Here is a 123,314-nt window from a genome sequence, read left to right as displayed (position 1 = left end):
CCTGTCATGAATGTAACCAAAAGTGTAAAACATGACGTTAAAATCCTAATAAACAAAACAAACAAACTCAGATCCTACATCAAGTTAATGAAAATGGGTCCGAGATGACCAACTACATTACTTTGTTTGTATTTGTATTAGTTTCTCTTCTTTTGCTTGTTAAACTACTGGAGACCAAAAATTTCCCTCGGGATAAATAAAGTATCTATCTACAGTATGTGTCCAAATGTATACGGACACCTGACCACCTGATATAGACATCACATTCCAAAACTAAAGGCACTTTTAAGGTTGGCACTCATCCTCCCAATCAGATCTGCTTCCATTAGGTTAGGTTTTTGATGTGTGTATGGGTGGCGCTCATTCAATCAAAACAACATTTGTAAACTCAATTACAATCAACATTCCAGTTCATCCCAAAAGGGTTTGTTAAGGTGGAGGTCAGGGTTCCATGCAGGCCACTGCAGTTCCTGCGATTCATATGGCTTTGTGCATAGAAACAGGACAGAACCTTCCCCAAACTGTTGGCACATTATGTACTTCATATGAGCTATTTATACAGTGGTACCTTATCGACGTCCCCTCTCTATCAACTCGAAATCTTTGAAACTCGATGCCCTTCGTTGAGAAATTTGCACCCGTAAACTCAACGTGAATTACTGAGCTTGGCTAAGGAACACCGTATTCCAAGATCAAGCATCTCCATGATTAAGAAGCGTAAGAAAACAATAAAAAAGTAAAGCTAAAGTGCAGCTTTTATTGTATTTCAGTGTTTTTATATTATATTTGTGTTATTTTCAGTATATAAGTGTGAAAAACAACTCCATTATTTTACATTAGTCTAAAATACTGTATATGCAGTCCCACGGGACCACAGAACACATTAACAGGTTTCATTATACATCCTTATAGAAAAGAAATACCTTAAAAAATCAACACCAGTTCCAGGACCAACTGACATAGAGTCTCAAGGTACCGCTGTATTCTGTTCTCAGAAGTGGTGGCCTAGGGTGAAAGCTCACTGTGCCAGTGTGCACCAATTTCATGCTTTATATATACGTATATGCTGGATCACGCGGATTCTGATTGGTGAGTAGCTGTCAGGAATGACGCCACCTCACACCCCAAAGTGGGCGGTGCTGAAGCTATTTAAGGGCTTATGGAGCGATGACTGTGAGGTAAGTCATTGATAATGTCACACCAAGTTTCCAGCATCAAGAGTCATTTCTGGGCTCACTTGAGGCTGGACGACTTAATGTTTGGTAAATGAAATTACGTCTAAAGCTGGTGGGGTTCAGCAGGAAGAAGCTGGAGTGGTTGTCTCTTTTAACAATGCTAACTGCTAGCATGCATGGAGATTTGGAGCTGGTGCTGCTGCTTGAAGTTGGACGTTCTTTGCTCAGGTGAGCCCTGCCTCGAGAATCTAATAATAAAGTGGTGCCTTGTAACTCGACGTCCCCTAAACTCAAAACCATTAATACTGGACGCCATTAATTGAGAAATGTTTACCCTTAAACTTGACGTTTCTCCTAAACTCGACGTGTGTGTGACTGCCACTTTGTTCAGCGCTCGGCTTGAGCGGTGCAGTAAAACATCAAAGTGCGAATATGAGACGAATCTGCATTTGTGTGGAATAACCATCAGATCCAGTCTGAAAGCTCCACATGTATCTGTGTTTACTTTTAAACTCGTGTTACAGCTCGGGGTTTTGAGAAATTGTAAGAATCAGCTTTTCCGAGAGTCTAAAACACTTATTATGGCTTAATGTATTAAAAAAACAACACAGGAGAACTAAACTTCTCTTAATTATTGCTGCTCATAACTTATAATAAATGAAATTCTTCACTCGTTGTTTTAGTAAATAAGTCACGCTAAGATTTGGGCACCAGCACACTCCATAGGAAATAACGGCACAACAGCGCACAATAAAGAAGTAAAGCTACATTTTTAAATTGTATTTCCAGTGTATTAGTGTCAAAAACATTATTTTACATGCAGTTAAATACATGCAGTTAAGGGGACCATGGACGCATTAACAGGTTTCCCAAACATCCTTATGGGAAAAAATACCTTGAAACTCAACGTCTTTTAAACTCAACGCCACTCCCAGAACCAACTGACGTCTAGTTTCAGAGTACCGCTGTATAGTATTTAGTTTAGCACTGAATCCTGTGTTATAATGCAACACTGGTGGAATAGCACTCAGGCTAAAGGTGTGAGAGTTCATAAAAAAAAGCACAGCCAGAGTTTTGACTCCTAACAGATCACATTAGGTCATGATTAGGTGAATTAGAATATCGTGCCGCTCCAGGATTGAACGCTGAGACTTCGACAGTTTGGGGACCTTGCGTGTCTGATACGAATTCAGATGAAACCCGGACACGAGTTTTAACCTTTAAATGTATTTTAACGAGTAGCTCCGTTTGCCATCTGCGATTGATATCAACCTTCCCCCAGGACAACATCTCAATGTCTAGACATAACGTGTCAATGAAGTATAATTTATTCATAGACAGACATTTGTGCGATATTCTTCAGGGCAAGTGAGAAAATGAGAGTGAATAAGAAAGTGTAAAACAATGTATATCACCCTTTTTTATTTTATTGAACCCCTCAAAAAACAAACAAAAACACCCACAAAGGACACCAAGCCATGAGTCTCCACATCTCTCTTTTTGTACTCACTCACACGCACACACTCACACATAGACAATAAAGGGGGGCGTAGTGGTGAAGTTGGTAAGAAACTGAAAAATACAGCAAATACCTCCCTGGTAAGACGGACATGTAAACGCATACATACTACCGCACTAAAATTCATTAAAGTGTGTTAGCGTGGACTACAATTCCGTCGGAATCTGTTTCGGGCTGCGACTTTTCATCATCAAACGTATCGTTTTAACGTACGTTTTATTCTCATGATTATTTTCAACTCCTATTCCGAGGGGGCGAAGGATTGGGGGGAGGGGGCTGTAGTCCAAAAGGGTCGACGCATGTCCCTCTTTTTAAAACTACCCAAAAAGAACCGAAGCAGCTACTCATTCAGGACGTCTGGCAGAACAGAAATGGTTTGAGTTTGTATGGTCCCGGAATGAGCAGTTTTTATTGTGGTGTTGTTGCTGTTGTTCTTTCGGCTGGATGCTTTTCAATCCAGTTCGATAGGGCTGCTGTCCTCCTGAGCTTCCTCCCCCTCTTCCTCCTCACCCGATCCCATCAGACTGTTCAGTAGGTTCCCTGTGAAGTCAGAGGAAATTCGAATTAATTAATATTTCCTAATAAAATGACCATCTGATGCATGAATGAATCATTCAGTTGAATCAATTCTTATTTTTCTTTCTCCCAATTCAGTGTAGTCAGTTTGTCTTTCGCTGCTGGGGGATCCCTGATTGCAGTCGAGGTGGGTATATTGCTGCTCACGCTTCCTCTGACCCATACGCAGCCCTTAGTGAAACCCTTTCTCACCCATGCACTCTGCCCAGGCGCCACTATCCACCAATCAGGGTCCGTACACAGCGTTTGAAGACCCCGCCCACATAGTCCGGTCATTCCGCCCTAGCAGAAACGTGTCAATTATGGCTGCTAGTATCCCCCAAGGTCGGCACACAGAAGGGGGCGCATGTCCAAAAAGAAAACCCCCTGATCTAATTTACAGGCTTGCAGTGTGTCTAGGGGAATTTCACTAGAAGGCCTATATCACAATCCACCTTCCATACATCCCGTAGTTCCTTCACACCATTTGTGCACAGGGGCACAGCCCAGTCAGTCACAGTCCTGATCTTACCTAACAGACCTCCGTATGATGACGACTGTTTGGGTGGCACGCCGAAGAACAGTTGTCCTATTCTGTCCAGGTACTGATGTAGCGCAGTCACATGGGGGACGGAAACAAAACAATGTTCAGAAAAACGTCTCAGCATTTAATTTAACATTTATGTGCCTTAATAAATAATGTTGGTGTTATTATTATTGGATGTAGTCTTATGAGACCTGCCGCCCACCACGCCATTAGCAACATTTAGAGTCTGGCATCATACAACAGCCTCAAAAGTGGTGTCAACAAGCCGCATCTTTACAGTGAACGCTTTTCAAATGCTTATCATCTACATTTTACATTTACGGCATTTAGGAGACGCTCTTATCTAGAGCAATATACAGAACTGCTTCCACAGTAAACGTTTCTCTACTCTAGTTTAAGTAAACAACGGTCCAAGGATACAAATCTGATGAAACTCTGTTAGAACAAAGTGTTTTTTAATGTAAGTTCTTAGCTTAAGTGCTTAGTAAAGAGGTGATGAAGGTTTTTAATCGTCTTTTGAAGACAGTGAGAGACTCAGATGTTCGGACAGACGGGAAGTTCGTTCCACCACCTGGGTGCAAGCACAGAAGAGAGCCTTGATGCTCGTCTTTCCCCGAGTTTTGGGTGAAGAAACAAGGTGAGCGCTTACCATTTGATTGAGAAAGCACTTCCCACTTCACTTACATCCCAACCGTTGATTTTACAACTGATTTCCTGGCTGCGTCCCAAACCGATCACGTGTTGTATATTATGTAACTATACCATTCACCATGCCCTCCCTCAGGAGCAGCCTGGCTGGTCGATAGCACAGCTGAGATTCAAACCCGAGAGCCTGAGATCCCAGCACGAGTCCACTACGACCGCGAATCTTAAAACACTGCTATAATAAAAACCCAGAGTGAGTGAGTGAAGCTTTACCTCGTTATACATGGGGTCCCTCTTAAGCGATGGCTGATACTGTTCACATAACACTGTAAAGACCGTCAGCTTCCCACTGCGGGCACAGAACACACAGCAAACCCGAAATATCAGTCATTGCTCCGCCTGCAAAAATGCACTCAATACGTAAACACACACATCAAACATTGTCAGCACACTACAGCACAAGAAAGTCTGTTACACTAGCAATCCTAGGGCAATTCAGTTTCAATCGATTAGTCAAAATGTCGATGCCTGAAGCAGCTAAAAACTTGACTCGGGTAACTGAGTTTGGAAAACTCCCAACCAATTCTGTGGACTCAGAGAGGTGTGTGTCAAAACACACTGTTAAGGTGTGTTTATTAAGGTAGCTGTGCTGTGTGTTGTAGCTTAGATTTATTTTATTATTTAATTTATGAGTCTAATTTAATGACCGCTGTGAAATGTGACACTTTTCTTTAAAAATCTGTAAAATCTGTGATTTGTGAAAAATAAGGTCCGTGAAATGAAGCACATTTTCCTGTGAATTTAGTAGGGCCCTAACCATGAGAAATTAGAAGGCCATCTTGACATCTGTCTATATATTTTTGACCCAGCAGATTTTCAGAAACCCTAAACAAGAGAGTTGCAGAAATCATTACAATCCAAACACTGCTATGACATGAACAAGAATGTGTTTTGCAATCACGTTATGAGACAGAGAAGGTCAGACAGTCGTACCCATCCACTGCTAAGAGCAGGAACCAGAGGAAGTTGAGGAGCGGCTGGACAAACGGAGGACCTTTCTCTATGGACGGGTGCTTCTGTGTGTACGTGGTGAACACCACTGATGCACTCGTTTTGTTCTTTAAACAAAGGAACCTGCAGACAGACACATCAGAGAAAGTTATGCTTCTCGGGGGTGTCCGCATACTTTTGGCCAGACAGTGTGGTTTAAACCTCGGTTCTAATCCACACACACGGCCTATATAAAGAGAAAAGCACTCACTGTAAAACTGCCTGAGCCACAAACAGATCGACTTCACTGCGGAAGCCCCGAGTCTCCGAGTACTCCACCAGCATCTGAGCGCAGCCTTCGCCGTCCGCCGAGTGCAGGAAGTGGTAACGCGACTCGCTGTAGTTCTGTTCTGAATACAGTCAAGAAAATGTCTGTTTATAGAAAGGTGACCCAAAACACGCGCTCTTCACAACATGATCAGGAAATCATCCGAAAAAACTCAAACGTGCAGAATGACAAAATGAACCTACTTCCTTCATTTCTCATTAGCATGGAGCGCAGTTATACTTGGGTAGCGTCGCAGCCTAATACACTAGTCCATCACCACAGAGACCCGACTTTAAGTCTTAGTGGGAGTGTGTCTGACACGAGGGAAAATTGAGTTACGAATCGAATCCCTGCTGCTGCAGCAACGACTTCTAGGGTCTGTCTGAAAACCTAGTGATCTCTCTACTCAGACATAATTTACGTCATACTACACTCCCGAGAAGAGGGCGTGTCTAAATTCTTAGATTCCTTGAAATGTTTCTACTGAGGCGCTTTAATCCTGAGTGATAATCTGACTGAATAACGACGGAGCGTCCGACACTTCCTCAGCACTGAAGGCAATCCCAGCATTCAGTGAGGCACGACTTTACTCACAGAAAATGACCAACATGACAGACGAATGCCAAGTGGAGCAACCAATGGAGTTCTTTTTTTCAAATGTAAATAAATTCTCATTGATGTTTAATTTGTATAAAGGTGCACGAGGGTCGTTTATTTGTAAATTCAGGCTCGTCAGGGACAGTTCAACCGTTTTCGGTACATGAAGGGAGACGTTAGCTGGCCTGGCATGCTAGTGCATTGTGTCGCCTCAGCCCATCGGTTTGAATGGCCTGAGGCTAACTGTGTTAGCTTAGTAAGCTAAACTAGGGTGACGGAATCGCCATAATCTCTGTCAAAGTAGTGTGTCTAAATAATCTACCTTATGAGTTCGATGTCTTATAAGGATCCTGTCTACTGAGGCAGCTGATCAGGTAGGCAGGAAGCAGCAAGGCAGCTCACCAGTTTTTCAGACAGAACCTCACTCTCTGGACAAGGTCTTGACACAAGTGGTGGAGGAATACGGAGAGAGAAGCGTGTTCCACCATACACAGAGGCTTTTTGCAGCATGAGTGCACAGGGGAACTTTTCTGGAGTGTGTCGGTGAGAATTTGTGCCCATTCAGTCAAAAGCACATTCACAAGGTCTGCGCCACACCATTTTTTTTAATCTTGCTTTGTGCACGGTGGAACAATCATGCTGGAGTGGATGAGGGCTTTGCCCAAACTATTAGCAGCATATTATTTGTTTTGTAGAGCTGATTTTATGCACTTTTCAGCAACGAGTGTCCACATACTTTTGGCTATATAAATGATGTGCACAACAACTGAATGTCCATGTCCAATAACTGGAATCACGATGAGACGACATGATTTCAAAAATACCTTTCCACAACGTTACAGCCAAAAGCTGGTGCAGTTTAGGGTGTCCCAGCTTCCCTGAGCCCCCCGTGGACCACTTGAGCGCTCTGGAGACGAAAGCCACCCTCTCGGGCGAGTTCGGGTCCATCAGACTGAACAGCTTCACCAGATGCTCTAGAGAAAACGAGCACACACACACATCATTACAACACATACAGCCTTTAATTCATCCACTTTTATTACACGGTGATTTACACACACAGATGTTCCACACATCCAGGTCTGAGCAAACTGAGGAAAACAAAGTACCTGGTGCTAATGGCTTTAGCATTGCTTTAATTTTGTGACTTCACTGGCATGTTTGGAACAGTGACACGTTAGGACCAGCCTCTTAATCTGTATGTTTTGAGGTGAATTGTCCTACAGTGCGGCCCTGTACACAGAATGGCTCGATGCACTGGGTGTGACTTCTTGACCTCATCACCAGGATTAAACAATCTGCTGTTTGATCTATAGTAGACCTTTTGTTAGGCTGTACCAGGAACAGAGCGAGATATGACGTGTGGCGACTATGGGCTGCGTCCCAAATTAGATTCCTACTGATGTAGCTTGAGGGTTTAATTTCAGTCGGCTGAATCGGGTGACTTGACCTGTTAGATCAGAAAGTACTTGGGCTGCATAATACTGGAAAAAAATTACATTGCGATATCTATTTTTCTGCCATATATATTGCGATATTTTAAAAAATCCTGGGATTTCACCAGCAGTCACTGATCCAACATGTCATGGTATTAAATGTTGATCAAGAATGATTGGATGTTCCTCTATGCATGCAGAAACTGCATGTCACAGCGCTCTGGTGGCGCAGTGGTGAAATACTCGAACTCATTGGTTCAAATCTTAGCTGTCACATGACAGGATGGGCGCCTTCACGGACAACGATTGGCTTGTTCAAAGAGGAGGGTGCCAGAGGGGATTCCTCATAACTGAACCGACCTCTGCTGGCTGATTGATGCCGCTTGCACAGGGGCAGGGAATAAGCTGATCCACATATGAACTCGCCAGAAAAGATGCAGTCGCATGTGTCTGAGAGGGAGTTCAACATCAGTAGAGAGGAAGTGTAATGCAAGCGGATAATTGGATACGACTAGTTTGGGTTAGATAATCTGCCTCTGCTAGATATATCATAGAAAATGAGAACCATTGCAAAATCTGTAAACATTCAGATCACGATGATCATTTCTCACCACTGCTCACTGAGACCGGTCACTCACCTAGAACGTCCTCTTCTACAGAGGCTTTGGACTTCTCCAGCACTTCTAGGACCAGCATGGACAGATCGGCTGCGCTGTTTTGCTGTTGGCGACACAAACGTACGTGGGTCAGAGATGTTTGTCCAAACCTGATTTGACATGCATGCTGTTCACATTAGTATTTTAAGATGCTTTGTATCTGAGACAAATCAGAACAGGTTGATTTTCACGTGAGTGTGTATCAGCACTTTGCTTGAAACTCACTCACTTAAAAACCTTTCTGATTTTTGATTAATTTTTAATTCAGATTTCAGAACAAGGGCTGGGAAGAGTCAAAACCTCAGCAGTACCGCCAACCTGACCAGGTTGTGTTTGGTTGTGTTAAAAAATCTGAAGGTCAGATGAAGTTTCTCCTCTGTGAAATCCCATCTGAGGACTCTCACATTGCACCACTGGCTGTGTGAAATCTGCAGCCAAAAGAGGACGGTGCGAGCTGCAGAGAATTGTAATACGCAACAGGGAATTGGAAATAACTAAACAATATGGCCAAAAGTATTTGGACACCTGACTGTGAGCTTGTTTGATATCCCATTTAAAGAACAAACGATATAAATGTAGTGACCCCTATGTGATCTTTTCTGCAGGAACAGCAACCACTCCTCTGAGAAGATTTCTCATAAGACTTTGAAGTATGTCTGTGGGAATTTGTGCCTATTCAGTCAAAAGAGAATTTGTATGGCTGGGCACTGATGTTGCTTAGGAAAGCCTTGATGTTCCAGCTCATTTCAAAGCTGTTTATTGGGTCTGAGATCAGGGCCCTGTGCAGGCCACTGGAATTTCTTTAAATCGAGCTTTTCTTCGTGTCTTTATCAAACTTGCTTTGTGCAGTCATGCTGGAACAGGAAAGCGCCTTCCCTAAACTGTTGCCACATATATAAGTTGGATGCATATCATTTTCTTTCTATAACTGATTTACTATACCTGTTAGCAATTGTTGTGGCTGAAACACATGAATTCAGTAATTAGAATGGGTGTCCCAATAGCGGGGTGTCCATATATTGCAGACTGGGAAGACAAAGGTGGGGTGAAAAAAGCCAAACAAACAAAAAAGAAAAGAAAAGAAACAGACTTCACTGTTCTGATACAATAAATAAAATGTCAAAAATAAAGCGTACATGTCATCCTTCTACCTAAAAGACTTTCTGACAAAATGACCCTTATAAGAAGAGAGGAAAATAAATGGACACAAGCCCCCTGATGTTGCATTATTGTCAAAGGTGGAAAATCAGGCTGCACTTGCCACAAACTGGAAACTTAACAAGATTTCTATACTGAATCTGAAAGTGGCCCGGAACAGAAGTTAAAAAGAGCAGATTTTGGCTGGCAGTGTGAAGGGGAATTCTGATGGGAATGAGAATAAGAGCTTTATAGAAGTTGGCTTTCAGACTGGACGTATTACATATTACAAAGTTCCTACAGGATTTACCAATAAAAACATGAATAAAAGAAGAATGTGTGATTATAGAAATGTTATACCTGGTTATAACTAAAGAAAAGCAAAGCTCCGTTGTACATCAGCTCCCTCGCTTCTGCATGCTTGGACTGCGACATGTACCTGTAAAGCACACAGAACGCGTCTCATCATTCTCTCTAGCTGAGAAAATAATTATTAAACAAACGTATCATTGTAAGAAAGATGCCAGTACATTTCTGAAAGAACCTGATGGGAAAAAAAACTATTCAGACTGACATGATTTAAATCATATATTAGCATTTTTCTAGGACAGGTTGCTTTTTTGCTATACCTGTATCACTCATTTGACCATTGGTTGCTAAGTAACAAGCTTCAGCAACCATCAACTGAAAAAGTAAACAATGAATGGATTGGACGATTTAACCTGGTTTGACTTTTAGCGTGTAGTTCAGAGGTTAAGTAACTAGTTTGTATGATTTGTGTAAATCCTATTTATTCAAATTATCCTCCAGGCCACCCAAGGAGGACGGGGGTCCCTGCTGAGTCTGGTTCCTCTCAAGGTTTCTTCCTGTATTTTTAAGGGAGTTTTTCCTTGCCACTGTCGCCCTCGGCTTGCTCAATAGGGGTTTTTGGTCTGTTGGTCCTGGATTCTAAAAAGTTGCTTTAAGACAACGTCCATTGTAAAAAGCGCTATACAAATAACTTTGACTTGACTTGATTTCAGAGGTTAAGGTACAGGACGGTAAATGAAAGGTTGCTGATTCGAGCCCCACATCACCCTGGTTGCCACTGTTGGACCGTTGAGCCAGGCTCTGAACCCTCACTTGCTTATACTGTGTATGTTGCTTTGGATAAATGCATCCACATAATGCCATACATGTAAGTATAAAGCAGTGATGTTTGTTTGATAGCAAGACTTGTCCTACAACTACAGCCGTCACTCTTTTTTTTTAATGCATTTCTCCCCATTTTCCTCCCGATTTAGCGCACTAAATCTGTCTTCCGCTGCTACCCGATACCCGATTGCATCAGAGGAGAGCAAGTCACTGTACACGCCTCTTCCAACACGTGTACAGCCCTCCTATTCTCGCCCATGCATTTTGCACAGGTGTCTCTTCCGCCACTCAGGGTCCTTACACAGCGTATGAAGACCCACCCACCCACACATAGTCCGGTCCCCACCCTGCAGATACGGTGACCAATTGGTATCTGCTGCAGGCACTGCCAATTATGCCCGCCAGATGGCGCCCAGCCGACTGGTGGCAACACCGAGTTTCGAACAGAGGAGTTCAGAAACTCGTTGTTGGTGTGCAAGCCTAATATACCACTGGGTCACCTGGGCGCCAGCCGTCACTCTTTTAACGGCACAAGAAGTCACTTTAGAATCCAGTGCCATTTGTTTTTATTGAATTTACTGTTGTGTAGCAAACAAATCACTTGTAGTGGAACTACACTAACTGTGGAAGAGAGAATATCAATAACGTTATAACCAACGTTGTGTTGTTTTGTTTGCTTTAGTTTTTACTATGCAAAGCTATAATAAAAGTAACATGAAATGTCTTATAGAACTGCAACAGAATTACAGCCGATGTTGCTTACAATATCTCGAGTAACAGTGTTCCATACAGTGGGTCAGACTGTGAACACTGGCTTTTATTCTTACTCTAACTAGTCGAAACTGACCAAACTGTTTGTATGATTTGCTGATAAACCAAATTTACAATTATTTTGATTGCAACTGGTTATACAGCAGCTCAGACTTTCCTCTGATGTTTGAGATTATTTTGGTACTGTGGTGTGTTGTATAAAAGTGTACGGAACACTGTTGGATGCGTCAGTGCTCTTTAAACACACATGTAAATAATCGTACGTTATTCGTAATTTTGAATTATGTAATGTGTGAGCTTTTAAAGGTTTTTTTTTTACATAGTGAGTGGGTTTTATTTCAGCAAAACGTATTAAAACGAGTCAGTAGAGACATCCAGACTGAACTTATCGGTCTGAGGTGAGCTAGCAATTAGCTAACACGGCTAGCATGTTCGGCTAACACCTGGAATAATTTGAATGCTCATATTAGTTAAAAGTATTATATACAATATATTTATAACAGACAGTGCTTTATAAATAATAACATTTGAAAGTAAACGACTGACAACTTGTTTAATCATATTAATTATGACAGAGCTGCGTATTTCATTTATCAGCAAGGAGTGACCGATAAGCAGCGTCCTAGTAAAGTTGAGGGACATAAAAACGAGCCAATCACAGAGCCAGAATAATCTACGAGGCGGGGCCACACAAGCAACGCAACCAATCAAAACCGAGAAAAAGGACGCCGCTCCGTTGACAAGGAGAGAAAGATCTCGAATGGCAGGCCACACGCCAGTTAAGCGTTTAAACCCGTTTCAAACAAACGTTACCTAAAAAACAAGGTGCGATACATCTGATGGGCCTCATAGTAATCTCCTCTCTCCACGCTGGCGCGCAGTTTGCCCTCTACCCGCTGAACTCCACCACGGTTCCTCTTCAGAGCCTCCTGCTCCGACATCATTGTTCCCTTCGCGCTGACAGCCACGCTCGCTGGATTGTCCTTTTCGAGGTTCCATAGCAGTCGCGTCCCAATCGACTCCTCGCTCACTATGCTAGTACACTACGTAGTGTATAAAATAGTAGCCTATACGCCCTCTGTAGCGCCCTAGGTATTAGAGGTGGAGCCATTTAAGATGCAGCCTGGCTATGAAGTCAAAATAAAACCCGCTTGTCACTAGATGATTGGAACTCATATTTTACAAAGATTTTAAATATAATTTACAAAAAAATGTACAAAAACTTCGGCTGGTTGAAAATATAAATACATTAACTTTAAGTACTTTAAGTGTTAAAGGTTCTATAATGTCATTTAATTTTGTATCATGGCCACTTTCTGATTAGGATTAATTAAGGCTGGTGACTTTTCAGTGTCCATATAAATAAGGCTAGTTTGACCAGACGTATCAGAAATTAATTAAAGGCAGTATTAGGTTTTACCACGCCTTGGTCCCTGGTAGGGTTGCCAACCGTCCCGTAAAATACGGAATCGTTCCTTATTTGGAAACTAAACATGGTGTTCCGTATTGAACTGATACGGGGCGTGCTTATTTTTATTAATGTGAGAGAAATGCTGCAGATTAAACTGAGACAGGGCGATGTGTATGAAACAAGGAAACTGCTGCTACCGTGGGTTATTATTTTAGGTAGTTTTCACTTTTAGTCTTAGTAACCCTGCATGTGCGCAGGCTTATCAGCATAACACCCTGTTCAATACTGTTTGAGTAGCGCAGTGGGCAGAGCACATCGCGCATATTTCTCCACCCTAGGTCCGAATCCGGCTTAGGGCGAAACTAAAGTAACACAAGCAGGGCCGGCGGTATGGGGGCGCTGGGGTGGGCATTGCTCCCCCCAGATTTTCTCACTGCCCCCCTAAGCAACGCAGTCCAGAACCGGGGCTCTACTGAAAAAAAATGTTACATGATGTTCTTTATGCATGTTGTTTTGCCTAAAATATGGTTCTGATTTATTACTATAAAGAATGAAAATAATAAATGTTAAACAGCCTAAATAAAACATTTTGATAATGTTCATATGACTGTGTAAGACCCGTTATATTTTTTATAGGTGCAACCCTAACCGCCTACCCCCCGCTCAGGTAAACACCCGTCATCCCACCTGCCACCCTATGCCTTCCACCAACCCGCCAGCCCAGGGTGTTCCTTATTTCTAGTTCTGAAAGTTGGCAACCCTAGTCCCTGGTTAAAATGCTAACCAAAACAAGGTACAATACGAATAAATCACTTAAAAATGGAAACAACCACTAAATGTTAGATTGTAGATTAAAAACTTACTGTACCACAGGGTATCTATCAATAAAAAATGGCAATTAGAAACTTCTGAAACATGGGTGACAAGCACTGTTGCCTCACAACAAGGTCCAAGGTCCGGTGGTGGATCCCTAGGTGGAGTGGTCCGGGTCCTTTCTGTGTGGAGTTTGCATGTTCTCCCCATGTCTGGGTGGGTTTCCTCCTGGCGGTCCGGTTTCCTCCCACAGTCCAAAAACATGCAAGTGAGGTGAATTGAAGATACAAAATGGTCCATGACTGTGTTTGATATTAAACTTGTGAACTGATGAATTTTGTGTAACGAGTAACTACCGTTTCTGTGATCAATGTAACCAAAGTGTGTAAAACATAAATAAATAACGTTAAAATCCTAATAAATAAATAAATAACGTGGGTGACACTTTCCACACCTTAATGCTCAAATGAAGACAAACTAGCCCTGTTTATGGGCATAAAGAAGTCGCCAGCTGAATTCGTGCTGAGACTGAGAGAATCCATCGCTGGCTGGTGTAAAGAGGCGTCTATGTAACGATTCACCACAATACAGTTAATAACCGATTCAAAAATTCCACGATTCAAATCGATTTGACATGTCAAATAAATCGATATTCACTTTAAACAGCAGAGGGCGCTGGCGCTATACATCTCGCCTGGCTGATGTCACTGGCGCTATACGCCTGGTTTTCAGCCAAATTGGGCTTAATTCAAAATTGTTTTGCATAGTTTGTACCTACCTCAGAAATAAAAGGACATTCATTATTTAGATGATTAAAAAGATAATCACAAATAAAATATTTTATTGTCTTTTTAAAAGAGAAATAATAAAAGGAAACTTTGTCATAATTTGTCTTCAATTTCAGTTTAAAAAAAATCGGGGGAAAATCGTATCGTGAACCCAGTATCGTGAATCGCATCGCATCGTGGGTAGAGTATCGTTACATCCCTAGACTCTACTGGTTACCTCTTCGACAAGCAACCAGCAGAGGTCATGCGAATTTAACATGGTGTCTGCTCCACATTTCCACTTGTTAAAACGAATTAGTGATCATGTGTGTAACAAATTAATGACTTTAATTAATCATAATAATAGCAAAAATTTTTATTTAAAGTAAATAGTTCGAGCTTTATTTGTCATAAAACAATAAATGGACAGTTTCCCTTCATACAAACTAAAGGCTAAGATACATTAGACAGTTTAATTAAGTTCCTTAAACATACAGTATATCTGAGACCAGTGGTTAAAGTCAAAAGCTTCATAATAGGTTTACATACTTTAATAGGTTTGTGTTTTGTAGCAGCCAGTCAAACTGTCAGAAAGTCCAGACAGAGTCATGTTAGAAACACTGGCAACAACGTGGAAGCACAATTTAGCCACTCAGTTACACTGGAGGAACCAGAGGAAACCATCAGAGACAGAAGGAGAAACCAAACTTCTCACAGATGGTAACCAGAAGTGGGAATAGAACCCAGAATGCTGTGTAGGATTGATCAGATGGGCCGCTTCCAGCCAGAAACCTTGACAGTAATGATAACAGTAAGAAAGCTAAAAAAAAAATGTCGACCTTTTTAAATGTTGAGAGAAATTTAATTAAATGTTGTTTTAATTAATCCCCCAACTGGAGCTTATTAAGACTAATTAAGAAATGACATTTAATGTCTAAATTTTAGTTTATACTGTCTACTCAACACTTGTTGTCACAGTTGTCTGAAACTGTCACTACAGCACTGATGGAAATTTCAGAGGTGATCTGAGTTTGTTGTGTAAAGCCATAATGTCTAAATGTGATTAAAACAGAACTGGGTGCCAGTGCTGACACCACTATGGGTAGCGCTACAATAATTAACTTTTACCTTTTTACTCTCTTTGTGCTAGCAAAATCATTAATAAGAACACAGTACCTCGATTTAACGAACTAAAAGTGGGGAGCACTGGTCCGTAAAATGTGATTGTCCGAAACAGTAAGGTTTTTTTTCCAGGGGGTGCAAAATATATAAAAACACAGCACTAGGATCCACAAAAGTGCAAAACATACAGACATTACATGCACATAAACAGTAAAATGAACAAAAATGTATATGTCATGTAAAACCTGTAAATAAATATTAAAATTGATGTACTGTACTACTGGGGAGAAATTTCATTTACCTTTTGTGGTGGAGGAGATGTTTTTTTTTTTGCCTATGAGTATCTATTATTCTGAGTCTGAAGCCCTGCTGGTGCATAACTCGGCAAAAATTAAGCAAAAAACAGAAAAGGGCGAGAACAAAGCGAGCCTCCCGACAACACAAAGCCAATCATTCACGTAAACAGAGAGACATGCGCCAGCTAGTGGACTGAACTACTGGCCTTGGTACACTTCTCGCTGGAATTTTAAACAATCTGACACTTGGTTTTCCAGATTTTGTCCATTAAATCCGAAATCCGTTAAATAGAGGTCAATTAAATAAAGGTTCCACTGTGACACTACGGAGCAGCAAACGGAGACACACCACGCCTGTACTTGTCCATTTACTTTGGCTTTTTGCAGCACCAGAGGCATCTGTTAAAAGCATCCCGTTTGAAGACGTAGAGGAGAACAACAATCAAAAATATCAAAATGGGCAGCACCAACAGGAAGAAGATCAGCAGACCGTCCCTCAGTGAGTAATCTGGATGGAGAAGCATGGTGTTAATGTATTACTCATATATTTTATTTACAGCCTGCGTATTACTGTACTTCTATGGAAACTAAGAGAACCACCAATGGTGCCAGGAGGATTTTTAATACTATGAGATTGGGATGCAGACTGTTCATGTCTAACACCACCATGTTTACTTTACATTTACATTTTCAGCATGTAGCAGCTGCTCTTATAAAGAGCGACTAACAGAAGAGCTTCTACAGTCAACATTTTATCACTCTAAGTTAAATAAACAGTCCAATGATACAAATCTGCTGAAAACCTGTTACAACAAAGTTTTATTTATTTATTTTTTTAACAAGATGCTATAGAAGGTTAGTAGGTGCATGTTATTGCTCAGTCTAAGTGCTTAGTAAAGAAGTCATGAAGGTTTTTAATCGTCTTTTGAAGACTCGAATGCTCGGACAGACAGGAGAAGTTTGTTCCACCACTTGGATGCTGGTACAGAGAGGATCCTTGATGCTGATGCTCGTCTTCCTTGAGTTCTGGGTGGAGAATCAAGACGAGCAAGACTAGTAGCTCAGAGGTTGTGTGGTACAGAACGGGGTTTTATGAGTTCTCTAAGGTAGCTTGGGGCTGGTCCATTTTTTTTATTGTTTTAAACTGAATGCGGGCAGCTACAGGAAGCCAGTGAAGAGAACGCAGGAGTGGGGTGATGTGGCAGTGTTTGCAATCCATGTTGGCAATGCTGCTTGCTATATGCTGGTAGTAGCCTATCTTTATCCTGTCTTTCTCCCAATGATGATGCTTTCTTTGAGACTTTAAAACAATGTGGCTTGAGGAGGATCTAACTACCCCCTTTACTAATTACCCCTGTACACTTGTATGTTGTGGACTGGCTTTATCGGAGCACAGAAGAAAGAAAGTGAATGAGATTTACTGTTAATTACTGTTGATTACTGTTGAAAACTGTCATTAATGGTCTAAAGGGAAGGGTGGACTCATGCTAATAAAATTATTAGCATTAGCATGGGCAGTTGTAGCTTAGCAGTTATGGTACTGGACTAGTAATTAAAAAGTTGGTTCAAGCCCCACCACTGCCAGGTTGTCACTGTTTGGTCCTTGTTTGTATTGTACACTTCCATCCACATGACATGATGACGAAACCCGTTAATGCAACCAGTGATGCCATATGGCTTTAATTTATCGTACGAGTCCATAAGCCTCGGTTGAAGTACTGGTGCACCGGTGGAGCACGTTCTTCTAAATAAACAGTTTATTGCAAAGTCGTTTTAGCGTCCTTATACTAATAACAAACTGGTGCTAATGTTGCAGGAGATTGGGGATTTCTTTATTTGTGAAACCGATATAAAAGTATAACAAATCATGAACATCCCTCATTTTAACACAATGAGGTTGCTATGGCCATAAAATTTCAACTTTAATCTCGTAATCATTTCGACCTTAATCTCGAAATCGAAACTTAAAAAAATATTTGTCTTTAAAGTGGCCGTAATACACCGTCGTACAAATTAGTTCTGTTTATCTGAGGTCCTTAAATTTATTTATTTATTAGGATTTTATCGTCATGTTTTACACACTTTGGTTACATTCATCAAACCCAGAACCTTCCTGCTGGCAACAGTGCTACCCACTGAGCCACCGTGCCGCCTTGAGGGTCTAAAACATAACCTACAATAATGCAATGAAAAGGTTTCAAAGTTCGACTGATCCGTACCTATTTCAGCAGGTCCGCTGTCCACGCTGCCTCCTCTACCTCTTGTAGTGCAGTTTGGAGGAGCCCAGCCATTGTTGCAGTGGCAGTGACTTTTATCATTACACACCTGCAGCGTAACACACACACACATTTTACACACTCATACATTCATCATCCACTAACTGATTCATCCTCATGTCCAAAACTCACTACACACCAATGTTTTGTACCATTCATCATTTTTAGAACAAACCACGGCCAAAACAGCCACAGCTTAAATGAGCCAAAACCAACTCAAACAAGACCAAATCCCTGGCAGCAGCCAAAAACAAGGAAAGAAACACAAGCCCCAAAAATCCTACCTAAACCAGCTAACAGACTGAAGTAGGTCTGGAACTTTCTAAATTTTATATTAACGTTTCCATATATTTACACCGATCAGCCATAACATTAAAACCACCTCCTTGTTTCTACACTCACTGTCCATTTTATCAGCTCCACTTACCATATAGAAGCACTTTGTAGTTCTACAATTACTGACTGTAGTCCATCTATTTCTCTACATACTTTATTAACCTGCTTTCACCCTGTTCTTCAATGGTCAGGACCCCCACAGAGCAGGTATTATTTAGGTGGTGGATGATTCTCAGCACTGCAGTGACACTGTCATGGTGGTGGTGTGTTAGTGTGTGTTGTGCTGGTATGAGTGGATCAGACACAGCAGCGCTCCTGGAGTTTTTAAATACCGTGTCCACTTACTGTCCACTTTATTAGACACTCCTACCTACCTAGTTGGTCCACCTTGTGGATGTAAAGTCAGAGACTATCGCTCATCTATTGCTGCTGTTTGAGTTGGTCATCTTCTAGACCTTCATCATTTAATGTTATGGCTGATCGGTGTATACATGAGCTTGTTTTACTCATCTTATTCAAGGATTCAGGCTAATTTTGAGTTGATTTTTGGAAGTATTTATTTATTTACTGCTTTTTTAGGCTGGTTTTAGCCTTTTTAATATGCTTATGGGTATAGCCGTTTTCGGTATAGCTTTGTAGACAGGTTTTAGACTGATTATGGCAAGTTATAGCATTGTTACTGATGTGGTTGTAGGCTGGTCATTGGTGTGGTTAAAGACTAGTTTTGGTATGGCACTAGGCTGCTTTTTGGAATAGTTTGGAATCAAAATTACCCCGAACATTACACCAATGACCAGTCCATAAAGAACCATAAAGAAAAAACAGCCCCTAACCACACCAAGAACTATGTCAAACACACCGTGACCAGGCTGGATGATACCCACCCCTTTACCATTGCAGTCCACCACAGCATTACACTTCTGATCCTTAACGAATTCGGACACATTCGTACACTGAAAGTTCATACAGACCTGAGGATAACAGAACAACATGTAAATCAGAGCTCCACATTAATGATGGCAGTTAAAGGCTGACTCTCCACAAAGATCAACAACCTACAGACATTTACAGAATAACAAATCTGTTTGTTAAGGATGGGCAGATCTGTTACATACAGTATTATAAGCAGCTGGAACATGGGTGACACTGTTCACAGTCAAGTGAGCTTTACTGTACTATGAACCTAGAGCTGGCCATGCAAGAAAGAACCTCCTGCTCCAAAATACGCACCTTATGGAGAATAAAAAATGGAGCAGGAGCGTTTTGCATGTTTTTGCTGTGAACACATGGCAAAATAAAGCTTGCTTTACTGTGGACAGTGTCACAAGCGTTTCAGTAACTTCTGTTTTATAACAGAACTTTGGGGAAGGGGGGGGGTATGTATTACCTCTGTAAATCCAATTTCAGCATACAGTTTTGATTTTTTTGACCTTGGCAGGAGATTGCTATTTCATGTACTTCGGAATAGGTGCAGTTAAACTAGCTATTTGTAGTGTATATGGGCACAGAGAAGTCAATCAGACATAGTTAATCATAATCAGTAATGATGAAGTTGGAGGCAAGGCCACAAAGATACATAACATTAAAGATACACACTCATGTTCAGGTGTCTTCAAAATTTTGAACTACACTGTAGAAAATGCCCACTCACTTTGCCATCAGCACAGACGGTGCCCGTCTTGACATAGGCTGGGTCGAGAATATCTGATCCCTGGTTGAAGTCAGCATTTATGCATGTGATTCCTCCATCAATCGGCTCAAGGCTGACGGCGGCACCGGCCGGAGGTTTGTTGGGGTTAACGTTTGTGCACTGCACCTTCCCACACATTGCATTACTGCGAAAAAAGGAGGTAAGGAGGTAAGGACTCTGGTAGAAGATTACACTACAGATGAGGCATCCTTAGTTTTGTAAAAGTACAAATACTCACCAGCAGGTGGGTAGTTGGATAAAGTCAAATGTGTCTGTAAGCAATTTTTGCAGAGGTTTAGAAACAAAGCAGTACTTACGCCAGAGAACATGGAGTGTAGGCGGACTCGGTGTCGGTGTAGCCACAGTTTCCAAACTTGGTGCCTTGTGTGTTCACATAACTGAAGCATTTATCGTCGCCTTTTGTTGCATCTTTAATATCAAAGAACACGTCAATAAATGCTTTATTTAAGTATTTAAATATAGTTTTAACTAGAAAGTGCATTTAAAAAAAAGTAATCAAACAACATTTTATTTAATTTTTTTAACTGACACAATGCTATTGTGTTTCAGGTGGTTGATGGGTTATTGCCAAATGATTGCTCACATGCTAGGCTTGGGGTTGCTAGGCTGTTCCTTTGGCTGCTATGGTTTTGTCCATCAATTAATGTGTTCTAGGTGGTATTTCAGCTGGTCACTAATGTGTTGATATGTAATTGCTATGACATTTCAGGTGGTTGCTAGGATGTTCTTACTATGGTATCTCCTTAAGTATTTGCTTAGTATCTGTGCTTGCTGCTAGTGTTTTGCTGTTTGTTGTTGTCTTTCTAGTAGGGGGAAGGTTGTTTCTGAATGGTTCGTTGAGTGCTTCAGGTGGCTCCCTGGACTTTCTTTAAGTTTGTTATAAAATATTTAGGTGGTTATTAGGATGTAGCTAGTGTACTTGTACAGGGTTGGACAATGAAACTGAAACACCTGGTTTTAGACCACAATAATTTATTAGTATGGTGTAGGGCCTCCTTTTGCGGCCAATACAGCGTCAATTCGTCTTGGAAATGACATATACAAGTCCTGCACAGTGGTCAGAGGGATTTTAAGCCATTCTTCTTGCAGGATAGTGGCCAGGTCACTACGTGATGCTGGTGGAGGAAAACGTTTCCTGACTCGCTTCTCCAAAACACCCCAAAGTGGCTCAATAATATTTAGATCTGGTGACTGTGCAGGCCATGGGAGATGTTCAACTTCACTTTCATGTTCATCAAACCAATCTTTCACCAGTCTTGCTGTGTGTATTGGTGCATTGTCATCCTGATACACGGCACCGCCTTCAGGATACAATGTTTGAACCATTGGATGCACATGGTCCTCCAGAATGGTTCGGTAGTCCTTGGCAGTGACGCGCCCATCTAGCACAAGTATTGGGCCAAGGGAATGCCATGATATGGCAGCCCAAACCATCACTGATCCACCCTCATGCTTCACTCTGGGCATGCAACAGTCTGGGTGGTACGCTTCTTTGGGGCTTCTCCACACCGTAACTCTCCCGGATGTGGGGAAAACAGTAAAGGTGGACTCATCAGAGAACAATACATGTTTCACATTGTCCACAGCCCAAGATTTGCGCTCCTTGCACCATTGAAACCGACGTTTGGCATTGGCACGAGTGACCAAAGGTTTGACTATAGCAGCCCGGCCGTGTATATTGACCCTGTGGAGCTCCCGACGGACAGTTCTGGTGGAAACAGGAGAGTTGAGGTGCACATTTAATTCTGCCGTGATTTGGGCAGCCGTGGTTTTATGTTTTTTGGATACAATCCGGGTTAGTACCCGAACATCCCTTTCAGACAGCTTCCTCTTGCGTCCACAGTTAATCCTGTTGGATGTGGTTTGTCCTTCTTGGTGGTATGCTGACATTACCCTGGATACCGTGGCTCTTGATACATCACAAAGACTTGCTGTCTTGGTCACAGATGCGCCAGCAAGACGTGCACCAACAATTTGTCCTCTTTTGAACTCTGGTATGTCACCCATAATGTTGTGTGCATTGCAATATTTTACCCTGCTAATTGAACCTTCACACTCTGCTCTTACTGGTGCAATGTGCAATTAATGAAGATTGGCCACCAGACTGGTCCAATTTAGCCATGAAACCTCCCACACTAAAATGACAGGTGTTTCAGTTTTATTGTCCAACCCCTGTACTTTGTGAACTTTGTAAGTCATAAGGATTCATTTGATACACACGTGACACTTAAAAAACAGAAGTTGAAGGAAAGCACCTTGGCCGAAGAGCTGCTTGCACTGGTAATCGAGTGTCTGGCACCGACCCTCGTGACAATACGCAGTGCCATTCTGACAGGTAACGCCTTCCATAATGTAATAATCTAAAGGACAGAAAGCTGATGTGCCGTTGCAGAACTCCGGCAGGTCGCATTCGTTGACAATTTCTCTGCAAGGGGTTCCAGACACCAAAATCTGGACAAGATACAAAAGAACTTTATGAGCAAATAAAGAAGAACATTCAACAACACGTCAAGTGTACACGTTAAAAATTCTCATGATATCCATCCACCTTCACCATTCCTCAAAGAACTGGGAGTGTTGGAATGTGTTGATAAAGGTTTCTGTTTTTTTGTCCTCACCTGACAGTCTTTGCAGCAGTATCCAATAGCACATGCTGAACCCTTCGTGAGTTTGCACGTTGCTGCATCACAACATTTATTGGTGCAGTTCTGAAACATACAGAGACAAAGTCAGAAACGCTTCATGAACTTCATTGACTCGTTTGCTTTTATCTTCTTTGCCTTCAAATCCTGAATCATAATGTCTTTTTACCCCCAAATTCTGCTTTACAATTTCTGGAGCAGCAGAAGATCCAGAACAGGGGTGTCAAACTCATTCTTACAGAGAGCCACATCAGCATTATGGTAGCCATTAACGGGCCGTTTGTAACTTTAAAACTGTATAAATCTAACTACTCTTTAACATTTTATTAAATAACCTGACACCATATCACACAGCATCCTCATCTACTGATCATGTTCTGAAAATAACAAAAAACACAAAACAAAATGCAAACACAACCATTAATCTGCACCTATATTTAATTCTTCTTATTCTTAGTTGAAATACATTTTATTATACATTGTTTCTATTTATTTATGCATTTTCTCCCCTTTTCTCCTGATTTAGCGTGGTCAGTTTGTCTTCTGCTGCTGTGGATCTCTGATTGCATTCAGGGAGGGTATATTTGTTGCTCACATGCCCTCCGATGCGTGCACAGTCCTAGCAAACCCCTTCTTTACACCCGTGCTTCTGCACAGACGCCTCGGTCTGCTAACCAGGGTCCTTACACAGCGTTCGAAGATCCCACCCACTAAGTCTGGTTATTTTCCCACTAAGTCTGGTTATTTTCCCACCCAGCAGACACGGTGGCCAATTTATGTCTGCTGCAGGCACCGCCAATTGTGTCCGCTAGATGGCGCCCAGACGACCGGTAGCAGAGCTGAGATTGGAACCGGGGTGTTCAGAATCTCAGCGCTGGTGATTTTATTGTATTTTCAATTCAGGTTTTTAAGAATGCTTACATATTTTGTTTTCTGACCGGATGTCTGACACTGTTTTTCTGGATTATTTGTAAATATTTCTCAACATCACTTGAAAACCATGTGGAAACACAGCAATCTAGTGGTGGGACTCACTTCGTGGGTCACAAAACATGCATTGTGGGATGTAGTTTATGTACGTTTATGTACGATTTTACAACGTACACTTTAAACATAGATTTTTATTTTAAGACAATCATACGCCTGTTAAGTTCTCGTAGGCCACATAAAACGACGTGGCAGGCCTAGAGTTTGGTTTAAAGATTCCCAGATTCGAAAGGTTGTACCAGTCCCATTATTTACTCTTACTGAGCACTTTATTAGAAACCCCTGTACACCTGCTGATTCATTATTAGGAGTTATACAATCTGCCAGTAACATGTCAGTAGCACCGTGTACAAAACCATCTGAACACAACTCAAGAGCTTTAGTGTTCACATCAAAATCTTCAAAACAAACGTTAGAATGAAACATAAATTAGATGTGAATGGATTTCACCACTGGAGTTTGCTTATAATGGTGTGACATAAAGAAAAACATCCAGTGAGTGGCAGTTCTGTTGGCAGAAATGGCTTGTTGATATAAGAAGACTGTAACACCTAACATGTCTAACATGACGAACCCTGAGGTAGATGGGTAACGACAGCAGACGATCAGGCCACTGTGATGAGGGATTAGGAGGCCATGTAATGAAGTTCTTTTTTTAACTTTCTAGACCACCAGGTGAATCATTTAAATTGCTGTCTGTATATTTCTGACCTATCAGATTTTCAGAAAACCCACAATAAGCGTATCAACTCAACTTCATCAGCTCTACCAGTGTCTATAAACCTCGGACCTCAACTGTATCTAATTGAATATCGTTTCAACCAAAGTCACCTCTATGTCCTGCACAAGAACAATCACTAACAGATGTAGAACGAGTTTACAGTGTGTGCAGCTGTGTGTTTACCTCCGGTGAGCCACAGTCACACTCCTCATCTGTCTCCAGGAGTCCATTTCCACATCTGGGCAGTGAAATGATGCTGTCCTGGGGTGGCAGGTTTCTCAAACACACACCTCCTCCCTTCAAGAGGAGCGCCTCCAAACTATTCTCACTGCACTGACTGAACCGGGTGGATCCGCTACACACACACACACACACACACACACACACACACACACACACATATTTCATTCCAGAAATATCCTGGCCTATATCAGTACTTATTGTACTGAATCTGTATTAGTACTGAATCTGTATTAGTAATAATTCTATATTAGTACGTATTTAATCTGTATTAGTAATAATTCTATATTAGTAATAATTCTATATTAGTAATGATTCTATATTAGTAATGATTCTATACTAGTACTGAATCTGTATTAGTACTGAATCTGTATTAGTACTGATTCAATGAGTACTGAATCTATATTACCATTGATGAAAGGTTGTGACATTAGTACTGATTCTATATGAGTACTTATTCTATATTAGTAATGATTCTATACTAGTACTGATTCTATATTAGTACAGATTCAATATGAGTACTGAATCTGTATTAGTACTGAATCTGTATTAGTAACAATTCTATATTAGTAATAATTGTATATTGGTACTGATTCTATACTAGTACTGATTCTATATTAGTACAGATTCAATATGAGTACTGAATCTATATTACCATTGATGAAAGGTTGTGGCATTAGTACTGATTCTATATGAGTACTTATTTTATATTAGTAATGATTCTATACTTGTACTGATTCCATATTAGTACAGACTCTATATGAGTACTGGATATATACTACTACTGATAAAAGGTTGTGACATTAGTAATGAATTAATTTATATTAGTACTGACTCTATATCAGTACTTAATCCGTATTGGTACTGATTCTATGTGAGTACTGGATCAATATTACTACTGATGAAAGGTTGTGACATTAGTACTGAATCTATATTAGTATTGATTCTATATTAGTATTGATTCTACAGTATATGAGTACTTGATCAATATTACTCCATATGAAAGGTTGTGACATTAGTACTGAATCAGTGGCGATTTCTCTAAGACTGCAAGGGAAGCTCAGCTTCCCCTAAAATGTCAAAAATTAAATGGGCAAATATGTACAGTTGTGTTAACATTTCATTGACTACAAATGCGTTAGAACACGTTCATCTCGAAGACGAGTTCGTTCAGAATCAGCTACTTATCACAAATCGACTGACTCGATTTTGTTAACTTCTCATACATTCCCGTAGCGTCAATGCATTTGCCCGTAGAAGCTGAGCGTCTATTCACTTCAATGGGACTGCATGGAAAGGTTTTTTTCATTGCTTCGAAACTCGCCGGTCATTGGATAAATGCCACGATTTTGTCCCGCCCCCGGACGCTGAGCGTCTCTGGAGTACTGGATCTATAATATTACTGATAAAAGACTGTAACATTTGTACTGATTCTATATTAGTACTTTTTCTATATTAGTACTGATTCTATAATAGTACTGATTCTATATTAGTACTGATTCTGTAAGAGTACCGGATTTATATTAATACTTATGAAAGTTTGTGACATTGATAATGATTCTATATTAGTACTGATTCTATATTAGTACTGATTCTATACTAGTACTGATTCTATATTAGTACTGATTCTGTAAGAGTACCGGATTTATATTAATACTTATGAAAGTTTGTGACATTAGTAATGATTCTATATTAGTACTGATTCTATAATAGTACTGATTCTATATTAGTACCTGATTCTGTAAGAGTACTGGATTTATATTAATACTTATGAAAGTTTGTGACATTAGTAATGATTCTATATTAGTACTGATTCTATAATAGTACTGATTCTATATTAGTACCTGATTCTGTATGAGTACTGGATTTATATTAATACTTATGAAAGTTTGTGACATTAGTAATGATTCTATACTAGTACTGGATCTATATGAGTACTGGACCTATATTACTATTGATGAAAGGTTGTGACATTAGTACTGATTTTATATTAGTACTGATTCTATACTAGTACTGATTTTATATTAGTACTGATTCTATACTAGTACTGGATTTATATTAATACTTATGAAAGTTTGTGACATTAGTAATGATTCTATACTAGTACTTATTCTATATTAGTAATGATTCTATACTAGTACTTATTCTATATTAGTAATGATTCTATACTAGTACTTATTCTATATTAGTAATGATTCTATACTAGTACTGGATCTATATTACTATTGATGAAAGGTTGTGACATTAGTACTGAATCTATATTAGTACTGATTCTATATCAGTACTTATTCCATATTAGTATCGATTCTGTATTAGTACTGGATCTATTTTAGTACCAAGGAAAGTATTGATTTTGTATTAGTTTTATTAGTTCCTTCACTTGTGGTTCAGTATTCAGTACTTACACCTTTGGGAAATACTGATTCACTAGTTGCTCAGTATTCAGTACTAATTTAGCTTTGAATACTGACCTGACGCTGTCTCTCATGATGCAGGGACCGCCTCCACATGTACAATTTGTACCATCATGGTTCATGCCCAGATTATGACCCATCTCATGAGCCACGACCACTGAGAAATACGCCAGCCTGTTGTCGCTGAACTGCAAAGAAAAGCAAAAATCTCTGTCAGACCAAAATGTTCCTGTTTATAGTTACAGAAGGGCTCAGTTCCCTTACTGGGGGTCTGGGGTCAAGGACAGTTTGGTGATTTTTCTGGCTATTAAGCGTTCATACCCAAATGATGCCACACAGGGGAAAAAAACTGTTGCAGAAATGATTGTTTCCTGGATCAGTTCATGATTGAATGTTTTTTTTTTCATACCACGTTAATTCCACCGCTGTTGCTAGCAGAGCAAACGGTTCCAACGTAGGCCATGCCCAGGTACATGTTATCGTAGGGTGTTAATCTTCCTCTTTAAAGAAAAAAAAATCAAAACTATGAGTGAGAAGACAGGTATAGAATACACTGTTACACAATATCAGATGTATACAATACATCACCAAAAGTATGTGAACACCTGATTAAGAGACAACTGCACATGCCATTCCATGCTGCAACAGCAGGTGTGCATGAAGGTGTCCACATATTTTTGGCCTTGCAGTGTGAAATTCAACACAATGTAAATAATAAGAAAAAAATTCTACAGCTTATAATCTGATCCCACAAACTTGCTGAGTCTCCAACTACCAGCCTGCTAAGGGCTAGCACGTGCTTCCTTCAAAGCATGTACTGCCTATGATTCTGATTGACTGACAGTGTAAACTTACTCCTGGCTGCTGACGGCAGTGGCATAGGTCAAACACATTCCCTTTAAACATGGCAGTCCTAATTAATCTACTTCAATGCTTTTAATTAGGTTCTCTAGGTGTCTTTTTAGCTTGACGTTTTCTAGGAGAACATGAGCACTGTCGTTCTAAGCTCCACCAGGGTTGCACACTTACACGACCAGCTGGCTCATGTCGTTCCTGATGCGCGGCAGCAGATTGCTCTTCCTCCACTTGACAAAACTTTGTAGAACAGCTTGGGCAGTACCGTCCACATTGAACGGATTAGCTGTTTCGAAAATCTCCACACCCAGCAGGACCACACGGACGTTCAGCTGCTGGTAGTACTGGAGGAAAAACAGGACGACAGATCAAGTCAGGAATTATAATGAATTTAAAATCACAAACTCCTGGTAGGTATTAACCTCCCTGAATGTCCATGTAACCTTAAACCTGATCAGAAGACACCAGGGATACCGCTCAGGTGGCGCAGCGGTAAAACACGCTAGCACACTAGATCTGGGATTTCGAACACATCATTTAGAATCTGGCTGGGTCGGGCGACTACATGAACAAAGATTGGCTGTTGTTCACACAGTGTGGGATGAGCCGGACCAGGGTTCCTCATAACTGATGCAGCTATGACCTCTGCTGGCTGAGTCAAGGAATAATGTGGACAGGGTGTTGCTCTCCATACACAAAGCTGATCCACATATTAACTCACCTTGAGTAGGTGAAAAGATGCAGACGTACTGGTACTGCACACATGTCGGAGGGGGCATGTGTCAGTTGCGACGCTCCTCAGTCAGCAGTGGAGGTAGTATCGGTACAGAGAAAGCTTAATGCAATCAGGGTAATTGGATACGACTAGACAAAAAAAGGACACCAGGGAGGAACTTTTACAGCCCAACAACATCACAGAAGCTTAAAAGCTTAAAAATGAGATATCAAGAAGAAACAGTCTACTTTTTTTGGCAGCTCAACTGGAAACACCAAAAAGAAGGAGCTTCATGGTGTGGCCTTTGTATTGGGAAAAATCTTAATAAAACACCTCCGAGACTCATTATGAGTAGAAAAGAGTTTTATTTTTGTCTGCAAAGAAGGATCACACAGACAAAGCCTCACATCGTAAAAGCCTTTGGACAGTGGTAGCCTAGTGGGTAGAGCTTTGGGCTATCGACTGAAAGGTTGAGAGTTTGCACTCCAGCTCTACCATGCAGCTACTGCTGGGCCCTTGAGCAAGGTCCTTAACCCTCTCGACTCCAGAGGCGCTGTGCAATGGCTGACCCTGCGCTCTGACCCCAGCTTCCAAATGAGCTGGGATATGCAAAGAACGAATTCCGTTGTACTGTACACCTGTATATGTACAGTATATATGACAGATAAAGGCATTCTATTCTGTTCTATTCTATTCACATGAACTGTGGATGCGATAACACGGAAAGAAAATAATCACTCTTTATACTCCCATCAGTGACCTTGTAGGACAGTGGAAGATTCCAGCGTTAACAGAGATTTCTTAGCTAGAACGGGAACTGGTCTAAAACAAGTAGAACGGGGTTTTGGATGTCATACAATGTAATTGACGCAGTTCTTATCACATACACCACTTTCCATTTACATTCCATTGTAGCAGTGTTCCTGGAATATTGGAATATGACTACTGGCAATCATAATGTCTTTGCAAAAACATTGATCATGTATTATTACTCCTAGTGTAAATTTTAGGGCTGTCAAACGATTAAAATTTTTAATCGCGATTAATCTCAGAATTTTACATAGTTAATCGCGATTAATCGCATAAAAAAAAATCTGTGTAAATGTTATAGAAAACAAGGATTTTTAAGGGAAATGTTACAATTAAAATGGTGAACATATTTTATGCTAAATGTACTGATGTTAAAAACTGCTGGGACAAGAGAAAACTGTAAGGGAGTTTTATTCACTCACATATTAGGCAGTAATACTATCTAGCAGAGACCCTTGACTTCGTACATATGTCAGATGCGTAGTTATTGTAACAGACTTTTCTGTGGTTGTATCGTGACGATGGTTTGATGGACGTTTCTACACGAAGTGAGTGTGTTTTCACTAGGGATGCATCGATACCATTTTTTCCCAACCGAGAACGAGTACAAGTAAATGTATTTTTGTACTCGCCGATACCTATTTAGAATGATGCAATCTGGAGCATTATGGAATAGTTTAGTTTTTAGTGTAAAATAGTGCAGTGGAACAGTTGCTTGCCATCACTAATTGTAAAAAAAAAACACCGCACAGACATTATTGAGAAAGCTTCTGACAAGCTAACGTAAACGTTCATTAATAAACGCACGTAATTAACGTTGTGCACATCATACATGCGATGCGATTCTGCTGATTGAAATATTTACTTTAAAAAGATAATACAGTCCGATCCCATCTGAGCCGATTCTATCAGCACGTTCGTGGTTCACCTCGGTAAATCGTAAACGACTCTGAGTCGACTCCCGCTCTGTGGTAATAACCAGTATAATTAAGCCTGAGCTTTATAAGGTAAGCGAGTCACACAGAATGTTCTGTAGTAGTTGGTGTTTATTTACAACCGCATCATTCATCATAACAGTAAACACGGAGAGATGACTGAGAAAAGAAACTTACGCTGCGCTTACAATGAATCGATTCTTGAATCACTTGTATCGACACTGTGAACAGAGTATTGAACACAAACAGCGGTCGCTGCTTTTGTAACCGGTTATCTTCACTGTTAGCTCTATTTTTAAGGGTTTTTTTTGTCAAACGGAACTAAATAACATTAAACGTGCGTGTGAGCGTGGTCAGTGAGAATAATTCAATCTGTCTCCCGTGGGTGAAAAATGAATTGCTTTAGTTTTAGAAGTGAAAAAATCTCGTAATGTAATTAGTGCGTTAATGGCACTATTTTTTTTAATCTCGTTAAATTGAGATTGCGTTAATGCGTTATTATCGCGTTAACTTCGACAGCCCTAGTAAATTTACATTTTTCTCCCACATTTTCATAAAGAACGCATCAGTTTGAAGGGTGTCTCCAAACTCTTGTTAGTTTAGTGTACATGCAAACCCAGTACAAGGACTATTTGTCTATAATCAGCTCTATAATCAGCTCAGCAGAATGATTAGCATTGTTGGTAAAAATAAAATAGACAGGTATTTAACTCACCGAGTCCAAAAGGTTGGTGAGCTGCACCATCTCCTCCTTCACCGCTGTGACGTTTCTCTTCTTGTAAACAAACTATGCAAATCAACAGACAAACAATCATCAATCAAAAATAGAATTGGGATTATAAACCGATAACCTAACAGGTGTAAGATCCTCACCCTTTGATTGTCCACCACTAACACCAACTCCACGTATCTGGTCTGAGGCAAGCTTCGTTTTTCCTACCAGCAGTAAAACACAGTAGAGTGGTGAACATGTTAACGAATAAAAACATCCAAACACGGTGCATCCCATTTCTTTAAAGCAGTTTCCTCGTTTCCTTGCCTTGATTTCTTGTTTTTTTGTTTCCTATTTATTTTTATTCATTTTCTCCCATTTTTCTCCCGATTTAGCAAAGTCAATTCGTCTTCCGCTACTGGGGATCCCTGATTGAATTCGAGGAGGGTTGATTTCCTGCTCACGCCTCCGCTGACCCGTGCACAGTCCTTAGCAGACTCTAGGCTTGTTCGACTTAACCCGGCGCTGCGCAGACCGATCGCCGCCTGGCTCGGTACGGTGCATGCCGGTAAGTTTTTTTTGTCCGACTTGCGTCGGCGCCACCGGCGCGTCACGATGACAGACTGGTTATAATCTCGCGAGAGCGGGGCGGCTGCAGGCGGCGGAAACAGTCGCTGCAGTTGCTCTCCACGGGCTGCGCTGCCTGGGAGACGGCTTGATGACGACAGAGCTTAATCCTCATTGGCTAGAAGCTCCGCTGAATCCTCTGGCGGTTGTTTCGTTTCATTCTAAAATGTGAATCTCAGTTTATGTGTCTTAAAGACCTGATATGTGCGAAATACTATCATGCTTTCTAGTAGCATGACAGTTTATTTTCGTACAAATTGCAACATATTTTATAATTATCATTCCATATCATGAAAAGACTCAAGTAGGCTACCTGATATTCTTTAATGTAACAGATCTTTTTATCTTGATGTTTTTCTAGAACTTCTGATGGTTCTTGTCTTCTAATTTTATTAATATAAAGCAATCTGAATTGCTTTAATATTTTATATCTTAACTGTTTTAATACCACTATCACTATTACACTTTGATTTATTTTTCATTCTTCTCTGTAAACTTTGTAAACATTTTAAAATATGCTACATAAATAAAAATGTGTGGATGAGCATGGTGTCATGTTTCTTTACAAGAACCAAGGCCAGAAGGTAAACTGTTCTGGAAGAACAAAACAATCTTGTTCAGATGATGATTGTGTTAAGAGATTCATCTTCAATAAACCACAGCCACTATTCATCATCAATGCCTAAATAACTGATGTGTCCATGCTCGAAGAAGCACAAACTTCTACACAATTGTACAATGTACTTATTAACCACATTATTCATTAGTGACTCATACTGGGCACATTGGTGAGCATACTGAAGTTTACTGTTTAACAATGCATCTATAAAATACAGTGGTGTGCGAACATTTGGGCACCCCGGTCACAATTACTGTTACTGTGAACAGTTAAGCAAGTTGAACATAAAATGATCTCCAACAGGCATGAAGTTAAAGATGACACAAAACATTTTTTTTGTTATGTCTCTATAATAAACTGCATCTTGGTTGTGAGGTTGTAGTGAATGCTGTTCATCATTCTCTTCATCCTGCACATCATCACCTTGGTCTCCTGGCTCCAAGCAAACATTGTGTAGAATGCAACAAGCTGACACTGCTGAGCTGATGGACTGGACATTCCTCATGTGCAGGCATCAGAGTCTCCTAAACTTTGCTTTCAGAAATCCAGTGAGAATGATAGAATAGAACTGTTTCCTGTTCAAATATGCCAGGGGGTTGTTACAGTGTGGCTTCTGAATATGAATGTGGCATCCATCTACTGCACAGATAGTGTTTGGAAATCCAGCTGCTTGAAAGCCTAACAAAGAATTGTGCAGGGTTTGTCCTAAAGGACAGGAAATGTGCTGTGCCATGTGTGTATTTACCAGAGTACAAAACTCATGGAGATGTTTGGCAAGAGTGGATTTTGTGATACTGAATCGGTCTGAAATACCCCTATATGACTCCTGGTTCGAGTGTCCATAGACAGGCTAGGACACTCTTTGTCAGTGGCAATTTTGTTTGCTGTGGATTCATATAGACAGGGCCAAACGTGTTTATAAGATCCTAAATAGTAAGTGAGAGAAAAGACGGTTATCATGATAACATTGAAACCATCTGGATGATTATGTGGCTTCCACATACTCTACGTACCTCCACTTGTCCTTTGGTGAGTCTGGAATTACCTCTAAATTCTGAGAGACTATAGAGGGGGACAACATCCTCTACAAAATGTTGTGTTTTTGGAACAAGCCTAAAGAAGGGTAAATGTGATTAATTCCTTATGTAGACAAAATAATTATGTAGACCAGGGGTCCTCAAACTTTTTAACCAAAGGGCCAGATTACTGTTCTTCAGTGTTTCGGGGGCCGGACCGCAGGTGAAATAGTAAACACACCCAAAAAAGCTATTTACTATGTATACTGGATGTATTGTCTGTGCTTTGTATAATTGTACTTCATAATGGTAATGCAGAAATTGTATTTATTTCAATAATTTCCATTATCCTTCCTCATACAGTGTGAACTGTGAGTCTGCTTTTGCCTGACGACAGTAAGCGTCAGGTTCCATATTTGTTACTGCCAGTCATAATAGCTAATAAATGTTGATCAGTGAGTCTGGATCTGGTTGGAGATTTAAGGTGTTTCAACTTCGAAAAAGTCTGCTCACAGAAGCATCGGGCCGTAGTTTGATGACCCCTGATATAGACAGTTTGGACTTTAAGCCACTTTGACACAATATAATTGCAGTCTATTTACCATATACACAACCATAATGATTAAGGTCTGATTGAGTGCACTTTATAATTTCCATCTAATTATTTTTGGAACACTTTTACATTGTTTATCACATTCACAGATTCTACCTTGAACAAACCATATATTTGGAATTATGTATTCACACGTTTTCATGTGAAATGTTTCAATAGTCTTGAAAAATAGGCTACTTAGTTTAGGTCTATTTATTTAAATTGTTGTAGACAGATATTTAAATCTATTCATTAACATAAATATGTGTTTGATAACATGTTTGTTAGAACTTTTCTTTCTTTTTTTTCAATCTACAAGATAAATGAATGATGAGTAAAACTATATTTATTTACAGAAACTTATTTTGACACTTTATGGTCATCTATATTCACCACTATGGATTTGGAAAACAAACGCTGGGCTTAACCTGCTCAATGATCAAGAATGTTTAGTTCGATTTTAGTTAGATTCGCTTCATCAGCCACGCAGAACGCAAACGCCACGAGATCCGCTGTAGCTCACGTGGGTTGCAGGTGGCGACCGTCCGACTTGACGGCTTTCTTTTAACCTCCTCCCCCAACTGCAACCGGCAGCTCTCGCTGACCACCAAGGCGAGGCGCAGTTCATCTCGAACAAGCCTTCTTTCTTTATCTCCCATGAACTCTGCACAGGCGTCTCTATTTGCTAATCAGCGTTATTTGCTAATCTTGCACAGGGTTTGAAGACCCCACCCACATAGTCCGGTCATCCCACCCACATAGTCCGGTCACCCCGCCCTAGAAGACACGGTAGCTAATTAGTGTCTGCTGCAGGCACTGCCAATTATGCCCGTTAGATGGCGCCCAGCCGACCGATAGCAACGCCGAGTTTCGAACCGAGGAGTTCAGAATCTCGGCGCTGGTGTGCTAGCGGAATATCCCGCTGCGCCACCTTGTCTTGATTTCTAACTCTTCCTTCTAGGCCATGGGGGAAGATAGTGAAATGAGACTTCAACACTTTCTAAAGTTTCAATTTAAAGTGACGTCACTTATTGATGTCGTGTTTCCAGCTGCAAGAATCAAAACAGATTTATTATTTTGTCCTTTCATCGCTCGCAAGTTACTCCAGATGTGAGGGTGGAGGCGGATAATTTATCACAACATAGGCAACGTTACATGTTGGGTAAAAATTGAAATGATGTCTGCACAGGATAAGGCAGAGCATCATTGTTTGAGAAGCCTCATATCTTCTAGCTTCATTATTTCTTTGGAGCACGTTTAGGGAATTTAGATGTCCTTAGAGATGGTGGACTGAAGGACTGAAGGAGCTAGGAATGGAGGAGACATCAATTTGGAATGGTTTGACCTCACAAACCCTTTGAATAAATGGGCACCAGTTTAAACAGACACACTCCAAAATCTTGTGGGAAGCCTTCCCAGAAAAGTGAAAGCTGTTACTGCCACAAAGTGGGGCAGCTCTATAATAAGGCCTGCGGTTTTGAGAGAGGATGTCCATCAAAGTCATGGTTGCGTGTCCACATACTTTGTGCATTACACCGATCAGCCATTATATTAAAACCACCTCCTTGTTTCTACACTCACTGTCCAATCTACAATTGTCCAATCTCTACAATTACTGACTGTAGTCCATCTGTTTCTCTACGTACTTTTTAACCTGCTTTCACCCTGTTCTTCAATGGTCAGGACCCCCACAGAGTAGGTATTATTTAGGTGGTGGATCATTCTCAGCCCTGCAGTGACACTGACATGGTGCTGGTGTGTTAGTGTGTGTTGTGCTGGTATGAGTGGATCAGACACAGCAGCGCTGCTGGAGTTTTTAAATACCGTGTCCACTCACTGTCCACTCTATTAGACACTCCTACCTAGTTGGCCCACCTTGTAAACGTAAAGTTAGAGACGATCGCTCATCTGTTGCTGCTGTTTGAGTTGGTCATCTTCTAGACCTTCATCAGTGGTCACAGGATGCTGCCCACGGGGCGCTGTTGGCTGGATATTTATTTTGGTTGGTGGACTATTCTCAGTCCAGCAGTGACAGTGAGGTGTTTAAAAACTCCATCAGCGCTGCTGTGTCTGATCCACTCATACCAGCACAACACACACTAACACACCACCACCATGTCAGTGTCACTGCAGTGCTGAGAATCATCCACCACCTAAATAATACCTGCTCTGTGGGGGTCCTGACCATTAAAGAACAGCATGAAAAGGGGCTAACAAAGCATGCAGAGAAACAGATGGACTACAGTCAGTAATTGTAGAACTACAAAGTGCTTCTATATTAGGGGTATTCAACAAAAATTTAAAGAGGTCCAGTTAGAGAAAAATTCTTGAAGCAAAGGTCCGGAATGTTTAATTTTATATATATACAGTGTATCACAAAAGTGAGTACACCCCTCACATTTCTGCAGATATTTAAGTATATCTTTTCATGGGACAACACTGACAAAATGACACTTTGACACAATGAAAAGTAGTCTGTGTGCAGCTTATATAACAGTGTAAATTTATTCTTCCCTCAAAATAACTCAATATACAGCCATTAATGTCTAAACCACCGGCAACAAAAGTGAGTACACCCCTAAGAGACTACACCCCTAAATGTCCAAATTGAGCACTGCTTGTCATTTTTCCTCCAAAATGTCATGTGATTTGTTAGTGTTACTAGGTTTTAGGTGTGCATAGGGAGCAGGTGTGTTCAATTTAATAGTACAGCTCTCACACTCTCTCATACTGGTCACTGAAAGTTCCAACATGGCACCTCATGGCAAAGAACTCTCTGAGGATCTTAAAAGACGAATTGTTGCGCTACATGAAGATGGCCAAGGCTACAAGAAGATTGCCAACACCCTGAAACTGAGCTGCAGCACAGTGGCCAAGATCATCCAGCGTTTTAAAAGAGCAGGGTCCACTCAGAACAGACCTCGCGTTGGTCGTCCAAAGAAGCTGAGTGCACATGCTCAGCGTCACATCCAACTGCTGTCTTTGAAAGATAGGCGCAGGAGTGCTGTCAGCATTGCTGCAGAGATTGAAAAGGTGGGGGGTCAGCCTGTCAGTGCTCAGACCATACGCCGCACACTACATCAAATTGGTCTGCATGGCTGTGACCCCAGAAGGAAGCCTTTTCTGAAGTCTCTACACAAGAAAGCCCGCAAACAGTTTGCTGAAGACATGTCAACAAAGGACATGGATTACTGGAACCATGTCCTATGGTCTGATGAGACCAAGATTAATTTGTTTGGTTCAGATGGTCTCAAGCATGTGTGGCGGCAATCAGGTGAGGAGTACAAAGATAAGTGTGTCATGCCTACAGTCAAGCATGGTGGTGGGAATGCCATGGTCTGGGGCTGCATGAGTGCAGCAGGTGTTGGGGAGTTACATTTCATTGAGGGACACATGAACTCCAATATGTACTGTGAAATACTGAAGCAGAGCATGATCCCCTCCCTCCGGAAACTGGGTCGCAGGGCAGTGTTCCAGCATGATAATGACCCCAAACACACCTCTAAGACGACCACTGCTTTATTGAAGAGGCTGAGGGTAAAGGTGATGGACTGGCCAAGCATGTCTCCAGACCTAAACCCAATAGAACATCTTTGGGGCATCCTCAAGCGGAAGGTGGAGGAGCGCAAAGTCTCGCCAGCTCCGTGATGTCGTCATGGAGGAGTGGAAAAGCATTCCAGTGGCAACCTGTGAAGCTCTGGTAAACTCCATGCCCAGGAGAGTTCTGGGAAATAATGGTGGCCACACAAAATATTGACACTTCAGGAACTTTCACTAAGGGGTGTACTCACTTTTGTTGCCGGTGGTTTAGACATTAATGGCTGTATATTGAGTTATTTTGAGGGAAGAATAAATTTACACTGTTATATAAGCTGCACACAGACTACTTTTCATTGTGTCAAAGTGTCATTTTGTCAGTGTTGTCCCATGAAAAGATATACTTAAATATCTGCAGAAATGTGAGGGGTGTACTCACTTTTGTGATACACTGTATATATTGATATTTACATTTTCAGCAGACGTTTTTATCCAAAGCGACTTACACAATGAGCAATTAAGGGTTAAGGGCCTTGCTCAGGGACCCAACAGTGGCAACTTGGTGGTGGTGGGGCTTGAACCGGCAACCTTCTGTTTACTGGTCCAGTACCTTAACCACTGAGCTACCACTGCTATATATATTATAACATATATACTGTATATAACATATATATATATAACATATATTGATATATATTATATATAAGTAGCATAGTAGTTGTATCAACATCTGCATGTAATCAATAACTGACTGTCAAATCAGATGTTTGTTTATTTATTAGGATTTTAACGTCATGTTTTACACTTCGGTTACATTTATGACAGGAAACGGTAGTTACTCATTACACAAGATTCATCAGGTCACACGTTTATATCGAACACAGTCATGGACAATTCAGTGTCTCCAATTCACCTCACTTGCACGTCTTTGTACTGTGGGAGGAAACCGGAGCTCCCGGAGTAAACCCACACAGACACGGGGAGAACATGCAAACTCCACACAGAGAGGACCCGGACCGCTCCACCTTATCAAACCTTTCTCTTATCAAATTAAGAGAAAATAAAAATAAATTGTGCTCCAGTGGGAAGTAAGAACAGAAATGAGTCTCTCCATCACGGATTAAATGCTGTATTTTCGCTGTACACGTTTCATTTTTGGAGAGCGCCATTTGTCTCCTGTCTCACTCGTCTTTTCTCAACTTTCTCCTAACTAATAACTTTCTGCACAGTCGTCTGTATCTCGTTTTTTCTACGTTCGCTATCTTTCTTTTTCTTTTTCTTTCCACCGTCTTTTCACATGTAACTCGCCTCTTTTTCCTCATCTGTCTGCACTGTAGAGTCGCAGTGTTTACCGTCTGGAATGCACAGACTTGATTGGCTGAGTGGTGTCACGTGATTGGTCTGTGCGTTTTCTCATCCGCTAAACCGCTACCGTAAAGATTACAAAAGCTGCGCCGGTTAAAATAGAAGCGCTCCGTCAGGTTTCAAATCATAACTTTCTGTTTTGGCTGTAGGTCCGGGTCCGTATGGGACAGCTTCTGGGTCTGGACCCGGACCGCGGTCCGCCTGTTAGTGACCTCTGTTCTATATGGTAAGAGGAGCTGATAAAATGGACAGTGAGTGTAGAAACAAGGAGGTGGTTTTAATGTTATGGCTGATCGGTGTATATTGTATTTGTGTGCTGCTTGACTAAAAAGGAAAAGTAAAATACAAACAAAACTTTTCTAACCCGTATCAATGAGGTCAATGGCAGGCCATCCCTGTGGGTATCTGCTCCGTGAGCCGAATCTTCAACTGTTCCGCACACAAACGGCTCTGATTTGCTGTCGTTTATTGGAAACAGGAGGTGCTCATTGGTTAGGGACTGCAAGGCGGGTTCAAGGCCGTAACTCTTGTTGCCGATGAAAATTACGCCACTAAAGGACAAAAATTATCAAGTTTAGGTAAAATACTGAATACAGTATAAATAAAGTATAACTAACTAAGTTTGTAACAGCTTTTCATCTAAAATCAACCCATCAGTCATAATTAAATAAATATAAATTAGGAACTTCGGACATTTTAGCTTCACCAAAACAAACAAAACATTGTATTTATTTTTCCTCACACTTCCAAAATGAACCACGTCTACATATTTATGCTTTTACATTCTGTATTAGTGTTCTGTCAGCTTGCCACTTGTTATTAAGGCGTCCCCTACAATTGATCGTTTCAATTCAATTTGAAGACCTATTTATTTTCACAGGCTTTTGGGTTTTAGCATACGTAGCTTTCTCTGTGCCAACTGTTTTATTTACATTGATTTGTATTTTGCTTTTATGTATTTATGTCTTTTACTTTATTTTATGTCATTGATTTGTTTTATTATTGTTCTGATTTTATTGAACAGCGCCTTGGACTACACTTTATGCATTTTCTCCCTTTTAGCGTGTCCAATTGCCCGATTGCATCATGCTTCCTTTCCTCCAATGCCGATCCCCGCTCTGATTTAGGAGAACAAAGCTAACCCACGCCCCCTCCGACATGTGGGCAGCATGCCGTAAGCATCTAATCACCTACACATTGACGAGTGCAGTGCAGCTTAGCGTTGTGTATGGAGAGACACACCCTGAGAGCACTCTTTTCTCATCTCTGTGCAGGCGCCACCAATCAGCCAGCAGAGGTCGTAATTGCACCAGTCATGAGAGAGAGACCCCATTCGGCTTAGTCCCGCGCATTTGAACGACAGGCCAATCAGGCCAACAGCCTCAGACGGCAGGCAGAGCTGAGATTCGATACGATGTATTCGATATCCCAGCTCTGGTTCCAGCGTGTGTTTTTACCGCTGCGCCACCTGAGCGGCCACTTGAGGTCTTTAAAGGCGCTTTATAAATAAACCTGAATTAAACCATGTTTAAAATGTCGTAAATAGGCATCATTATTACTTGTTATACCAGGTATTCATTTTCAATCTGGAGTTGATTTCCCACACCCCTCTGACCTCATTTATGTTGATGTCACGTATTATGTTGGACGTGTTGAATGCAGCAGATCTAATCAGCATAAAGACCTGCGGGACTTTGATAAGGGACAAAACATTGTGGCCAGATGACTGGGTCGTAGTATCACCAAGCACGTGTAGTGAGTACCCACTTTTAAGTCGTTGTGTATTTCACACTACACGACTGATCGGCGATAGGGAGTCACACACTGCACGATCTACCATCAGGAGGAATCGCAGGCGAGTCTGTCTGGTCTCCCAAACTACGTTTTGTCACGAAAACACACGTGAGAAGTGATGAGGGGTTTAATGATATCACGTCCAAAAATGCATGTCAACAATAAGTGAGTGATTAAAGTTGTTTGTGTGCTGACGTGCAGCGTAAAAGCAAGTATGAAAAATAAATAAATCTGAGTGGAACAGACCAGCAGGAGGCGTCTGTTCTGTAGTGAGTTGGAGGTAAATAAATATATTTTATGCAATGCATTGTTGGTATTATGGTTTGGCGTGGACGATAAGATCACAAAATACTGTAAAGCTTGTGTGTGTGCCGATGTATTCTGATAGAAACCATATTATGCCCCTGTCCCACGTTTTTACACTCCTCCGGGTTTTCCCTCTCTCCGTATTCTGCGTTCTCATTGGCTAAACAAACAAGCTGCTCCAGTAAAAAGTTAAATAGACAAGTTTACTCAAGTATACAGTGCAGCTCTCAGATAAAATGAAGAAATCTGGAGTGGAAATACATTACACACTAATGAGCCAAAACATTATGTCTACCCACCCTCCATGCCATCGAATTTTTTACATGATCTAAAGATAAAAGGGATTCAATTTATGCCTAGTTCACACTACACAATTTTTGCCCTAATTTTCACTCACCGACTGGTCGCTGCTAGATGTGGCAGCTCAAAAGCAACTCGACGTTCTTTCGGGACTCTAAACTCGGCTCTCGATTGCTATGTGTGAACTGTCCAACAACTCGATCCCAGCGGCTCGCCGAGCGCTCGCAGACTCAACAAAAATATCTAGCATGCTAAATATCTGGATCAGTCGGGTGACTGGCAATGAGTGCTATGTCGAACTACAGCCAATGATAACACAAGATACGGGGTAAGGGGTAACGCGGGGAAGGAGTGTAAAAAATGTGGAACAGTGGCATTATATAATTTCTATCAGAATACATCGGCACACACGTTTTACAGTATTTTGTGATCTTATCGTTCTCAACAAAACACCAACGCTGCATTGCAAAAAATATTTAACCTCCAACTCACTACAGAAGAGACAATCCCTCCCTGCTGGTCACGTAGCCCAATCCACTCGGATTCATTTTTTTATTTTTTTATTTTACGCCGCACATCAGCGCACAAACAACTTTAATCGCTCACTTATTGTTGACGTGCATTTTTAAACGCGGTATCGTTAAACCCCTCGTCACTTCTCGCGTGTGTTTTTGTGACAAAACGTAGTTTGGGAGACCAGACAGACTCGCCTGCGATTCCTCCCGGTGATAGATGGTGTGGTGTGTAATCCTCTATCGCCAATCAGTCGTGTAGTGTGAAATACGACTGAAAAAACTCCCGATTACAAGAGATCCAGCTGTGTCGTGTGAACTGTACAACGATCTGACGACTTGGAAAGTCGTGTAGTGTGAACTTGGCATAAACAACCTTCTTCCAGTGTTCTGATGTCACATTGTTCGCGTGGACGATTATACAGCCCAGATCACAAAAGGCTTCAATGCTCTGTTTGTTGTGACACATTCAGCTCATCACCAGGATTAAAACCATCTGCAGTTTGATCCACAGTGGATCCTCTGTTAGTCCGCGTTGGTCCGCACCATACTCCACTGCCTTCATATCTGGCATCATTGAGTCCTGGCCGCCCAATAACCTGTTATTCGTCCCACTGTCAGTGGGTACTCACTACGCGTGCTTGGTGATACTACGACCCAGTCGTCTCGCCACAATCTTTTGTTCCTTATCAAAGTCCCGCAGGTCTTTATGCTGATTTGATATAATGCATTCAACACGTCCATAATACGTAATACGTGACATCAACATAAATGAGGTCAGAGGGGTGTGGGAAATCAACTCCAGAATGAAAATGAATACCTGGTATAACAAGTAATAATGATGCCCATTCACGACATTTAAAACATGGTTTCATGTTTTAAGATGTTAAAGTGAAACATATGGATTCACTTTAAAATCCCTAAACTGTTCTTGTAATTTTGGAACATTTCCTTGAATAACAGGTTCAGGTGATTGTAGAGATATAATCAGGTAACCAGATAAATAAGGGTTGAAATGCATGTGATGTATAAAGTTTGGAATGTAATGCAATATATGCAGCAATAGTAAAACCATCAAGAATGTCGCACGTACTTCAACATTTCCTGCTTTTGTTTTGCCACCATGTGCTGACACACTGTGACAAAAAAAAACATGAAGAAAATGTAGGTGAGGTCAGGCAGGTAAGAATACCTGAGAATACCTGATACCCAGCTGACTTTACTATTTAATTCTACTGGCTGTTTCAGGCTAATTCACACCGTCGCAAATTTAGACGTAATGTGGTGGCAGCCGTCCAAGAGCTGCACCTTGTTAGGAGTCGTGTCCCTCTGCACTGTCTAGTTTGGCGAGCAGGTAGGGCATGGAGGCTCAGTTGCGTGTGATCTCTCGCACGTCAATCTCTCTTGATAAGCATTAAGTCACTTCAGGTGAAAGGTTTTCTACATATCACGGCATCTTTCAGTCTTCTTTGTCAGCTTTTTTGTTGGCACATTTGCATTTCTCAGAAGCTGTGGACACGGATCGCTTGGTCCGGTCTTTCACTGATGAGGGTTGTCAGCATTCTTTTGATTTCAAAGAACTTGCCATGGTGTCGCAGTATTCTGGGTCCCAAAAAGAAAAGCGCCATGGAAAAGCAGATTGCTACAGATACAGCATGATGTCCCTGTTCTGGATCTGGGTTTGCCCTGGTACCACTGGAAAACACTGGGCACTAGGCAGGAATAGGCAGGAATGCAGTGTTGTGGCTAACCCAAACCCGACACAGCCAATCATGCCTGTTTGGACAATCAGCCGGCCAATAGCACTGCTTAGATTCAAAGCCGGATCTTAGCAGTAGTGGGCTAGCATAATAGACCACAACCCCTACTCCTTCCCTTTAAATATTTAAAATATTTAAAGAAACATTGTGGTTAAGCAGTAATACTCACCTGAGTCCATTGCAGGTACTCAAAGCGACCAGCGAGTCCTCAAAACCTTCCACATGTCCATAGTAATGACACGACGTCTAGAATATACCAAAACAACAAAACAGTCAAATAAAGATGTACTGCTCAGTAGCTGCAGTCGCATATTCATCTACACCCTCCATCCAGCCAGGCATTCACCTGGCTTTGGATGGATGGATGGACCACCCATTCATCCATCCACTCACCAATTCATCCATCCATTTATCCATCCAACCAAACAGTGGTCCATCTATCCATCCAGTCATCTATTCACCCACCAATCCATCTATTCATCCATCAAACCAAACATCGGTCCATCTATTTATCCAGTCATCTATTCACCCACCAGTCCATCCATTCAGCCATCCAACCATCTATCTGTCCATCCACCCACCAACAAATCCATCCAACGAAACATTGGTCCATCCATCCAGTCATCTATTCACCCACCAATCCATCCATTCAGCCATCCAACCAAACATCTATCTGTCAAGCTATTCAACCATCCAACCAAACATCTGCCTATCTATCATTCATTCATTCACTTACCAATTCATCCATCCATTCATCCATCCAACCAAACATCGGTCCATCCATCCAGTCATCTATTCACCCACCAATCCATCTATTCAGCCATCCAACCAAACATCTATCTGTCAAGGTATTCAACCATCCAACCAAACATCGGTCCATCTATCCATTCATCAATCCACCCACTGATTCATCCATTCAGCCATACCACCATCCATCTGTTTATCCACCCACTAACAAATCCATCCATCCAAACATCTATCAGTATAACCACCATTATACCATTGGTCCATCTATCCAACCATTTATATATCTATTTATCCATCCACCCATCTATCTACAGTATCTATCTATCTATCTATCTATCTATCTATCTATCTATCTATCTATCTATCTATCTATCTATCTATCTATCTATCTATCTATCTATCTATCTATCTATCTATCTATCTATCTATCTATCTATCTATCTATCTGCCTGTTTGTTCATCCATACATCTCGCCTCTTCCTCCATATCTGAGAAACAGCCTCAACACACTCACAGGAGAACACTAAGCCAGGTAATTGATTCATTACACGACTGGATCAATAAAACAGATTTACTATTTAATTTTACTGGCTGTTTCAGGCTAATTCACACCGTCGCAAATTTAGATGTAATGTGGTGGCAACCATCCAAGAGCTGCACCTTGTTAGGAGTCGTGTCCCTCTGCGCTGTCTAGTTTGGCGAGCAGGTAGGGCATGGAGGCTCAGTTGTGTGTGATCTCTCACACGTCAATCTCTCCTGATAAGCATTAAGTCACTTCAGGTGAAATGCATACATCTCACATCTCAATCAGTAACCCATTAAAATATCTATGCCTCTTCCTCCATATCTGAGGAACAGCCTCAACAGACTCACAGGAGAACACTAAGCCAGAAAATTGATTCATTACATGACTGGACCAATAAAGGAGATTCTTACAGGTTTTCCTTTGTGTGTTTTCACTGAATCCTGGGTCACATCATGAGTGACTACGGCAAAATCTGGAGACAAAAAGTCTCTGAGAAACAAACAGAAACACACAAATACACAATCAGACTCAAATATGTGATCAGATAAAATGAGATCTCAAGAGTTTTAGTCAAAAACACTGTAAATAAATTAGCAAAAATAATTACACTTAATAACATGTATTAAAATCTGTATTTTATATATTAGAGATATTTATTTGCATTAAGGAGGCTAAACCCCACCCAGCCTTCCCTCCTGCAGACAAGGCCACCACCAGGCCTCAAACCTGAGCACAAAAAATGTGAGCACTGATGTTTTGTATGTAAATCCAACCATCAAACAAATGTAACAGTCTGATTTACAAAACAGGTGTTTAATTTTGTGAGTATTGGAGGGAAACACTTCTCCTGGTTCTTACTGGTTTTTGGTGAGCTGTAGGAAGTGGGTGGTGTTATCGATGATGATGGAGTAGGTGACGTTATCAGGATCTGCTTCCTGCAAACAGAAATACAGAAAAAAGTAACAGTTTAATTACAGTGATAATCTGATTATTCAAAATGTCTGAGTGTGCTGACCTTTCGAATGTAGTGGGAAAGTACTTGGAACTGATATACACTGATCAGCCATAACATTAAAACCACCTCCTTGTTTCTACACTCACTGTCCATTTTATATATATATATATATAGAAGCACTGTGTAGTTCTACAATTACTAACTGTAGTCCATCTGTTTCTCTGCATGATTTTTAGCCCCCTTTCATGCTGTTCTTCAATGGTCAGGACCCCCACAGGACCACCACAGAGCAGGTATTATTTGGGTAGTAGATCATTCTCAGCACTGCAATGACACTGACATGGTGGTGGTGTGTTAGTGTGTGTTGTGCTGGTATGAGTGGATCAGACACAGCACTGCTGCTGGAGTTTTTAAACACCTCACTGTCACTGCTGGACTGAGAATAGTCCACCAACCAAAAATATCCAGCCAACAGCGCCCTCTGGGCAGCATCCTGTGACCACTGATGAAAATCTAGACGATGACCAACTCAAACAGCAGCAATAGATGAGCAATCGTCTCTGACTTTACATCTACAAGGCGGGCCAGTGATAGCTCAGTGGTTAAGGTACTGGACTAGTAAACAGAAGGTTGCCGGTTCAAGCCCCGCCACCACCAAGTTGCCACTGTTGGGTCCCTGAGCAAGGCCCTTAACCCTCAATTGCTCATCGTGTTCTGCTCATTGTGTAAGTCGATTTGGATAAAAGCGTCTGCTAAATGCTAAAAAAGTAAATGTAAATGGACCAACTAGGTAGGAGTGTCTAATAGAGTGGACAGTGAGTGTACACGGTATTTAAAAACTTCAGCAGCGTTGCTGTGTCTGATCCACTCATACCAGCACAACACACACTAATACAGTGTCACTGCAGTGCTGAGAATGATCCACCACCCAAATAATACCTGCTCTGTAGTGGTCCTGTGGGGGTCCTGACAATTGAAGAACAGCATGAAAGGGGGCTAACAAAGCATGCAGAGAAACAGATGGACTACAGTCAGTAATTGTAGAACTACAAAATGCTTCTATATGGTAAGTGGAGCTGATAAAATGGACAGTGAGTGTAGAAACCAGGAGGTGGTGCAAAAAAGGTTGGGGACCACTGTCCTAAATCACATAGCATTGCACTAACTCGAGTGTCGGCATGGTCAGCACATGGGTCACCACTAGTGTCCTACTGAGAACAAGCAAGCAGTGTTACCTTATATGCACAGTTGTAGAATTCCAATAGAAATAACTGTAAAAATATGTTCGTGATCTGATTTTTATTGCGAATGTGAAGTGTGTTGAAGACGTGGTTTTTATTTTGATCACCTGTTCGTGTATGTTTTCGTTCCTCTTCCATCGTCTGTGCACCAGCTGAGGCGTCACAATCTGGTAACTTTTCAATTCTGAAACTTGATCCTGAAATAGATCTGAGGAAAAAAATCAGACAAGGCGTAATAATTTTACATTTTATATTTGCGACAGTAGGTGTGTAGAAATGTTAGATTTTATGTTAAATGTTACATTTTAACATGGGAGTCTGTCATGTTTGTATTTGTGAAAAGTATAAGGGGTGGAGTTAAAGGAATATGAGTGCATGCCACTAAAGAAAAACCATATTGAACCATATCCCGGACCTAAAGTTTTTTTAGGAACTATATGGCCAAAAGTTTATGAACACCAGGCCATGAACTTGTTGGACATTTTATTTCACTGCCTCCCCTATTCTTTGCAGCTATAACAGCCTCTACTCTATTGGGAAAGCTTTCCACTGCATTTTTAAATGTGTCTGTGGAAATGTGTCCCCATTAAGTCTACAGAGAGTTTGCAGAGAATGGCAGACAGGGAAGTACAAGCCACTCTGAATGAATTAATCTCTTTTTTTTTTGCTTTATATTTGCTCAGGTTTAAGAGTTCAAAAGAGGCTTTGTTGTCATTTCAGCTATATACAAGTACATAATGATGAAACAACGTTCCTTCAGGAGCAGAGTGCAATAACAATACAATATAGACAGTGCAGATAAATAAAACAAACAGTACAATAAATACAAGACCTACAATAAATACAGAAGACATTTCTAATCTAAAGTAATTGAGGGAGACAAGACTACAGGCGAGAGAGAGATTTACTGAGTAAATGATAAGTGAGGTAAAAAAAAAAAAAACATATTATTCAGGTGAGTTCAGGTGTGCTGCTTTACCTGTCCTGTCACAGTTGTCTAATGTACATGTCATATTGATGCAGCATTCAAGTGCACCTACCAGACAGACCTTCTGTTTTTTAATAATTTTGCCCCACTGTCACTTTAGTGAAATGCAAATTTGTCAAAATAACTGACAAAGAAGACAGAAATATATACAGTAGACCCTTGAGTTATGAACAGTTTACCATACGAACGTTTTGGGTTACAAACGATCTTTTTCAACTTAACGTACGAACAAATTTCGGATTACGAACCGAAATTCACTAAGCACGTGCTGTCACGAACAAGTTGACTCTGGACTCTCTCTCTCTCTCTCTCTCTCTCTCTCTCTCTCTCTCTCTATATATATATATATATATATATATACAGTATATATACAGTGTATCACAAAAGTGAGTACACCCCTCACATTTCTGCAAATATTTTATTATATCTTTTCATGGGACAACACTATAGAAATAAAACTTGGATATAACTTAGAGTAGTCAGTGTACAGCTTGTATAGCAGTGTAGATTTACTGTCTTCTGAAAATAACTCAACACACAGCCATTAATGTCTAAATGGCTGGCAACATAAGTGAGTACACCCCACAGTGAACATGTCCAAATTGTGCCCAAAGTGTCAATATTTTGTGTGACCACCATTATTATCCAGCACTGCCTTAACCCTCCTGGGCATGGAATTCACCAGAGCTGCACAGGTTGCTACTGGAATCCTCTTCCACTCCTCCATGATGACATCACGGAGCTGGTGGATGTTAGACACCTTGAACTCCTCCACCTTCCACTTGAGGATGCGCCACAGGTGCTCAATTGGGTTTAGTCCATCACCTTTACCTTCAGCTTCCTCAGCAAGGCAGTTGTCATCTTGGAGGTTGTGTTTGGGGTCGTTATCCTTTTGGAAAACTGCCATGAGGTCCAGTTTTCGAAGGGAGGGGATCATGCTCTGTTTCAGAATGTCACAGTACATGTTGGAATTCATGTTTCCCTCAATGAACTGCAGCTCCCCAGTGCCAGCAACACTCATGCAGCCCAAGACCATGATGCTACCACCACCATGCTTGACTGTAGGCAAGATACAGTTGTCTTGGTACTTCTCACCAGGGCGCCGCCACACATGCTGGACACCATCTGAGCCAAACAAGTTTATCTTGGTCTCGTCAGACCACAGGGCATTCCAGTAATCCATGTTCTTGGACTGCCTGTCTTCAGCAAACTGTTTGCGGGCTTTCTTGTGCGTCAGCTTCCTTCTGGGATGACGACCATGCAGACCGAGTTGATGCAGTGTGCGGCGTATGGTCTGAGCACTGACAGGCTGACCTCCCACGTCTTCAACCTCTGCAGCAATGCTGGCAGCACTCATGTGTCTATTTTTTAAAGCCAACCTCTGGATATGACGCCGAACACGTGGACTCAACTTCTTTGGTCGACCCTGGCGAAGCCTGTTCCGAGTGGACCCTGTCCTGGAAAACCGCTGTATGACCTTGGTCACCATGCTGTAGCTCCGTTTCAGGGTGTTAGCAATCTTCTTATAGCCCAGGCCATCTTTGTGGAGAGCAACAATTCTATTTCTCACATCCTCAGAGAGTTCTTTGCCATGAGGTGCCATGTTGAATATCCAGTGGCCAGTATGAGAGAATTGTACCCAAAACACCAAATTTAACAGCCCTGCTCCCCATTTACACCTGGGACCTTGACACATGACACCAGGGAGGGACAACGACACATTTGGGCACAATTTGGACATGTTCACTGTGGGGTGTACTCACTTATGTTGCCAGCTATTTAGACATTAATGGCTGTGTGTTGAGTTATTTTCAGAAGACAGTAAATCTACACTGCTATACAAGCTGTACACTGACTACTCTAAGTTATATCCAAGTTTCATGTCTATAGTGTTGTCCCATGAAAAGATATAATGAAATATTTGCAGAAATGTGAGGGGTGTACTCACTTTTGTGATACACTGTATATACAGTGAGTGAACATTCGGACAGCGGACAGTGTTTTTTCTGAGTTTTCTTTATATTTTGTAAAATTCAATATTAAAATGTTCCCAAAGAATGTGCAGAGGAAGCGCAGTGGTGAGAAAATGAAAAAATAACTATTTGTTGTTGTATAATTACTCCTGCCAGTAGCCGTCACTGTGTATCAGACAGAGGGGACAGTGAGTGAGAGAGAAGAAGGAAATCGGCTGAGTAAAGTATTATTTCTTTCATGCAATTACACCTACAAAATACAACACTATTGAAATAATAGAGAAATATGAGAGTTATTGTTGTTTCTGGTAGATACATTTTATATAAAAAGAAGGAAATGTATTATGGTGTATGATACAGCACACGTACTGTACTGAAATGTGATGTGTGTTTTTATGTACAGTACTACTGTGTATTGTTTATTATTGTTTATTACAGTAATGTATATTCTATAATTTAAGATTTAAGGGAAAATAAACTTGTATTTATAACAAAAAAGACCATTTAAGACATTAGAGAGGTTTGGTAAGGGGGGGTTTGGGAGGACTGGCACGGATTAATTCTATTTACATTATTTCTTATGGGAAAAATAGGTTTAACTAACGAACATTTTGACTTCAGAACAGCTCTTTGGAACCAATTAAATTTGTAAGTCAAGGGTCTACTGTATTGTGTATATCGTGTTTATAGTACATTCAATAATATATTAACTTGTATCCTGTAAATAATGTATATCATAGATACTGTACATCCTGCACTTGCTGCTTATTGCACTTCTGGTTAGATGCTAAACTGCATTTCGTTGCCTTGTACTTGTACATGTGTAATGACAAAAAAAACAAAAAAATATGCTGTGATATGTAGGAATTCTTCCACCTGAAGCGACTTAACGTGACTTAACTGAGCCTCTGTGCCCCAACTGCTGGCCAAACTAGGCACACAGAGGGACACAAAGCACAGATGATTGTCAACAGAGAAAGGTCGACAAATCAACATGCTACTGAGCCTCCGTGCTCCCAAATGCCAGCCAAACAAACAAGGTATGTATTTTTTGTTCTGTACCGTCTCATTACAAACAATAACTACTTCCTTTTTTAAATGAGAACCAAAACCATAAAGCAAATTGTATCTTCTAAATATAACATTAACAAATTAAGACATCACTCATCTTTTATTTGTTGCTAGTTGGGTTTTTATGATATGTACTATACATTTGATCTTATCTACTCAAAAAAACGAAACTCTAATTCAAACCAGCCTGTTCTCTTCGAAACATAAACAGTTGGTCCAGTTTAAAAGCTTCTCCTTCAACAAAATGAGTAAACAAGTATTTGCACAAAAAAACACCTACCTTCACTCTTGATTCCATCGGTGCACACCAACAAAAGTATAAAGATCATAAAAAGTTTTCCAACTTCATGTATGATAGTTCTGCTTTCTACTGGCTCCATCATCCAGTGGTTTGAATCCCGAGTCTTCAGGTGGGTTCAGGATTCAAGTGCTCCAAACTATTTCTGAATCTGTTGCATTTATGTCTTAAATCACTGTTCCCTAGACTTCCTCGGAGTAAATACAAAACTTCTAACCATTTAGCTTTCAATATTTACCTTTAATTAAATTACTTAACCTCAGAAGATCAATTGGTCATGAAGTTCATAAACTGCAAGTGACGATGTTTTTTAAATGAGCCAACTGATAATCCTGGGTTACTCTATCTTGTGAATCTGGCTTCCTTAAAAGTCATAGATGTGTCATTCACAGTGAGCACTTTTGCTCTTCAGTCCAGTTAAACTGGTTTTACTCGTGTTGTACTAATGAGGCCCAGCAGGTTAGACCGTAATACAAAACCATTCCAGGGTTGTCCACATAGTTTTGGCCATACAATTATTATATAGTATTTAGGAAAGAATTAGTGTTTCTGATCAAAGTGCATAATACACTGATCAGCCATAACATTAAAACCACCTCCTTGTTTCTGCACTCACTGTCCATTTCATCAGCTCCACTTACCATATAAAAGCACTTTGTAGTTCTACAATTACTGACTGTAGTTTATCTGTTTCTTTACATACTTTTGTAGCCTGCTTTCACCCTGTTCTTCAATGGTCAGGACCCCCACAGGACCACCACAGAGCAGGTATTATTTAGGTGGTGGATCATTCTCAGCACTGCAGTGACACTGACATGGTGGTGGTGTGTTAGTGTGTGTTGTGCTGGTATGAGTGGATCAGACACAGCAGCGCTGCTGGAGTTTTTAAATACAGTGTCCACTCTATCAGACACTCCTACTCCAGAGACGATCGCTCATCTATTGCTGCTGTTTGAGTTGGTCATCTTCTAGACCTTCATCTGTGGTCACAGGACGCTGCCCACGGGGCGCTGTTGGCTGGATATTTTTGGTTAGTGGACTATTCTCAGTCCAGCAGTGACAGTGAGGTGTTTAAAAACTCCAGCAGCGCTGCTGTGTCAGATCCACTCATATCAGCACAACAGTGTCACTGCAGTGCTGAGAATGATCCACCACCTAAATAATACCTGCTCTGTGGTGGTCCTGTGGGGGTCCTGACTATTGAAGAACAGCATGAAAGGGCGACAACAAAGCATGCAGAGAAATAGATGGACTACAGGCAGTAATTGTAGAACTACAAAGTGCTTGTATATGGTAAGTGGAGCTGATAAAATGGACAGTGTGTGTACAAACAAGGAGGTGGTTTTAATGTTATGGCTGATCAGTGTATAAGCAAACGACTTAGTTGGTGGCACTGTTGCCTCACAGCAAGAAGGTCCTGGGTTCGATCCCCAGGTGGGGCGGTCCGGGTCCTTTCTGTATGGAGTTTGCATGTTCTCCGACATGAGTCTGCATGGGTTTCCTCCGACAGTCCAAAGATGTGCAAGTGAGGTGAATTAGAGATACAAAATTGTCCATGACTGTGTTTAATGTTAACCTTGTGAACTGATGAATCTTGTGTAATGAATAACTACCGTTTTTGTCATGAATGTAACCAAAGTGTGTAAAACATGACGTTAAAATCTTAATAAATTAATTAATTGTTGTTATTTATTACTGTTATTATTATTATGAAGTTGAGTTCTGCGGGTTTAATGAACAGCTGATTTATAAATCATATTTATTTAATTCGTTTCCTTTCACATGATTTATATATCAGCGAATTACTTGTAACTCGCTAGTAACATAAAAACTCGCCACGATTCTATGTTAAACATTTTTGTAAGTATTTAGACGAGATTAAATTATTAAAAGATTTAATTTACATTTCAATAGCAAAGTTGACACAATTAAAAGTTTTAAACACTTTCTGACTTTTATATTGGCGTTAGGCAGCCATGAGCCATGGAGGAGACGGAGCCGATTGTTGTACGCATGCGCGGTAGTGTCAGACGTGTAGGAGGTTTGCTATGTGCACGATTTCATCAATAAACAACATGTATAATGAATATAAAACATTAAAATATGAAAGGGTTTGATGGTGTTTATTATGGAGTGAGTAGTTTAGTCTTTAAAAGTGTAATCATGGATCGGTGTTGAGTAAGAAAGGGAAATAATTAAGCTGGCAGATCTTCCTCCACATGAACTGCTGCTCCACTGCACTGGTCAGACTGATCAACAGCTCCAGAAGAACATCTGATCTACATCTGTTAATGAATGTAAATATTCTCTACATTTAACATAATCATCATCTTCTTCATCATCATCATCAACATGAGCCTGAACAAAGACGTTCTGCTTTCTGCTCACACATCCTGGGTTGGAACATCCAAGACTGAACTGCATGAAGTTCTAATCTCTGCTCCAGAAGATCAGATGATGGAAGCTGGTCTGGATTCTTCTACACAGTGAGTCTGATCTTTCTGTTCCTCTGTTTGATCACATTCATGTTCGTCTCACTCATGCATCCTCCATAGATGATCATTGGTAGTAGAATGGAGAACTTTATCATAGAGTGCCAGGTTTTCCAGCAAGATCAACCAAGTAGATCTGCACAAATGGAAATGTGTAGTGTGGACACCACCGAAAAAAATCTGCTGAAACATGGAAGGTGCTGTCCACAGTCAAGCAAGCTTTACAGCCAGTGTTGCCTCTGCTTGGGATTTTTCCCAGGATCTTGGGATTTGGGGATTTTGTCAAGCATTCTTGGAATTTGTTTCCCAATTTTCCTCCCAATCTAGTCATATCCAATGTCCCACTTTCTCTCTACTGATGCTGATCTCCATTCCTGATTGAGGAGAGCAAGACTGACAAACCCCCCGCTATCAGTGCAGTATCGACTGTATCTTTTCACCTGCACGGGGCGAGTTCATATGTGGATCAGCTTTATGCACGGAGAGCCACACCCATTATTCCTCAACTCTGTTCAGGCCCCATTAACCAGCCAGCAGACTTCGTTATTGCATCAGTTATGAGGAAACTCTTGTCCGGCTCCACCCTGTATGAACAACAGGCACTTGTTGTTCATGTAGCCACCCAGCCCAGCCTGATGGCAGAGCTTCGAGTTTTGAACCGACGTGCTAGCGTGTTTTACCACTGCAATTTGCACTAAAGCAATTAAAATGGTATAATGGCAATTTTATTGGTATATTTACACCATATCTACATTGGTTGTCGCAGGCCATTTCTACACCTACTGTACATTTACTTCTTTATTTACTTACCTTTTCTTGGGCGCGAGAACATGACATGTCTGTTGTCATCTGTGCATTGTACTTCGTTTTTTGGTAATTGTTGTGATAGATTGCAGAAATAAATCTGCTTCAATCGTTGTAGTGTAAACAGTTTAACATTCTTGGTGTAAAGCTTGCTTGACTGTACTCACATATATTGTACGTGCACTTGTATAGAGGTGGTGGTGATTGTACTGTGAATACTGGTTGTAGGTGTGAGTCTGTACGTTTGGAGCAAACTGAAGAAGGATCGCCGTGCATCATCACCCTGCTGTGCCGCCCCAATTCGGGCGCCATGATCAGCACCGTTCAGGTGGTGAGTGAGGCGCGCACTATCGAGGTGTACTCGCTCTCCGGAGACTATTGTGGCACCAGCCGTGGTGTGGAGGATCCAAAGTGGCAACTAAATGGGTACAGAGTCACTGGTTGTCTATAAACCTGGTGTATAATGTTTCCTGTGATGCTAGATGATCTGATTTGGTTTTGCTTTCTGTAATGCCAGTGCTGGAGAAAAGAAGTCCATCTACAAAAGCCACTTGGGGTTGGAATGCCCGATGGCATCATGTGAAGTGAAGGTACGTACGCCAACTTTAGAATAGCAAGATACATACAGTGTGGAAAGTTCTACAGTGCCATTTAACACTGTGGCATGGCCTCCTCATTCCTAAAAAGGATTTCTTATTATGCGATTTCTCTGTGTCCATATAAATATGGCTAGTTTGACTGGACCCATTTGAAATGAACATGAAGCCAATTGTGACAAACTTCAGGTTTCAGGAGAACAAACTACATGGAACAGTGTGAAACTACATGGAAATTTGAAAAGCATTTAGTCAAAGACGAAAAACTGTTGCTGAAATCAAGTGTCTTTTGAACTCTCTGCCATTTCCTAAAAACATGCCTGTAGGTGGACTGGCTGCTTGAAAGTTTTCCCTAGATATGCGTGAGTGAGTGAATGGATGACTGTGTGCTGAAAACCCTTTATTGCCATCACTGAAAACAAACAATCAAACTAATGAATGGTGGTATTGTTCTGCCCTTGTATCTCCACACAGCTTCTCTCTCTGGGTGGGCGCTCGACCGTGGAAATCATCCAAGTGTCTGTGGGTTTGAGGTTCCTTCAGGCCGAGCATTGTCCCCCAGCCATGAACCCTGGCATCGACCTCCAGCGCGTCCGGACCATGATGGAGGAGATGGGCGCCACCCTCTCGCCTGGGGCGCAGAACCTCATGGAAATGGTGCAGTTTCAGCAGAAGGTCAGAGGTCTTTGATTTCATAGATGGTTAGGATAGGTTCATCATGAGGGTCCACATGTGTTGAGGTTCCAGGTGTTGGGCTTCTAGGTGTTAGGGTTCCAGGTGTTGAAGTTCAAGGTGTTAAGGTTCCAGGTGTTGATGTTCTGTGTGTGTTGAGGTTTAAGGTGTTACAGTTCCGGTTGTTAGGGTTCGAGGTGTTGAGGTTTAAGGAGTTGAGGATTGAAGTGTTGAGGTTCGAGGTGTTAAGGATCAAGGTGTTGAGGATCGAGATGTTGAGGTTCCAGGTGTTATGGTTCCAGTGTTGAGGTTCCAAATGTTGGGGTACTGTCTGTTAAGGTTACAGCTGTTGAGATTAAGGTGTTGAGGTTCAGGTCTTGAGGTTTGAGGTTTTGAGCTGTTGAGGATGTTGAGGATTGAGGTGTTGGGGTTCCAGGTGTTGAGATTCCACATGTTGAGGTTCCAGGTGTTGGTGTTCCAAGTGTCTGGGTTCTGGGTGTTGAGGTTCCACAGGTGCTGAGTTTTCAGGTGTTGAGGAGCATGATTTTGAGGATTGAGGTGTTGAGGATCAAGATGTTGAGGCTCAGGGTGTTAAGGTTCCAGGTGTTGAGGTTCCAGGTGCTGAGGATCAAAGTGTTGAGGACTGAGGTGTTGGGGTTCCAGGTGTTAAGGTTTCAGGTGTTGATCTTCTGGGTGATGGGGTTCTGGGTATTGAGGTCCAGATTTTAATGATCGAGGTGTTGAGGTTGAGGAATGAGGTGTTGATGTTCTACATGTTAGGGTTCCATGTGTTGAGGATCGAGATGTTGAAGCTCAGGGTGTTGAGGTTCCAGGTGCTGAGGATCGAAGTTTTGAGGACTGAGGTGTTGGGGTTCCAGGTGTTAAGGTTTCAGGTGTTGATCTTCTGGGTGATGGGGTTCTGGGTATTGAGGTTTCAGGTGTTAAAGTCCCAGGTATTGAGGATCCAGGTTTTAAGAATTGAAGTGTTGAGGTTCTAGATGTTAGGGTTTCAGGTGTTAAGGTTCCAGGAGGAATAAGGTTCCAGTGGTGGTGGAATAAGCAAAGAGAACCAAGTGAGCTAAAGCAATAAGCTTTACACACATTAAAAAAGGTTGGAGGAATGTAAACAAACCAGCTGCTCCAGCCCTTAGAATGGCATGTTTGCATGAGTATACAGTGAAGCTCTTGGGTAAGATAAAGTCTGGAGAGGAACTGTAGTATATAATGTTACTATACACTGAAGATCAGACAGAGATCTTCCCAAAAGGTTTAATTTTGGATTGTGTCTGTAGAACAAAACTGACCTTCTCGGTGGCTTCCTGCCCCTGCTGATGGGTGGACGCGGTGGTCTTTTTGGTGGTGGTGCGCTGGCATGCCTGGCCAAACAGGCCACGCCCACCGAAGAAGCCCCGTCTAACGGAGCACAAGTAACTTCTGCTCATCCATCAACGATCCATGACCAGAGTGGCGTACCAGCTGGGCAGACTTGGCCCCAGAGCCCGGTCAGTCCTGACCTTCTCCCCGTGCTGCAGAGCGTATGTGGTCAGGTGACCCAGCTTCGCCTGGATACGCAGAACTCACCTGAGAAGAAGAACGGAGAGCGGTGAGTGAGGGCATGTAGATCAATCCCGTACTACTGTGTTGTTCAGAGTATTGATTGCATTATGGCCAGAAGTGTGTGGACACCCAGCCATGAGTTGATCGGACATCCCTTTCCAAAGGAAATCATGTTGCACCATAGGGTGCGTCTTTTATCTTAGAAAACCTTTGCAAGGCAAACAGTGGACCTCATGGACCTTTATGGACCCTCCACGGTACAGCAAAACATTCAGGTTGAAAGCATCATTTGGATTTGTCCATTGCTCCAGGGTCCAGAATTTGTGTTCCTTGGACCAACTTCCGATTTGTAAATGTTTGTAAATGGCGAATATACACCGATCAGCCATAACATTAGAACCACCTCCTTGTTTCTACACTCACTGTCCATTTTATCAGCTCCACTTACCATATAGAAGCACTTTGTAGTTCTACAATTACCGACTGTAGTCCATCTGTTTCTCCACATGCTTTGTTAGCCCCCTTTCATGCTGTTCTTCAATGGTCAGGACCACCACAGAGCAGGTATTATGTAGGTGGTGGATCATTCTCAGCACTGCAGTGACACTGACATGGTGGTGGTGTGTTAGTGTGTGTTGTGCTGGTATGAGTGGATCAGACACAGCAGCGCTGCTGGAGTTTTTAAACACCTCACTGTCACTGCTGAACTGAGAATAGTCCACCAACCAAAAATACAGTGTATCACAAAAGTGAGTACACCCCTCACATTTCTGCAGATATTTAAGTATATCTTTTCATGGGACAACACTGACAAAATGACACTTTGACACAATGAAAAGTAGTCTGTGTGCAGCTTATATAACAGTGTAAATTTATTCTTCCCTCAAAATAACTCAATATACAGCCACTAATGTCTAAACCACCGGCAACAAAAGTGAGTACACCCCTAAGAGACTACACCCCTAAATGTCCAAATTGAGCACTGCTTGTCATTTTCCCTCCAAAATGTCATGTGATTTGTTAGTGTTACTAGGTCTCAGGTGTGCATAGGGAGCAGGTGTGTTCAATTTAGTAGTACAGCTCTCACACTCTCTCATACTGGTCACTGAAAGTTCCAACATGGCACCTCATGGCAAAGAACTCTCTGAGGATCTTAAAAGACGAATTGTTGCGCTACATGAAGATGGCCAAGGCTACAAGAAGATTGCCAACACCCTGAAACTGAGCTGCAGCACAGTGGCCAAGATCATCCAGCGTTTTAAAAGAGCAGGGTCCACTCAGAACAGACCTCGCGTTGGTCGTCCAAAGAAGCGGAGTGCACGTGCTCAGCGTCACATCCAACTGCTGTCTTTGAAAGATAGGCGCAGGAGTGCTGTCAGCATTGCTGCAGAGATTGAAAAGGTGGGGGGTCAGCCTGTCAGTGCTCAGACCATACGCCACACACTACATCAAATTGGTCTGCATGGCTGTCACCCCAGAAGGAAGCCTCTTCTGAAGTCTCTACACAAGAAAGCCCGCAAACAGTTTGCTGAAGACATGTCAACAAAGGACATGGATTACTGGAACCATGTCCTATGGTCTGATGAGACCAAGATTCATTTGTTTGGTTCAGATGGTCTCAAGCATGTGTGGCGGCAATCAGGTGAGGAGTACAAAGATAAGTGTGTCATGCCTACAGTCAAGCATGGTGGTGGGAATGCCATGGTCTGGGGCTGCATGAGTGCAGCAGGTGTTGGGGAGTTACATTTCATTGAGGGACACATGAACTCTAATATGTACTGTGAAATACTGAAGCAGAGCATGATCCCCTCCCTCCGGAAACTGGGTCGCAGGGCAGTGTTCCAGCATGATAATGACCCCAAACACACCTCTAAGATGACCACTGCTTTATTGAAGAGGCTGAGGGTAAAGGTGATGGACTGGCCAAGCATGTCTCCAGACCTAAACCCAATAGAACATCTTTGGGGCATCCTCAAGCGGAAGGTGGAGGAGTGCAAAGTCTCGAATATCCGCCAGCTCCGTGATGTCGTCATGGAGGAGTGGAAAAGCATTCCAGTGGCAACCTGTGAAGCTCTGGTAAACTCCATGCCCAGGAGAGTTAAGGCAGTTCTGGGAAATAATGGTGGCCACACAAAATATTGACACTTCAGGAACTTTCACTAAGGGGTGTACTCACTTTTGTTGCTGGTGGTTTAGACATTAATGGCTGTATATTGAGTTATTTTGAGGGAAGAATAAATTTACACTGTTATATAAGCTGCACACAGACTACTTTTCATTGTGTCAAAGTGTCATTTTGTCAGTGTTGTCCCATGAAAAGATATACTTAAATATCTGCAGAAATGTGAGGGGTGTACTCACTTTTGTGATACACTGTATATCCAGCCAACAGCGCCTCGTGGGCAGCGTCCTGTGACCACTGCTGAAGGTCTAGAAGATGACCGACTCAAACAGCAGCAATAGAGGAGCGATCGTCTCTGACTTTACATCTACAAGGTGGACCAACTAGGTAGGAGTGTCTAATAGAGTGGACAGTGAGTGGACACGGTGTTTAAAAAGTCCAGCAGCGCTGCTGTGTCTGATCCACTCATACCAGCACAACACACACTAACACACCACCACCATGAGAATGATCCACCACCTAAATAATACCTGCTCTGTGGTGGTCCTGACCATTGAAGAACAGGGTGAAAGGGGGCTAACAAAGCATGCAGACTAACAAATGGACTACGGTCAGTAATTGTAGAACTACAAAGTGCTTCTATATGGTAAGTGGAGCTGATAAAATGGACAGTGAGTGTAGAAACAAGGAGGTGGTTTTAATGTTATGGCTGCTCAGTGTAAATTCCAGCTTTGTGAAGCTCTAGATCACAGAGGTGCTTCTTCAGATCTGTAGATGTTTTGAGCCCCCAATGTTTATGTGTTTCAGAACTCTGTTAGTTGCCTCATGTATGAATGTTTGTTCCAGTGTATCTGACATTTCTGCTCCTCTGTTGTGTCTGTAAGGGAGGAGCCGCCGGGGTTCGCAGGTCTGGAGAAAGCTCTGGAGAAGGTGGTGGAGCGGCGCATGGAGGAGGTGGAGAAGAGGCTGATGGAGCACATGGACGAGCGTCTGAATGTCCTTCAGCAGAGATTAGAGCTCACCCTCCAGCAGATCACGCTCCATACGAACTCATCCAACCAGTAATCCAACCAGTAATCCAGTAACATGCCCACAGCACGAGTCTGGGTGGCGTGAATGGCTAACATGTTTGCTAATGCTTTCTCAGGAAGAAGCCGCGGTCACTCGCTGACTTGCCGTGGTCATGTTCACTGTGCGGTTAGCGATTCGGCTTTGAACTAATTTTGGGGGTTGGTGACTAGAATTGTTGTTAGCAGGCTAAGCTAACTGAGCGCCAGTAACTGTAAAATGACAAACCGTTACATGACTGGGAAATTTTAACTGGCGTGACAGCAGCTTAGCTTGTGTAGCATTGCTAGCGGACTGACAGAGTGAACTGTTGCTCATTTATACGGTTTGATCAGGTTTAACAAAAGCTTGAACTGTGTCCAAATAGTAACTGCTAATGGTTTTAAATGCTAATTAATCTAAACAGTTTTTAAGCTGAAGGTTTTCGTACAGCTTTATTAAGGAACTGAAATCTTGACGACTTCTTTTCGACACTAATTCACCTCCAGTGAACGTTTACGTTTGGACAAACAGGCGTCTGAATCACTCTCACAAGCTAACTAGCATTAGCTGTTAACTGATGAAACAAACTGTAACACAGAAGAGTTGAGATGATTGAGGTCTGAGAGAACCTGAGTGTGTTTGTGCACAACGATCACCGGATTATTATCGGCTCATAGCGGTTGTGGTGTTTCTTATCCAGCATCTGAAACACTCTGAGCTGGGCTGGATTGTTTACGTTTCTCCAGCTCACCACATGATTACAGATGTTATAGTGCGGGATGATGGTGTGAATGTTCAGTAGATCCACTTGGTTTCTACAGTGCTTCTGTGAAACGTGTGTGTGAATGAATTTGTGAAAGAATAAATGAGTGTGTGAATGAGTGAGAGTGTAAATGAATGAATGAAAGGGTGAGAGCCTGAGTAAGTGAGAAGGTGAGAGTCTGAGTAAGTGAATGAGTGAGTGGGTGAGTGAGAGTCTGAATGTGTGAATAAGTGAGAGTGTAAATGAATGAATGAAAGGGTGAGAGCCTGAGTGAGTGAGAAGGTGAGAGTCTGAGTAAGTGAATGAGTGAGTGGGTGGGTGAATGAGAGTCTGAGTGAGTGAGCAAGTAAGTGAATGAGTGAGTGGGTGAGAGTCTGAATGTGTGAATAAGTGAGTGTGTAAGAGTGAATGCGTCTGAATGAGTGAGTGAATAAATTAATTAAAATGAATGAGTGAGTAATTGGATGAATAAGAGCCTGAGTGTGTGATTGAGTAAGTGAATGGGTGAGTGCCTGAGTGAATGAATAAATTAGTGAAAATGAATGAGTGAGTAATTGGATGAATAAGAGCCTGAGTGTGTGATTGAGTAAGTGAATGGGTGAGTGCCTGAGTGAATGAGTGAGTGAATAAATTAGTGAAAATGAATGAGTGAGTAATTGGATGAATAAGAGTCTTAAGTGTGAGTGAGTGAGTGCCTGAATGAGTAAGTGTGTGAGAGAATGAGTAAGCGAATGGGTGAGTGCCTGAGTGAATGAGTGCGTGAATGAATTAGTAAAAATGAGTGAGTGAGTGAGTGAATAAGAGTTTGAATGAGTTAGTGAATGAATGAGTGAGTGAATAAGAGTTTGAATGAGTTAGTAAATGAATGAGTGAGTGAGTGAATAAGAGTTTGAATGAGTTAGTGAATGAATGAGTGAGTGAATAAGAGTTTGAATGAGTTTGAATGAGTTAGTGAATGAGTGAAAAAGAGTTTGAATGAGTTAGTGAATGAGTGAGTAGACTTGTCCTTTGATGATCTGGGAACTTCGTTCCTGCATTATGGCTCTGGATCCAGCGTGACCCTGACATAGATGAAGTGGTTAGCTAAAGCGAGTAAATGAATGAATGAATGAATGAGTGTTTGTTCAGATCAGATTTCTGATTATGGAGGGAAATTAAATCTCACTTCTGTTTTTATTTCTCTGGGTTTGTTTGATGTTTTTCCTCATAAATATTTTAATGGTTTACATTAAACTAAGAACTAAACTTCAGAATGAAATTTCAATAATGATGCTATTAATAAAATATTAAAATAAAATATTAATGAAGTTTCCATGAGTTTTTTTGTCATCAGTAAACTTAAAGCTGCAGCTCTGTTCAAAGTTCAACAAGAATAAAAAATCATTAAGAATTTAAGTCACCTGGGGTGACACGGTGGCTCGGTGAGTAGCACCGTCTCCTCACAGCAAAAAGTCCTGAGTTTGATCCCCAGGTGTAGCGGTCCGGGTCCTGTCTGTGTAGATTTTGCATGTTCTCCCCTTGTCTGTGTGGGTTTCCTCTGGGAGATCAAGTTTTCTCCCACAGTCCAAACTAACAAACAAACCTTACATGGGGTGTGTTCAGACACGATTGATTTTGAGGGCCAAATGGGTTCCTCATCACTGCGCTCATTGGTGCCTGCACAGAGACTCGGTGCACGACTCTGTATGTGATACAGATCCATGTGTAAACTGGCCTTGTGCAGGTGAAAAGAAATGGTTGGCAACTGCATGCGTGTCAGAGTGGACTGTTAATCAGAAGGTTACTGGTTCAAGCCCCACCACTGCCAAGTTGCTGCTGTTAAACCATTGAGCAAAGCTTTTAACCCTCAATTGCTCAGATTGTATACTGTCGTTTTGGATAAAGGTGTCTGCTAAATGCTGAAAATGTAAAGTACTATAAGTACAGCCCCCCTCACCCAGGGTCTGCAGCGGTAGAGGAGAGGTACAGCCAGGTAATCTTATATGACTAGACTGGGAGTTGGAGGAAATGTACATGAGGTGGGATTTGAACTATGTCACTCTATTCACAGCTAATAGAAAACGATGTAAACAAAAGGTACTGATTTCTATTTTTTAAATAGAAATGTCATGTTTTATTTTTAAACACATGAAAGAAATGGGGCAACGTCAAAGTTTTGGTTAATTTTTTTCCCACTTGCCACCCGTTTTTGTATTTTGTTTATGCATTTTCTCCCCTTTTTCTCCCTTTTAGCGCGTGCAATTGCTCGATTGTGTCATGCTTCCTCTCCACTAATGCCGATCCTTGCTCTGATTGAGGAGAACGAAGCTAACCCACGCCCCCTCCGCCACGTGGGCAGCAGCCGTATGCATTTTGTCACCTACACTTTGACGAGTGCAATGCGGATCAGCACTGTGTATGGAGAGACACACCCTGAGAGCACTCTTTTCTCATCTCTGTGCAGGCGCCATCAATCAGCCAGCAGAGGTCGTAATTGCATCAGTTATGAGAGAGAGACCCTATCCGGCTTTTAATATCCCACCCCTATCTGAACAACAGGCCAATCGTTGTTCATGTGGCCACTCAGCCCAGATATGATGTAGTCGAGATCCCAGCTCTGGTGTTCAGCGTGTGTTTTACCGCTGCGCCACCTGAGCGGCCCTTGCCCCCTTTTTTGATGGACTATTGTTCCCCAGCTTTTGTTCAACTTGTCAACCACATGAGTGGAGCTGCTACTCACCTGCCGGACATACAGTATAACATATAACATCAATGTATGGAAGCACGGAACTGGGTTGCTGTCGATATAGACTGTTTAAGTACCTCCCAGAAAGATGCCAGTGGGCATATTGGCTTATCTAGATATAAGATAATGGAATGGATTTGACCTTGACATAAAGTGATCCATTTAGATGATTGAGTGAATGATCATCTACTCTCTTACTCAGTGTTCAAAACTGGAGAGCCGAGCAAAACACCAAACAACATGGGAGTCACTCACACAGGCCACCCTCCACCCTGAGAGAATAATGAATCTAACGAAGCATCTGGGACACAAAAGGGTATGAATTCATGGGACTGGACCTTCAAGGTTGTCCTTACGTTGACCCTCTGTTGTCCTCCAATCAGACCCAAGAGATCACCGGGGGCGAAGAGTCGAAAGCATCGGTGTGACACTGAATGAAAGTGAAATAACCTCATTTCACACAACGTGAACCGTCTAAAAAATGACGTGATGTACAGCTGAACATGTGTTGTTCCAGATGTGTGTAATGTGAACTCCTGCATGGGATTCTGGGTGGTGGTGTGTTATGCATCCACGACACGTGGGTGCGTTGCATTTTCGGTAACTCATTATGAGAGGGCAGCGTGTTTAACACGTAACCATGGATCTAATAACATCAACACTCGTAAAAGATGGATATGATTTCATACACTGCACAGCTCGGCCCAAGACTTTTGATAATAAACATTTACCCATATAGATGATTAATCTAGCAGTTGAGGTGTTTGTTTGTTTGTTTGTGTGTTTATTAGGATTTTAACATCATGTTTTACACTTTGGTTACATTCATGACAGGAACGGTAGTTACTGCTTACACAAGGTTATATTAAACACAGTCATGGACAATTTTGTATCTCCAGTTCACCTCACTTGCACGTCTTTGGACTGTGTGAGGAAACCAGAGCACCCGGAGTAAACCCATGCAGTCACAGGGAGAACATGCAAACTCCACACAGAAAGGACTCGGACCGCCCCATCTGGGGATCGAACCCAGGACCTTCTTGCTGTAAGGCGACAGTGCTAAGTTGGTGAGGTGACACGGTGGCTCGGTGGGTAGCACTGTCGCCTCAAAGTGAGAAGGTCCAGGACCTTTCTGTGTGAAGTTTGCATGTTCTCCCTGTGTCTGTGAAGATACAAATTGAATTGGAGGAACAAAACTGGCAGTGACTGTGTTTAATATTGAACTTGAACTGATGAATCATGGGTAACCTGTAATTACTGATCCTTTTATGCAGTGAAAAACATGACGTCTAGTAAATAGAATGTAGGCAGTGACTTCTCTGTCCCCATATACATAGGACTAGTTTGGCTGTACCCAATAAACACTAAAATAAACAGTAGTATTTTGTGGAGTAAGGATCAGCAACAAACTTCAGTCAAACCCATGGCAATGTTAAGTACGATTGACTGTGGACATGGTGGTCAGTTCTGTGTTCCACGTACACTGGTAACTTGTAACTCGATGTCCCCTAAACTCAAAATCTTTGAAACTTGATGCCCTTTGTTGAGAAATTTGTACCCTTAAATTCAACGTGTGTGTGACTGTTGCTTTCTTCAGCCCTCGGCTTGAGCGGTGGGGTAAAACATCATCTTTGTGGAATAACCATCAGATTCAGTCTGAAAGCTCCACATGTATCTGTGTTTATCTGGATTTTCCTCCCTGTTTCACTTTTAAACTTGTGTTACAGCTCGAGGTTCTGAGCTTTTCTGAGAGTCTAAAATGCTTATTGTTAAAAAATAAAGCTTAACGTGGTTTAATGTATTAAAAGAATGACAGGAGCACTAAACTCCTCTTCATTATTACTGCTCATAAGTTCTCTCCACTAATGAGCGCTGCCATCACACTTCATAGGGAATAACAGCACAGCAGCACAAAAGCTTTTTTGCCGCTTCTCATGTGAATGCGCCGGTACTGAACGGAATACGGTATTCCAAGATCAAGCATCTCCACGATTAAGAAGCGTAAGGAAACAATAAAGAAGTAAAGCTAAAGTGCAGCTTTTATTGTATCTAACTGTTGGTATATTATATTTGTGTTATTTTCGGTGTAATAGTGTCAAAATCCACCGCATTATTTTACATAAGCCTAAAATATATGCAGTTCCACAAGACCATGGACCCATAAACGGGTTTCCCAAACATCCTTATGGGAAAAAATACCTTGAAACTTGACGTTTGTTAAAAATCCCAGAACCAATTGACGTCGAGTTTTAAGGTACCTCTGTACTTGATGGGTACAATCATTTATTCATTCATTTTCTTAACCGCTTATCCAATTAGGGTCGCGGGTTGGGGTGCTGGAGCCTATCTCAGCTTTTCAATGAGCGCAAGGCACACTAACACCCTGGATGGGACGCCAGTCCATCGCAGGGCAGACACACATACAGTACATACACACACCCATTCACCTATAGGGCAATTCAGTGTCTCCAATTAACTTGACTGCATGTTTTTGGACTGTGGGAAACCAGAGCTCCTGCAGGAAACCCACACAGACACGGGGAGAACATGCAAACTCTTCACAGAAAGGACCCAGACCGCCCCGCCTGGGGATCAAACCCAGAACCTTCTTGCTGTGAGGCGACAGTGCTACCGAGCCACAGAGCGGCCCCGGGTACAATCAATCTAGCCATGTTTAAATGGACACAACAAAGCCTGTAGTCCAGCTATAGTCCATTATAATGACTAAGGAGGAATTCTGAGGCCATGGCACAAAGTTTAATCACAATATGGAACATTTTACACCTTAGTATCAATCATCTAAGCTTATTTATTTATTTTTGAGAGAAAAGGAAGGAGACGTCTTGGGTAGCAGAGCTTTATTTGAATATTTCCAGCTTGTTTGTCATCCTATCAGGAGTGATATGAGGTTTATTCAGTGCTATTAATACTTACGGCAAGTATTGATTAATATTAATTCATATCCGTCAATATTAATGATGTGCATTTTGCCTAAAACTCGAAAGACTATAATAGCATTACAGAACGTCACAGAAGGGCACATTCCAACGTTTGGTTTCAAGACATTCAGATATTAATAAAAGCAGAATATTTATATCCAGATTGTGCCCAGTTTCAGAGATATATGGGATATAAACGTCTGATGGCACTTCCCCAACCTGATCCTGCTATGACTCGAGTACAGATTCAAACCATAAAAAAACAATAAAGAAAATAATTCGGCAGTACGAACTCATAAAACAGTACAAAACCCAGAGGTGAATGTGTTCCGGTGTAGAAACGAGCGTTTCCATTTTTTTTCTGCCACAAACAGACCAGAAGAAGAAGCGTTAAAACAGAGAATATTTGCTAAAACCGAGTGTGGTCCCACACTCACGTCGTTCAAGTCCGTGCTCTTTCAGGCGATCACTGAGAACCAGCTCGTGCTAGAGCAGGAGGTCGGAGGGACGCTGGGGGGTGGGGGGCGCCGAAGCGTCAAGGTGTCAAGGGTCGACCTCTTCGGGGACGACGGTGAGGATGACGTCCTCGTTTCCTCGCCGCACCACCATGCGAAGCTTGTCGTCTTTTTTGATGGCCGTGCTGACGTCGCTGGCCGAGGTGATCTGCTGGCCGTTGATGCTGATGATGACGTCGCTCTCCTTCAGACCTCCGCTGCAAAACCAAGACGGCAAGTCAGTTTAATTAGCCCATAATGCCCGGAACTCGCTGTATCAGGTTGCACGGTGCAAAGGCCCTGCTTCAGCCGTGCCGCTCTACATAATAGCCCCACCAATGGTCACCACTATGGTATTTGGGACACAGCAGATCAAATGGACTGAACACCACCTGTTAGCCACCCGACATCAGTGCCCGACCTCACAAACACTGGGTCTGGATCTGGTGCGTTCCGGTACCGTAGGAACAATAATAGGACGCAGGGCTTCCAAACCATCTCCATCCACACTGACCACATGTACCGGTCAGCAGATGTGACAAAACCTGGCTTGTTTGCCCTTTTTACACAGAAGGTGGCACTTGGAACCAAAACATTTGGTTCTTTTCACCAGTCAGTGGCGGATCCTTACACAGAGCTGTAACATGTATGGAGGAACACGCTAGACTCAAGTGTTCCTCCACCACTCATGCAGACTCTTGTTGCTTTTACAGTGGCAACGAAGTGAATCCTCATTCAACCTTTCCTCCCTCAGACACGGCCAATTGTGTCCACAAAAAGATTCAAACCCAAGTCCTAGTGGTGGTAACATGAATTTATTTACTTGTGTGTACTTGTGCTTTTTAAACCTTCATGTATGTACTCACACTTCTGCTGGAGTTTTGGAAATGACCTCGATGACATACGCTCCTGAGGTCACATCCGGAAAATCTGACGTCCTTTCCTTCAACTCCTTAGCAAGGCTAGAAGAAAAACACAGGATTCCTCAGTTCCACTGTTATGCTTTGTGGTGGGTTCACAATGTTAGGTTCGTTCCTGTTCCAGCATGACTGTGCTTTCCGCACTTTTTATTTACTCTATTTATTAAGGATTTCAAAAACAGATTCCATCACTTCTCTACACCTTCACCTTCCGATGCATTTTTCCAGCGTCGTACCAACTTTTTGACACTATCGGCAAAAAATGTTTTTGGTTGAGCTCGTAGCCACTGATCACTGCTTTCACATCACTGCTTTCACATCATCATCACATGAAAATCTTCTTCCCCTTAAAGCTTCTTTGAGCGTCCAAAAAGGTGGAAATCAGATGGAGCTAAATCGGGACTATAAGTGTCTCTCAGTCTCTCAGACACGATCAATCACTACTCCTCCCACCCTCACCGCTTCCAACCAAAATATAAAATATAAAGCTTTTTGAAGATCACTTGTATTATGAGGGCCATAAAGACATGGTTTGACCATTTTAAGTTTTGAAATCAACCCCACTAAACACCACTGCTTCGTCCAACATCAGTGTCTGGCCTTAGAAAATCTTAAAAAATCTTTTGATGAGGGACAACACACATTAAAGGCCATGGTTTTAGAAAAGTTGTGGGTAATAGTGGTGGGCGGATTGATCCAAATATCGATAGTATCGATACCAACGTTGATAATGGTATCGGATCAATACTAGTGTGATGGGATCGATACTTTAGTTGTACTTTTTCTCCCGCTACATTCAGCACGTTTCTCCCGTTTCGTCAGAAAGTCAAGACCACGTCTGTGTACGGACACCGCTCCTCTCACATCTTACATGCTCACCTCACTCCTCCCCTCCTGCACTGCTGTGTTTTGTTGTGGTACCATCACGTTGTTATGTTGTTAAAATCCTAACAGACATCAACACATTGGTAGGATTGTACGTTTTTGAATACTTTGCAGATACAGCAATGGGGTGATTGTATGGAAATAATAGTGTAAACTATACGTACGTAAAGTACAGACGCACCTTATTCACATGCATGCGCAGTGAGGCTCTCATTCTGTGTTTTGGTGAATAAGTGCTCTTTCCTTTTGACTTTGTGCTTATAAATGTAAACAAAATAGCATTGATTTTGTATTTTAAATGAACAAGGACACATATATTAGGTCACTATTAAAATTTACAAATGTATTCACCCAGCAAAGCGTTAGCTGCTTTGTGGTAATACGCCATGATGGTAACGGTGTGAGAAAGTAAAGCACCAGAAACAAGAAATCGGACCGATTTAAACATCTGAATTTATTTACAACCCTACTGAGAGCAGCTACTTACAATGCATGTATTTATTACAATAATACACTTAAATGGCATGAAAATTTATTCAGATTTAGCAATTTGAAGATGCATCAACCTTTATTATTAAAAAGTATCGGTATCGATATCAGCGATACTGGCCCTGTATTTACTTGGTATCGATCGATGCCAAATTTTGCAACACTAGTTCATGTAGGGCGGGATGTTGGGGGTGCAAAGTTTTTGGCTCAAGGGCCACACTGGGTTTTAAAACTTGACAGACGGTTCGGGGCAGTAGCATATTAAATTATTAATAAATTATTAAACGTGAAACTTATTACCTATGAAGTAAAGTTTACCTTACCTACATTAGTTAATTTCAGTGGCAGTAGTGTTGTTAATCAACTTTTTTACCCGCGTAATTTTTACCATCGGCTTTAGCAATGGTGGGTGGCATTTGCAGTGCGCCATCTAGTGGAAACAACTGAAACGCAGGGTATCACAGGTAATGAATGCGGACTTCAGGACAATTAAACAGCCTAACGGGCCGTTATGTGACCCTCACGCCGTAGTTTGCCCACCACTGATATAGGGCACATCAGACTGGAGCGTGGACAATGTTCACAAAGCCGTCTGTGAGGCGCTAGGACTCCATATAACCACAGTAAGAGCTGTTATCTCTAAAGTACGGAATGCCAGTGCTTGTCTGACATGACTGCAAATGTCAGAACTTTCTGGACAACAGGAGCACTGATCTAACCATGTGCAAACTAATTTATTGTAAAGGAGACAGTCAGCGTATGATCCTTCCCCATATTGTTGATGAGTGTATGTGTGTGATTTTACTCACGTTGGGGTAAGACTCATCATTCTCACACCAATATACTTCTTCTTTGTAACAACTTTTCCTGTGAATTAAGTGAAAAATAAATTATTTATATTATTATATTATATTATATTATATATATATATATATATATATATATATATATATATATATATATATATATACAGTCATGTGAAAAAGTTAGGACACCCCATGAGAACCTTTGTCTTTTTGAACATATTTAAACAAATGAACATTTGTGCTTCATTTGAACAGTATTGAGAGATGGAGCTTATATAACTAAACACAAGTTGTAAAATGTAATAAACAAAAATGAAAATTTATTGTGTGGAAAAAGTAAGGACACCCTATGCCCTAATAGCTGGTGTTTCCCCCTTTGGCTGAAATAACCTCAATTACACATTTCCTATAACCATCTACCAGTCTCTGACATCGACTGGAAGAAAGTTTTCCCCACTCCTCCATGCAGAATTTCTTCAGCTGTAAGAGTTTTGATGGGTTTCTTGCATGCACAGCCCGTTTCAAATCACCCCACAGCATCTCAATAGGATTAAGATCCGGGCTTTGACTTGGCCATTCCAGAACTCTCCATTTCTTTCTTTTGAGCCATTCCTTGGTGGATTTACTGGGATGTTTTGGGTTGTTGGCATGTTGCATGGTCCACCTCCGCTTCAGCTTCAGTTTTTGGACAGATGGTCTTACATTTTTCTCAAGCACCCTCTGATACAGTGAAGAATTAATTGTGGATTCTATAATGGAGAGCTTGCCAGGCCGTGCTGCTGCAAAGCAGCCCCAAACCATGACATTTCCACCTCCAGGCTTCACAGTTGGTATGAGGTTCTTGTTCCCAAATGCTGTGTTGGGTTTGCGCCAAACATGTCTTCTGTTATTGTGCCCATATAATTCAGCTTTGGATTCATCTGTCCAAAGCACATTGTTCCAGAAGTCCTAGTCTTTGTCTAGGTGTTCTCTGGTAAACTTTAGTCTTGCCCTGATGTTTTTTTCACAGCAAGGGTTTCCTCCTTGCTCACCTCCCATGAAAATCAAACTTGTGCATTTCTTTCTGATGGTAGATGCACGTACCTTGACATCAACTGTGGCAAGAGCTACCTGTAGGTCCCGTGATGACATTGTAGGATTATTGGAGATTTCTTTACGCATCTTGTGGTCTGCTCTTGGGCTGAACTTGCTAGGACAGCCTGACCTGGCCATGTTGGCAGTTGTTTTAAATGTTCACCACATGTAAATGATTTTCCGGACAGTGGAATGGCTGATTTCTAATTGTTTTAAGATCTTTTTAAATCCCTTCCCAGACTCATATGCATTTACAACCTTCTTTCTGAAGGCCTCAGAAAGCTCTTTAGATCTCACCATGGTGATAACACTTACTTCAACAATCAGAAGCAAATCAAACTAATGTCTGAGGTTTAAATAAAACTCCAATGTCCTCTAACGATGGTCTAATCATTGCAGCTGATGTGGTGCACCGGATTCTAATTTTAGACATTTTAAGTAGTAATAAATGTGGGGGTGTCCTAACTTTTTCCTCACAATAAATTTCCATTTTTGTTCATTACATTTCACAGCTTGTGTTTAAAAGTAATTTTTTTACATTTTATTTGTTTAGTTATATAAGCTCCATCTCTCAGTACTGTTCAAATGAAGCTCAAATGTTCATATGTTTAAATATGTTCAAAAGATTATACATATAGCAGAGCTCATCAGATTTCACTAGGGAATTGAGTATATCCAAATTTGAACAATTAGAACAATATAAAAGTTGTTTTACCTTTGGCTTGTCTATCACGAGACTCCGTGAGGAATTGGCGGATCTTGTCAGATGGAATGGCGAAAGAAATCCCAGCCGTCACCTTTAGAGTATTAATTCCTATTACCTCTCCGTCCTACATACACACACACACACACACACACACACACAAATTACAATAACACCATGTCTAGAAACATACTCATTATAAGTATATAAAAACAAATATCAACAAACAAAGACAAGATCGACTGGTTCTTTGTGTTCCAAAATGTGTCCAGATGTGTCAGAGCTTGAGTGTGTTTATCTCCGGTCTGTCATAGTAGAGCAGTTTAATAGAAATCTCAACAAACCAAAGCTAGTAAATCCAGCGTTCTTCTATTTTTTTATTTGAAAGTCCACGCAAATGAAGGTGGCGATATTAAAAATATATATATATATAGTTTTATTACATATTTTGTTAGATTCAATAACACTCAATGTGATAGGGCAGTTGTAGCCTAGCGGTTAAGGTACTGGACTAGTAAGCAGAAGGTTGCTGGTTCAAACCCACCACTGCCAGGTTACCGCTTTTGGGCTATAGAGCAAGGCCCATAACCCTCAATTGCCTAGACTGTATACTGTGAGGCGCTTTGGATAAAAGCGTCTGCTAAATGCCGTAAATGTATGATTTTTAGCAGCTGGCCAAAACCTAAATAAGCTGCAGCCATGTTTTCGACAGCCATTTATTTATTAGGATTTTAACATCATGTTTTACACACTTTGGTTACACTCATGACAGGGCAGGTAGTTACTGCTTACACAACATTCATCAGTTCACAAGTTTAATGTCAAACAATCTCATGGACAATTTTGTATCGCCAATTAATTTGACTGCACGTCTTAGGACTGTGGGAGGAAATCGGAGCTCCTGGAGGAAACCCACACAGACACGGAGAGAACATGCAAACTCCACACAGGAAGGACCCGGACCGCTTGCTGTGAGGCGAGAGTGCTACCCACCGTGCCGCCCCTTGAAAGCCATTACATTACATCATTATATACATATGCATGTCATAGAAGGACAGAATGAGCTTACCAGGTTCACCAGAGGTCCTCCTGAATTTCCATACTGAAGAAAAAAACAGTTTCAGTGATATAAACAATGTAAAATCTAACATGCCAGAAAATAAAACACACATCACAGGCAACAATGTAAAACTTTAAAACTTGTAAACTAAATAGTTACCAAATAGATCTAAAAATGACCATACAGAAGTGTTTGGACTCTTCTGCTTACATTAATGATAGCGTCAGTCTGGATATAGTCCATGTCTGAGTTCCTCAGGCCGAGCTCCTTGCCTCCACGCTGGGTGGTGCTGACGATGCCCGTAGTCACCGTGTTCTGGAGAGAGAAAGGACTACCGATGGCCACCACAAACTCGCCAGGTCTCAGATCAGACGAGCTGCCCAGCAGCAGCACCGGGAGCTTCATCTGTAACGGAGAGAAAGCATCGTTTTAATTTAATTACTCGTTAGCAATATGTTTTATATATATTATATTATAGGTATTATTTAGGTAGTGGATCATTCTCAGCACTGCAGTGACACTGACATGGTGGTGGTGTGTTAGTGTGTGTTGTGCTGGTATGAGTGGATCAGATACAGCAGCGCTGCTGGAGTTTTTAAATACCGTGTCCACTCACTGTCCACTCTATTAGACACTCCTACATAGTTGGTCCACCTTGTAGATGTAAAGTCAGAGACGATCACTTATCTATTGTTGCTGTTTGAGTCGATCATCTTCTAGACCTTCATCAGTGGTCACAGGACGCTGCCCACAGGGCGCTGTTGGCGGGATATTTTTGTCTGGTGGACCATTCTCAGTCCAGCAGTGACAGTGAGGTGTTTAAAAACTCCAGCAGCGCTGCTGTATCTTATCCACTCATACCAGCACAACACACACTAACACACCACCACCATGTCAGTGTCACTGCAGTGCTGAGAATGATCCACCACCTAAATAATACCTGCTCTGTGGTGGTCCTGTGGGGGTCCTGACCATTGAAGAACAGCATGAAAGGGGGCTAACAAAGCATGCAGAGAAACAGGTGGACTACAGTCAGTAATTGTAGAACTACAAAGTGCTTCTATATGGTCAGTGGAGCTGACCTAGAAACAAGGAGGTGGTTTTAATGTTATGGCTGATCAGTGTATATTCTGGGCCGAATCCATTCAGTGATTTATAGACTAGTAGCAGCACTTTAAACTCTATTCTGTAACTAACCGGAGGGCAGAGTAGAGATTTTAGAACTGGAGTGATGTGCTCTGATCTCTGTCTTATTGGGAAGTCCAGTTAAGAGACCATTACAATAGTCCACCCTAGTGGTAATAAAAGCATGAATGAGCTTCTCTAGATCTTGTTGGGTCACCAGACCCTTGATTCTGGATATATTTTTAAGGTGATAGAAGGCGGTCTTGGGGATGGTTTTGATATGGCTGCTGAAGGTGAGATCTGAGTCTATTAGAACACCAATATTTCGGACTTAGTCTTTGGCTTTTAGAGACGGGAACTGAGGCGTTCACCGACACAAATCCTCTTCTCTTTGCTGCCAAACACAACAATCTCTGTTTTGTCCTTATTTAATTGTAGGACATTTTGGCTCATCCAGTTATTTATGTGCTCCAGACACTGACACAGTGAGTCTTTTGGGCTGTAATCGTCTGGTGAGAGAGCCAGATATATCTGTGTGTCGTCTCTGTAACTGTGGTAATCAATGTTGTTGATCTGTAGAATTTGCCCCAAAGTGAGCATATAGAGATTGAAAGAGTAGAAGTCAAAAAGTAGTAGAAAAAAATTTAATATGTAATATTACAAATGTAAAATGTAATAATGTAATATTATTTCAAGCAAAGTGCTATCAAACCCCAACATTGATGAGATATTTTACATTTACATTTTCAGCATTTAGCAGACGCCTTTATCCAAAATGACTTACAGTACAGTTACAGTATACAATCTGAGCAATTGAGGGTTAAGGGACTTGCTCAAGGGCCCAACAGCAGCAGTGGTGAGACTTGAACCAGCGACCTTTTGATTACTAGTCCAGTACCCTAACCACTAGGCTACGGCTTGCCCTGGAATCCATGATATGAAGGGAGGATGGCTAAACTTTGGACCAGCAACCCAGCCATGAAAAAACAAGCTATAAACTATAAAACCAAGTAACTTCTAGCAAATGAGCAGTGGTGAATCTGGCACAATCGCCAAGATGTTTCTCCAGGAGAGGCGGTCAACACCCATTAACCTGCGTTCCTAGTAACACAAACAAAACTGAGGAAAGAAAATGCATCTGTGTGAGTCATAATTCATTTGGGCCGCTCAGGTGGCGCAGCAGTGAAAACACACGCTGGAACCAGAGCTGGGATCTCGAATACATGGTATCGAATCTCAGCTCTGCCTTACCGGCTAAGGCTGAGCGGCCACATGAACAACGATTGGCCTGTTGTTCAGATATGGGCAGGACTAAGCCGGATGGGGTCTCTCTCTCATAACTGGTGCAATTACGACCTCTGCTGGCTGATTGATGGCGCCTGCACAGAGATGAGAAAAGAGTGCTGTCAGGATGTGTCTCTCCGTACACAACGCTGAGCTGTACTGTACTCGTCAAAGTGTAGGTGATAAGATGCATACAGCTGCTGCCCACGTGTCGGAGGGGGTGTGGGGTAGCTTCGTTCTCCTCAATCAGAGAGGGATCGGCATTGGTGGAGAGGAAGCATGATGCAATCGGGCAATTGGACGCGCTAAAGGGGAGAAAAAAGGCAGATATGAAGGGAGGATGGCTGAACACTGGACCAGCAACCCAGCCCTGAAAAAACAAGCCTACTATAAAACCAACGAGGGAACTTCTAGCAAATGAGCAGTGGTCTGGATCTGGCAAAATCGTGATGTTCTTCAGAAGAAGCCTCAACCACTGATGGCCAACACTCACATTCACCAACAAAACACCAAAAAATGCACCCGCTAAGAGTCGTAATTCATTCCTTCATCTTGAGTAATTGCTTCATACGGATTAGGGTTGACCACAAGGTTGAAATACAATCTGGTCAGTGCACTAAATCTCCTACTGTTCCTGTTTTTACATCAGATGTCCTTCCTGATGCAACATAATGTTTTTAAATCGCCGTAATCACTGTCTAAGTAGAGCGTCTAAATAATCTGCCTTATGAGTTCGATGTCTTATTAGAATCCTCTCTACTGAGGCAGCTGGTCAGGTAGGCAGCGAGGCAGCTCACTAATTCTCATACAGACCCCGCTGGAACAGGAAAGAACCTTTTCTAGCCTAAAATTAATAATTGTTCATATTGGTGTCCACATAATTTCGACCACATACACATAATTTTTTTCATCCAGACCTGGGACCAACAATGAGAGCGCACTGGCCACTCAAGGAGGATGGTCACTGCTGAGTCTGGTTCCTCTCAAGGTTTCTTCCTGTATTTTTAAGGGAGTTTTTTCTTGCCACTGTCGCCCTCGGTTTGCTCAACAGGGGTTTTTGGTCTGTTGGTCCTGGAGTCTGTAAAGTTCCTTTGAGACAATGTCTATTTTAAAAAGTGCTATACAAATAAAATTGACTTGACTTGACTGGCAAGTGTACCCCGACCCCCCCCCCCCCCGCCCCATCAAAAGAAATAGCTAATCATATCTGTGTAGCTGCCCGACTGGCTGACAACACTGAGTTTGAGTTTTGAACCCCAGATCTAACTGCAACCTAGAATAAAATGAAACATATTTAGTTTATCACTGACTATCATGTTTTAAACACTGCTTTATTGCATATAGGTCAAATATAGCAGTAAAAATGTATTCATGTGCATTTTTTACATTGTTTTAAAGAAAAATAATAGACACAAACACAAAACACACATCATGCTTTTGACCTTATCAAAGATTTAAACCTATAATAGGAGACTTGTGCAACACAATGTCTGGATTTGTTGATATTATTTGAGGAATGGCAGGTTCCTGCGCAGGACGGCAGGAGCCCAGCAGTCTTGGTCATGGTGAAGAAATGTGTCACTGGCACCTGTTGGGCACTTCTTGGACAATATTTTGCAAACAACAGGCCAAAACCAGACAGGCAAAATTTAGAATCAAAACATTCGGGAAAGTTGGCAAAGTGGAGCCTCAGTTATTCAAGCCTTCATAAGCCATTACCTCACTGGAGTGCTCAGTGCCAGGGCCACTCTGAGAACGCTCTTATTAGAGCTGGCGCCGATCTGGAGGTTTGTAATGAGCTCAAATGAAGAGTTGTTGTTTTCAAAAACTCACTATATAAGTATGTGGACACACATCTGGACTGGACTGTTTCTGTGAGAATATTCACATTTGTAAGGTCAGGTACCAACGCTGGACGACAAGGTCTGCCTCGCACAGCTGTTCGATAGGACTGAGGTCAGAACCACTAGAGTTCCTCCATGCCAATTTTCGTAAACCTTGGGTCTGTCTGAAAACCTGGTGATCTCTGTACACAGACGCATCTTACATCATCCTACACTCCTGAGAAGAGGGCATGTCTAAATACTTAGAGTCCTTAAAATGCTCCTGCTGAGGCGCCTTAATTCTGAGTGATAATCTGACTGAATAACAAGGGAGCATCTGACGCTTTCTCAGCGCTGAAGGCAATCCCAGCAGGAAAGAACCTTTTCTAGCCTAAAAGGAATAATTGTTTATATGGGTGTCCACATAATTTTGACCACAAACAGTGCTTGATATTAGGGCTATTGTGTCAGTCCATCTACTCATCATTGACCACAATCCACTGAGCTCATACAGTCCATCATGAACTCTATTAGCTAGGGATGTAACGATACACTACCCACGATGCAATGCGATTCACGATACTGGATTCACGATACAATTTTTTCCCGATTTTTTAAACAAAATTAAATAGAAGTAAAAGTAAAAAAAAGTAAAAAGTTTCCTTTTATTATTTCTCTTTAAAAATAAAATACTGTATTTGTGCTTATCTTTTATTTATCTAAATAATAAATGTCCTTTTATTTCTGAGGTAGGTACAAACTGCAAAACAATGCTGCACATTTCCCTTTTTGTGTAAAAAAAAAAACTGAAATGAAATAAATCCCACATTATATAAATAAATGAATAATACAAATAAAGAAAGTATCCTCACATTAATAAATCTGGATGGAAAATTCCGAACCTGGCAACCCTGTAGTGACGTCAACCAGGCGAGGTAAATAGCGCCAGCGCCCTCTGCTGCGAATATTGATTCATTATACATGTAAACCGATTTGAATCGTTACACATGTGAATCGATTTTCAACTGTCTTGTGGTGCATCGTTACATCCCTACTATTAGCAGATCTGATCATCATGACCCGCTGCACTCAGTGACCATGACTCCAGTCCAGGTCCTTCTAACTGTCAAAGCAAACCATTTCTCCAGGACATCTTCTCATGAATAATGAGCTAAGAACCCTGGATGGACCCAAACACTTTCAGGATGTTGACTCAGATGTGAAATGACTAATAACTCCAGGCATAAATATTAGGACCAGTCAGATCCAATCCAAACAGACAGCCGTGACCCATTTGGGTCTCCTGAACCTGGAAGGAAATGGGAACTTCACCATCCATCACCATCCATCATGGCTGGAACTTTAAACCTTTCCAGGTAAAAACATGAAGTAAGAAGAGTTCTGGACAGCAGCGTATGGTCAAAGGCTCTGACGCTGGTCCATTACGTTTATTAATGATATTTATTCCTGTGAGAGGTAAAGATTTAAAGCTAAACTGGATCTTAAACTTCTTGTCAGATCTAATAAAGCATTTAGGGGTTACATTACAATCCTACTTAGATCTGTGGGTGTCCCAAAAATTAAGAAAAACTGAAAACGACTATAGCACTGTCGACTCACTGCAAGATGGTCCTGGGTTCGATCCCCGGGCGGGGCGGTCCAAGTTCTTTCTGTGTGGAGTTTGTATGTTCTCCCCGTGTCTGCTAGGTTTCCTCTAGGAGCTCCGGTTTCCTCCCACAGTCCAAAAACATGCAGTCAGGTTAATTGGAGACACTGAATTGCCCTATAGGTGAATAGGTGTGTGTATGTGTGTGTGTCTGCCCTGCGATGGACTGGCGTCCCATCCAGGGTGTTACTGTGTGCCTTGCGCCCATTGAACAGCTGGGAAAGGCTCCAGCAACCCCCCCCCCCCCCCCCCCACCTCCCGCGACGCTAATTGGATAAATGGATAAGAAAATGAATGTACAGTGTATCACAAAAGTGAGTACACCCCTCACATTTCTGCAAATACTTTATTATATCTTTTCATGGGACAACACTATAGAACTAAAACTTGGATATAAGTTAGAGTAGTCAGTGTACAGCTTGTATAGCAGTGTAGATTTACTGTCTTCTGAAAATAACTCAACACACAGCCATTAGTGTCTAAATAGCTGGCAACATAAGTGAGTACACCCCACAGTGAACATGTCCAAATTGTGCCCAAAGTGTCAATATTTTGTGTGACCACCATTTTTATCCAGCACTGCCTTAACCCTCCTGGGCATGGAATTCACCAGAGCTGCACAGGTTGCTACTGGAATCCTCTTCCACTCCTCCATGATGACATCACGGAGTTGGTGGATGTTAGACACCTTGAACTCCTCCACCTTCCACTTGAGGATGCGCCACAGGTGCTCAATTGGGTTTAGTCCATCACCTTTACCTTCAGCTTCCTCAGCAAGGCAGTTGTCATCTTGGAGGTTGTGTTTGGGGTCGTTATCCTGTTGGAAAACTGCCATGAGGCCCAGATTTCGAAGGGAGGGGATCATGCTCTGTTTCAGAATGTCACAGTACATGTTGGAATTCATGTTTCCCTCAATGAACTGCAGCTCCCCAGTGCCAGCAACACTCATGCAGCCCAAGACCATGATGCTACCACCACCATGCTTGACTGTAGGCAAGATACAGTTGTCTTGGTACTTCTCACCAGGGCGCCGCCACACATGCTGGACACCATCTGAGCCAAACAAGTTTATCTTGGTCTCGTCAGACCACAGGGCATTCCAGTAATCCATGTTCTTGGACTGCTTGTCTTCAGCAAACTGTTTGCGGGCTTTCTTGTGCGTCAGCTTCCTTCTGGGATGACGACCATGCAGACCGAGTTGATGCAGTGTGCGGCGTATGGTCTGAGCACTGACAGGCTGACCTCCCACGTCTTCAACCTCTGCAGCAATGCTGGCAGCACTCATGTGTCTATTTTTTAAAGCCAACCTCTGGATATGACGCCGAACACGTGGACTCAACTTCTTTGGTCGACCCTGGCGAAGCCTGTTCCGAGTGGAACCTGTCCTGGAAAACCGCTGTATGACCTTGGCCACCATGATGTAGCTTAGTTTCAGGGTGTTAGCAATCTTCTTATAGCCCAGGCCATCTTTGTGGAGAGCAACAATTCTATTTCTCACATCCTCAGAGAGTTCTTTGCCATGAGGTGCCATGTTGAATATCCAGTGGCCAGTATGAGAGAATTGTACCCAAAACACCAAATTTAACAGCCCTGCTCCCCATTTACACCTGGGACCTTGACACATGACACCAGGGAGGGACAACGACACATTTGGGCACAATTTGGACATGTTCACTGTGGGGTGTACTCACTTATGTTGCCAGCTATTTAGACATTAATGGCTGTGTGTTGAGTTATTTTCAGAAGACAGTAAATCTACACTGCTATACAAGCTGTACACTGACTACTCTAAGTTATATCCAAGTTTCATGTCTATAGTGTTGTCCCATGAAAAGATATAATGAAATATTTGCAGAAATGTGAGGGGTGTACTCACTTTTGTGATACACTGTATGAATGAATGAAAAGAACTACAATTAGCACTATATGCATCCACCAATGACTAAGTAGTGTGAAGGCCTCAGAGAAGTAAATGGTGATGGGTTTACTAAGTACCTCTCTAGAGCACAAGGGGGTGTTTATTTACCAACCAGTCAGAAAATGTAAAAAAACGTCAGAAAGATTGAGGAAGGATTAAATCTGAGGACGATTTGGACAGGATGAAGTCCGTGTCAGTCTCAGGTTGGTTTCCAGCCTAAAACTTGCATGTGAATGATATCAAGTTGAGTGTCTGAACACTGGTGAGGTCGTTACTGTAAAACTAATCATGAATTCCTAGAACAAAATATCTATAAATTATGAAAAAGGATCTACTAGCAAGAGACACGGTGTTCATGCAAGGAACCTGAGACTCTCCTCACAGATATTTGGGGTTTGGGGAGGGGGGGCTAGAGCTTATCCCAGCTCTCAAGTGGGCAAGGCACACAGAAACGTCCTGGACGGAGCACCAGTCCATCGCAGGACACACACACACACACACACACACACACATCTAAAGGCAATTATTATTATCTCCACTTCACCTCATTGCACGTCTCTGGACTGTGGAAGGATCTTGGAGGAAAGGCACGCGGACACGAGGAGAACATGCAAACTCCACACAGAAAGGACCCAGACTGCCCCATCTGGGAATAGAACCCAGGACCTTCTTGCTAAGAGGCGACAGTGCTACCCACCGAGCCGCTGTGCCACCCAATATGAGATCAAATGTGAAATAAAAGGGTTCACATACTTTTTCCACTCTCACCTCACTCACTCACTTTCTTAACCGCTTATCCAATTAGGGTCACACGGGGGGAGGGGGTGGGTGGGCTGGAGCCTATCCCAGCTGTTCAATGGGCGCAAGGCACACAGTGACACCCTGGACGGGGGGTGCCGGTCCATCACAGGGCAGACACACATACACACACCTATATAGCAATTCAGTGTCTCCAATTAACCTGACTGCATGTATTTGGACTGTGGGAGGAAACCGGAGCTCCTGGAGGAAACCCAAGCAGACACGGGGAGAACATGCAAACTCCACACAGAAAGGACCCGGACCGCCCCGCCTGGGGATTGAACCCAGGAACTTCTTGCTGTGAAGTAAATTATGAAAAAGGATCTACTAGCAAGAGACACATATGGTGTCCATCCAAGACTGCTCCAAAATATCTTCTCACATATATTTGGGGTTTGGGGAAGGAGGGCTGGAGCCTATCCCAGCTTTTCAATGGGCGCAAGGCACACAGTTACACCCTGGACGGGGCGCCAGTCCATCGCAGGGCAGACACACATACACTTACCCATTCACCTATAGGGCAATTCAGTGTCTCCAATTAACCTGACTGCATGTATTTGGACTGTGGGAGGAAACCGGAGCTCCCGGAGGAAACCCACGCAGACACGGGGAGAACATGCTAACTCTACACAGAAAGGACCCAGACCGCCCCACCTGGGAATCAAACCCAGGACCTTCTTGCCACTGTTCAGCCTGATATCAGATCAAATGTAAAATAAAAGGGTTCACATACTTTTTCCAGTTTAATTTAAATACTGGGTGACCTCGGGGTGTGTCTGACATTCTACTCGACACGTTCTGAACAACTCAATGAAACACAAATGACTCCCAGATGATCTGCTGGAACCCCTTCAAGCCCACCACAAGCTGCCAAAAACAATCCAAAAATCGTTCCCCTCCTTTGTGTTTCCCAGAAACACCCTAAATCACATCTGAGCTCTGGACGCGCTCTCCAAAGTCACAGAACGTTTCTTCACTTCAAACCGGCCGTCCCGAAAGCTTTCTCACACGGGTTTCAGGTCAAGGCGGGTTGTTTTTGCCAAGTCTCATCGTGCGTCGCTGGCCAGGAAATGACGGTGTTTTCGTTAGCGACAAAATGATCGTGGGTGGAACGAGATCTGACCTCCAGGATCTGCGATCATCTCATCCATAAACACATTCCAATAACGGGAATCAGAGAGGAGCATGAAAGATTTAGTTGTTTTTTAGGAATTGTCCTTTTTGTCCTGCTATCCGATTTCCTCGAGGTCGAGGTCTGGATCTTCAAACACGTGGTGGACAAGACGGGACTCAAACAAATGTGCCCTGGAATTTTTAGGGTTACATTTCTTTTACTAAACCACAAACTTCTAAAATCCAGAATCCAGATCGTTCCTCTGCCGGGCACCGAGTCTGTGAGTCCCTCAGCCATCATTCATCACGTAAACATTCATCACAACAGGAGGAGAAGAAAACACGCCTGGTTCCTGACGTTCTGCTCCTCTGATGTTTACTTTGTGACTGTTTACCTACACGAGAGTGTGGACGGCTGGTGGAGCGCCGAGCTCTGGTCTCCAGCACGAACAAAAGGATTCAGTGTCTGCGCCCGCACTGCACAAGTACCCAGTCATGTGCCCAGTTCATACCAGAGCAGGACCAGGCCTGGATCTGCACCAACACCTCATGCCTGACCCACATCACCCTGCTAACGCTGGGTAAACATGACCCAGATTAGACAGTAGACTGATTCCTTACTCACTCACCCACTCATTTACCCACTCACTCACACACTCATCCACTTACCCACTCACTTATCTATTCACTCACTCATCTACTCACTCATCCACTCACCCACTCATTTACCCACTCACTCACACACTCATCCACTTACCCACTCACTTATCTATTCACTCACTCATCTACTCACTCATCCACTCACCCACTCATTTACCCACTCACTCACACACTCATCCACTTACCCACTTACTTATCTATTCACTCACTCATCTACTCACTCATCGACTCACCCACTCATTTACCCACTCACTCACACACTCATCCACTTACTTATCTACTCACTCACTCATCTACTCACTCATCCACTCACCCACTTACTTATCCACTCACTCACACTCATCCACTTACCCATTTACTTATCTACTCACTCACTCATCTACTCACTCATCCACTCACCCACTCATTTACCCACTCACTCACACACTCATCCACTTACCCACTTACTTATCTACTCACTCACTCATCTACTCACTCATCCACTCACCCACTTACTTATCCACTCACTCACACACTCATCCACTTACCCACTTACTTATCCACTCACTCACCAAATCACTCTCATCCACTCACTTATCTACTCACTCACTCATCCACTTACTCACCCACTCACTCATCCACTCACCCACTTACTTATTCACTCACTCACTCACCAAATCACTCTCATCCACTCACTTACTCACTAACTCACGAACTCACTCATTTACCAAACAACTCGCCCAGTCACTTACTCACCAAATCACTCTCATCCACTCACCAACTCATCCACTTACTCGTCCACTCATCCACTCACTCACCGTTACTCACTCACCAAATCACTCTCATCCACTCATTTACTCACTCAAAACTCATCCACTCACTCATTCACCCACTCACTCATCCACTCAGTCACTCACTTACTCAACCACTCACTGACCCACTCATTCATGCACTCACCAACTCATCCACTCACTCACTCATCCACTCACTCAACTATTTACCAAACCATTCACCAAACCACACTGTCACTCACTTACCTACTTATCCACTCATTCACACACTCACTCATCCACTCACTCACCCAGTCACTCACTTACCTACCCATCCACACTCACTCACCAACTCATCCACTCACTCAACCATTCACCAAACCACACACTCAGTCATTCACTTACCTACCTATCCACTCATCCACTCACTCACTCATCCACTCACTCACTCATCCACTCACTCATCCACTCATCCACACACTCACTCATCCACTCCCTCACTCATCCACTAACTCACTCACTCATCCACATACTCACTCATCCACACACTCACTCATCCACACACTCACTCATCCACACACTCACTCATCCACTCACTTACCGACCTACCAATCCACACACTCACTCATCCACTCACTCACTCATCCACACACTCACTGATCCACATACTCACTCATCCACACACTCACTCATCCACACACTCACTCATCCACTCATTCACTCATCCACACACTCACTCATCCACTCATCCACACACTCACTCATTCACCAAACCCCACACTCAGTCACTCACTTACCTACCTACCAATCCACACACTCACTCACTTACCAACTCATCCACTCACTCAGCCATTCACCAAACCACACACTAAGTCACTCATCTACTCATCCACTCACTCACTCATCCACTCACTCACCCAGTCACTCACTTACCTACCCATCCACACACTCACTCACCAACTCATCCACTCACTCAACCATTCACCAAACCACACACTCAGTCATTCACTTACCTACCTATCCACTCATCCACTCACTCACTCATCCACTCACTCACTCATCCACTCACTCACTCATCCACTCACTCACTCATCCACTCACTCACTCACTCATCCACTCATCCACACACTCACTCATCCACTCCCTCACTCATCCACTAACTCACTCACTCATCCACATACTCACTCATCCACACACTCACTCATCCACACACTCACTCATCCACACACTCACTCATCCACTCACTTACCGACCTACCAATCCACACACTCACTCATCCACTCACTCACTCATCCACACACTCACTGATCCACATACTCACTCATCCACACACTCACTCATCCACACACTCACTCATCCACTCATTCACTCATCCACACACTCACTCATCCACTCACTCACTCATCCACACACTCACTCATTCACCAAACCCCACACTCAGTCACTCACTTACCTACCTACCAATCCACACACTCACTCACTTACCAACTCATCCACTCACTCAGCCATTCACCAAACCACACACTAAGTCACTCATCTACTCATCCACTCACTCACTCACTCACTTATCCACTCACTCAACCATTCACCAAACCACACACTCACTTATTTACCCATCCGCTCATCCATACACACACTAGAAAACAATAGTATCAAGTGACTAATAGCTCTGCATTGCATTCTGGGATGCATTGCTCCACTCTTAGTTGATTATTTCATATAAAAGCAACCCTATTAAACACCTATAGGATGAATTTAAGTTGTAGGAGCTGTCTGCAAGTCAGATCTTTTCGTCAGACACTACAGTACTCAAATAATCAAGTAACCAGGCACAAATTCCAGCAGACACATTCCACAAAATATTATGGAGAGCCTTTCCAGAAAGATAAAGGCAGCACTAGCAGCAAAAGGATTGCCATGTGGTCAGAGGAGCAGATTTTGGGTGAGAAGATCAGTGCACGTGGTCAGAAGAGCAGATTTTGTTTTGTAGGAAGCAGCCATTGATTGGTCAGTGTAGGAGTGAGGTGACTTATTGTGGGAACGGAATGATTGGTCAGTGTAGGAGCTGAGTGATTGGTCAGTGTGTGGGCAGATGAACGGAGATCTCAATGCCGTGCACAATTCAGCAGCCCACGCGTGACTGATGAGGTTCCAGGCCGTCCGGAACTGAAGTCATATTCCACAATAAAGAGTCTTTGTGAGAGATGACTGGGCTTTTGTGACAGGGTGGCATGATGTTGAGGGGTTGAGGGTTCAGGGGGTTGGTGGGCAAGTGCTCAGAACATGATGGATCTGCAGAAACAAATCCATCCAGCGCAAAACTTAAAATAAAAAAGTTACAATTTTTCTTTCTAAAACGTTCATCAGGTTAAGTAGATATGTGTGAGATTCCGACATGTTCGCAAACTTTTTCTTGAATCGTCAGCAAGGCTGGAAAAAGTATGTGAACCCTGGCACTTATTACCTGCTAGATGCCCCTTCAAGTGCAACAACCTTTTCTGTAGCGGCTCATCAGACTTGTACAACAGTGAGGAGGAATTTCACACAATTCTGGGAGTTCTTGCACAAACAGGCCCTGCAGGTCGCACCACACCATCAAGACTGGGTCCGATTTTATACTAAGCTTCAGGTCACCCAGCGCTACCCTGATTGTAATGTTCTACTCACATACAGGTTAACAATCAATGCACCCCCCACCATACTTTACAGCTGGGATTAGGTTTTGATGTTTAACGCAGCGTGGAACATCAATGAATTTTCATCATTGTCCGTGGATTATTTACATGCTTGTACGCAAAGGATACTTTATCAAGTTTTGAAGATTTCTAAAGAGCAGTTGTAGCCAGGTGGTTAAGGGACTGGACTAGTAATCAAAAGGTCTCTGGTTTAAGGCCCATCACTGCCAGGTTGCCACTGTTGGGCCCTTGAGCAAGTCCCTTAACCCTCAGTTGCTTAGAAAACTGTAGAATAGAACGCCTTTATCTGTCATATATACATATACAGACGTACAGTACAACAAAATTCTTTCTTCGCATATCCCGGCTTGTTTGGAAGCTGGGGTCAGAGCGCAGGGTCAGCCATCATAACGGCGCCCCTAGAGCAGACAGGGTTAAGGGCCTCGCTCAAGGTCGCAACAGTGGCTGCATGGCAGAGTTGGAATTCAAACTCTCAACCTTTCAGTTGATAGTCCAAAGCTCTACCCACAAGGCTAACACTGTCCTCTGTACTGTCAATGTACTGTTTAATGTGGACAATATACTGTCCTAGTACTGTAAGTCACTTTGGATAAAAGCATCTGCTAAATACTGAAACTGTAAATCTTTTACTGGGTTCCTCTGGTTTTACTGGTGCTTTTGGTATGATATTTGCAGGATGCCCAGTTTTTGTGTGTAGGCTTATTGTAGGCTCGAGTGTCTAGTTACTCTATTGTTCTTCTAAGCTTCTTTAAAATTTAGTTTGACTGATATATGGTCATGGGGCAGCACTGTCGCCACACAGCAAGAAGGTCCTGGGTTCGACCCCCAGACGGGGCAGTCCGGGTCCTTTCAGTGCGGAGTTAGCATGTTCTCCCCGTGTCTGTGTGGGTTTCCTCCGGGAGCTCCGGTTTCCTCCCACTGTCCAAAAACATGCAGTCAGGTTAATTGGAGACACTGAATTGCCCTATAGGTGAATGAGTGTGTGTATGTGTGTGTGTGTCTGCCCTGCGATGGACTGGCACCCCGTCCAGGGTGTTACTGTGTGCCTTGCGCCCATTGAAAAGCTGGGATAGGCTCCAGCACCCCCCACGACCCTAGTTGGATAAGCAGTTAAGAAAGTGAGTGAGAGTGAGTGAGTGAATTGCCCTATAAGTGAATGGGTGTGTGTATGTACAGTGTATCACAAAAGTGAGTACACCCCTCACATTTCTGCAGATATTTAAGTATATCTTTTCATGGGACAACACTGACAAAATGACACTTTGACACAATGAAAAGTAGTCTGTGTGCAGCTTATATAACAGTGTAAATTTATTCTTCCCTCAAAATAACTCAATATACAGCCATTAATGTCTAAACCACCGGCAACAAAAGTGAGTACACCCCTTAGTGAAAGTTCCTGAAGTGTCAATATTTTGTGTGGCCACCATTATTTCCCAGAACTGCCTTAACTCTCCTGGGCATGGAGTTTACCAGAGCTTCACAGGTTGCCACTGGAATGCTTTTCCACTCCTCCATGACGACATCACGGAGCTGGCGGATATTCGAGACTTTGCGCTCCTCCACCTTCCGCTTGAGGATGCCCCAAAGATGTTCTATTGGGTTTAGGTCTGGAGACATGCTTGGCCAGTCCATCACCTTTACCCTCAGCCTCTTCAATAAAGCAGTGGTCATCTTAGAGGTGTGTTTGGGGTCATTATCATGCTGGAACACTGCCCTGCGACCCAGTTTCCGGAGGGAGGGGATCATGCTCTGCTTCAGTATTTCACAGTACATATTGGAGTTCATGTGTCCCTCAATGAAATGTAACTCCCCAACACCTGCTGCACTCATGCAGCCCCAGACCATGGCATTCCCACCACCATGCTTGACTGTAGGCATGACACACTTATCTTTGTACTCCTCACCTGATTGCCGCCACACATGCTTGAGACCATCTGAACCAAACAAATTAATCTTGGTCTCATCAGACCATAGGACATGGTTCCAGTAATCCATGTCCTTTGTTGACATGTGTTCAGCAAACTGTTTGCAGGCTTTCTTGTGTAGAGACTTCAGAAGAGGCTTCCTTCTGGGGTGACAGCCATGCAGACCAATTTGATGTAGTGTGCGGCGTATGGTCTGAGCACTGACAGGCTGACCCCCCACCTTTTCAATCTCTGCAGCAATGCTGACAGCACTCCTGCGCCTATCTTTCAAAGACAGCAGTTGGATGTGACGCTGAGCACGTGCACTCGGCTTCTTTAGACGACCAACGCGAGGTCTGTTCTGAGTGGACCCTGCTCTTTTAAAACGCTGGATGATCTTGGCCACTGTGCTGCAGCTCAGTTTCAGGGTGTTGGCAATCTTCTTGTAGCCTTGGCCATCTTCATGTAGCGCAACAATTCGTCTTTTAAGATCATCAGAGAGTTCTTTGCCATGAGGTGCCATGTTGGAACTTTCAGTGACCAGTATGAGAAAGTGTGAGAGCTGTACTACTAAATTGAACACACCTGCTCCCTATGCACACCTGAGACCTAGTAACACTAACGAGTCACATGACATTTTGGAGGGAAAATGACAAGCAGTGCTCAGTTTGGACATTTAGGGATGTAGTCTCTTAGGGGTGTACTCACTTTTGTTGCCGGTGGTTTAGACATTAATGGCTGTATATTGAGTTATTTTGAGGGAAGAATAAATTTACACTGTTATATAAGCTGCACACAGACTACTTTTCATTGTGTCAAAGTGTCATTTTGTCAGTGTTGTCCCATGAAAAGATATACTTAAATATCTGCAGAAATGTGAGGGGTGTACTCACTTTTGTGATACACTGTATATGTGTGTGTGTGTGTCTGCCCTGCGATGGACTGCCGCCCCGTCCAGGGTTTTACTGTGTGCCTTGCGACCATTGAAAAGCTGGGATAGGCTCTAGCACCCCCACCGCGACCCTGATTGGATAAACGGTTAAGAAAGTGAGTGAGTGATTTGTGGTTCACATATACATGTACAGGTTGGGGTACCTCTACAACCCATCAACTGGTAGTTGATCCACTTTTCCAGTCTGATCCATTTTCAGTTAATGTGCTGAATAAAAGATAAGAGATAGAACAACGTGTTGGTGTAGTACTAGTCCAACCTGCTCTCATGCTGAAGGGTGCACAGACTTTTTCTCAGACCTTAAGTACCCTGCATGCACGTTTTGTGCCAACTGGCACATCATCAGGACTTTTCCGTAAATGAGTTTGTACAGATGGGCTGAACGGCATCATAAAATCCTGCTGACCAGAACCTGAGTCACCGAACACTCATCCTACTCTTCAGACTGAAATATTTCCCCCCCGGTCACGTCTTTTCATAACAGCGCTGCAGATAAGTAAGCATGTGTTGTGTCTTGTTTGCCTCCAAGCGTAAACAGGAAGCGTCTTCCAGGAACGCGTAGCCACAAACGCTCTCGCTTTGTGAGTAAACCTCGGAGAACGGTTGAGTCATTTGGAGAGGAATCCACTCGTGTTGGTGCAGAACAGAGTTCCAGTGTGGCTGATCACTGATCCAGCTGCAAATCCACCCACCTGTGATACACTGAAAATGCTACACTCCCGAGAAGAGGGCGTGTCTAAATTCTTAGGTTCCTTAAAATGCTCCTACTGAGGCGCCTTAATTCTGAGTGATAATCTGACTGAATGATGATGGAGCATCTGATGCTTCCTCAGCGCTGAAGGCAATCCCAGCATTCAGTGCTTTTCTCACAAAAAATTAAAATATGGCGGACGAATGTGGAGCAACCAACAGAGTTCTTCTTAAATGTAAATAAATTGTTGATGTTTAATGTGTATAAAGGTGCACAAGTGTCAGTTATTTGTAAATTCAGGCTCATCAGGGACAGTTTAACCATTTTTCGGTACACAGAGGGAGACGTTAGCTGGCGCGCTAGCAGGTTGTGCCGCCTCAGCCCCTTGGTTTAAATAGCCTGAGGCTAACTGTGTTAGCTTAGTAAGCTAAAACTGCGGTGACGTAATCTATATTACGTAAACTATATAAGTAGTGCGTCTAAATAATCTGCCTTATGGGTGTGATGTCTTATTAGAATCAGACCCACAGTTTAGATCAAAAATATGTGGACACCCCAACTAATTATTATGTTCAGATGCATAGTTTTGTTATTATGTTCACAAAGCAAGGTCCATGAAACATGATTGGAAGATTAGGTGTGGAGGAACTCTAGTGGTCTGCAAAGAGCCCTGACGAATTAGGCCGTCTCTCGTCTGACATCGGTCCCTGTCCTTACAAATGCTTGACTGACTAAATTGACTAATTATTCTTCCGCTGTTGGTATCCCGATTGCGCTTGAGGAGGGTATATTCGCCTGCCCCACGCCCCCTCCGACACATGCGCAGTCCCTCGACCTTTTCTTTTTCACCTCTGCCTCGGTGGATTCGCACTTGAGGCTCATCCACTTCTGCACAGGTGCCTCGGGCTGCTAACCAGGGTCCTCACACAGTGTTTAAAGACCCCACCCACTTAGTACAGTCTTTTCCCACGCAGCAGACACGGTGGCCAATTTTGTCTGCTGCAGGCACTGACAATTGTGCCCGCTAGATGGTGCCCAGCCAACCGGTAGCGGAATCTCCCGTTGTGCCACCTGAGTGCCCGAAGCAACTGATCTCTCTCCAACTGGTGCTGACAAAAGTAAAGAACAAGACCGCCAAAAGCAACAGAAACAGAAAGACATCATCACTTCTTCTGAACAAAATGATAGACACAATATGTTCTTATCTAATTCCAAAACATCAGCATGCGGAGACCCATCCTGAGCACCGTGGCACGGAAAACACCAAGCACGCACTGGCATGCCCTCGCCTGCACCCGTCCGCCCTGCCAGCTCTTTAGATAAGACGGGTGGTAACCGTGTCAGGTCTCTTTTCTGCTCCAGCTGTGGAAGCACAGGGTCAGACGGTTCACTGCACCGCTCTACAAGCCCTCAGTGCTCTATACTGAAGAGATCTGATCAGGATTACGGAATAAACAGGTCTCCGAGGGTCAGATAAGCATCTGGGGGCCATGAGGAGAAACAAGTGCCAGCACAGATGTTTACGTTGAGAGGGCAGGAAGCGATTTTAGTTCAATCGTCTGGAGTCCAGTTGACATGAAGAACAGAAAAATGCTTCATACTTGATTTCTTTTGATGACTGAAACTGTGTGGAAAATGACCGCGGTGATTCTGCCCCATTACACATTAAAAACATTGTTGTTTACGCTTGAAACTGGAGTACGTTCAATTTAATTCGGTGAACTGGTTTGTTCCAGTGACCAAAGGGGGCTAAAAATACACGGCCAAAAATATGTAAACAACCCGTCTAATTACTGAGCTTAGGTGTTTCAGCCACACGAATCATGAACAGATGTATAAAATGCACCTATTATAAAATAACTGATGTGTTTCCATCTGTGGCAGCAGTTTGGGGAAGGGCCTGTGTACAAAGCAATGGACATAAAGACAAAGTGCGATGACTTTAAACCCATTGTACACTTTTGGGATGCATTGGAATGCCAGTGGAACTCAGTGGTGCTGCTTTCTATTACTCTAGCTCTATCAGCCTGCCAGGCATCTACACAGACATGAAGCAGTTGATACAATAAAAAAATAAAATGCTCTTTTGACCAAACAGGAACAAATTCCTATACACCTATTATGAAGTAAATGATATGCGACCATCTGTGGCAGCAGTTTGGGGAAGGTCCTGGGTACAAAGCAATAAACATAAAGACATAGTGCGATGATTCGAGAAAGAGAAGGAGCCCTGACTTTAAACCCATTGGACACCTTTGAGATGCCAACAGAACTCAGTGGTGCAGCTTTCTATTACTCTAGCCCCTCAGGTGTGAATCTGAAAGGAGCTATCAGCCTGCCAGGCATCTACACAGACATGACGCAGTTGATACAATGAAAAAATTAAAATGCTCTGTTGACCAAACAGTAACAAATTCCTATACACCTATTATGAAATAAATTATATGCTTCCATCTGTGGCAGCAGTTTAGGGAAGGCCCTGGTTACAAAGCAATTGGCCTGCACAGAGCCCTGACTTTAAACCCATTGTACATCTTTGGAATGCATTGGGGTTTCCAACAGAACCCAGTAGTGCAGCTTTCTATTACTTTAACCAACCAGGTGTGAATCTGAAAGGAGCTATCAGTCTGCCAGGCATCTACACAGACATGAAGTGACTGGAAAAAAAAAAAAAAAAATGGAATGCACTTTTGACCAGTTGGCCTTCCCAATACAGGAAGCTGTTATAGCTGCAGAGGTGTTTGATTCGGACATCCACGAGCTCATGACCAGGCGTCCAAAAACTTTTGGTTCCACGGTGTGAGTGCAGGCAGGAAGAAAACAAAGCCATCAATAAAACTAAATATAAATCACCGGCTAAGGAGAATGTGAGAAGGTCGAGCAACATCAATAATTCAGAGCTCAGCAGTGACTAAGCACAGGAACACCAAGTACCGCTGCTCATCACAACAGGCCAGCAGGTCCAGCTCACAGTTTCAAGGACTTTTGGAGTTCCGAACGGGTCAAACAGTGCCTGAATCCCAGGAGCATCAGCTACAAAAACAGGTCTGGTTACAGGGTAACTTTACAGGCTCGCTGCCCCAAAAAATGCCCACAGAACCAAACTGCCAATGCTGTGATCCATTTAACCAAAACTGTACATGCTGACCTTCCCAAAGCTGGAATTCAAAGCAACTGCTTTGTTTGAGACCCTCGGCAACAAAGGTCAACAAACAGGCACATACCATGGTGTAAAGAGAACCCCTGGACCCCTGAGCAAAGAAATGAGTAATATGGTCTTCTGAGTAAACATTTGAGTTAGGACAAAGCCAAAGGATGCTTTCAAACCACAACTCCAACATACGACTGCTGGAGCATCCATAATGTGTGGAATGCCTTTATTTGTCTTTTTCCATGTATTACAGCTTGTTTGGAGGCTGGGGACAGAGTGCTGGGGACAGAGCACAGGGTTAAGGGCCTTGATCAAGGGCCCAACAGTGGCTGCAAAGCAGAGCTGACTGATAGTCCAAAGCTCTACCCACTAGGCTACTGCTGTTCCTAAGTGGTAACAAGCAGCATCTGCTTTGCATGGCTGTATTTTACAGGAGCAGACGCACCCTATGGTGCAAAACCTTCCTTCCTGATGATAGAAGAATGATGCAAGAATGACGGTGGTAATTATGATATGTTTGAGGTTGGTGTCAAGATCTTTTAATACTTATAGAAAGTTCTGGAGTGCAGACTGTAAAGTAGATCAAGATTTAGGGTGCATTCACATGAGAAGTGGCAAAACCGACTCGCTGCAAATCGCTGCTTTGTTCAGCGCTCGGCTTGAGCGGTGCGGTAAAACGTCATCAAAGTGTGAATATGAGACGAATCTGCATTTGTGTGGAATAACCATCAGATCCAGTCTGAAAGCTCCACATGTATCTGTGTTTATCTGGATTTTCCTCCCTGTTTCACTTTTAAACTTGTGTTACAGCTTGAGGTTCTGAGAAATTGTGAGAATCAGATTTTCTGAGAGTCTAAAACGCTCATCATTAAAAAAAACAGCTCATTGTGGTTCAATGTATTAAAAAAACGACACAGTAACACACAGTTAAACTTCTCCTAATTATTACTGATCACAAGTGTCTCCACTAATGAAATTCCTCGCTCAATATTTTAGTACAATAAGTCACGTTAAGTTTTGTTCATGTTAAGTGATATCCGAACAGCCTGAGTCGCTTTTGCCACGTCATATCAAACAGTTCGTCTCATTGGAGGAGCTTTGAAAAGGTCAGCGGCAAACTGGGTCAAAGTTCAATCAGATGAACTCAGAGCCACGAGCCCAACGCTTAGGGAAGCGCAGCGGCAAGATGAGCGGCACCGGCACACTCCAAAGGAAACAATGGCACAGCCAGCTCAAAAGCGGTCGCTTCTCATGTACTGTATATGTGCCCTTATGCAGAGAATGGGTCAGTCTTCCACACAGGTCACCACACGGGGCACCAATTATGCAGGACCATAAATCAGTACTCACATGGAGTGTCGTAAATGTAGGGATGACAGGTCAGTTCTTCCAAATTCAGGTTCTTTGCTTTACTATCATCAGTCTTACAGTCGTCCTCACGGTGTCCTAACACTGAGCGTCCAGTCATTTGTGAACTATCCGCAGTAATTATTTCATTTTTATTTTCATAAATCGCTTTATCCTGTCGTGGCGGACCCAGTTCCACCAGGGAACACTAAGCGCACACAGGAACACCCTGGACAGGAAGCCAATTTATCACAGGGTTCTGCCACTCCCCAATCTCAGTACCGCTGGGATTCGAACGCGGGTTGACAGATCTGGGCATATGTCCAAATGTAGATGCTCAGATGCTGAAATCATAAACCTTTATAAAAATACATCCAGACGCCAAGCTATTTAAATCTCTCATCTCCTCCGATTATCAGGAATCTCTCTCCTCAGACGGGTTGCCAAGCGCAGCATTCCTCAGCGCCCGAGCAGGACAAAAAAAGGAAAAATCGCACAACTGGTCCTGAAAAGAACCCAAGTTCACAGGCCATGAGGTTCACTGGTGTTTTTTTTTACTGTTTACTGCAAATCTGTTCTCTCAAATCAATGAGAATCTTTAGTAAACATCAGTATTAGTTTTTGCATTCTATTTCAAAAGTCATTGAGACCGGACCGAGAACTCACCGGAGTGTCGATCCTGATGAGGGCGATGTCGGCCTTCTCGTCCACGTCTTCGATTTTAGCGTCGAACGTGGCCCCCGTCTTCAGCTCCACTTTGACCCGGTGCTTGTTGGCCACCACGTGAGCGTTGGTGACGATCATTCCGTCCTCGGACACGATGAAGCCCGAGCCGCTGGCCACAGCCATCTCCCGCTTGGTGAAAGCCATCCTGCAGGAACGGACAACAAGAGGGTTAAAAAAACATCAGGATGATTTTATTGTTGATTGCAGAGACCAGTGCTGGTGTGCTTTACACCACTCTCGCTGTTATCATGCAGACCCATGCACGTTATTACAGAGTTGCAGTGTGTTGGTTTTAGAGAATGCTTTACACTACATTTTGGAACAAGACTACTGGGATTTAAAAAATACTATTCCAATTCATCCCAAAGGTGTTGGTGAGGTTTTAATTAGGATTCTGTGCAGACCTACTCATCAATCGATTTCTTTCTGCATTAAGTCAAACATCCCACTCCCCATCCCACTGCCCATCCCACCACCATCCCACTCCCTATAACAGCACCATCCCATTCTCCCAAACCCCAACATCCCACCACAATCCCACTCCATAAAACTCCAACATCCCAATCCCCACCCCAATGCCCATCCCACGACCATCTTGCTCCCCAAAACCCCAACATCCCACCAGCATCCGGCTCTTCATCCCACCACCATCCCACTCCCCAAAATCCTAACCTCCCACCACCATCCCACTCCCCAAAATCCTAACCTCCCACCAACATCCCACTCCCTATCCCACTGGACATCCCACCAACATCCCAACTCACCAAAAACATCCCACCAACATCCCAGCACAATCCAATTCCCCATCCCACTGCCCATCTCACCATCATCCCACTCCCACACATTACACCCTCCCACCACAGTCCCACTCCCCATAATCCAAACGTCCCACTTCCCATCCCACTGCCCATCTTACCACCATCCCGCTCCCCATTCCACTGCCCATTCCACTCCCCAAAATCCCAACATCTAATTCCCACCAAAATCAAATTCAAAATCCCACCACTATTGCACCTCTTCCTCAAACCCCAACATTCCACTCTCCACCCCACTGCCCATCCCACCAGCATCCCACTACCTATAACAGCACCATCCCATTCTCCCAAAGCCCAACATCCCACCATAATTCCACTCCCCATCCCACACCCTATAATCCATCCCACTCTCCGAAATCCCCACATCCCACCACCATCCCACTTTGCCAAATCCCAACATGCCACTCCCCATCCCACTCCCCATTCCACTCCCCAAAATCCTAACATCACACACAATCCCACTGCTAATTACAACACCATCCAACTGTCTGTAACACCAACATTCCAACACGATGCCTCTCCCTATTACACCACTACCCACTCAGCATCCCACTGCTCAAAACACTACCATCCCAGTACCCATAATCTGTCAGTTAGCGCTGTGCATTTTTTAATTATCTTCACAGAAACCTTGATATAGAACATACGCTGAGAAATGAAATGAACAACAAGCTACAATAAAATGAACTTCACTGAGTCACTGTGACTCAGAGTCAGTAAAAACGTTTGAGTCAGAACTCGTACTTGCGGAAGAGCTCGATGTGAACCACAGCTGGAGCGATCTTCTCCACCACATCTGCAATAAAGTTGTACTTGTGGCGCAGGCTGTCGGGATTCTCGCTCTGTCCTAAAAAATAAAAAAAACAACATGTTAACATGCGATAAGTTACTGACTACATACATACAGGATATACACACGACTGGGTACATGCACAAGGTCTCAGACACCCCCTGCCCCCTCAGTGTGACTATAGTAAGATAAATACAGACCTGTCAGCTCTTCTGAAAGATCATCAGGTGAAGTTAAAGGTTTCCGTGCACTTGTGAAGGCCAATTGTATGTGGACACCTATCACAAATGGTGACTGAATGGAATGCACAACGTCCCACAGACACACTCCAAAATCTAGTGGCCCCACAGACGCACTCCAAAATCTAGAGGACACACTAGTGGCCCCACAGACGCACTCCAAAATCTAAGGGAAAGCCTTATCACAAATGGTGACTGAATGGGCACAACGTCCAACAGACACACTCCGAAATCTAGTGGACACACCAGACACACTAGTGGCCCTCCTGATAGCCTTATCACAATGGTGACAGAAAGGGCACAACATCCCACAGGCACACTCCAAAATCTAGTGGAAAGCCCTATCACAAATGGTGTCAGAATGGACACAACATCCCACAGACATACTTCAAAATCTAGTGGACACACCAGTGGCTCCACAGACACACTCCAAAATCTAGTGGAAAGCCTAATCACAAATGGGCACAATGTCCCACAGACACACTCCAATATCTAGTGGACACAATAGACACACTAGTGGCCCCACAGACACACTACAAAATCTAGTGGACACACCAGTGGCTCCACAGACACACTCCAAAATCTAGTAGAAAGCCTTATCACAAATGGTGACTAAATGGGCGCAACGTCCCATAGGCACACTCCGAAATCTAGTGGAAGGCCTTATCACAAATGGGCACAATGTCCCACAGACACACTCCAATATCTAGTGGACACACTAGTGGCCCACAGACACACTCCAATATCTAGTGGAAAGCCTTATCACAAATGGTCACTGAATGGGCATAACGTCCCACAGACACACTCCAATATCTAGTGGAAAGCCTAATCACAAATGGGCACAATGTCCCACAGACACACTCCAATATCTAGTGGACACAATAGACACACTAGTGGCCCCACAGACACACTCCAAAATCTAGTGGAAGGCCTTATCACAAATGGGCACAATGTCCCACAGACACACTCCAATATCTAGTGGACACAATAGACACACTAGTGGCCCCACAGACACACTCCAAAATCTAGTGGAAAGCCTTATCACAAATGGTCACTGAATGGGCATAACGTCCCACAGACACACTCCAATATCTAGTGGACACAATAGACACACTAGAGGCCCCACAGACACACTCCGAAATCTAGTGGAAAGTCTTATCCTACAGGAGTGAAACACAAGAGGGTTTAAAAAACAGCAGGATGATTTTATTGTGCTGTTATACAGATTTAATTTCCACTAGACTTTGGAACATGACTGTGGGGATTCAAATAACAGACGCCTGTCATTTATCAACATTCATTCCCCAAAAACACAACGTTTTCATTGCTTATCAGAAGAACAAAGCTGTAAATAACTGCAAACAAGCTAATGGTCAGGTGTCCACATATATCTGGCTGAGAGTTTTTTATGGCATTTTATTATAAACTGAAGGTTTGATGTTCTTGTGGTTCTGGGCAGCAGTTCTTCAGCTCTTGTTTTTTTTGGCGCTAAGATCCTACAGATCCCGCTGAGACTTGTGGTCATGATTGTGTGCTTTGTTTACAAACACACCCCAACCGCTCAGCCACGGAAATGAATGAAAACCTCACAAAGCCGGCGAGCGGCTGACCTGTGGTAACCTGCGGATACGTAACTCGTTACGTGTCGTCTTGTGAAACAGCTTTTGTAACATCTGCAGTAAAAAAACAAAAACACCTGGAACACTTTCCCGCTCTTCTGAGCCCCCGGATATTACGGATCCTCGAGGTGGAACGGCGCCTCCGCTGAATGCCCTCGCTGTTGTTTTTTATTAAATCAGGACGAGGTGAAATTGAGCAGAACGATTAGAATAAATAAACCAAACTGGGTGAAGATCATCGGTCTGTATGAAGGACCAGGAGAGTCTGGACGATAGAGACGGGCTGCAGATGTTTAGATGTTTTTCCGTGTGTAATGCGTGGGTGATGAGACGGCCGGTCTGCTCGGTCACTCAAACCCAGAGCTCGTCTTCCATTCCGGTCACTGGAATCTTATTTATGAACCTGTTTTGCCTCTGTGATGCATCTGCATCTGCTTTCTCTGAGCTGTAGAAGCACATCTGGATAAACGTTCAACTTTTATATAATGATAATAATTCTATTACAGATCCTAAACTTACATAACTTTCATAACTTTACATAACTCTCCTAATTCATCTTCAGTGATTCTGATCGAGGGCGGCACGGTGGCTAGCACTGTCGCCTCACAGCAAATGGACTGGTGCACTGTCCAGGGTGTTACTGTGTGCCCCCCCCCCCCCCCCCCCCCGCGACCCTGATTGTATAAGCGGTTAAGAAAGTGAGTGAGTGATTCTGATCGACTACGGTCGGTGACTTTTGTGTCTGTGTCCATATAAATATGACAAGTTAGAATGTTCCTGTTTAAAAGCTACGTGGAACAGTGGTCTCTTGGTCGCTTTCTGTTGAAGGGAAATAAGTCTGAATGGTCAGACACATTTCATTTACATTTTAAGCATTTAGTAGATGCCTTTAATCAAAGTGCCTTACAGTACCGTGACAGCACACATTCTGAGCAATTGAAGGTTAAGGGCCGTGCTTAAGGGCCCAACAGTGGCAACCAGGCAGTGGTGGGGCTGAAACCAGTGACCTTTTGATTAGTAATTTAGCACCTTAACCACTAAGTGTGCCTTTTTTCAAGAGCCACAAAATCAAATCGGCAGATGTGTCACTGTCCATAGCCAAACAAGCTTTACATGGCATTACATAACAGCCTCCAAACCCATTATTAATTATTAATATTATTATTATTATTATGAATATTATTGCTGTTATTATTGTTATTATTATTAATATTATATTACTATTATTATTATTATTATTAATATAATTGTTATTATTATTACAATTATTGTTATTATTATTACTATTATTGTTATTAATATTATTATTATTATTAATATTATTGTTGTTATTATTGTTATTATTACTATTATTATTATTATTGTTATTATTACTATTATTATTATTACTATTGTTATTATTAATATTATTATTATTATTATTATTGTTATTATTATTATTATTGTTATTATTATTACTATTGTTATTATTACTACTATTATTATAATTATTATTATTACTTTTACTGTTACTGTTATTATTATTAATATTATTATAATTATTATTAATGTTTTATTGTATTATTAATTATTATGTTTAGTTTTATAGAGCGTGCACTGTGACCTTGACCAAGCCTGACCATTCTAATCTAATCTAATAAATAGCATTAGCATTACTCAGTACATCCTTTCTAATCTGACAGTGTTATTAAGCTTGAACTGTCTCTTTGGATGTACTCAACTCCCCCGTGCACTCTTTTGCGAGCTCTGCCAGCCACATGGTGCCACTGTCGGCCGGGGAGTCTAAGACAAGCCTCCTGCATCAAGTTTAAGGGCAGTCATAGCCTAGCGGTTAAAGTACTGAACTAGAAATGAAAAGGTTGCTGGTTCACGCCCCACCACTGCCAGGTTGTCACTGTTGGACCCTTGAGCAAGGCCCTTAACCATGAAATGCTTAGACAGAATACTGTCACAGTACTGCAGCTGTGGATAAAAAGCATCTGCTACATGCTGAAAATGTAAATGTTTACACTGGCCAGCGGTGGATTCAAACAGCAACTCTCAGCAGGCTGGAGCAACACGCTATTCTTTCTGTATTCTGCCACCACACGTAAAGGTAATTTGACCAGACAGTAGGAGTCGCTGTTTCTACCCTCGTTCAGTAACAGCGTGCTGTGTGCGCGGTGTATCAGACTAATGGACTGTTGAGCCACCTGAGCGCACCACTGTGACAATTTCTACCCAACCCAATCTGCCCAAAGTGTAATTCCACATAAAATAAACCCAAAGCAGCCACCACGTAAACGCCGGGTGAGGCGAAGCACTATGAGACTTTTCTTAACATACAGTACAAATCACCTTCTGAAATTTCCTTCAAGGACACCTTGTTGGACCTTGGGTCGGGTGTGTATGATCGTATGATCACTGAGACGTTCAGATCCCAGTAAATGTTTTGATTGATTTATTTATTCAGCTTTGGCTCAGTCCACCGTCCCCCAGGAACCTTAAGTGTGTGTTTGGCTTTCCTTTGCGAACCCACTCCGCACTCGCTAACCCAGTTCCGTGGGTGGTTTTGGATGTGTGTGTGTGTGTGTGTGTGTGTGTGTGTGTTGGCTGCTACGCTCCCCACTCAGCACACAAGCGCTTCTGAGAACACATTCAGCCTGAGGAATGTTACTTCAGCCTCAAACGTGCTGAAACTGACTTTCTGTGGCGTGAACTCGGATTCAGACCTCAAACCACAAGTCAGGAACATCATCAAGGCATGGATGGATCACATGGGCGTCGGTTCTGATGATACAGATTCAGGTCAAAACTTCTAAAGATCTCAAGACTCACAGAGTACCTCAAATGAACCCTTTAATCCTCATGAGTTCAACCAATCATGTCTGATGTTTTGGTTATTAGAGGAACTCTGTACCCACCCCTAGTTTCTTACACAGCAAGAAAAAGTATGTGAACCCCTTCAGATGAGATTGGAAGTGTGGGTTATAGAGGTTCCCCACCCCATAAAAACCCACTAGATTTGCTTTCTTAAGGACAATTTTAAAGGTGTGAAGAAGACCAAAAGAGTTGCATGAAGCTCATCAAGCTACAGAAAAAAATCGACCTGAACATTCACCAGTGGACATCCTGCAAAGATCATACCAAGAGCACAGCGTGCAATGCTAAAGGAGCTGAATTTCTCCACCCAACCCAGCAAAAGGATGCAAAATAGTCTCTGCTCACGTGTTCTATCAAGAACAAAACCAGAATTCAACTTCAAAGTTCATGTAATCAATAATATGAATTATTTATATGCTTCCAACGTTGTCCCCATTCAGTCACCATTTGTGATAAGGCTTTCCACTAGATTTTGGAGTGTGTCTGTGGGACGTTGTGCTCTTTCAGTCACCATTCGTGATAAGGCTTTAGGAGAGGCCCTTTCCTGTTCCAGCAAACTCTACACCGATCAGCTGTCCTTGTTTCTACACTCACTGTCCATTTTATCAGCTCCACTTACCATATAGAAGCACTTTGTGCAATTACTGACTGTAGTCCATCTGTTTCTCTGCATGCTTTTTTAACCTCCTTTTACTAATGTTCTTCAATGGTCAGGACCCCCACAGGACCACCAAAGAGCAGGTATTATTTAGGTGGTGGATCATTCTCAGCACTGCAGTGACACTGACATGGTGGTGGTGTGTTAGTGTGTGTTGTGCTGGTATGAGTGGATAAGACACAGCAGCGCTGCTGGAGTTTTTAAACACCCCACTGTCACTGCTAAACTGAGAATCATCCACCAACAGCGCCCCGTGGGTAGCGTCCTGTGACCACTGCTGATGGTCTAGAAGATGACCGACTCAAACAGCAGCAATGGATGAGCGATCGTCTCTGACTTTACATCTACAAGGTGGACCAACTAGGTAGGAGTGTCTAATAGAGTGGACAGTGAGTGGACACAATATTTAAAAACTCCAGCAGCGCTGCTGTGTCTGATTCACTCATACCAGCACAACACACACTAACACACCACCACCATGTCAGTGTCACTGCAGTGCTGAGAATGATCCACCACCTAAATAATACCTGCTCTGTGGGGGTCCTGTGGGGGTTCTGACCATTGAAGAACAGGGTGAAAGCAGGTTAAAAAAGTATGTAGAGAAACAGATGGACTACAGTCAGTATGGTAAGTAGAGCTGATAAAATGGACAGTGAGTGTAGAAACAAGGAGGTGGTTTTAATGTTATGGCTGATCAGTGTATGTAGACGTAAAGAAAAGCTTGGTTTGAAGAAACTTCAGTGACCTGAACAGGGCCCTGACCTCAGCCTCACTGGACAGCTCTGGAATGAACTGGAACATCAACTGAGGCTTTTTTGACCAGTTGATTAGTGCCCAGCCATATAAATGCTTTTTTTTTTTTTACTGAATGGGCACAAATGCCAAAGATTTCTCAGAAGAGTGGTTGTAATTCTTGCTGAAAATATGGAGCATTTGTTTTTGAAACGGTACGTCCAACAAGCTCATGGCTAAGTGTCCAAATACTTTCGGCCATATAGTGTACCGAAAAGGAGAACTTCCAACGTGAAGACAGAATGATCTACTGGATCTGACCTCCATCTGTATCTAATTAATTTTGTTACATAACATCTGCGTCCTGAACACACGTCCAGATGGAGATGACATCACTGCAGCAGCTGGAAGGTTCAGCGCAGCGAAGCTCTGGCTCCGAGTCTCAGAAGAGCTCAGGGGGGTCATTTATTTTCGGACAGGTGAGCAGTGATGAGGATTAAGCTCAGCCTGACTGATCATGTCATGGGTTGGAAGGAGAGCAAAACAAATAGGTGCTGTTACTGATTAATGACTGCTTAATGATTTCTGCAACTGTTCTGCAACCACAAGCATTAAAACAGGAAAGTCTTGGGAGCTCTATACAGATATTAGAAGTCTGGAACGGTCACTTAGAGCCATTTATAAGTATGATAAGATAATGAACTTGTTACAGCAGTACAAGAGTAGCATGGAAAGAACAAAAAGAAATATAGACTTACAAATTGCACCCATAGTGTGTAGTTGTTTACACTAAAGGGTTCCCATTTAAAACAAGTAATGTTATATATTACAACAATTATATGAGGGGTCCAATCACTTCCACAGCCACAGGTGTATAAAACCAAGCACCTAGGCATGCAGACTGCTTCTACAAACATTAGTGAAAGAATGGGTCGCAGCTCAGTGAATTCCAGCGTGGTACCGTGATGCCACCTGTGCAACAAGTCCAGTCGTGAAATTTCCTCGCTACTAAATATTCCACAGTCAATTGTCAGTGGTATTATAACAAAGTAGAAGCGATTGGGAACGACAGCAACTCAGCCACATAGAGGTAGGCCACGTAAAATGACAGAGCGGGGTCAGCGGATGCTGAGGCACATAGTGCACAGAGGTCGCCAACTTTCTGCAGAGTCAATCGCTACAGACCTCCAAACTTCATGTGGCCTTCAGATTAGCTCAAGAACAGCTAATGCCGAGCAGCTGCATCCAAGCCTTACATCATCAAGCGCAATGCAAAGTGTCAGATGCACTGGTGTAAAGCACGCCGCCACTGGACTCTAGACTGGACTCTATATTATATTATATTATATTATACTGTATATATATATTCTATTTTATTTATGCATTTCTCCCATTTTCTCCCGATTTAGCGTAGTCAATTTGTCTTCCGCTGCTGGGGGATCCCTGATTGCAGTCCTCCACGCCTCCTCCAACCCTCCAGCCCTTAGTGCACGTACATTTACATTTTCAGCATTTAGCAGACACTTTTATCCAAAGCGACTTTCAGTACTGTGACAGTATACAGTCTAAGCAACTGAGGGTTAAGGGCCTTGCTCAAGGGCCCAACAGTGTAGTGAGACAGTGGTGCGGCTTGAACCGGAAACCTTCTGATTACTAGTCCAGTACCAAAACCACTAGGCTACAACAGCCCTTAGTGGAACCCTTTTTCACCAATGCATTCTGCACAGGCGCCTCTTTATCTGCTAATCAGGGTCCTTACACAGCATTTGAAGACCCCACTCAGATAGTCTGGTCATCCTAGCAGAAACGTGTCTGCTGCAGGCACTGCCAATCATGCCTGCTAGATGGCGCCTAGCCATCCAGTGGCAAAGCCGAGTTTTGAACCGAAAAGTTCAGAATCTCGGCGCTGGTGTGCTACCTGGGCGCCGCATTTTTATATTTTGGTTATAAGCGGTGAGGGTGTAGTAGGAGGAGTAATCGGTCGTGTCTAAGAGACTGAGAGATGCTTATAGTCTGGATTTAGCTCCATCTGATTTCCACCTTTTTGGACGCTCGAAGAAGCTTTAAGGGGAAGAAGATTTTTATGTGATGATGATGAAAGCATCTGGGACAAGGACCAGATTGTGATGGCTAGACGACTGGGTCAGAGCATCTTTTGTGGGGTGTTCCAGGTCTGCAGTGGTCAGTATTTATCAAAGGTGGTTCAAGGAAGGAACAGTCGTAAACCGGCGACAAAGTCATGGGCGGCCAAGGCTCATTGATGCACGTGGGGAGTGAAGGCTGGCCCGTGTGGTCTGATCCAACAGACGAGCTACTGTAGCTCAAACTGCTGAAGACGTTAATGCTGGTTCTGATAGAAAGGTGTCAGAATACACAGAGCATCACAGCTGCAGGGCTGTGGGGGCAGTAAAAGGCGGACCAACACAATATTAGAAAGGTGGTCATAATGTTATGGCTGATCAGTATACTGTCGCAGTACAGTAAGTCACTTGGGATAAAAGCGTCTGCTAAATGCCGAAAATGTAAATGTAAATAAATAATACATTACATATCGTTATAGATGTATGTTATTGCATCTTTGTATTGTGCTTCTATAGGAGGAAGGTGACAGAATAGAAACTGTTTTTGAGAGTCTTGAGTTTGATGCTCATTGGTTATAAGGTCTGATTGTTATTGTAAGCCTTGATAATCGCTGAAATGAATAAACTATAAGCAACTTTAGGTCACAAGTTCATCCGTGCAAACAAATGTTTGCAAATACAAATACACCGATCAGGCATAACATTATGACCACCTTCCTAATATTGTGTTGGTCCCCCTTTTGCTGCCAAAACAGCCCTGCAACAGTGATACACTGTGTATTCTGACACATTTCTATCAGAACCAGCATTAACTTCTTCAGCAGTTTGAGCTACAGTAGCTCGTCTGTTGGATCGGACCACACGGGCCAGCCTTCCCTCCCCACGTGCATCAGTGAGCCTTGGCCATGACCCTGTCGCCGGTTTACCACTGTTCCTTTCCTGGACCACTTTTGATAGATACTGACCACTGCACACTGGGACACACCCCGCAAGGGCTGCAGTTTTGGAGATGCTCTGACCCAGTCGTCTAGCCATCACAATTTGGTCCTCGTCAAACTCCCTTACATCCTCACGCTCGCCCATTTTTCCTGCTTCTAACATCAACTTTGAGTATCAAATGTTCACTTGCTGCCTAATATATCCCCCCCACTAAGAGGTGACGTGATGAAGAGATAATCAGTGTTATTCACCTCACCTCTCAGTGGTCAAAATGTTATGCATGGTCGGTGTATATGGAACAGGATATGGTCTTTCCCAATCTGTTAGAGCTAATTTACTCAACAAACCAAGTGTCTTATGGCTGCACAACAGGAAAATTCGCTGAAGGCTGTTCAGATTCATCCTGAAGTACTTTAATTACATGTGACGTGTTGATGACACGGATCTTCAGATCAGTTCCAGGCCAAACATTCATGAGAGACCACAGTGAAGAAGCTGTCTGACCAAACCATGTCTGAACCCTGCTCGTGTGATCTCAGCACCACTCCACCGGGACAAACCACCACCTCTGTAAACCCCAGAGAGCTTTAGAAGAACCTCCCACTTCCCACATAACTGCATTTCTGAATGGAAAGTACCAGCTGAGCCATGCTGAACCCAAAACAACCACTTAGGAAGCACTGAGAGATTTATTTTATACCCCTGCCAGTGGCCGTCTGGCTCCCAACCACTGGCTGCTGGACGCCAGCCAGAAATTTACAGGAAAGCTTGAGAGGAAAAGCTTAAGATCAGCAAGTCTGAAGGAACCATGGAGGTTCATCTGGGTTAGAGAGTTTGGTTTGTCCTTCTCTCTTCAGACCCGTCCTGGACTGGAGAAAACCACTTCGTAGCTTCAGTCTGCTCTGCTAAATACCATTTTTTTATTGTATTGATGCATTTTCTCTCATTTTCTCACCAGTTTAGTGTAGTCAATTTGTCTACCGCTGCTGGGGGATCCCTGATTGCAGTCGAGGTGGGTATATTGCTGCTCACGCCTCCTCCGACCCGCACGCACCCCTTAGCGGAACCCTTTTTCACCTATGCACTCTGCACAGGCGCCTCTCTATCTGCCAATCAGGGTCCTTACACTGCGTTTGAAGACCCCACCCACATAGTCCGGTCATCCCGCCCTAGCAGAGACTTGTCTGCTGCAGGCACTGCCAATTATGCCCTCTAGATGGTGCCCTGTCGACCGGTGGCAACGGCAAGTTTCGAACCGAGGAGTTCAGAGTCTTGGCACTGGTGTGCTAGCGGAATATCCTGCTGCGCCACCTGGGTGCGCTAAATACAAATTTTTATCAAGTCATGTGGAGTGGCCGCTCAGGTGGCACAACGGTAAAAACCCACGCTGGAACCAGAGCTGGGATCTCGAATACATCGTATCGAATCTCAGCTCTGCCTGTCGGCTGGACTGAGCGGCCATATGAACAACGATTGGCCTGTTGTTCAGATATGGGTGGGATTAAGCCAATTACGACCTCTGCTGGCTGATTGATGGCGCCTGCACAGAGATGAGAAAAGAGTGCTGTCAGGGTGTGTCTCTCTGTACACAGTGCTGAGCTGCACTGCACTCGTCAAAGTGTAGGTGACAAGATGCATACGGCATGCTGCCCACGTGTCGGATGGGGCGTGGGTTAGCTTCGCTCTCCTCAATCAGATCAGGGATCGACATTGGTGGAGAGGAAAGATGACGCAATCGGGCAACTGGATGCGCTAAAAGGGAGAAAATGCATAAATAAATTTTTAACAAAAAAAGTCACGTGGAGCCACTTCTCAGTCACTTCAGGTCCCATAAGTATGAAGTAAGTGGAGCACTGGTCTCTTTGCCAAGGTTTTGAAGAAACGTCCAAGCGTTATCTTATAAAGAAATGAGACTTGTCCAGCAGAAACAGGTCTACCAAGAAATAGAGGATTCTTAAAGACAGATGTGACTGTCCACAGCCGAGTGAGTTTTATATCACCATGGCGTGCTCTAAAATGAGAATCGTAAAGTTTGAATACACTGTAGTTTTCGTGTTAATCACAAAGACGAGAAAAAAAATGTCTGGAAGTATTTGACTACAATGACCAGAGAAGAAAAGGTGATGCATTCAAACCCAATGACACTGTACCTACTGTGAAGCATGGTGGTGGTAGTACTGTGAAGCATGGTGGTGGTAGTACTGTGATCTGGTGTGCTTTTGCTGCTAGAAGAACTGCATTGCAGTAAGTGGATGGAAAAATAGGGACATTCTAAATTCTAAAACACGTCAGATGCATTAATGTATGTACATGTTTTAACCAATGGGAAGAGAGAATACTGCAACTGCGACTATTATGATCAGTGTCGCGGTGGCATCGGAGCGCAAAGCGTAACATCAACCAAACACAAGGGTGTGCAAACTTTTGCACTCACCTGTAGCATAAGTTCATAATACAAACCTTTTGAGTAACTGCAGCTATTATGATCAGTGTCGCGGTGGCATGAAGCAAACACAAGGGTGTGCAAACTTTTGCACTCACCTGTAGCAACCCGCAAAAGTATATAATGCAAACCTTCTGAGTAACTGCAGCCATTAAGATCAGGGTCGCGGTGGCACCGGAGCGCAAAGCTTAATATCAAGCAAACACAAGGGTGTGCAAACTTTTACACTCATCTGTAGCAACCCGCATACGTTCATAATGCAAGCCTTTGGAGTAACTGCAACTATAATGATCAGTGTCGCGGTGGCATCGGAGCGCAAAGCTTAATATCAAGCAAACACAAGGGTGTGCAAACTTTTGCACTAACCTGTAGGATAAGTTCATAATACAAACCTTTTGAGTAACTGCAACCATTAAGATCAGGGTCGCGGTGGCATGAAGCAAACACAAGGGTGTGCAAACTTTTGCACTCACCTGCAGCAACCCGCAAAAGTTCATAATACAAACATTATGAGTAATTGCAACTATGTATTATGATCAGTGTCGCGGTGGCATCGGAGCGCAAAGCTTAATATCAAGCAAACACAAGGGTGTGCAAACTTTTGCACTCACCTGCAGAAACCCGCAAAAGTTCATAATACAAACATTATGAGTAACTGCAACTATTATGATCAGTGTCGCGGTGGCATCGGAGCGCAAAGCGTACACAAGAGTGTGCAAACTTTTGCACTCACCTGTAGCAACCCGCAAAAGTTCATAATACACACAATGCACATGCTATAGGTTTATAGGATTCGAGCGCACCTTTACCGCACGCGCCCCTCTGCACCACGATGACCGGAGGCTGGGACAGTCGTTGCGCGCGCCCGCTGGTCCCGCGCAGGTCGCACGCGTTGCGGTAGGTCACTCCGTCGCTGCCGCACACCGGCTGGCTGCTTTCGCACGTGCACACGCCGCTCTTGGCGCGCCTTCGCACCGTTGCGCTGTAGCCCACCCCGCCCTGCACGGAGCAGCGCAGTCCCTCGGTGCAGTCCGCGTCCGTGACGCACTGCACGCCTTCGCCCGACACGCACACGGGGCAGCAGTCGCAGCGGTCCAGGGCGTCCCCGGCCAGGCACTCAGCGGGCACCGGCGGGCACAGGGACTTGTCGCAGCGCTCGGGACAGCCGGCCGGTCGCGCGTCAGACGAGCTCCGGGTCTCGAGGAAGAGCAGCAGGCACGCGCACACCACCGACCGCAGCATTGTCCTCGTTATTCTACTGCACGCGCTAGGAAAGCGAAGTAAACAGAAGCAGCGCGCGCTCGTGCAGCTATTTTCCTCCTGCGTGCAGCGCGCGCAGTTTATAAACACGCACCGGGATCAGTGCAGCCGCGGTGACGCGCACTGAGGGGGCGGGACCTGGATCAGAGTCTCAGTCCCCTTCAATCAGGAGGAGCTGTGGTTTATTTATTATTTATTTATTAGGACTTTAACGTCATGTTTTACACTTTGGTTACATCCACCATGACACACACGGTAGTTACTCATTACACAAGGTTCATCAGTTCACAAGTTTAATATCGAACACAGTCATGGACAATTTAGTATCTCCAATTCACCTCACTTGCACGTCTTTGGACTGTGTGAGGAAACACAGGAGCCGGAGCCCCCGGAAGATGTCATGTTTTCTTATTGGATCCTTCTTGTCACTTTCAAACTACAAAAACGTTTATATTTTATTGTGAATCAGACCAAAAAGAAAGTGGAATTTATTTTAATGGGATTTTGTAGAGAACCTACCAAATATACAAGCTTCTTCAACTTTTGTAAACTGCACCCTGGTGTATCTTCATCCACATGATCTTCTGTTGTTCCACTGTCCAGTTTAGATGCTCATGTGGCCATTGTAGGTGCTTTGGACAGTGAGTTGCATGGGCACTTCGACTGCCACAGAAGGGTCTGATGCACACGTGACACATTCATCAACAGGATTAAAATCATCTGCAGTTTGATCTACAGTAGATTTTCTGTTGGTCATTGAAAGGGCCCATCCCTAAACTGTTTGTTTTATGTATAATATCATAATTATGTGTAATTAAAAAGTGTGAAGGCACTTGCAGCAGAGAAACATGCTAGCACACCAGACAGCCCCGGTTCTGGACTGCGTTGATTGGGGGGGCAGTGATAAAATCTGTCCACGCCAGCGCTCCCATAGCACCGGCCCTGCATGTTTTACTTTAGTTTCGCCCTAAGCCAGATTCAAACCTAGGGTGGAAAAATAAGAAGCAGCTCGCCTGGTTAGAGGTTCAGAGATAATAAAAAAAAAAAAAAGCCTTTGCTTGCATTGCACTTGGGAGGGTGGGGGTGGGGGTTGGTTCAGTGAGAATATCTGGGGGGACTCCAGCCTCACCCTAGCACCGGCCCTGACACCAGAGCTGAATGATCAAAATCATGCACGAACAATGATTGGCTCGTTCATCAGGGTTGGATACTGGAGTGGATTCCTCATAACTGCATCAGAGATGAGGGATGAATGAAAATCAGTGAGTGACTCTCAGTGCGCGATACGGATCTCTTTGCAGGTGAAAAGAAGCGGTCGGCTACTGCGCACGTGTCGGAGGGAACCTTAGTGTGTCAGTCTCGCTCTCCTTAATCAGGAGTGGAGGGCAGCATCAGTAGAGAGGAAGCGTAAAGCAGTCAGGTAATTGCATATGACTAAATTGAGAGAGAAACTGGGAAAAATGCAAAAAACAGAGTCAGTGCTAAGCTAAATACTGCATGTTTTAAAGTAATAAAACTTTTTTGTGCATTTTCTTAAATCTTCTGAGTTAAAAACTCACAGACAGCAACTTTAATTCCTCATTACTGACTGATCAACTACAGCTGGTGACTTCTCTTTGCCCATAACTAATAAAAACTACATGGAACAGCTGTTGTCAGGGATATATTGGCATTATTTTGTGTTATATTGTTAATTTACACTGATCAACCATAACATTAAAATCACCTCCTTGTTTTTACACTCACTGTCCATTTTATTAGCTCCACTTACCATATAGAAGCACTTTGTAGTTCCACAATTACTGACTGTAATCCATCTGTTTCTCTGCATGCTTTGTTAGCCCGCTTTCATGCTGTTCTTCAATGGTCAGGACCCCCACAGGACCACCACAGAGCAGGTATTATTTAGGTGGTGGATCATTCTCAGCACTGCAGTGACACTGACATGGTGGTGGTGTGTTAGTGTGTGTTGTGCTGGTATGAGTGGATCAGACACAGCAGCGCTGCTGGAGTTTTTAAACACCTCACTGTCACTGCTGGACTGAGAATAGTCCACCGACCAAAAAAAAATATGTATAGCCAACAGTGCTATGACCACTGATGAAGATCTCAAAGATGACCAACTCAAACAGCAGCAATAGATGAGTGATCGTCTCTGACTTCACATCTACAAGGTGGACCAACTAGGTAGGAGTGTCTAATAGAGTGGACAGTGAGTGGACACGGTATTTAAAAACTCCAGCAGCACTGCTGTGTCTGATCCACTCATACCAGCACAACACACACTAACACACCACCACCATGTCAGTGTCACTGCAGTGCTGAGAATGATCCACCACCTAAATAATACCTGCTCTGTGGTGGCATGAAAGGGGGCTAACAAAGCATGCAGAGAAACAGATGGACTACAGTCAGTAATTGTAGAACTACAAAGTGCTTCTATATGGTAAGTGGAGCTGATAAAATAGACAGTAAGTGTAGAAACAAGGAGGTGGTTTTAATGTTATGGCTGATGGGTGTATATTGTTTTTAAAAGCCTTTCCTGTGAACTCTGACTAATTTGGTATTTATAAATTAAAATTTGGTTTTAATTTCGACATTTTTCTTCGAAATAAGGAGGAAAAAGAAGTAAATATTTTCTGTAAAGTCACTCTGCACTGAAACTAGACAGTAATGCCAAGTGCGTCTATAAAAGATTCATTGTCGTAATAAAGAACATAATTTCACTCTCGCGGGCGTTAACGCCACATTTCATTCATCAAACCCGATCAAACACCGGGCGTCTGACGGCACGGCAGAAAGATCGAACAGTCCTGATGTTTGCTAAGATGAGTGAAGTTTCTGATGACGTGTCTCCTCTCTGGAGGAATCAGAACCAGCAGCTGGTGGTTACACCATCATCATGAACTTTCAGATTTCATCATGTTCCTCTCACTCGTTACACTACACACTGTGTGGCCTGTGGACCAGCAAGCTTGATCTCCTCCCCTCGGCACCACTGACCTTCACCGCAACCCTACAGCATCTCGTCTCGCTGTACCATGTGACCAGAGAAAGCTGGACCCGCGACGGACTCAACAGCAGCTTTCCCAGAAAAACACCACTCCCCTCAACTTCTGAACTGCCAGGACATCCGAGTCATTTGTGTCTCGCTCTGCCAAAATGATCTTTAATATGGGACCCAGGACAGGACACAGGACAAAAAATGACCCAGGACATGACAGAACTTAAGACAAGACTCAGGATAGGATACAGGACAGAACAGAGAACAGTAAAGAACACAGGAGAGGACAGAATACAGGCACAGGATAGGATACACAAGACTGGACAGAGAAGAAGAGACACAGAACAGGACCCAGGACAAGAACAAGAAAGGACAAGGGACAGGACCCAGAACAAAATGACAAAAACGGAGGACAAGACATAGAGGTAAGGACCCAGGGCAGGACAGAAGACAAGACACACAGGACAAAAAAGGGTTCAGGGTAGGATCCAGAACAGAACACAGGATAGAACGTAGGACAAGACAGAGGACAGTACAGAACACAGGACAGAGGACAGGATAGGATACACAAGACAGGACAGTGGAAAAGAGACCGGACAGGACACAAGAACAAGAAAGGACACAGGACAAGACACACAGGGCAGGACAGAGGACAAGAGCCAAAGGACAGGACCAATAACAGAACACAGGATCTAATACAGGACAAAAAAGAACCCATGACAAAAAGACAAAACAGAGGACAAGACATAGAGGACAGAACCCAGGGCAGGACAGAAGACAAGACACACAGGACAAAAAGGGCCCAGAACAGAACACAGGATAGAACACAGGACAAGACAGGACTCAGGGGAGGACACAGGACAGCATTTGGGACAGGATTTAAGATAGGATACAAAACAGAACACAGAACAGGACAGAGAACAGACACAGGATAGGACACACAAGACAGGACATAGGAAAAGAGACATAGGATAGGACCCAAGATAGGAACAAGACAGGACACAGAACAAGAGACAGAAGACAGGACCCAGGACAGAACACAGGATAGAATACAGGACAAGACAGAACTTGGAACAGAACTTGGGATAGGATACAAGACAGAACAGAGAAAAGTGAACAGAACAGAACAGAACAGAGGACAGGTCTAGGATAGGACACACAAGACAGGACAGAGAAAAGTGACACAGGACATGTGCCAAGACAAGAACAAGACACAGGATAAAACACACAGAGCAGGACAGACAACAAGAAACAAAGGACAAAACACAGGACAGAACACAGGATAGAATACAGGACACGACAGGACCCAGGGGAGGACTCAGGATAGAACTTGGGACAGGATTCAGGATAGGATACAGGACAGAGGACATACACAGGATAGAATACACAAGACAGGACACAGTACAAAACACACAGGGCAGAACAGAGAACAAGAGACAAAGGACAGAACCCAGGATAGAATATAGGACAAGACAGGACCCAGGGGAGGACACAGGATAGAATACAGGACAAGACAGGACCCAGGGGAGGACACAGGATAGAATACAGGACAAGACAGGACCCAGGGGAGGACACAGGATAGAATACAGGACAAGACAGGACCCAGGGGAGGACACAGGATAGAATACAGGACAAGACAGGACCCAGGGGAGGACACAGGATAGAATACAGGACAAGACAGGACCCAGGGGAGGACACAGGATAGAATACAGGACAAGACAGGACACAGGATAGAATACAGGACAAGACAGGACCCAGGGGAGGACACAGGATAGAATACAGGACAAGACAGGACCCAGGGGAGGACACAGGATAGAATACAGGACAGGACAGGACCCAGGGGAGGACACAGGATAGAATACAGGACAAAACAGAGAACAGGACCGAGGACAGAACAGGACCGAGGACAGATACAAGACACATAAGACAGGATATAAACTGTGGGTAAAAAACTTGGTGAAAATGTAAAAAAAAGACAAAATGAGACATGCCCATTTACAGATGTGTCCACATACTTTTGCCAATACTGTGTATAATTGTCTATATATACGTGCACTGTAAAGTGAGCTGGTCAGAACATAACAGAGCAGATGTTTGTGTGATTCACGTCTAATTTTTCTGAGCTGACCCTCTCACACAGGCTCGTGGTCTTTCGAGAAGTAACTCCTGATGGCCAGCATGCATCAGATCTTCATGTGGTCACGGTGCTGGACATTTTGTTCATGCTCGTCCATCATCACGACAGCTCAAAACACAGGAACAAACATCCAGCTCTTCTGGAACAAGACGCCAGCGTAGATGCCTGACAGCTTACATGAAGAATAGAACCAACATGAGTCTCTGTGAGGATCTGGGCGTCGGTTCTCTGGTCTCTGGAATTGTACTGAATGATGATGGAACAGCATTTTCTTGGTTTGATGATGCGACATTTGTTAAGCCCTGTGAATAGGGGGCATCATCATCATCACCATCATCCTGGAAAAGACCACTCCTGTCAGGATAGAAATGCCTCATAATATTGTTCAGGTGGTCAGTCAGTTATGGTTTGCAGTGGCACTATTTCTCCCAAAAAAATCATGCCAGCCAGTTCTACAGAAGGGGTCAGGCATTTAGACCCGTACTGTTTTCTTGGTGTACACTACCATGAAACTCATGGAAACTGATCCAGGTGAGCAGAATTCCGAGTCAAGCTCCTGTCAGAAAGTCAATGAATGAGTGAATGAATGAATGGATGGATGGATGGATGGATGGATGAATGAATGAACCAGCATCAGGGCACTCGTTATGTTCCTCCACTAATGCAATTAGATTTTCCTTTAATTAGTCACCAATCTGTCTGTTCTCTCCAGTCTCCCATTAGCCTGGCATGTGCTGTAAACAAAACCAGTGATCAGCAGAGGGCAGCATGGGCACACCATACCACCCCATCATGAAACGGTGTAGAAAATACCAGACAGCACACACACACGCACACACGCGTTGGGCAAAAGTTTGTGCACCCTGGCGTTTAAATGAGACACACAGAGCAGGACAAAACCCAGGACAGAACACAGTATAGAATACAGAAAAAGACAGAACTGGGGACAGAGCTTGGGATAGGATACAGGACAGAACAGAAAACAGGACAAAACACAGAACAGAACAGAACAGAGGACAGGCACAGGACAGGATACACAAGGCAGGACAGAGGAAAAGAGACACAGGACATCACCCAAGACAAGAACAAGACAGGACACAGGACAAAACACACAGGGCAAAACAGGGGACAAGAGACAAAGGACAGGACCCATGACAGAACACAGGATAGAATATAGGACAAGACAGGACACAGGACAGAACTTGGGACAGAACGTAGGATAGGATACAGAACAGAGAACAGGACAGAACAGAGAACAGGATAGAGGACTGACACAGGAGATAAGACATGGTGTAAACAGTGGGTGTAAAACTTGTACAAAAATGAGAAACGCCCATTTACAGATGTGTCCACATACTGTTGCCAATATAGTGTATGTTATAATTCTCTTAATAAGTGCAATGTGAAAGTAAGCTGGTCAGTACAGAACAGAACAGAGCGTTAGAAGTGCTCAGATGTTTGAGTGATTCGGCACGGTGGATCGGTGGATAGCACGGTCACCTCACAAAAAGAAGGTCCTGGGTTCGATCCCCAGGCGGGGCGGTCCGGGTCTTTTCTGTGTGGAGTTTGCATGTTCTCCCCGTGTCTGCGTGGGTTTCCTCCGGGAGCTCTGGTTTCCTCCCACAGTCCAAAGACATGCAGTCAGTTTAATTGGAGACACTGAATTGCCCTATAGGTGAATGTGTGTGTATGTGTGTGTCTGCCCTGTGATGGACTGGCACCCCATCCAGGGTGTTACTGTGTGCCTTGCTCCCATTGAAAAGCTGGGATAGGTTCCAGCAAACACCTCTCTCCCCCCGCGACCCTAACTGGATAAGCGGTTAAGAAAGTTAGTGAGTGAGTGTTTTATATTTCTATTCATGACAGGGCAGGTAGTCACTGGTTACCCATGATTCATCAGTTTAGGTTTAATGTCAAACACAGTCATGGACAATTTTGTATCTCCAATTCACCTCACTTGCACGTTTTTGTACTGTGGGAGGAAACAGGTAGAGCAAGAAGATCCTGAGTTTGATTCCCAGGTAGGAGTTTGCATGTTCTCCCCGTGTCCACGTGGGTTTCCTCTGGGAGCTCCGGATTCCTCCCACAGTACAAAGACGTGCTGTCAGATTATTTGGAGACACTGAATTGCCCCAAAGTGTGTGTGTGTGTGTGTGTGTGCGTGCGCTTGTCCTGTGATGGAGTGGCGACCTGTCTGGAGTGTTTCCTACTGTTTGTCCAGTAAATTGCACCCACCGTGACCCACCCTGACTAGGATAAAGTGGTGGTAAAACAGACAATGAATAAATGAATGAATAAACCATGTAATATGTTTAATATGAATATTAAATTTGGCATGTTCTTTCTTTTACTGGAATGACAGCATGAACTCGAGCTGCATGGACTCCATAAGTTTGTACAAAATCTGATGATTCAGGCGCCCAGGTGGCGCAGCGGAATATTCCCCTAGCACACCAGTTCTGAGACTTTGAACTCCTTGGTTTGAAACTCAGCGTTGCCACTGGTGGACAGGGCACCATCTAGAGGGCATAATTGGCAGTGCCTGCAGCAGACACGTTTCTGCTAGGGCGGGGTGACCGGACTATGTGGGTGGGGTCTTCAAACGCTGTGTAAGGACCCTGATTTGCAGATAGAGAGGCACCTGCACAGAATGCATAGGTGAAAATGGGTTCCGCTAAGGGCTGCGCGCGGGTCGGAGGAGGCATGAGAAGCAATATACCCATCTCGACTACAATCAGGGATCCCCCAGCAGCGGAGGACAAATTGACTACACTAAATTAGGAGAAAATGCAGAAATAAAATAGAAAAAAGAATCTGATGATCCATGTTCTTCCATATTCATCTTGTGATGCTTCATAAATGCTGGATGGGGTTTAGATCAGGTGACTGCTGGATGTTTGAGATCCGTGATAAAAGAAATATTGTGTAGGATCGAATCAGTATAGAGGATGCATTCAGGGTAATTGGACACGACTAGATTAGGGGAGAAAATTGGGTGTAAAAAAGTGGGAAAAATTTATATAAAAAAAAAAAAAAAGTAAAAAAACACCAGCGCTTTAGGAAGAAGGAATTTTCAGTGTTAGTGAGGCGGTGCTTTACATTACAGTGTATAAATACACGAGCAGAAGAAAAGACTTCCTGTCGGTTCTGTTCTAACATGTTCCTCGCTCTGAGACGGCGATGATAACAGTAACACCTACATTCCCACCTTTAATAAACACCGGCATCAGAATAAAAGACACAGGAGGCAGAGAGCAGCAGTTAGAATTGGTCAGTTTAATCTTTTTCACATAATAAATAATGCAGATGATTTAGGAAAGTGGAGCTCAACACCCCAAGGATGAAAATCAGCTCGACGTCATGTGGAAACTATGCAGGCACTTGTAAAGTAGGAATTGTGCAACGCGGTTCACGGGCGGACAAGTCGACACAAGAACGCAGACGGCGCGGTAACACGGGCGCCGTCCAATCAGAACAGAACACAGCACAGAACCACAAAGAGGCGTGAAGACGCTACTGAGAGAGAATGAACCGATATTTCATCCTAGAAAAAACTACGAACATATCTAACATTAGTGTGGAGTTAGTGTGACTAGAAAACCAGGTGGATTGTGTTCAGCATCGGGGAACGGTTCAGGTCGGGCACCAGCCTACCACCGCGAAGTCTGGGTACTCTACAGCAGGGTCTTTCAAACCCTGGGTTGTGACCCTTAATAATGATTAAATAAACAAATAATAACAGGCACAACACGAAATGAACTTGTACACGATTGCCCTCTTGTGGAGGCTTTAGGTTACATGTTGTAATCCACAGTGGGACCAGATTGCCACCAATTTCATTAAGACAATTTCATTACCACTTTAGCGTATCCAATTACCCAGTGCATTACGCTTCCTCTCTACTAATGCTGATCTCCGCCTGGTTGAGGAGAGCGAGATTGACACACGCCCCCCGACACGTGTGCAGTACCGACTGCATCTTTTCACCTGCACAAGGTGAGTTCGTATGCGGATCAGCTTTGTGTACGGAGAGCCACACCCCGATCAACACTTTATCCCAGTCTCTGTGCAGGCGCCATCAATCAGCCAGCAGAGGTCGTAATTGTATCAGTTATGAGGTCCCCATCCATCTCCCACCCTGTATGAACAACAGCCAATCGTTGTTCGTGTAGGCGCCCAGCAGAGCTATAAACGGTGAGTTTGAAATGTCAGCTCTGGTGTGCTAGTGTGTTTTACCGCAGCACCACCTGAGCGCCCCCAGTTTCACGAATTAAGTTAATTTCGTTTTGTGTTTTATTTTGATGAGTTGTTTGTGCTGCCTGTGTTGCGGTAAAAATAATGGACATAATGTGGATTGCTTTAAAAAAAAGTTTAAAAAACCTGATCTACAGATCTACAGGCCAACTCCGACTGTCTGGTTGGGGCCCCGGGACGAGTGGTAGAGGAATACAGAGTGTACAGCGTGATCCTCCATATGTGCTGAAGCTCACTGCAAGCCATGGTGTTGTACAAGCTGCAGGAGTTACTGGTTTGAATCAGGACCTTTCTGACCGGCTTTGAGAAGATTGAGCAGGTTCAGATTATATGGATTAAAGGCCAACTTCAATTTGGACGCCTCTTGGCATTGCTTGGAAAGGCGACTAGGCTTTAAATGCCAGGCATAATGGGCAAGAACTTATAAAGATTAAACCTAGAGAAGAACTGTCCATGTTCTCTGGATGGAAGGTTAGCACTGATGTCCTAGCTACTCAGCAACACTAGCCAATCTTGTAAATCTGTAAGCTTAGTTGGAGAATGGAAATGAGCAGCTTTTCATTTTCTCCAAGCATGTGGTGGCTTCAAATCCACCCTTCCAGGCTAGTAGCCAACTGACCATTCAGTGTCAGTTAAACATGATGCTGGACACAATCACCCCAAATACCATCATTTTTAGAGACGGATCTCTTACAGCACCCAGAACCCAAAACAAATCTACAAGAAGAATTGACAGTATGATTGGACGATTGATGGCTCTTCGTCAGCCATCAGTACGATCATCTTCCCAACAAAATCTTGTTACTGGTTACTGAGAGCGTGTTTGTGATTCTAAAATATTCAGTAATTTCATCAGCAAATCACTGGATCTCGTTTCTTCCTCTGGCTTGTAGAAGTTGAACCCTGAACCCTAACGTACAGCGGGTGAGAGATCCGGGAGCTACAAAATCTGACAACACAAAACTAATTCTGATTTTAGGTTGATGTATGCAATATACGTATATATATATATCAGTAGCAAATCGTGATTTGTAAACCTCGCCCCCATAATCCCCCAGAAAAAAACAGCCTAGTTTTCTTACAGCAGTTCTTTAAGGCCACTGTTACATTTCTTATATGTGAATTTGAGAATAAAGTCATAATATATATATATACAGTATATTTGTAATGCATTTTCCTCTCAATTTAGCGCACTAAATTTGTCTTCCACTGCTGAGGGATACCCGATTGTATCCGAGGAGAGCATGTCGCTGCACACGCCTGCATTCTGCACGGGCGTCTTTTCTGCCAATCAGGGTCCTTACACAGCGTATGAAGATCCCACCCACACATAGTCCGGTCCCCACCCCCTGCAGATACGGTGGCCAATTAATTGTTTCCTCCCGATTTAGCGCACTAAAATTGTCTTCCGCTGCTGAGGGATACCCGATTGCATCCGAGGAGAGCACGTCGCTGTACACGCCTCTTCCGACACGTGTACAGCCCTCCTCTTCTCGCCCCTGCATTCTGCACAGACGTCTCTTCCGCCAATCAGGGTCCTTACACAACGTATGATGACCCACCCACATAGTCCGGTCCCCACCCCCTTCAGATACGTGCTGCAGGCATGGCCAATTATGTCCGCCAGATGGCGCCCAGCTGACCCTTGGCAACGCTGAGTTTCAAACCGAGGAGTTCAGAATCTCGGCGCTGGTGTGCTAGTGGAATATCCCGCTGCACCACCTGGGCGCCTGGTAATATTTTATAATATAATATATATATAATATTATTTGCAAAGCCGTTTCAGTGTTCTTATACTAACACTAACCTGATGCTGCTGCACCAGGAGACTGAGAAACTCTGTTTTTGTGAAACAAAAGTGTAACTTTACCCCGAATGAGACCCCAAGAGATAAACTGCTGTCCTCCTGCTGCAGACCGTAATATGTCGACTTTATTTTCAAAATCAAATATAAAAATGTAACAGTGGCTCTAAACCAATGTTATGCAGCCTTCAAAATGCAACTAGCAACCAGCCACAGAGCGTTTTTACCTAAACAAAAAAGATTATTTCCATAAAATGCAAAGCACCCGCTGTTTCATTCTGTTCTCTTATACTCTTAAATAAACAGAAAAGTGTTGCACTTAAACATGTCCGTGTAGAACCATCACTGTTATAATTTTTCCCCTTTTCTCCCAATCTAGTCGTTTCCAATTGCCCTGACTGTAATACTTCCATGGCTTGCACCACCCCTGCCCTGACAGAGGAGACCAGTGACGAGACTCTTCAGAGCTTCATTGGGTCTGGAGAGACACGCTACACTGCTCTGCGATTTCTCCCCCCCTTGTGCATGCACCTCAACCAGCCAGCAGACGTCACATCTGCAGCAGCACTGAGGAACCCAGACAACCACCCTCTCTCTCTCTCAGACACGGCCAATTGTGACTCGGACGCCTGGCCAGATTGACGAAATAGCTGAGATTTTAACTCCAGAGCAGCTGGAGATCTCAGCGGTGGTGAGCTAGCGCATTAGAATGTAAGCCGTGCACCCCATGTGTACAGTTTTAAACCAGCAAATTTTGTCTCTATGGTTTCTTACCCTTTATGGTACTTTATGGTAGCTTAGGGCTTAAGGTACTGGACTAGTAATCAGAAGGTTGCCGGTTCAAGCCACAGCACCACAACGGTGCCACTTAAACCTGAATCGCTTGAAATCTATTCAGTCATAACCTGTTAGTCACTTTGGATAAAAGCGTTTGCGAAACGCCTCAAATGTAAAGGATTTTCTACAAAGCTGAAATCTGGCAACCCAGATTATTTGACTCAGAATCATGAAACATTTTCACTGAGAGCATATTTCCTCTAACTGGATGTGCAATCAGATTATGTTTGTGTTGTCAGATTTTTTGCCGTACTCTCATCCACTGCAAATAAAAGAAAAGTCACCCAACAAAAACGTTCTAAAATCTATAAAATTTAAGGATAAAATTGTTTGAACGAGTTCCATCAACACTGGAGGTGTAACGATACACACATTTCATGATCTAATATGTACTGTCATCTATAACAATACAATACATTTGGTTCATGGTAGATATATGGATGCCTGGGTGGACCTGTGGTCTTGGGTTCGAGTCCCGGTGGTGGTGCTTAACGGACACAACTAGCCGTGTCTGAGAGAGGGAAGGACAGACGGGGTGCGACATCCCTGCTGCTGCGAGAGCGACTCCTACTGTCTGGTCAAGGCACCGGAACGAATGGT

At 43.0% G+C, this 123,314-nt stretch overlaps 5 protein-coding genes across 9 annotated transcripts in view; 1 reads left to right on the top strand and 4 right to left on the bottom strand.

The window, feature by feature from the left end:
• Positions 1-2,580: 2,580 nt before the first annotated feature.
• On the bottom strand, positions 2,581-12,462 carry get4 (guided entry of tail-anchored proteins factor 4). Its single transcript, XM_063003226.1, has 9 exons — positions 12,304-12,462; positions 9,946-10,024; positions 8,431-8,512; positions 7,181-7,330; positions 5,703-5,841; positions 5,435-5,575; positions 4,715-4,790; positions 3,782-3,854; positions 2,581-3,234 (listed from the first exon to the last, which is right to left on the bottom strand). The coding sequence occupies exons 1-9, from the start codon at positions 12,432-12,434 to the stop codon at positions 3,146-3,148; spliced, it is 960 nt and encodes a 319-aa protein (XP_062859296.1). The 5' UTR covers positions 12,435-12,462; the 3' UTR covers positions 2,581-3,145.
• Positions 12,463-14,600: 2,138 nt separating this feature from the next.
• Positions 14,601-51,480, bottom strand: zgc:174164 (uncharacterized protein LOC570656 homolog). The gene is made up of 18 exons (XM_063003975.1): positions 51,463-51,480; positions 45,813-45,889; positions 45,365-45,443; positions 43,851-43,927; positions 39,374-39,560; positions 31,415-31,477; positions 31,257-31,328; positions 28,256-28,425; positions 27,636-27,726; positions 27,284-27,414; positions 24,756-24,927; positions 22,841-22,930; positions 22,478-22,673; positions 20,519-20,630; positions 20,163-20,346; positions 19,396-19,482; positions 18,119-18,224; positions 14,601-16,407 (listed from the first exon to the last, which is right to left on the bottom strand). The coding sequence occupies exons 1-18, from the start codon at positions 51,478-51,480 to the stop codon at positions 16,268-16,270; spliced, it is 2,052 nt and encodes a 683-aa protein (XP_062860045.1). The 3' UTR covers positions 14,601-16,267.
• A 2,045-nt stretch (positions 51,481-53,525) lies between these two features.
• On the top strand, positions 53,526-62,839 carry c10h10orf88 (chromosome 10 C10orf88 homolog). The gene is made up of 6 exons (XM_063003225.1): positions 53,526-53,966; positions 55,005-55,202; positions 55,294-55,366; positions 55,847-56,047; positions 57,337-57,647; positions 60,608-62,839. Exons 1-6 carry the CDS (start codon positions 53,833-53,835, stop codon positions 60,786-60,788), a joined length of 1,098 nt encoding a protein of 365 aa, XP_062859295.1. The 5' UTR covers positions 53,526-53,832; the 3' UTR covers positions 60,789-62,839.
• Positions 62,840-67,104: 4,265 nt separating this feature from the next.
• Positions 67,105-110,716, bottom strand: htra1b (HtrA serine peptidase 1b). Its single transcript, XM_063003217.1, has 9 exons — positions 110,222-110,716; positions 97,800-97,902; positions 96,181-96,385; positions 73,842-74,036; positions 73,641-73,673; positions 72,584-72,698; positions 70,798-70,855; positions 68,561-68,656; positions 67,105-67,912 (listed from the first exon to the last, which is right to left on the bottom strand). The coding sequence occupies exons 1-9, from the start codon at positions 110,658-110,660 to the stop codon at positions 67,744-67,746; spliced, it is 1,413 nt and encodes a 470-aa protein (XP_062859287.1). The 5' UTR covers positions 110,661-110,716; the 3' UTR covers positions 67,105-67,743.
• Positions 110,717-119,075: 8,359 nt separating this feature from the next.
• plekha1b (pleckstrin homology domain containing, family A (phosphoinositide binding specific) member 1b) overlaps positions 119,076-123,314 on the bottom strand; it is a 39,882-nt gene continuing 35,643 nt past the window's right edge. For all 5 annotated transcript variants that reach the window (XM_063003219.1, XM_063003218.1, XM_063003220.1 and 2 more), the window contains one exon: positions 119,076-123,314. This exon is cut by the window's right edge and continues 1,207 nt beyond it. The gene's annotated coding sequence lies outside the window, so the exon portion shown is untranslated.

Source organism: Trichomycterus rosablanca, chromosome 10 (assembly GCF_030014385.1).
Source record: "Trichomycterus rosablanca isolate fTriRos1 chromosome 10, fTriRos1.hap1, whole genome shotgun sequence".
Taxonomy (NCBI): Eukaryota; Metazoa; Chordata; class Actinopteri; order Siluriformes; family Trichomycteridae; genus Trichomycterus; species Trichomycterus rosablanca.
The sequence above is the reverse complement of the archived record's forward strand: the minus strand, read 5'-3'. Positions and strand labels throughout refer to the sequence as shown.

Coding starts and splice junctions, on each gene's coding strand:
- get4 (XM_063003226.1), bottom strand. CDS start 12,434: ATGATGTCGGAGCAGGAGGCTCTGAAGAGGAACCGTGGTGGAGTTCAG. Junction 10,025..12,303: donor TATCGCACCTTGTTTTTTAG/GTAACGTTTGTT, acceptor TGTGCTTTACAG/GTACATGTCGCAGTCCAAGC. Junction 5,842..7,180: donor GGCTGTAACGTTGTGGAAAG/GTATTTTTGAAA, acceptor GACTGTATTCAG/AACAGAACTACAGCGAGTCG.
- zgc:174164 (XM_063003975.1), bottom strand. Junction 20,347..20,518: donor TACACTCCATGTTCTCTGGC/GTAAGTACTGCT, acceptor CTTTTTTCGCAG/TAATGCAATGTGTGGGAAGG. Junction 18,225..19,395: donor TGGACTGCAATGGTAAAGGG/GTGGGTATCATC, acceptor GTTACGCTGCAG/GTGTGTAATGATAAAAGTCA.
- c10h10orf88 (XM_063003225.1), top strand. CDS start 53,833: ATGAGCCTGAACAAAGACGTTCTGCTTTCTGCTCACACATCCTGGGTT. Junction 55,203..55,293: donor CCAAAGTGGCAACTAAATGG/GTACAGAGTCAC, acceptor CTGTAATGCCAG/TGCTGGAGAAAAGAAGTCCA. Junction 55,367..55,846: donor TGGCATCATGTGAAGTGAAG/GTACGTACGCCA, acceptor ATCTCCACACAG/CTTCTCTCTCTGGGTGGGCG.
- htra1b (XM_063003217.1), bottom strand. CDS start 110,660: ATGCTGCGGTCGGTGGTGTGCGCGTGCCTGCTGCTCTTCCTCGAGACC. Junction 73,674..73,841: donor AGACTGACGCTATCATTAAT/GTAAGCAGAAGA, acceptor TTTTTTCTTCAG/TATGGAAATTCAGGAGGACC. Junction 72,699..73,640: donor GAGGACCTCTGGTGAACCTG/GTAAGCTCATTC, acceptor GTGTGTATGTAG/GACGGAGAGGTAATAGGAAT.